The 130,832-nt window shown below is 47.0% G+C and overlaps 1 protein-coding gene across 1 annotated transcript; it reads left to right on the top strand.

Moving 5' to 3' along the window:
- The first annotated feature begins 24,358 nt into the window (after positions 1-24,358).
- On the top strand, positions 24,359-127,192 carry UBE2G1 (ubiquitin conjugating enzyme E2 G1). The gene is made up of 6 exons (XM_060647680.3): positions 24,359-24,874; positions 92,218-92,320; positions 106,292-106,389; positions 112,042-112,220; positions 116,681-116,803; positions 126,701-127,192. The coding sequence occupies exons 1-5, from the start codon at positions 24,391-24,393 to the stop codon at positions 116,765-116,767; spliced, it is 951 nt and encodes a 316-aa protein (XP_060503663.3). The 5' UTR covers positions 24,359-24,390; the 3' UTR covers positions 116,768-116,803; positions 126,701-127,192.
- Positions 127,193-130,832: the final 3,640 nt, after the last annotated feature.

The raw sequence follows: 130,832 nt of genomic DNA, 5'->3' as shown, positions 1-130,832 counted from the left end.
CCTTCCCTCCTCCTCCTCCCTCTCCCTTCCTCCTCCCCCACATCCCCCCTCCCCCTCCCCATTCCCCTCCTTCCCCTCCTCCCCTTCCCTGTGCAATGAGATCCTTCAGGTAGGTGTCTATAGATGCATCTGTCAGAGTTGGAGAAACTGAGGCTTAAAGAGAGCTTGCCCAGCCGGTGCAACCAACGCACCCGTGAGTGTCTGTGTGCACCTGTGATGCACACACAGCCCCAGGTGCTCCTGTCCATGCCTATGCACACTCATCTGGGCCTAGGTGTGTATGAACACACCCATGTTTTGGGGTTGATCTCGAGGTTAAAGCAGAACACAGACCTGTAAGTGGTGAGTTTTTAAATGTGATGCTTTAAAAACATACCCATGTGGGGCGCCTGGGTGGCTCAGTCGGTTGAGCGTCCGACTTCGGCTCAGGTCATGATCTCACAGTCTGTGAGTTCGAGCCCCGCATCGGGCTCTGTGCTGATGGCTCAGAGCCTGGAGCCTGCTTCCGATTCTGTGTCTCCCTCTCTCTCTGCCCCTTCCCTGCTCATGCTCTGTCTCTCTGTCTCAAAAATAAATAAAAACATTAAGAAAAAAAATTAAAAAAAAAAAACAAACATACCCATGTGTTCATTATGTCCACCATTATGTCCTACGCTGTTCATTACGAACAGCTTTTCTCTGCCTCAGCGCTTCTGGACCCCTTCCCGCCTCTGTCCCCACGGACATGGGGGTCCCACATGGGGGCCCAAGACAAACCTAGAAACCAGCACGGGGGGCGGTGCTGGCTGAAGCGTGGTGCCTGGGTTCCGACTGGACCCTCGGGTGGGGGAGTCACGGTCAAGGAGGGCAGCGAGCGGGAGGAAGCCAGCGGGCCCGGGGCAGGCTGTCGGCAGCAGGTGGGCGAGGTCACGGCAGAGCGTCCGTGGTTCGGGAGGAGGACGCTCAAGGCCGGCGGAAGCACCTTCCGGCCCTGCCCGCTGCGCCCTTGGCCCCACGGCACAGAGGCTTGTTGGAGGCAGTGGACAGACACATGTCTAAAATAACCCAAGGGACCAGGGCCCGCCAGCTACCGGCTGACTCCTTCACTCGCAGCGGATGGCGTTTTCTTGGTTCCAAATCCGTTTGTGCCTGTTGGTGCGCGGAGCCCCAGAGGGAGGCTTGATCCTAGCTGGCCAGGGAGAGACTGACTTCCCAGAAAGGGAACTGGGGACGGCTGTGCCTCTCAGTGTCCCCAGACGGAGCTCCGCTCGCCTTGTCCCCACGGCTCCCTCCCCCTCCCTGCCCAGCTGACTCCATCCACCGCTGGTCAGAGTTCTCCCGGAGGATGGTTTGCATCGAGGGTCACCGTGTAAATGTGCATCTGTAGTGCAAGCACGAGTCCTGCGTGTGCCTGTCCACGTGGTGCACACTCGTGCGTGGCTGGTTGTGCACGAACACACCCGTGCCTCGACCTTGCAGCCTATTTTGCTGGTTTCCATATACCGCCTACAATGCCTGTGAAAATGACCGTCCCTTCCAAGTGAAAAGTCCCTTAGAAGTCATTTCTTTCAATCCTACCAGTGCCTCTCAGAGGCTTGTTCCTGTATGTGGGTGGGGACAATTCTTTTTTTTTTTTTTTTAAGGTTTTTATTTATTTGTGAGACAGGCAGAGACAGAGCATGAACGGGGGAGGGTCAGAGAGAGGGAGACACAAGATCTGAAACAGGCTCCAGGCTCTGAGCTGTCAGCCCAGAGCCCGACGCAGGGCTTGAACTCACGGACCGCAAGACCATGACCTGAGCCGAAGTCGGCCGCTCAACCGACTGAGCCACCCAGGCGCCCAGGACAACTTCTTTTTTTTTTTTTTTTTTTAATTTTTTTGTTTTTTACGTTTATTTATTTTTGAGACAGAGAGAGACAGAGCATGAACAGGGGAGGGTCAGAGAGAGGGAGACACAGGATCTGAAACAGGCTCCAGGCTCTGAGCTGTCAGCACAGAGCCCGACGTGGGGCTCGAACCCACGAACCGCGAGATCATGACCTGAGCCGAAGTCGGACGCTTAACCGACTGAGCCACCCAGGCGCCCCGGGGACAATTCTTGATGTAACCAAGTGTAGTGTCCCTGCTCCCGAAACTCCAGCAGGCACAAAACGTCGGTGGCATCCCTGCTGTCGTGGCCACGTGACTCCGGCCGCTAGGGGCAGTGGACCCGTGGACCTCCAGGTGAGAACACCACACGCTTTGTCAGCGGCTCAGTTTTCTCCACAGAATCTCTGGAGAGGTTCAGGCCTCTGTTCTTAAAGGCCCAGGGATTGCTGGCCGGCTACGTCCGGAAGCCTCTTGCCTGGTCTCGGTCAGCACCATCTGGGGGCAGGCCCCACCTCACTAGTCCTACCTCCTCCCTGGGGGACACTCGGGTGCTGACCCCACTTGCCTGGGCCGTGCAGCCAGGGGGCCAGCCTGGAGGCAGCAACTGCTGTGTGCCGGCCTCACAAAGATGCAGGCCCGGCTGGTAGGCTGGTGGGGTCCTTGAAGACTCAGGGGCTAGCCCGCAAAGAGAAGCAGCCCGTCGGACCAGCCAGAAAGCTGCAGAAACAAAGTGCATGGCGTCCTGAGCGTGGCCACGTGCAGCTCTCAGGCTCGAGGCTTCTGGATGCGGGTGGTGTTCCCGGATCCCGAAAGTGGTGCCTTCTCTCCTGCTGCCCCCTGCCTACTACTCTCCCCACCCCCCCCCCCCGCCCCCACCTACCTCTCTCTCCTTCCTGCCTACTGCTTCTCCACTCTGGCAAGCGAGCCCTGCAGCCAGCGGCTGGTGGCTGGCACCCTGGTGGCGTGAGGTGGTTGAGGGCACGAGTGGGTGGGGGGCCCGGGGGGCTGCTGATGCACGCTGATGGTCCCCTGCACCCCGTTACCTTGGGTAGCTGCTGAGGAGCACGGGAGCTGGTTACGGAGCGGACTGTGTGTGGCTTTGTAGAAGCTGCCGGAGGCTTCCCAGCGTGGTGGTGCCGACATCCACGGCCCAGCACACTGCCCGGTGGTCCAGTGCTCTGTGGCCTCCAGGTGCTTTTGACAGATGCGATCCCAGAGGGCCGGGTGTCACTGTCCAAATTGTCCCACCCCTCACCTGGGGCAGAGCTGTCTCGCCAGATGAAGGTCCTTGACCCTGCAGTAATTAGCATTTGTGATCAAAGTACCTGAGAGGTTTTAAGCGACTTCATTGAGACGAAGACTTTGTCCAGAAGTTAGCTCTATGCACAAACAGCCCTCCTTCTGCAAACAGGCTCATGGTGTTACCCAGATTCATAAAATCCAGTCTGACAATGACTAATTTTTTTTCACACCAAAAATTTCTACTCAGAGGGAATCGTCCAGTTGGATCTTTCCCAAGCCTCTCCCTTTGCAGCGGCTTAAAATTTTTTTTCAACGTTTTTTATTTATTTTTGGGGACAGAGAGAGACAGAGCATGAACGGGGGAGGGGCAGAGAGAGAGGGAGACACAGAGTCGGAAACGGGCTCCAGGCTCCGAGCCGTCAGCCCAGAGCCCGACGCGGGGCTCGAACTCACGGACCGCGAGATCGTGACCTGGCTGAAGTCGGACGCTTAACCGACTGCGCCACCCAGGCGCCCCTGCAGCGGCTTAGAAGGAAAACCGGACCTGCCGCCACCCGGTGTCTTAGGCTTTAACACGGTTGCACCTGCCACAGAGCTGCTTAGAGGAGAAAACCGGGCAAGAACAAAGTCATCAAAACAGAGACAGTGCATGGGGACTGTCCACGGCCTCACCGTGCACGTGCACGTTCCTTCACAGCTTCTCAGTGATGGTTTCTGTGGGGCCTGGAGTGTGCCCCTCCCCTCCTTAACTGGAGCGCGAGCACACACACACACACACACACACACACACACACTCAGCCGCCCTGGCCCGGAAAAACAACCGCAGGTGAGATGTTGAGGCAAAAGATCGGAAAATAAGGCTTGATTTACTTAAGTCTCATTGTGACCGCATTTCCCAGGCCTCCCCACGAATCCCTAACACGCAGTGAAGTGTCTCGCCCACTGGGGGATCACTCACTGGGGTGTCACAGGTGGAGCCGGAACCCCATCCTTAGCAGGTGGGTGGGAGCCTCTACCCCAGGAGCTGGAAGGGGATAGGGGGAGGGAGGGGGCGGGCGTGGTCTCTAGCTGGGGGGGGGGGGGGCATGAGGGGATCGGGGCAGGGGGCGAGGAGGGTGTGGGTCTCCACCCTTGGAGCACAGACTGGGGGGAAGGGTGCAGGTCTCTACCAGAGGTGGAAGGGGGGCTGTGGATGGGGGAGGGGTGGAAGGCTCTACACCAGGAGCACAGTTGGGGGCAGGGGGCGCAGGTCTCTGCTCTGGGGCTGTCCAGGCTGCCCAGGGGTCCTGCGGCCCCAGTCCCCACCCCCACCCCCCACTGCTTCCCTGGTTAGTCCGGCTGATCATGTGACACCCTCGGGTCACGGTCACAGTGGGGAGCCGCGTGAGTGACCGGATCACTACCCAGAGGTTTGGGGTTCCGAACCACCTGAGTGTCGCAGGTCCGAGTCCAGCCTGTTCCACGTGGGGCCTGGAGGGTTCGCCTTCCCCTCCTGCCCGAGTGGCCCTGGAAACTGTCTGTGAGGTCCCGGCCGGCCTGGGTTCCTGCCAGGAGCTCGGACTCTGGAGCCAGAGGGGCAGGGGCTCCCCAGGGGTGGCGGTGGCTCTACAGGGCGGGCCTGGGAGTGGTCAGGCGTCCGGGCTGTGTCCACCCTACGTGGGACCACTGACAGGGGTGCCGCATGGAGCAAATTTCAGAAGGGGATACCCAGTTACATTGAATCTCGGATAAGCAACTTTTTAAAAAATGTAACTACGTCCCATACAATATTTGGATACATTTATACTAAAAAATTATTCATTATCTGAAATAGAAACTGATGTGTCGGCCCTCACAGACCGGGAGCTTCTGACGGTGCTCCTGCCGCCTACCGGAAGTCTTCATTTGGGATTGGCAGCTGTGGGACAGACAGGGCAACAGTGGCTGCAAGAAACACGGGCCAAAGTCAGAGAAGGATCTAGAACACAGCCCTGGAAAGGGCTAACCTGCTCTCAGGTCAGCCGGAAACACACCCTCGAAGCCTGATTGGACCCCAGTCTCCCTGTCCCCCACCTCCAGCCTGCTTCTCCTCCAGCTCCAGCTGGTCTGGCCACCAGGCCCACAGCGCACTCCCCAGGCCACACTGCCCTAGGCCCCAGGGACGGAGCAGGTGCCACGGAAGAAGCTAGACCAAGGCGGTAAATCAGGGGCACAGCCAGCTCTGCTTATTGTTCTCCAGGAAGCCAGGTGACGTCATTGTAGAGAGGCAGGAGCAGACACACCCCAGAAATGACTAACCTGCTATGGCCAGGCGTCCCTCAGTTGGACACGTGACCACTCCAGTCCCATGGCCACTGGAAGGACATCCACCCAACAAACCTTTCCTCATCTCCTTCGTCCATCCCACAGGCAAACTCCAGCTCACCCCCCTCACCTGCCTGCCTCTCTCCCTCCCCCTCCTCCACCCCTCAGCCCTGCATGGCCACCTCTGATGTACCTCAGGGTCTGTGTCCCCAGCCCCCACCGCGGGGCTCCACCGAGGCACACACCTGACCTGCTGCACCGTCGTCGTCGCCTCAGCTCTACTTCCCATAAAAGCCACTCCCCTGCTGCAGACCCGTGGTTTGCATCAGAGGCCAAGTCCCAGCCCTCGGGGACAGAAAAGCAGGACAGACCAGGGTGCCTGAATAAAGCCTGCCTCTTCCAGTCACCCAGGAGAAACTGTTACTCATCCCAGGTGAGGGGGCCGGGAGGAAGGCTCTGGGGAAGGTGGAGGGCGGGGCCGCTCAGCCACCTGCCATCTGCTGGGGGTGGGGTGGGGGGGCCACAGTGGTCCGGCCTGCGGCCTGCGGCCTGCGGCCTGTGGTGGGGGCCAGACCTCCCAGTCAGTTACAGTCTGCTCCCTGGGTTCCTGTCTCAGATGCTCAGCCTCATTCAGGAAATAAGAGATGTAGAGACAAGGTACCATTTTGATGGTACCATTTGATACCATCTGAGGTATCACTCAGATTTGCTCGCGAAACAAGAAACAAAAGCTACGCTCGCTGGCTCACCAGCACAGGCACCAGCACAGGGTGTTAGTGGGGAGACTGTTGGTGCAACCCCTGCGGACGGCAATTTGGCAACATCTATCAAAAAAATTAAATAAGCCGGGGCACCTGGGTGCCTCAGTCAGGTGTCTGACTTCAGCTCAGGTCATGATCTCACGGTCCATGAGTTCGAGCCCCGTGTCGGGCTCTGTGCTGACAGCTCGGAGCCTGGAGCCTGCTTCGGATTCTGTGTCTCATTTTCTCTCTGCCTCTCTCTCTCTCTCTCTCTCTCTCTCTCTCTCTCTCTCAAAAATAAATAAACATTAAAAATTTTTTTTAATTTGAAAAATTGAAGCAACTCAGTCCAATTCCACTTTCAGAAATTTACCTCCAAGGATCTGTGCCCAAAGACACACACCTTAAGCACCAGTGGACTCACTGACGTTTGGAACCTGAATGGGAGGCCAGTGAAATAAATGATGCTCCAGTCATGCAATTAAATACTATGTATCATTAAAAACAATAAGGCGGCAAGGCATGAAAATTAAAGGATCATAACTAACATTTGTTACGTGCAAAATCCAAGCAGAGAACAGTGAGTACAGCATACAAAGTTTCTGCTTTGAAACAAAGTGGCTGTTTGCTAGTATCAGGTGTCCCTGGAAGGATCAATAAGAAACAGCCAAGTGCAGTCAACCCTGGGGTCCTAGGTGGGTGCTGAGAGACCCAGGATCGCAGCGGGAAAGAGATCTCCTTTTCTGTGCCCTTTGAATTTTGCGGAATACTATTAAATGAACCAAAATATTATGAAACACCTATTTCATACATGTGCATGATGTACATGTGTATATGAAATAACTTAAAAGATAGGTCACTTTTCAGGGCGCCTGGGTGGCTCAGTCGGTTAAGCGTCAGACTTCGGCTCAGCTCACCATCTCGTGGTTCGTGGTTTCAAGCCCTGAGCTGGGCTCTTGGCTGACAGCTCAGAGCCTGCCTGGGAATCTCTCTTTCTCTCTCTCTCTGCCTCTCCCTCTTTCTCTGCCCCTTTCCTGCTCTCGTGTGTGTGTGTGTGTGTGTGTGTGTGTGTGTGTGTGTGTGTGAAAAATAATAAACATTAAAGGAGAGGAGGTCACTTGTTATCACAGTGCTGCAGGACCCAGAGGGAAGCCCCGTCTCCTCCCAGACCTCAGTGTTCCATCCACAGGTGGGAGTTTGGGGCCAGGAGATGATTCCTGCACAATTCCTGAACGTGACAGAGGACCAGCCAAGTGGGTGCTGGGAGACAGAATAAACCAGCACTGATGAGATCCAGACGCAGAGGGACAGGGTCACTCCTCTGGCTCCCAAGCAGGTGACCCTGGGGGAAGCTGCATCACCTTCCCAGAGGGAGAAGCCGGCCATCTCCCTCAGGTGCTCCCCAGCCTTCCCAGCGTCTTGCCTCCCATGACCTCTCTGCCCAGGAGGCCCCGGGCTGGGCTGGGAGGGGGAGGGGGAGGGGCTGCAGAGGGCACCTGACAGGTTCTGTGCAGCCAGGGAAGGTGCCACTTCCCCTTTGACTGACGCCCTGGCCTCCCTTGGGTCCCTCCCTACAGGATTGGGCTCTGCCTGGGTTAAGGTCTGTCCTGGCTCCCCTCCCCTCCCCCCCAAGCCCTGGCTCCCCTCCCCTCCCCTGTCCCCCACCAATCCTGGCTCCCCTCCCCTCCTCCTCTCCCAACTCTGGCTCCCCTCTCCTCCTCCTCCCCCAGCCCTGGCTCCCCTGCCCTCCTCCCACAGCCATTCAAAGGAGGCAGCTCTCGTGACCCACCCAGCTCCTTCCTGAACAGAGGGTGTCTGTGCGGGAGGCTGGGGACCTCGGTTGCCCGGTGCACTGAGCCTCCCTGGGAGGTAGGAGGAAGCAACCTGAGCCTCCCAGTAAACTCACAGCCCCCCCCCCCACCCCCTTCCATTCCTCCCCTTGCAGCCCATTGCAGCCACCTCGCTCCACAGGCTCCTGCCAGGGGCAGTACTGGGTTTCTCTTTTCTTCTCACGATGGGAGCCAAGGGAAGATGACAATAAAAATTAGACGAGTCACGGCCAGACGGGTTTCCTGCCCCTCACTCTCTCCCCTTTGCTCCCCGGTCTTCAGATGGGAGGACCTGTGTTTCTGTCCTACATCGGCCCTGGCTCCCTGACGCAGTCACTCTCCTGCCTGGGGCCTCATCGTCCCCTCCACGAACAGGGGCTTGGCTGTTCCTGATGCGGTGGTGGGTGTCTGCGATGTGGCAGAGAGGTTTCGTCTCACGTTTCTCCTGAGGGTGCCCTCAGAAGCCAAGGGTCCAACCTGGCGAGAGGGGGGCTGGGAAACTGTCTTGGCGTGTGGCACACGGGTTTTCAAAAGGTGCTGTGCGGGGTGCCTGAGCGGCTCAGTGGGTTGAGCGTCTGACTCTTGATTTGGCTCGGGTCATGGTCTCACCGTTCCTGGGTTCACGCCCTGAGTCGGGCTGCATGCTGGCAGTGTGGAGCCTGCTTGGGATTCTCTCTCTCTTCCTCTCTCTCCCCTTACCCTGCTCATAAGCTCTTTCTCTCTCTCTCTCTCTCTCTCTCTCAAAAATAAATATTAAAAAAATTTAGGGGTGCCAGGGTGGCTCAGTGGATTGAGTGCCCGACTTCGGTTCAGGTTACGATCTCGCAGTTCGTGAGTTCGAGCCCCACGTCGGGCTCTGTGCTGACAGCTCGGACCCTGAAGCCTGCTTTCGATTCTGTGTCTCCCTCTCTCTCTGCCCCTCCCCTGCTCATGCTCTGTCTCTCTCTGTCTCTCAAAAATGAATAAACATTAAAATTTTTTTTAAAAATAATAATGAGATAGTGATGAACACTAAATATTTGGTGATGTTAAGGAATTATTAATTTGTTAGATGCACTGGTGATACTATGCTTATAAGAAAAAGTCCTTGGGGCGCCTGGGTGGCTCAGTCGGTTAAGTGGCCGACTTCGGCTCAGGTCATGATCTCGAGGTCCGTGAGTTTGAGCCCCACGTCGGGCTCTGGGCTGACAGCTCGGAGCCTGGAGCCTGCTTGAGATTCTGTGTCTCCCTCTCTCTCTGCCCCTCCCCCGTTCATGCTCTGTCTCTCCCTGTCTCAAAAATAAATAAACGTTAAAAAAAAATTAAAAAAAAAAGAAAAAGTCCTTATATTTTAGAGATATTGAATACTATAGATGAAATCATATATTTGGGTTTTGCTTTAAGGTAATTTGAGGTGGAGTGGGTACATGGGGCTTCATTATTCTATTCTCTCTACTTTTGTGTATGTTTGGTATTTCCCACCGTAAGAAGTTATAAACCAACAACGAACTTCATGGTGTAGACAATGGCACCCCTACCAGGTTGCACTCAAACCTCACCCCCACTTTGGATGCAGAACCTGTCTCTGCCTGAAAGAGTCCCGATTAAGTAAAAGTAATAAAGCGTGCACCAAATTTAACCTGTAGTCCCCGTTCCTCCCACGGGGTTTGTGAAGACAGAGTAACAGAGATGCTTCAGAGTGTGCCCCAGGCTAAATTATTTTATGGGAGTAAGAGAGAGACTCTTTCTGATAACTGAGCATCAGTTGGACTTCAAGGGCCTTTGTTCATACTTGGCGGTGTGCCCCCCCCCCACCCCCCCGGCTTCGTTTGTATCCTCTCAGAAGCAGACCCCGAGATGAAGCTTTGAATGCAAGAGGTTTATTTGGCAGGATCCAGGAATACCTGTTGAGGGATGGGGGGCAGTGGGGGAGGGACGGAAAGCAGGGCGTGAGCAACAGGGCCCGATTCTGGCCGCTGGGGCCGTTGTAGGACTGGGAGGGCTGAGGAGGGCGGGCAGAGAGCGGCTCCTGCGGGGGCCCGAGGGGCGTGTTGGGCCCTGCCTGCTGGCAAAGCCGACCCCAGCCTTGCAGTGCCTCGTCCCATGGGCCTCGAGGGCCCTGAAGAATCCGCTGCACTTCCTTTTGGAAGAAGGACCGTTAGTGTTCTGATCACAGAGTTACATGCACGTACAAAACAGAGCTAAACAAGGTAGCCAGATGCAGTCATGCTTTTCTCTGGAGGACGGCGTGCGGGACTCTGGCGGGAGAAACGGGCGTGGGCCTGCTCCCACACAATCCAGCATGCGCCCCCTGGAGTGGCATCACGGGGGCGGGGGGGGGGGACACCCTGCTCCCGAGGGGTTCTGCTGAAGGACCTAGCAGACTGTGTACTGTGTATGGGCAGGCCCTCTCGGCCTGGGTTTTCTCCGGGAAGGATGGTCTCTCAAGGCAGGACTTAGGTCTGCGAGTACGCAGTTCTGATCGCCCCTTACCTCCAGCCTGCCCTCGTCGGCTGGCCCTGGACGAATGCGTAACGGGAGGGAGTGAATAGGCAGATGATGGTCTGGGAGGGAAAGTGAGTGTTTAACTGCGTCAGGAATATAACAGGGTCATTTCTATCAACCTCCTCTGACCCCCTGGAACATAAACCGTTTTCACGACTGGGGTCTGTTGTTTAGAAATGCTAAGTTCAGCCGGCACAGCCCTCAGGGTTTGAGCCTTTAAGAAACCAACTCACGGCCTCTTTCTCTTCCTGCGTCTCCTTTATCCGTGTGTGTTTGCAGCTGTGATGCAGGAGACGACACTTGTGTTGGGCCCTCAGGGACCGAGCGAGCAGGGAATCTCTGAGCACCTGTGCCGTGCCCAGCCCGTGCGGGGCTCTCCCGTCTTCCCTTCACGGAAATCCTGCCAGCTTGTGCCCCTTTTGTTAGGTGAGAAAAGGCAGCTGGCCGCCAGGGAGGAGGGGGTCGGCCTTTGGGAGCCGGCCTCTGGTCTCAGCCCGGGCCGGGGCTGGGTACCACCGAACAGCCGGAAGCCAAACCCGGACGGGGCCTCCTCTGCCTCCGGGATGGCGGCTGTGGTTGTCACTGCGTCTTGGGCTCCTGCGGTCTGTGCAGACTCCGGGAGTTTGCATGATTTTTTAGTTCACGTGGGATGGGCGTTTCTGCTCACTGCAGCCCATGGCACGTCTGTGGACCTGAGACGTCAATCGCCAGTGCCCCAAGCCGCGGACCCTGGCTTTAGCCCTTCCTCCCCGCTCCGGGGTCAGAAGCCAGAGCCTCTGTGAGCCATCGGTTTCGTCACCTGCTCACAGAGCTGGTCTCTGATGGAGGCTGGTGCTTTCCCGCCGCGTCCCCCACGGCGCAGAGCCTCAGAGCCACACGTGCTCCCCTGGACTTGAGAAAGCCATGAAGGTATATAGTAACTACCAGGCGATCTGTCAAAGGAAGCTTTGGCCAAGAATTCGTACTGGGGGGCTGGCAGAGTCGGTGGAGCGAGCAACTCTGGATCTCGGGGTCTTGAGTTCGAGCCCCACGTGGGATGTATAGATTACTAAACAAACAAACAAACAAACAAACAAAAAAACCAAAAATCGTGTTGGGAGATTTACCGAGGGCAGAACGTTTTCCTCATTCGTTCATGCAACTCGTGTTTAAGGAGCAAGAACCAGGCCTTGTTCTGGGCCTTGGGCTCCGTGGTGAACAGGCAGGAGGACATGCTGTGCACACAGAACGTCCACTCTTTCTCGAGGCTCCCATTCCCCAGGTGATCGTCAGTGACAAACAACAGCACTTCTGGGGCGCCCGCGTGGCTCAGCCGGTTGAGCGTCCGACTCCTGATTTAGGCTCAGGTCATGATCTGGATCTGCTCGTGAGCTCGAGCCCCGAGTGGGCTCCGTGCTGGTGGTGGGGAGCCTGCGTGGGACTCTCTCTCTCTCTCTCTGCCCCTCCCTTGTTCGTGCGCTCTCTCTCTTTCCAAATGAAGGCATCAACTGAAAAAAAAAATAAATGAATCACAGCACTTGCTGTAATGCACTTAAACAGGAGAGGACTTCACCGAAGGTTATTTGGTAGCCTGCTGGGTTCTGGGACGGCCGGAGGGTCCCGTCGGGAGGCTCGAGATCCGGATCCACGTTAGATCCTCTGTCCCATAGAGCAGCCACTGGCCATGCCAACACCCGAACCGTGGCCAGTTTGAATTGAGGTGTACTTTATGTATTAAATACACACTGAATTGGGGCGCCTGGATGGCGCAGTCGGTTAAGCGTCTGACTTCAGCCAGGTCACGATCTCGCGGTCCGTGAGTTCGAGCCCCGCGTCAGGCTCTGGGCTGATGGCTCGGAGCCTGGAGCCCGTTTCCGATTCTGTGTCTCCCTCTCTCTCTGCCCCTCCCCCGTTCATGCTCTGTCTCTCTCTGTCCCAAAAATAAATAAAAAAAAAAATGTTGAAGAAAAAAAAAAAATTTAAATACACACTGAATTTCAAAGATTTAGTATTGGAAAGAATATAAATTATCTCATGGATTTTTTTTTGTATCAATAACATGTTGAAATAATAACATTTAGGATATATTGGGTTAAATCAAATATGCTATTTGAATGATCTCATCTTTTTAAAAAATATATATATATATTAAAAAAAATTTTTTAACGTTTATTTTTGAGACAGAACATGAACGGGGGAGGGTCAGAGAAAGAGGAAGACACAGAATCTGAAACAGGCTCCAGGCTCTGAATTGTCAGCACAGAGCCCGACACGGGGCTTGAACCCACGAACTGTGAGATCATGACCTGAGCTGAAGTCATGCTTAACCGACTGAGCCACCCAGGCACCCCAATATATATATGTGTGTATATATATATATATATATATATATTTTTTTTTTTTTTTTTTTTTTTTTAAGTAAGTGCTACACCCAACAGGGGGCTCGAACTCACAACCTCAAGATGCAGAGTCACATGCTGCCCTGACTGAGCCAGCCAGGCTCCCCTTAACATTTTTTAACTGTGGCTATTAGGCAATGTAAAATTACTTCTGGGGTTCACTGGGCTTCTGTGGGACAGCTGGTGCTGCTGTCCTCACGGCCCTGTAGCCTGAATTCAGGCCTGGGGGTGGGTCTGATGGCCCGTCCCCACAGCCCTGTACCCTGAATTCAGGCCTGGGGGTGTGTGTCTGATGGGTGGTCAGGTTGAAACTTGGGGGTCCTTGCTGCAAAAGAGGTCCGGCAGGTGAGTCCCAGCATCTCCCTTTGGGAGGCGAGAAGTCAGCCACAGAGAATTGGGTTCACGGGCGGTGGGTGGCTACACGGATACTCAATCCCGTGACAGGCGCCACAACCGTTCCGAAGCAGTTCTGTGTGGCACGCGGATCGGCCGGCCGTGGAGTCCCCGCTCACGGGCACGACAGCCCTTGAAAGAACCCGGTCTGAGCTTTTCCATCAACCTGGAAGAGGCTGCTTGGGTCTGCAGTAGCACTGGCTCCCGGGGAGTCACTCCCACCCTTGGGCACGGGTCCCGCACCCCCCGCATCCTTGAGTCGACCTCTGCGCAGGGGGCACCGCCGAGGGACATCTCCCAGGTGGGCGGGTGAGGGCCGTCCTGCCTGCGTCCCTGGCCAACGGTGCCCCCTGTTCTGTGTCTTATGCCACCAACACCCCATCCTCGTGCTCCCGCCTCCTGTCCCCTGCTCCCAAAGGAAGAAGTCCTCTCCTCCCTGCTTAGCGCCTCCCTGTCCACCTGTGCTGTGGCCACGCCTCCGGCCGTCCCCGGGCAGCCTGCTCAGCCCACAACCCTCCTGCCCTCTCCCTCACCCACCCCTGCTCATCCCCTACTCCCTCATCCTGCAAGATGACACAGCAAAACCCAACGACAAAAGCTTCTCCTTTGGCCCAGACTTCTCGTCACCGCCAGCCATCTTTCACCTCCTCGATGGTCGTATTTCTCAAGAAGGTCACCTGTGGTCAGTCACCCCCTGCAGCTCTGTTATCGGCATGCCTCCTGGGACAACAACACCTTCCCTGTTGCTAAGGCTGGTGAACACCTGAGACAGGTGAGGAGGGTCAGGCTTGCGGGAAGCCAGGTCTGGGACTCAGGTTCACGTTTCCGGCCACCGTGTGCTTTGTGAGGACAGCAGCAAACCTAAGCTGAGCCTGAGTTCCTTGTCTGGGCTTCTCTCTGCCCCCCTGGGAGCTCGAGAGGCCCCTTCCCCTCTCTGATGGGACTGGCAAGGTTATGGTGAGGATCCCAGCAAACCCAGAGGGTGGGTGGGTTGCTCTGCAGCCCGCAGAAAGCTTGGGGTCCCAGCAAATGTTTTCTTTGAGGGGCCCGAAGGCCCTACACTCAGCACCTTCTGAAGGCACACGGGTTCATCCCATTTTACAGATGGGAGAACTAAGGCACCAAGGGATACATACGTTAATTAGCACTTCGGGGGACCGGGAGTGTACAGATTTTGTATTGTTACTTAACCATGACCACAACCAAACAGAAACGTGTGAGCAGCTGGGACGGTGGGGCCTAAGGTGGGCACAGACACAGGTAACTTAAGACAAGGTCCCTGCCATCTTCAGGGCAGTGCACACATATCCCTCCCTGAGCTGCTGCCCTACCTCTTTTCTGTGTTGTAGTCAAAGAGGAGAGCCTCTTCTAAGCCCCCCAGTGCCTTCCTGCTGCAAACAGAATACAGCCCACTGCTCACCTTGTCCCCCGCTCCGCCTGTGCCCCCGCCCCAAACCTTCTGCGTGATCTTATGCCAGCCTCCTTGGAACCTCTCGCGGCTGCCTGCTCTTCAGTCTCCGCTCAAATGTCACCGCCTCAGAGAAGCCCTCCGGGACTGCCTTAGCTGGGGTAATCTCTCCAGTCAGCCTTTCCTGACACCCTATCTTATTTTCCTCACAGCACTTCTCAGTGTCTGCGATTATCTTTTTGTTGACTGAGCTACTGACTGTCGGTCTCCGCCAGAACGTGAACTCCTTGCAGATTTTATCTTGCCTTTTCTTGTTTACCACCGACTCAGCAGTGCCTGAACCAGTACTGGCACATAGTAGGGCTTCATAAATATGTGCTGACTCCGTTCGTCCACCACCGTGGCCCATTTGTCCTCAGCCTGTGCACCCCTCGCCTGGGCCCGCACCGTCCCCGGACCCCGCTCTCACCAGGGGCCCTGATAGCGCTGTCACCAAGGGACAACCCATTTTTTTAACCTCTGTCCTTAACCCTCACCGCTGTCTGTTCTGGTTTTCATCCTCTTGAGTTTCTCCCGGGGCTTCCCGCACTTCCTGTCCACCTCCCCGAGGTCAGTCTTCCCGAGCGGCTCTGTGCCCTCCCTGAAGTCTGGCTTTCTCCTCTGCTCCAACCGTTTAAATACCACCCAAGTTTCCTCTGTCTGGAACGTGGTCTTTCTTCTGGCCTCCCTGAGCTGGCCAGTATCTCCAGTACAGCTGAGGGCTGTGGGCACAGCCGTCCCATTCCCGCTCTCGTGTGAGGGTGTTTTGTAGTGGCCATTTAACAGGTTAGGGAAGTTCCTACCTATTCCTCATTTATTCAGACTTTTTTTTTTAAATTTTTTTTTAACGTTTATTTATTTTTGAGACAGAGAGAGACAGAGCATGAATGGGGGAGGGTCAGAGAGAGAGAGGGAGACACAGAATCTGAAACAGGCTCCAGGCTCCGAGCTGTCAGCACAGAGCCCGACGCGGGGCTCGAACCCACGGACCGTGAGATCATGACCTGAGCCGAAGTCGGCCGCCTAACCGACTGAGCCACCCAGGCGCCCCTATTCAGACTTTTTATAAGAAAAGGACGTCGAATTCCACCCAGTGTTTGTTCTGTGCCGAGACGCCTCTCCCCGCCCTGCCCTTAATCTGTTAATGTGGCAAATTATACTGATTTCCTAACGGAAACCGAACCATACGCCCTGGACATATCCATCTCAGACGTGATGTACTAGTTTTTATAGGTCGCCGCATTCAATTTGCTAATTTCTTCTTTAAGGTTTTGCATCCATGTTCATGGTTTACACTGATCTGCAATTGTCCTTTTTCATACTGAGCTTATCAGGTCTCAATATTAAGATTATACTAGTTTTATAATGTGTGCCCTCTGTCCCTACTCTAGTTTGTGTGAGATTAGTATCACTTGATCTTTGAAATTTGGTAAAACATCTCAATAAAACCATCTGGGCCTATAGTTTTTTTTTTTTTAACTTTTTTTTTTAATGTTTATTTATTTCTGAGACAGAGAGAGACAGAGCACGAGTGAGGGAGGGGCAGAGAGAGAGGGAGACACAGAATCAGAAGCAGGCTCCAGGCTCTGAGCCATCAGCCCAGAGCCCGACGCGGGGCTTGAACTCACAAACCGTGAGATGGTGACCTGAGCCGAAGTTGGTCTCTCAACCGACTGAGCCACCCAGGCGCCCCAATATAGTTTTTCTTGTAAAAAGATATTCAACTACAAATTCCATTTGTTTAAAATAGGAATGGGATTTTTTTTATTTTTTAATGTTACTTTTTTTTTTTTTTACTTTTTAATGTTTATTTATTTTTGAGGGCTCATGTGAGTAGGGGAGGGGCAGAGAGAGAGAGGGAGAGAATCCCAAGCAGGCTCCATGCTCAGCACAGAGTCTGATGTGGGCTTGATCTCATGAACCGGTGAGATCGTGACCTGAGTCAAAACCAGGAGTTGACGGTTAACCAACTGAGCCACCCAGGCACCCCGACTTTTTTCCACTTTTTCACTATTATGACTAATGATGCTGTGAACATTCCTGTACGAGTGTTTTTGTGCGAACAAGTGTTTTCAGTTCTGTTGGGCATATACCTAGGAGTGGAATTGCTGAGTCATATGGAGATTCTATGTTTAACTTTCCGAGAAACTGTCAGCCTATTTTCCACAGGCTGCTACTTCACATGTAATGCCCACCACGTGGGAGGGTTCCAGTCCCCCATGTCTGTGACACTTGTTAGCATCTGTCTTCTTTATTCTCTCCGTCCTGGTGGGCGTGAGGTGGTATCTCATTGTGGTTTTGATTTGCATTTCCCTGAGGTTAATGATGTTGAGCCTCTTTTCATGGGCTCACTGGCCATTTGTATGTCTCCTTTGGTGAAATGTCTATTCAGACCTTTTGCTCATTTTAGAATTGGGTTATTTGTCTTTTTACGGACTTGTGGGGGTTCTTTGCGTAGTCTAGATATGAGTCCTTTATCAGACACACGACACGTAAAACTTTTCTCCCACGTTTAGTTTTCTTCTTACTTTCTTGTTGGTGTCCTGTGAAGCACAAAGTTTTTAATTTGGATGAGGTCTGATTTATCTATTTGTTTGGTTGCTTGTGCTTGTGGTATCTTGTCTAGGGAACCGCCTGCCTAAAAAGATCACAAAGATTTACTTTCATGTTTTCTTTTAAGCATTTTATAGTTTCAGCCCTTATCTTTAGGTACCCGATCCATTTTCAGTTAATTTTCATCTATGGTGTGAGGTAGGGGTCCACCTTCATTTATTATGACATTTTTTTTTGGTATGTGGCTATTCAGCTGTCTCGTCCCATTCTTTGTGCTTAGTTTGCTAGTCTGTTTCTAACGTTTTACAATAAATGCTTAGCTCGTTCAATTTTCAGTCTTTCTTCTTTTCTTCTTCTTCTTCTTCTTCTTCTTCTTTTTTAATATTTTATTTTTCTACACCCAACATGGGACTCGAAATCATAACCCTGAGATCAAGCGTCCCGTGCTCCACCAACCGAGCCAGTCAGGCGCCCCCTTTCTTCTTTTCTAATATAAGCATTTAAAGTTATAGATTTACCTTTAAATACTTTTTACTTTTTAATCTAGAAAAAAATGAGCAAAATTAAGAATCCAGGAGAGGCTTATTCTGTATTTGAAGAACACATTGGCACCCCCCTGTCTGTACCACCCTCTGCCAGGTATACAAACCCACACTGAATAAGCATAGGCCTATAGTAATCTTGAAAGACTATCCAGCTATGGATTTAACAGAGTCGACGTATCCACCTGACTGTATCGAGTGTTTATTGTGCAGCATCAGTATATCAAGTTCCGAGAACAGAGGAGGAAAGTCCTGCCATTCCAAATCTTACAGACAACTGAGAAGGAAAAAAAAAAATGCAATACTGTACGATAGATGCTGGGATAGGAGATGTAAAACAGGCTGGAGCTGGGAAACAGAAGTAAGATTAGTTTTGAGATTGAGAAAAGTTTTCTGGAGGAAACTGCTTCCTCCAAGGACCGGCAAGATGAACGAGTAGGAGTTCTCCATGTGGACAGGAGTAGAGAGTGTTCCAAGCCACTGGGACAGTGAAGGGAAAGACCAAGACGTGCGAAAACAAGCCGTGGCCTTTTGGAGGAAGGAGGAAAGCGCCGTCAGGAGCAGAGAGTGTTAGGAAGAGGCCCGGGGTGAGAGATTCAGGGTAAAGCTGGAGCCTGGGCGAGTCCCTGAAACTACACAGTGAAAGGCAGACCATAACGGGGAGCTTAGATTTCGTCCTCAAATAGGTGGGGGGGGGCCGCTGTGTGTTTTAAGTAGGAGTGAGACAATAGCAGGTTTCGCCTTTGGAATGTTTCACTGTGGCTGCAGAGAATAGACGAGGGGAGAGAGAGTCAAGACCAGTGGCGGTGAGACCCTCATGGAGGTTTTGGCATTTGCCCAGGCTTGGGTCAGGGAGTGTCCAGGGGAATGGAAAGGAGCAAACATTTAGGCCTCGGTGACAAATCAGATGTAGGCTGACCCTCCTGTTTCTGACCCGGGTGAGTGGGCACCATGGCTCATGACAGAGCAGGTCTGGGCAGAAGACACTGAGCTCCAATCAGGGTGGTGGGACGAGCTTGTGGGCGCCCCTCCCCCTCCTGGCCTCATCTGAGGACTCGGGCATCCTCGGCCCCTCAAGGGAAGGCTGTCTTCACTCACCCTCTACCAGGCTCAGCGCTGGCACGCTTAGCATCGTCTATTTCCGTTGCTGCTTTCCAGACTTTTCTCTTTTTCCCCCTTACCCTAGCTCTTTTGAGGTTAATGCCATCTGGCTGTACCACTGAGTACTCCCTTTATCCCTACTGCTGATGGATCCATTCACCAATGGCTTTGGCTCCTGCTTCCCAGGCTTCCTATCCCACTCTGGCCCTCGTCCTTGGGGACTTAGTTGCCCATGTGAATGACCTTCCCAGTACTCCTGCCTCACCTCCTTGACCGACTCCCTCCTCCCCAGCAGCCAGCCTCTCCCACATTCACGTCATAAACATATCACAGCCGAATTCTGGATTCCAAGCCACCCACCCTGACCAGCATTTCCTGTCCTTCCTGCTTGCTTGGTTTAGTGCCTGAACCGCACGATTCTTCAACCTCATCAACATCCTATTATTTGTATCATTTTTCCACTGTCCATTAGCCCCTTCCAATTTTCACTTCCTTCTCTGCTCGGACAAGAGTCCACCGCTGTGGTCGCTCTCTTCGCACACCCTCGACAAACCTGCCCGTTTCCATCCCCCTCTGCGCCAACTCACAGGATGCGCCCAGCTGCCAGCCTTCTCCATGTGGGCACCTGAGCAGCGGGGCGTTACCAAAAACACAGATACTGAGCCGGACCTCGTGGGCCCACTTTCAGGTCATGCCCACAAAACGCGTGTGGGCCCTGGGTGCCGAGTCCCACGCCGGCCTTTAGCCTGCCGTGCTCCACCAAGGTGAGCAGTGGGTGGCCAGGTTCAAGTTTCAGCCCTCACCTCTCTCTTCTTCTCAGCAGCATGTGGCCGTGGACCGTTCCTTCCTCCCAGAACATGTCCTCCTATCTCCGGTTTTCTCCTTTTTGTCCACCTGTCAGCCTTCACTGCTGGTTTCTCCCCCTCTACCTGGCCTCAGATGTCTGGGTGCTTCTGGGCTCATTTTTAGGCTTAAGGAAAAAAATCTTGGGGCGCCTGGGTGGCTCAGTTGGTTGAACGTCTGATTCTTGATTTTGGCTCAGGTCATGATCCCAGGGTCGTGGGATTGAGCCCTGAGTCAGGCTCCCTGGGTCAGGGATTGAGCAAGGATCCTGGTTGAGATTCTCTCTCTCTCTCTCTCTCTCTCTCCCTCGCCCCCTCCCCTGTTCTCTCTCTCTCTCTCTGTCTCTCAAATAAAATGAAAAAACAAAGAAAAAATGTATCACACTCTCTCTCTAGGAAGCCTAATGCTGCTGTCTCCAAATCTGTATCTGTAGCTTTGTCCTCTTGTCTGAACCCGTCTTAGGTATTAATTTGGCATGTCTGCTGGGAGGTCTAATAAACAGCTGAAACATTTCTGATCCAAATAGATATTCCCCATACCAAAGCCTGTCTTCCTGCCCCCCTTTTCCAAATCAAGCCAGTCATTCCAGGGTCATAAACCAAGAGCCATGTTTCCCATGAACCCACAGTCAGTCTGTCAGCAAGCCTTGCTCTCTTACTTTCGAGGTGTATCTCAGATCCGCTCCGTCCCCCTTCCCACACCTGCTTTGGCATCCCTGCACCCACCCCGGTTCAAGCCACCACCATCTCTTGCCTCATCTTCTGCCATAGACTTCTGATTGGTCTTCCAGAAAACACTTCTCTTTCCCATAGGCGCCAAAGGGAACTTCAGACCACATGGACTAGATTGCACCCCTCCTAAGGCTTCCACTGCAACAAGGCTAAAACCCAAACTCCCTGCTGTGGTCGACGAGGCCCTTTGCAAGACGGCACCTGCCTGCCTCCATTTTGTCCCCTCTTCACCCACCCATGAGGACCTGTCTAGTCTCGGACAAGCTGTGAGCTCTCACCTACCTCGGGGCCTTAGCAGTAGTGGCTTCCTCGGCCTGGAATGCTCCTCCCCAGGATCTTCAAATGGCATCTCCTCTTTGCAATGCAGATCTCAGTCCAAATATCTTCTGTTGAGAGAGGACTTCCCTGACTACCTTATCTAGTTTAGACCCTTTTTCTTGAGTTATTCGCTCACCCTATTTATTTCCATCACAACACTTATTATAATCTGATGCTGAATTGTTTAATATTTGTTTACTTTGTTACTGTCTGTCCTCTCTTACTGGATATCAGTGCTATGAGAGTAGGGGCTTGATTTGCCTAGACTACTCCTGGACCCCTCATCTTAAAAACTAACTTTAGCTCATAGTAGGTGTTCAACAAACACTTGTTAAATAAATGAATACAGAGTTAGACAGGTGAAATTGCCAATATAAGCCTCTGGTGGAAAGATCTGTGCTAGAGATAAAGATTTGGGAATTATTATAAAAAATAAATCTTAATAAGCAAGGTATAGGAGAGAACTTCCTTAATCTGTTAAAAAAAAGATCTACAAAAAAAAAAAAATGCAGCATAAGGCTTAAGAGTGAAACACTGAAACAGTCCCTTTAAGAATGAATAAAGATAAGGGTCCCCACCACCACATCTTCTAGACAACTCTGCTGGAGACCCTAGGCAGCATGGTTAGGCAACAAAGAGAAACAGTGTTTCAAAAGAAATAGAAATGACATTATTTGGACACATTCTTTTTGTAGAAAATCAAAATAATCTATAGATAAGTGATTAATTTAGAGTTTAGTGAGGTTTCTAGATTAACATACAAATGTCAGTGGCTTTTTAAAATAATTTTTATAGGGGTACCTGGGTAGCTCAGTCAGTTAAGTGTCTGATTCTTGATTTTGGTTCAGGTCATGATCTCATGAGTTTGAGCCCCGTGTCGGTCTCTGTGCTGACAGTGTGGAGCCTGCTTGGGATTCTCTCTCTCCTTCTCTCTCTCTGCCCCTCCTCTGCTCTCTCTCTCTCTCTCTCAGTAAATAAATATTAAAACAAAAAAAGAAAGAAATAAAATAATTTTTTATATATGAGGAAAATGCAGACTATGTCATTATCCTATGTTTACCTCTATATATAAATGAAAACGTCTCATCACAAAACTCACTGTGAGACTGTGAGCACTGAGTTAAAAAAGACAACACACAATAGACATAGCAAGGCCTGTTATAATACCTTAAAATACTAGATGTAACAAGAAAGTCCTACAAATATCCAAGAAGAAAAAAAAAATAGGTCACCTAAAATGGAACAAGAATAAACAGCATCACTGAATGCTAGAAGACAATAAATCAATACTTTTGTATTTCTGAAGACAAATAATGATTTTAAACATAAAATTCTATACCCAGCTAAGCTGGCATTAAATTATAGATGTTTAAAACTTTGGCATTTTTGGAGATATAAGGACTTGGAAATTTTGCCCTATATATATTCCTCAGAATTATCTGAGAATATGCTCCAGCAAAAGAAAGGAGTAAACAAAAAAGAATTACACTTGAGATCCAGGATGAAGTAGATTGAGCCCAGAAGAGTGGTCAAAGGGAATCCTAGAAGACTTCTATATGGCAGGCATCGCTCAATGCAACAAGCCCAGATGAGGGGGGTAATACAGTCTTCCAGAAGGGAGATTTCTAAGAAAAAGGGCTTGATAGAACAAAGTAACAAGGGGTGGGGTAGGGAAGGGAAGGATATTGATTATAATTAAGATAGCACAAGAAAAATAAGCATAATTAGAAACCCTAGGCCACAAAAAGTCCATGTAAGGAATACATGTAATTATAATCCATTATAGTCAATATTCATAAACTCACAATAGTGTAAAAACTATTGATTGATATAACAATCATTGATATAAAAACTGCTCATTGATATAAATTTGATGATTTAATGATATTAGGAGAATAAAGGAATGGAAGATAGCATAAGATAATGAAATCCTCATCAGTTACAGCAAGAATAAATATATGAGGTCTAGACTGGGTAAGTCCAGAGAAAGCACTAAAGCATATTATTATTATTATCATTAGAGAAAGAGAGAGAGTGGGAAAGAGGGAAACAGAGAGGATCTGAGGGAGGGTCCATGCTCGGCATGGAGTCCGAATTGGGGATCATTCCTTCAACCCTGGGATCATGACCTGAGCTGACATCAAGAGCTGGCCACTGAACCGACCGAGCCAGCCAGGCGCCCCTAAAGTATATTGTTTAGAATAAATGGAGGTAACTACCAGAAGAAACTGCTAAGAGTGTTAAAAGGCATTGCATGTGGCAAGCAGGATTTAGGAGTGGGTAAGGGGTAGACAATGTTTTTGAATATAAGCCTTAATACACTGTTTGACATGAACTGTGTGCATTTATTACTTTGATAATATTAAACATTTATTTAAAAAGAAAGATTTTTAGGGGTGCCTGGGTGGCTCAGTTGGTGAAGCATGAGCCTGCTTTAGATTCTGTGTCTCTCTGTATCTTCCCTGCTCACACTCTCTCTCTGTCTCTCAAAAGTAAATAAACAGAAATTTAAAAAGAAAGATGTTTAGTCCAGAAAAGAGGAGTGTTTTCAGAAACTGATTTTTTTTTTTTTTTTTTTTTTGAGTCCTTCTGAGGACTGGGATTAGTTCTGGCTCACAGGGGGAGCCACGCTGTAACTCGGTAGCATTTCTGATCCTGTAGAGAAGGACTGATTCTCCCATCCTACAGCTCTTTACGGTTCATTTTCTCATTCTAAATAGTAAGTCATCTTCAAGCCTTCCTTTTTATTCTTTTCCTTGGAGGGAGTCCTTCAAATTGAGTAAACTTCAGGCCTCACAAAACCTGGGTTAGACCCTTGGGTTTGTTGTCCTGAAGGAGTTAGGATTCACTCTTAATGTTTATTTGGTCCTTTGAGTTCTTTTTCCAGGGGGAGGCTGAAGACAGTTTTTTTTTCAGTAGTTTTTACAATCCGGAAAACGGTATTGGAACCTGCTCCTCCTCTGGCTATTACCGGGAACTCAGACTGTAAGCCTTTGGGGGGCAGGAAGAGAGCTGGACTTTTGCGTGCCTTCCACAGCCCAGGTACAAAGTTAGTACAGGTTCAGTACTTACCTGTTCAAAACACAGATGGACTCAAGCGCCATTCGGAGAGTTTGGAGAATTTATGCGCGGAAGAAGGTTGCGGCGAAGAGGCCGGCGAAGCGGGCTGAGCACAGCTGCTTTCCCGAAACCCTAGGGCACCCTTCACTTTTGCTCAGGAGACGCCTTTCTGCACCGCAGTTTGAGTATGTCAGAGTCTGCTAATCTCAGCTGTCCTTACTCATAGAGTCCTACTATCTACACTTAGTCGGTTCGTAGTAGGAGATGTGCAACATTTTGTTTCAAGAATCTTTCTGGGCATGCTTTCTGTAGGGGGACTTAACATTCAGTCTGTTTGGGGGGTTTACTTAAAATGGGGCACACCGATAAGTCCGGCTTTGACAATGACTAATTCACACACCACGTGCGGACTGTTAGACCACTGCTGGGTAGTCGCCAACAACCGGCCGTCCACCGTTCCATGCGACCCCTGCACGCCCAGACCACCTGCTGCAACCTCGAGGCGCAGCCCGGACACTCCGCGACCTCTCCGACATGGCGCCCGCGGGGCGTCTGCAGGCGGCGGCCCAGGAGCCAGACGCGCCAGACCTTCCCAAGATGGCGGCGGCGGCGGCGGCGGCGGCGCGCAGGGGGCGGGGTTCCGCCGCCGGGGGCGGGGCAGGCCAGCCAAGGGGTCGGGCTTGCGGGCGGGCCCCACCGAGGTGGGCAGCCCCAGCGCGCCTGCGCGGAGCGGCCCTGCGCGCAGTGAGGCAGTGGCGGGGGAAGGCACCGGCGGGGCCGACAGGAGGCTTGAAGGAGGGAAGCGGGCGAGCGGAGTCCCAGCGCGCGCCGCGGCCGCCCGGGCGCCCTCCCCTTCCGGGCGTGAGGCGCCGTGTGGAGCCGAGCGGACCCGCCGCCCCAGCCCGGCCCTGCCCCGGCTCCAGCGCTCCCGTCGCGGGGGCCCGCGTTCCTCAGCACACCCGGCTCCAGGCGCCCCCAGAGCCTGCCCCCGGCCCTCCGAAAGCCCCGGCGCCGGCCCGGGCCCTCGGCGGGAGGATGACGGAGCTGCAGTCGGCGCTGCTACTGCGAAGACAGCTGGCAGGTGAGAGCGGGCTGGCGGCCGTGCGCCGGGCCGGGCCCGGGCCGCGGGGAGCCGCCGCCGCCAAGTCCTCCCTCCTCCCGGGCGGGCGGCCGCTGGCGAGCCCGGGGCGCCTGTCCGGCCGGGCCCGGCACTTGGCCGGCGTCGGGAGGGTGCCGGGGGCGGGGACGCGCCCCGCCGCGGGGACCAGGACCGGGCTCGGCGCCCGCCCCCTCCCCCACCGCCCGGTGGGACGTTGCGGGGGAGGGGCTGCGGGTCTCCGGAGGGGCGGGCCCGGGCTCAGGTGCGGCGGGGGCCTCGGGACCCCGGGGCCGGGCGGGGCGTGCGGGCTCGCGGGGGGCCGCGGCTGCGGGTCGGGCGGGGCCCGGGAGGGCGAGGGGAGGCGGCCCCCCGGCCGCGGAGGGGAGGCGCGCAAAACTTCTGGCCGGCCGCGCGGCGCCGCGGAGTTGGGGCGGACAACAAAAGCGCCGGCCTCGGCTGTCGCGCCGCGCGGGTGCCGGACAGGCCGGCGGGTGCGGGACGCCGCCCGGTTGCCTGCGCCTGGCACGGGCCCCGCCGCCCGCCCGCGGAGGGTGGGAGCGGGCTGGGGAGCCGCTCGCGGCCGGCCCCGGGCTTTGTGCTCCGAGCGCCGCGGCCCCGGCGCCGGCCTGCGGAGCCCCGGGCTGCGGCCCGCGAGCCTGGCCTGGGGCGGCGGCCGGGGCGGCCTCCCCGGAGGTGCCTGCGTCCCCCTCCCCCATTGTCCCGGCCTCCGGCCGTTTGCGGCTTCCAGGTTGACTTTTTAGGGGGTTGGCTCCGACTCCGCTAGGACTGGGCGAGCGGGGCATGCGCACTGGAGGCGGACGTGCGCGGAGTGCGCGCGGGGCGGGGGGGGGGGGCTGGTGGCTTCACAATGCCGCCCCACGTGCTGCCAGATTTAAAGAGAAATGGGCCGGCGGCGAGTCCCGCGGTGCTCCGTCTGCTCCGGCGGGTCCTCTCCGCCCCCCAGGCGGCCCGCAGCGCCCGGCCCGGTGCGCCAGCCAGAGGCGGGCGTGCACGACTCCGGGCTTGACACGGGCTTCCTGGGGGGGGGGAGTGAGGTGTTGGCTAGATCACCTTTATGGCTTCTTAAGGAAAAGGTTGTCAAGGGCTGTAACAGATTGTATAATTAGGTTTATTATTAGACCATGAGCAAGCAGGTTTGGACAAGTATTAAAGTTCTGGATGCTCAGGAGGAGTGGCGTCAAGTGAATGGAGAAGTTCTAGCGACACTTAAGATTCGCCAGGAATAATGTATCGGGAAAGCTATGAAACAGTAACCGTATTGCATCTTGTATTTGCAAACACATCTTAGTGTTTGTGTATTGTTTTTGTTTATTTTGGAAGAAGGAATTAAGATTTTTTTTTTTTTTTTTTTTTGGTCTCGCAAAGAATTCCCTGATCAGTGTGTTTCTTACGTGCTGAGCTATTAAGCAGTATTGGAATACGAAGTCAGTATTAAAACAGTACTCAACTCTTACATAATGGGAAAGATAGAGATTTTAGAAGGTGTAAGTTAACGCAGTTACTAAGAAAGTGAAGTATGACTAATAACAGCAGCGTTTCAAAACTATTTTCCTACTCAGCTCTAGATTTTGCTGGCCTCTCGGTTCAGTTTTGCACTTTTTGGCCAGTTTGTTGATAAACTGTTTTCCAAAGCTATTTATTAATGGTTGACTTTTTAAAAGATTTTATTTTATTTTTTTTTAAAGTTTGTTTATCTTGGGAGAGAGAGCGCGTGTGCTAGTGAGGGAGGTACAGAGAGAGAGAGAGAGGGAGAGAATCCCAAGCAGGCTCCACACAGTCAGCGAAGAGCCGGATGTGGGGCTCTGAAGTCAGGAAACCGTGAGAATATGGCCTGAGCCGAAACCAAGAGTCAGTTGCTTAACCGACTAAGCCACCCAGGCGTCCCTTACGGTTTTATTTTTAAGTAATCTCTACACCCATGGTGGGGCTCAAACCCACAACCCTGAGAACAAGAGTCACAAGCTGCACCCACCTAGCCAGCCAGGTGCCCCAGGGGTTGACTTTCCATAAGGCACATCAAAACATGCTTTAAGGTTGGAGGAGAGTATGTATTAGTTGGTAATTTTTCAAGCTCAATTATGAAGTTAACTGCTGATTAATTTTTCTTGCCTTCTTGATCAGAAATAATGGACTGTTCTTAATTTCTTAAATATTTGGAGGATTTTAATTAACAAGTGCAAAATATTAGGCCAAGGCAGTGTATTAAGTGAGAGTTTAAATATCCCATTCATTGGAAAGGCTTGATAACTACTCACTAAAATAAAGGCCCTGTTTGTATGTTAGTAGTACATTGTTTGAGTTTTGTGGTTCTTCAGATATCATTTGAAAACAGGAAAGAATGGTAAACTGTAATCTCTTGAAATCATTTAGAGTGAGCTTTGAAAGGCTTAATGATTAAAAATTTTGAAATGTACCGGGGCGCCTTGGTGGCTCAGTCGGTTGAGCGTCCGACTTCAGCTCAGATCATGATCTCACAGCTTGTGGGTTCGAGCCCTGTGTCAGGCTCTGTGCTGACAGCTCAGAGCCTGGAGCCTCCTTCAGATTTTGTGTCTCCCTCTCTCTCTGCCCCTACCCCCCCACCCCCACTCACATTCTGTCTGTCTCTCTCAAAAATAAACATTAAAAAAAATTAAAATTTTTTGAAATGTATTGAATTGAGTAGACGCAACCTGTAAGCCATTCTGGCTGCTAGAATTTCAGACACTTAATAACAGTAGTCAACAATGGTTACGTATATTGAGGTCAGCCCTTAAAGGGTTTTACTTCATTACTTGAGGGGAGAATTGTGGGGGGTGTGTGTGTGTGTGTGTATGAGTGTGATTTGTTTTGTTGGTAATTGTAATGAAGAACCTGGCTCTTTTGGTTGAAGAGTTTCTCAGACTTGGGACTACTGACGTTTTGGATGGATACTGTGGGGGCCTGTACTGTGTATCAGAGAATGCTTAGCAGCATTCTTGGCCTCTACCCACCAGATGCCGGTAGTAGTACACCCCCTCCGTTGTGACAACCAAGAATGTCTCCATTGCCAGTGTCCCCTGAGGGCTTAAAATCAACCTAGGTTGAAAGATTACTGGTTTAAAGGTGTTTTAGTTAAGACCATTATACTATTGTAAAGCAAGTAAGAACACCTGACTGATGAAATCAGATAGGTTGTGTGTTTCTTCCTGGATATTATTAGACTCTGACTTACTCCTTTGGATTCAGCAGCAGCGCATAATGCTACACCCTAAGAAATCTGATACACCAGAGATACTTCACAATTATTTCAATTTTGGGGAAGGTATTATAAGTCCTGGTTAAAAATACAGAGCATAAAATGGTATAGTCTTTCCACTCCCCCCAGGGAACCCCGTGTCCTTTTCTTGGAAATAGCCTGGCTATCATGATAATTTCCTGTGTGCCTTTTCAGAGATTCAGATTATTGTATATACATTTATGTGTATACATTTTTATTGAGGACTAACATGTACTGGTCACTGTGCTACTTTACATATATTATCTCATTTAACCCTCCCAATAAGGAAATAGTGACTTAGGTTGAGTTACTTGCCGAAAGTCAAGGGGTAGTAAGTTGAGTGGTACTGCTACATTCAGGTTGAGGGCCTTTTTATTTTGGAGACATTGTTTTTATTTATTAAATTTTAATTAATCAATTACACTTTATTGTTTTAATTGCCTATATTGCCTCCCAGGAAGCAATAATTAACACAAACGTGAAATAGCGTTTTATAAATTTAAGTATTAAGAGTTAATTTATCCAGTAACTACCAAAATGATTATGGAAATGTTCCCATCTTAAATTTATCGTATAAAATACTACATACACATTAAGATCTAAGTGATATTCTTTTTTTCTTTAATGTTTATTTTAGAGAGAGAGAGCGCGAGCATGCGCACATATGCGGGGGGGGGGGGGGGGGGGGAGACAGAGGATCCAGAGTGGGCTCAGCACTGACAGCAGAGAGCCCTATGTGGGGCTCAAACTCACGAACTGTGAGATCACCACCTGAGCCAAAGTCAGACACTTCATGGCCTGAACCATCCAGGTGCCCCGATCTAAGTGATATTCTTAAGGTAATCATAAAAAGATATTTTAGCCATTGTCAGCTTCAGGCCAGCGTCATAGGCTGAAGGAAGTGCTAAGCTTTTTGGTGTTGGTGGTTAACTATGAGAAAAATTTTGGGCTATTTGCACTTTCTCTCTTCAATCATACTAAATTTTATGGTATGACAAACATAAGGAATAAGAACATGATTTTGTTTTTAGTATTACTGGAGTTTATTTATTTGTTTTTTTAACTTTGAGAATATAGGTTTTCAGTAGTTAGGGTTTTATAGACACCTGTCATTCCAGTACTAAGAAGAAGAATCCTGTTATACTTTAACAATAAACTAATTGAGCTTCTTTTACTGTAGAAATTTTGATTGTTAATTTTAAAGTAACCTGGAAAATTCCCAAGTCATCTTCTCCTTGGCTACCCATGTAAGTAGGTTGTTTTGATGAGTTAGTTATGTGCAGATTTAAATGTGCAAGGGAATCATTTGGGAAATACAGATTCCTAGTCTCATGCCCAAAGATTCTATACATCTTGATGCTCAAGAAACTCCACTTTTAAATTTTTAGTTTTTTTATTAAAAAAATTTTTTTAAGATTTTATTTTTGAGTAATCTCTGCACACAATATGGAGCTCTAATTCACAGCTCTGGGATCAAGAGTTGTAAGCTTACCTTGCTGAGCCAGCCAGGTGCCCCAAGAAGCTCTTATTGTTAAAGGAGTACTGTGGGTGGCTGTGAGGCCAGGGATTTGGAGCCATGCTGCAGTGGGTGCTCTGAGCGGTTTCCCCGAGCCAGCTGCCTGCACTTCCCGGTTTTGTGATGTGCTGTGCTATGGGCAGCCCTGGTGTTTGTAAGATGTTCAAAGAATACACTTAAAAGGAGGAATAAGAAAGGTTTAATGTTTTTTGGCCTTTCTAGAATATATCGGCACACTGACATACAAATTCCATTGACAGTTTTAAACAAGCAGGTATAGAATAATTGGCTAGTGACAGGAATACTCTAGTATTCTGGGTGATGAACATAGTATTTAATATATATTTTTAATATTAAGTATTAATCTTTTTTTTTAAACATCAAAAAGTTGTTTTTAAGTAATCTCTACTCCCAGCGTGGGGCTCAAACTGACAACCCTGAGATTAAGAGTTGCATGCTCCACCGACCCAGCCAGCCAGGCTTCCCTTAACCATTAATATTCTTAATAGTTGTTAACTGATGTGGAAGAAAATGTGTAAAAATATGGAAATGGAAGGAAAGTCTAAAAGTAAGTGTATAGTGCATCACACTACTAATTGTTTAACAGTTTGGGAATTTTTATATCCAGAAATAATTCCTCTATTATAGCAATAATGCAACTTTTGCATATTTTACTATGTTGACAGAGAAAAGAGTGTGCGTGAAGCAAATACAAGTATGTACTGAGGCTGAGGATGCAGCGTCGGGCAGGTCGCATTCCCTGTGGTGGAGGAATCCTGTGTCTGATGTGTTGCATCACAGAATCTGAAGCAGCCTCCTTGTGCTGTGTATACGTGTGTCAGATCATTCTGTTGTGCACCTTAAAAGTACACAATGTCATATGGCAGTTGTATCTCAATGAGACTGGGGGAAAGTCTTAATATTTTAGTGAATAAGTGAATTTTCTTAACATTAGGGCATACATGATTTTTAACTAGTAATTTCTATCATTCAGTGAATCTTTTTGATAATGCAGTGAAATTTAGTTTTTTATAAATAATGGTAGTTTAATTTTCTATAAACTACTTCAGAATGAAACATACTTTCTACATTAGTCTTTTGGTTTTTAAGTTTTTCAATTTATTTTTTATTTTAAAGTTTACTGTGAGAGACTGTGCTTGCATGTGGTGTGAGTGGGGGAGGGGCAGAGGGAGAGGGAGAATCCCAAGCAGCCTTCGTGCCATCAGCACAGAGCCTACACCGTATGATCATGACCTGAGCCAAGATCAAGAGTCGGTTGCTTAGGTCGTTTACGCCGCTTAGCCGACTGAGCCACCCACGCGCCCTTACAGTAGTCTCTTGTAATGGTTGACCTCACTTTCTTTTTTTTTTTTTTTTTAATTTTTTTTTTAACGTTTATTTATTTTTGAGACAGAGAGAGACAGAGCATGAATGGGGGAGGGTCGGAGAGAGAGGGAGACACAGAATCTGAAACAGGCTCCAGGCTCTGAGCTGTCAGCACAGAGCCCGACGCGGGGCTCGAACTCATGGACCGCGAGATCATGACCTGAGCCGAAGTCGGATGCTTAACCGACTGAGCCACCCAGGCACCCCAACCTCACTTTCTAAAATACTGCTGACTATATTAAAATATTAAAGTAAATTCTACAATTGTAGATATTAGTGTTTAGTGTAGTCTGTATTTGCTATGATGTAGTCCCAAAGTATATAGTTTTATTATGTAGTTTCTATGTTAATACACATTCTATTTGGTGATACGTTTGTATGTAGTCATGAAATTAAGATGTCTTGATGATTAATAGAGTGGTATAGTGTTGGAAACCTGGAAATTCATTGACTCCCACTATATTGTTGCTTTTTTTATTAAAAATTTTTTAATGTTTATTTAATTTTGAGAGAGAGAGAGAGAATATGAGCAGGGCCAGGGCAGAGAGAGAGGGAGACACAGAATCGGAAGCAGGCTCCAGGCTCCAAGCTATCAGCACAGAGCCGGACACGAGGCTTGAACTCATGAACCACGAGATCATGACCTGAACTGAAGTCAGATGCTTAACCCACTGAGCCACCCAGGTGCGCCTGTTGTTGCTTTTTGATTTCCTTTTCTTAGGTGGAGTGTTTGTTTACGTTATCAAGATGAGTTTCAATCTTCAGATTATTTGGTTTTGGGTTCCTCAGTGCAAGGTTTTTTTGGGGGGGATATACTAATTTTATGGTTAACTGTAGTGTGGATGTGTTCTTGCTTCAAGCAAGTAAATACTAAGCGTTCCTTTGTTTTAATGGACTCTGTTCCGTTTAGGATGAAAAATTTTGTCTTTCTTAATTACTGAGAAATTTTTTTGTTAGAATTTGAAACATGAAATGACCTCCAACGTTCTATTTAATGCTATCTTTGATTGGTTTATGGGAAGTGACTTCTCAGAGAGAAAAGCAGAGAATATGCGTATGGAAATGGTCTGGCAAGGTAAACTTAGCGTAGTTACATCTGGTTGATGGCATTTCAGGTACAGAGACGTACAAATAAGAAAAAGCAAATCTTTTGCAAATTATGGTAACGAACAGATGAGAATGATAAAATGCATTTTTAGAAAATAAGATGCATGCATGTTAAAATACAGCATTATAAACTTTCCCCCTAGTGCAAGATAGTATTAGCCTTACTCAAGCAAATTAGAAATTTTTATCAGTGCTGTTCCACTGTCAGATTCTGGCACTCAAACTGCTGGGGAAATTACCGTAATTGTTGTTGCTGTAGAGGTGTATACCTCTCTTTATGATGTGAGGGTCTAGAAAATAAGTGAAAAGTTAGTTTATGTAAGAGAAAAGTTTCACCTTTTTTATTAAGAGAAAAGTTTCACCTTTTTTATTCCATCAGTGTCTAATAACTTAGAAAAACAGCTACTGTTCCTTCTTTACTTTTTGTCTACTTCTCCATTGGTTAGGGGTCTGTTAAAAGTGTAAACAACAGAGGAGCCATTTAAATTTTTACCTGGCAGCTGTTTTTGCTTTAATCTTGTAAAGTAAGCATTGCTTTTAAAGAACAACTTACCACATTTAGGATTTTTTCCCAAATGTTCTTTATGATAGGAGACACTGCTTTGATTTGATTTTGAAAGCGCTTACGCCTTTTGTGCTTCATCATTCTCTTATTCTTATGTGTGGTGCGCATATTAGGGTTTCTAGTTCAAGACCGTGTGGTGCCAAGTGAAGGTTTTATCGAAAGCATGAGGCATGGAAGGATCTGTTGGTAGACTGGGCGTCATCAGCATTGAAAAGTTATGTTTGCGAGAGACAACTGAAAAGGCAAGCTACAAACTGGAAGAATAAGAATATTTGCAATCTAAATATCTGCTGAAGGATTGATGTAGAATAAATGAAGAACTCTCAGAGTTCAATAGTATGAGAAAACGGTCCATTTAGAAAATGAGCAAAAGATATGAACAGACATTTCAGATGGCATATAAGCAAATGAAAACATATCCAGTGTTATTGACCGTGAGGCAAATGCAAATTTAGACCACACTAAATTATCACTACATATCTACTAGAGTAGCAATAAATAAATAAATAAATAAATAAATAAATAAAAACACCAAATGCTGTCCAGGGATGTGGGGAAAGTTCTCTCTCATGTGATGTTGGTGGAAAGGTGAAATGGTACAGCGACTATTGAAAACAGTTTGTAATTTCTTACAAAACTGAATAGGCACTTACCTCACAACCCATCAAGTGCACATTTGGGCATTTATTTTAGAGAAATGAATCTTATGTCTTTGTAAAAGTCTACATGTGAACCGTCAGGGTAGCTTTATTAGTAATAGCTGAAAACTGGAAGACAACCCAGGTATCCTTCTGTGGGTGAATAAACTGTGGTACATCCATACGTGGAGTAGACTTATCAGCGATACAAATAAACACACTGTTGATACACAGAACAACTTGGATGATCTCAAGGGAGTTATGCTGAATGAGGGGGAAGAAAGAGCTGATCTCAAAGGGTTACATACTGTACGATTCCATTTATGTGAAATTCTTTTTATTGTGATAAAAAACATAAATTTGACCATCTTAGCTATTTAAAAAATTTTTTTAATGATTATTTATCTTTCAGAGGGAGACAGAGCACAAAGGGGGGAGAGATAGGGACACACAGAATCGGAAGCAGGCTCCAAGTTCGGAGCTGTCAGCACAGAGCCCCACGAGGGGCTTGAACTTGTGAACTGGGAGATCATGACCTGAGCCAAAGTCGGACACTTAACCGACTGAGCCACCCGGGCGCCTCCCCCACTTAAAAAATTTTTTTTTAATGTTTAAAAGGGGAGGGGCAGAGAGAGAGGACCATCTTAACTATTTTTAAGTGTACCATTCAGTAATGTTAAGTGCATTCACACTGTTGTGGAACATCTCCAGAACTTGAAAAACTGAAGCTGTTTACCCATTAAACAACTGTCCCTCTCCCCTCTCCCCTCCCCCCTCAAAACCATCATTTTGCTTTCTGTTTGTATGAGTTTGATAACTTTACCTCCTGTAGATGGAGTCCTACCGTGTCTGTCTTTTTCTGACTGGCTTATTCACTCAGTGTAACGCCCTAACGTTCACCCACATTGGAGCATGTGACAGGGTTCCTTCCTTTTTAAAGCTAGATAATGTTCCCTTGTTTGTGTCTGCCACGTTTTGTTTATCCCTTCATCCAAGATGTGCATCTGGGGCACCTCCTCCTCTGGGCTGTTGTGATTATTGCTGCCCTGAACATGGGTGTGCTGATATCTCCTCAGAATCCTGCTTTCAGTTTTTCTGGCTGTAAATTCAGAAGTGGGATTGCTGGATCGTATGGTAGTTCTGTTTTTTGTTTTTGTTTTTTTAAGTAGAGTATTTTTAGAGCGGCTTTAGGTTCACAGCAAAATTGAGCAAACAGTACAGAGATTTCTCATACACCCCCAGCACTCCCGCCACATAGTTTCCCCCATCATCAACACCCCGTGAGTGGTGACTGTGTTGCAGTTGGTGAGCCTGCCCTGAGCAGTTCTGTCTTGTTTTGAGGAACTTCGTGTTTTGCATAGTGGTGGCTTAGTTCACACTCCTGCCAGGAGTGCAGAAGCCTCGCGAATTCTTCCCACATCCTTGCCAGCGCTTGTGATGACCCGTTGTTGTTGTTGTTGTTGTTGTTGTTTGACTGTAGACGTCCTGATGGGTGTTAGGTGACAGCTCGTGGTTTTCATATGCATTCGTCTGATGATTTGTGATGTTGAGCAACTTTTCATGTCTTTGGAGAAATGTCTGTTCAGTCCTTTACCCATTTTTGAATCAGATTATTTGATTTTTTTGTTGCTAAATTACAGGAGTCCTTTCATTAAAAGTTTTTTTAACGTTTACTTTTGGGAGGGGGCGGGTAGGGAGGGAGACAGAATCTCAAGCAGGCTCCACGCTGTCAGTGCAGACAGAGCCTGACCCAGTAGGGGTGGGGGGCTCGATCTCAGGAACTGTGAGAGCAAGACCTGAGAGGAAATCGGGAGTTGGGCGCTCAACCAGTTGAGCCACCCAGGCGCCCTAAGGGTTCTTTTGAATGTGTGTGTGTGTTTTAAGTAGGCTCCACGCCCAACTCGAGGCTCAAGCTCGCCCCGAGATCAAGAGTCGCACGCACCACTGACTGAGCGAGCCAGGTGCCCCGGTCTGAGTTCTTTGTGTGCTGTGCATATTAGCCCTTTGTTAGGTGACACACGCGATTTGGGAGCATTCTCTCCCTTCCACGGGCTGCCTCCTCTCTCTGCTGTGTCCTCTGACGCACAGTGGGTTTTGAGTTTGATGCTCTGTTTGTCTGCGTTTGCTTTTGTTTCCTCGGCTTTCGTGTGGTGTCATCAGGCTCCTGTGTGCTCTCCTGGTAGTTTTACAGTTTAGGTCTTAGGTGTAGATCTGTTAGCCATCTTGGGTTGATTTTTGGTGCACGGTGTAACGGAAGGGTTCAACTCCAATCTCGTGCACACGGACGTCCGGTTCTCCCGTCACCATTTGTTGGAGAGGCTGCCCGTTCCCACGTGAATGGTCTTGCTACCTGCATAGGATTCTTGAAATGACACACTTCTGGAGATGGAAAACAGATTTGTGGCCGTCAAGGGTTAGCGGCCGCCGTGGTGTGTGGCACGAGGGTCTCTGTGGCTGTGGCACAGTTTTGTGTCTCGTGGTGGTTACACAGATCTGCAGATGTGATCACATTGCACAGAGCTGTCTGCACAGTGAGTGATGGAATAAATCTAAATAAAGCGCGTGGACTGTGTTGGTGTCGGTTGCTTCGGTTCGATGTCCCGTAGTGATGAGGCTACTGACGTCCTGGGCAAAGCGTATCCAAGGCCTTTCTGTGCTGTTTTTTCCGTTGAAAGTATAGATCTGTATTTCAAAATGAATAGTTTTTAGAATGTCACCTGTAGCCAAAGCCTTTTTATCAATCTTTGTTCATGTAGAGAACACCCATTTTAAACTTACTTCATCATTACAAACAATAACATAATTGTCACATTAACACTTCCAAGGAACAGGAAATTGAGAGAGACTGGTGTAGTTTGAGATAGAAATTCCATCTTAATTTTGAATAATCCTTTTGTAGACTTGTTGTGCTGCCATTTGGAAAGTGAATGAAAGGATCAGCATGAAAGTTGATTTATTGAGCTCTTGTGTGCCGCTGCATGAGAAACGCAGAGACAATCTAGTACTCCTACCTTGAGGTGCTGTGTTTAGTAGAGGTTGATGGACATGTAAACAAAAGGTCAGTGCATATGATGAGTGCACATATAGATGTGTGGAAGGAATGGAACGTAGCCCTGAGAAAGGAGGGAGTAATTATGGGGGAGGGGAGCACGTGAGGTCAGGGAAGGCTTCCTAGGAAAAGGACTATATTTGAGTACATCAGAATCTCTTAAGAGCATTAGGTTGTATACTTTTAAGACATCTTTGCATCTGGGGCACCTGGGTGGCTCAGTCAGTTAAGAGTCTGACCTCGGCTCAGGTCATGATCTCATGGTTGGTGAGTTTGAGCCCTGTGTTGGGCTCTGTGCGCTGACCCTGTGGAGCCTGCTTGAGATTCTCTCCTCCCTCTCTCTGCCTGTACCCCATTTGCGCATGTGCGCACTCTCTCAAAATAAACTTGAAAATCTTTGCGTCTGTCATGTAAAGACAATAGTAATTAGAATTAGTTGATACGATGGGCAGAAATGTAAAACAAATAGATGTTTCTGAGACAGCTAACCCTGTTGAAGATTTCCAAGCAGATAGTCTGAACACAACTTTTAAGGGATGGCGGCAATTTGTAATTTAAGAAGGCCCTAAAATGTATGTATGTAAGATATATAAACTGATTCAAAAGAACAAGGAGGGCAGGAAGGAAAAAAATCAGTGAGTGCTTGTAATATACTCTTCCTGATCCTAGGACTTTCCATGTGTGGTCACACTCAGTTCTCACAGCAAATCTTTGAAGTAGATGTTACCACCTTTTTTGAGATAAGGAAGTTGAGGTTTATATTTGATCTGGTAATTTCCCCCAGGCTAACCCCGATGGAACTGGGTGGCAGACATAGGGCTGTCTGCTGATGAAGCCTGAGCCCTTTACCGATCAGCGGTTTCTTAGGACTTTTGACAATTTAATAAGAGTTAAAGACCTTTTCCTGAGAAAATTGTACATACACAAGTTTGGGTATAATTTCAGAGAGTTTTCTGATCTCTTGAGTGAAGCTCATTTGTGTATATGTAGTGCTGTCTCTTACATCCTTCATTCAACAAATTTGATAACTGGTTTTGTTTTCGTGTGCTGTAGGGATGCCAAATGAATACGGTATTGTTCTTTTGTTTCCAGTCACTTGTATTCTGTAGAAATCCCCTAAGAGGCATGCTTTAAAGTATCAGAGAAAGTCTAGGAATGGTTACTTCTTATCTGTCTGGTTCATGGGCGGTTTTGAGGAGTTGGTGGCATTTGTGCTTGACTTTAAGAGCATATGTAAACTTCGATCACATATCTAGGAACATATTTAACACTGAGGGAAAAGAGCAAGCAAGACAGAAGGTTTGTACTGAAAACAATTCAATGTGGTTGGAGTATGTGATAAACTGAACTAGTGGGAAAACAATATTTGGAATGATGGGTATTTGTGGAAAATCTTAAAAGTGTTGCAAGTGTGAAATTCTATTTGAGGAGGGGGAAGTGGTATGATCAAAGTGTGTTGGACCTGAGCTTCTTAAGTTATCTGTGATGAAAGAGCAGCTTTTTTTTTTTAAGATTGTATTTTTTTTTTAATATATATATTTTTTAACGTTTATTTATTTTTGAGACAGAGAGAGACAGAGCATGAACAGGGGAGGGGCAGAGAGAGAGGGAGACACAGAATCTGAAACGGGCTCCAGGCTCTGAGCGGTCAGCACAGAGCCTGACGCGGGGCTCGAACTCACGGACCGCGAGATCGTGACCTGAGCCGAAGTCGGCCACTCAACCGACTGAGCCACCCAAGCGCCCCTTAAGATTGTATTTTTAAGTAACCTGTACACCCAGCGTGAGCCTCAAACTTAGAACCCCGAAACTGAGAGTCACATGTTCCACCAACTGAGCCAGCCAGACACCCTGAAAGACCCACTTAAAAAAGTTCTAATTAATTATGTAATGATACTTAGAAAAACAATAAAAAATGAATTAGAAAGAGACGTAAATTTGAGCCTACTTTATAATATTAGGTTCATATGCAGTGACTGCATGAGTTTCTAAATGCTTGCTTGGCATCACGTGTCACGGACCAGTAACGGTTTTCTGCATCAGCGCCAGTTAATGGAGCATATTTGGAGTCTCACTGCTCTGGACAGGGTGGAGAATGACATTTAGATGATGTTCTCTCCATGAGGACAGAGATTATTCAAGTATAATTCACATGCAGTGTTCCACTTCGGTCCTAGGATACTGGGATTCAGCAATTCTATGTGTTTCTCAGTTGCCCATTGTGCTCATCATGACGAGCATGCCCTCAGTCCCCTTCACCTGTTTCCCCATCCCACCACCGAGGACAGAGGGTTTTGTTTTTGACTGTTGACATCACAGATGCCTTAGAAAGGTGATTGAAACATAGCATAGCAGGCGACCAATAAATTATTGAATGGATTAGAACTACCTTACTGGGGCCCTGCCCCGCCGCCCCCCCCCCCCCCCCCCCCCCGCCCCAGGACTTCAGGACATGTGAACTAAATCTTTTAAGATAGGAAGCAAAACAATTGGAATACTTCCATTTAGTAAACAGTTCTTTCTGTATGCCTGGCCCTGGGGTTACATGATACAACCCCTGGCTTCCCTATCTAGTGGGGAAGGCAGAGATTTATAGACAAATATTGGTTAATAGACATTGTTGCCCTTTTTACAGGTATAGCTTTGACCAAATGACTTTTGTTGGAATGCCTTCCCGGTCTCAGCAAGGTCCTAATTTTGTCTCTCAAAGCAGTTTCTTTAATGGACAGCTCTACCTACTATGGCTGTGGTTTTCCCAACTCTATAAATTGCCACAAAAATGAAGGTGTCCTTTCCACCACCACCCCTGGCTTTTGGCTTTTCTCTTTCCTTTTTTTTTTTTTTTTTTTTTTAAGTCTTTAAAGTTTCTCTCTGGTCCTTTACCTTAGCCACCTTAGGCTCCCTACCCAGGTGGCTGACCACATTTTCCAGAAGAGGAAACTTAAGTTTGGCTTATTCGCAATAGCAAAACCGAGACAATTAGATTTCTTTAATCTCTGAGGCTGTCTTTAATAGTATTTAAATTAGATGGGCATAGAGAATATACCAATGGGTTGATCTAGTTAGTCCTTTCCTACTTAAGTCCTAAGGTGTCTTTGGGGTCATATGTTCCTTTGATTTTCCTTTTTGAGGGTGAGTCAAATGTATTTAGAATAAATCTTTGGTGACCCAAGTCAAGACATTCTAGAGGAAAATGGCATATGTATGGTTTAAAATAATTTTACTAATTACAGATGAACATGATTATTGTAGGTTTGAAAAAGATAAAGCATATGTAATGTAAATATCAGCCATCCCTTTGAAGCCTCTGTTAACATTTGATTATTTTTCTTTTTGTTGTATTTTGCTTTTTTTAGGAAACTGACATTCTGGAAGGAAGGTCCTTTAGTGTTGAGATTCAGTGAGAATCTTAGTCTTTGGAGTTGAGTTCATTAAGCTTCCGGTTATATACTCATTCTCTTTCGGGAACGTAGCCCAGGATCAAGAAGCTGTTTTTCCAGATCCATTTAGCAAGTAAATGGCAGAAACAGGTTTCCACCCAGGTCACCTTATTCCGAAGACTGTGCTAGTTATAGAATGGCTTGCTGCTTGTTAGACTGTGGGAACTTGGCGACTTCTGGAAGGGGAGCTACTGTTGCTCATGGCCTCACCTGATGTTTTGGGTTTGTCTGTTTCTCATCTGTGCTGGAGCATTCTGAAACGAAAATCTCTATTTCAGGGCTTATGTAGAGAGGGATGTTATTCTGAGACCTTCCTTAATACTCTTTGCCCGAGGTAAGTAGAGGATGATATGTGTATTTTTCTTTAACAGTGCATAGGACAGTTTATATTGTCATCGTTAGAAGTCTGGGACTTCATAACATCTTTTTACAAACTGCTGTGGACATTTATGGTGTGGGCGTTCCCCTGAGAAATCTCGTGTTTTTCAGTGTCCTCCCTGGTTGTCTCTCTGTCTCTCCCTGAGGATTATACCCTTGCTGCTGCTTCTACCCTTAGCATTTGCTTGGTGGAACAGAACCAAACTGCCATCCAGTTGGTTTATATTTAAGTCTTGCAGGTGCACTGGTGGCCTGGGTGAGAGCTCTGTGCTTCCTGCTGCTCTCTTTGAGGTGCAAGGCCAATGGTGTGTGGCTGTTGGGGAAGCAGTACCATTGTGACAGGCTTTTTTTCCCTTAACTTTTAACTTTAGAACAGTTGTAGATCTATTGGAAAAAGCGCAAAGATAGCATAGAGAGTTCCTATATACTGTGTTCCCAGTTTCCTCAGTCCGCTAACATCTCACGTCAGTGTGGCACGTTTGTTACAATTAATGAACCAGTACGTTTACATTATTATTGTTACTTAAAAACATTTTTTTTAAGGTTTATTTATTTTTGAGAGAGAGCGCGTGACCAGGGGAGGAGCAGAGAGAGGGAGACACAGAATCCGAAGCAGGCTCCGGGCTCCCAGCTGTGAGCACAGAGCCCGACGCGGGGCTGGAACCCACGAACCGTGAGATGGTGACCTGGGCGGAAGTCGGACGCTCAACCGACTGAGCCACCAGGCGCCCCGTTTTTACGTTCGTGTTAACTAAAGTTCACACTTGAGGTTTTCGTAGTTTTTACCTGCCTTCCACTTCTGTGTCCCAGGAGCCCATCTGGGACACCACATTGTGTCTATTGTCCTGTCTTCCTAGTCTGCTTTGTTGGGTGAGTTTTCTGTTGGCAGAGTTTTATTGTTTTTCATGGCTTTTCTAGTTTTCAGGAATACTGATTAGGTAAACTGTGGACTGTCTCTCAGATTGGGTTTGTCTAATGTTTTTCTCAGGATTAGACTGGGGGTATGGGTTTTCAGAAAGAATACTGCAGAGGTGAAGTTCCCTCCTCATCACGTTGACCAGTGGCCCTTAATTACCACACGACGGCATTGGTCGTGTGAACTTTGGCCACATGGTTGAGGCATGTTGGTCAGGTTTCTCCACTGTAAAGTGAGTTTTCCCCCTTTTCTGTCCTTTTCTTTGTAAGCTAGGTCCAGCCCTCAACTCATGTGGGAAGGAGGGACTAGGCCCCACCTCCCCGAGGGGAGAGTCTTTACTTAACATTATTTGGAATTCCTCTGTAAGGAAGGCTTGTCACTTCTCCCCTATTTATTTGTTTATTCAGTGATTTATTGTGCATAGACTTTTCAAAAATTTTAAGTAGGCTCCGTGCCCAACATGGGGCTTGAACTGAATACCCTGAGATCAAGAGTTACGTGCCCTAGTGACTGAGCCGGCCAGGAGCTCCACAGACTTGTGTACTGTATTTTCTACTTTGGGTTAAAATTTGTATTAGTAGGGTTCTCCAGAGAAACAGAACCCGGAAGGATGGAGATACACATATGCGGTATATATGTACGTGTATGTCGTACTTATGAATCATGGTGTGTGATTGTAGACGCTGACAAGCCCAGAATCGGTAGGGGAGCTGGCAGGCTGGAGCTCTAGGGAAGGCTTCATGTTGCAGTTCAACTCTGAAGGCAGTGTGTCGGCAGAGTTTCCTTTTGGGGGAGGTTGGTCTTTGAAAAATTAAGGCCTTCAACTGATCGGATGAGGCCCACTCACCTTATGGAGGGTAATCAGCTTTACTCGAAATTTACCGATTTAAATTATGATCTTGTCTGAAAAATACCTCCACAGAAACATCTGGAGTGCTGCTTGACCAGGGGTCTGGGTTCTGTGGCCTGTTCAGGTGGACACCTACAGTTAACCGTCGCATGCTCTGTTCCTTTCTTCCATCGTGCGTGTTGTTCCTCAGCTTCTCCAGCTTTGGTCGTTGAGAGTTCTTTGAGCGTGGCCCCAGCGTTCGTTTGACAGGCGCTCATCCTTTCAACTTTTGAGCTCTCCCTTATTTTCTGCTGACTAGAGAATGCCAGACCTGTCTTGTATTTTCTCTGTTCCGGCCCTGGGATCGGCTGTTTTTCCAAGAACGTGAAATGTGGTATCTAGAAGCCAAGATCTGGGCGTTGGGAGTGCTTGGTGCCACTGGAATGTCCTCACTTTGTGGGACGCTTACGCTCTCCCAGGCCTGCATGTGTCCGTAACGTCGTGTGATCCATCTGTACAGTAAGCTACGCCTGGGTTCCTCCCGGGGTTCGGACTCTGATGAAAGTACCGGTGTTGATCCTCGCCTTCCCTTCTTGTTCTTCTGTCACTTACCTCTCTGACAGTGAGAAACGGCTCCCACCGTGTGTTTAAAAGTGGTTTCAGAATTGCTGACCCAGACCCTTGTTGGAAACAGATTTACAGCCAGAGTACAGCAGTTAGGACCGTTCTTTCTGTGCCTGCCTTCTCAGTTCTGGGCAGAACGTGGGATTTCCAGCGTTAACTTCGGCAGCTCCTTTTCCCTGAAACCCATCAGTAAGGTTTTGTCATACATTTGTGATACAGTCAGTCATTTGTCATAGTCTTCATTCCAGCCTCGTTGATTTTTGAAATTTATTTGCATATATTGCAGTTCATTCTGTGGGCTTTGGCAAGTGTGTAAGGTTGTGTGTCCACCGCTGCCGGACCCTATAGAAGAGTTGCATCGCCTACAGTTCCCCTGCGTGTCCCCCGTTGCAGCCAGTCCCTCCCTGCCCCACCAGTCCCGGCAGCCACCTATCTGATTTCTGTCTCTATGGTTTTGCCTTTTCCAGAATAACATAGGTAGCTTTTAGGTTCCGGCTCCTTTCACTGAGCGATACGCATTTAAAATTTGTCCACGTTGTTGCATGGATCAGTAGTCTGTTCCTTTTTATCACTAAGTAGTATTCCCTTGTATACCTTCTGCCGTATACATTCCATCGTACCACAGTTTGGGTATCTTTTCCCAGTTGAAGGATATCTTGGGATCTTGGTGTTTCCAGTTTTTAATGATTATGAATAGAGCTGTTGAAAACATTCGTGGACAGGTTTTTGTGTGAATGTGTTTTCAGTTCACCTGGATAAATACCCAGGCGTGTGAATGTGGATTGCATGGTAAGACTATGTTTAACTTGATAAGAAACTGCCAAATTATCTTCTTTTTAAATTTTTTTTTAATGTTTATTATTTTTGAGAGAGAGAGAGACAGCTCAAGAGTTGAGGGGCAGAGAGAGACGGAGACACAGAATCTGAAGCAGGCTCCAGACTCTGAGCTGTCAGCACAGAGCCCGACGCGGGGCTCGAACTCACGAGTTGTGAGATCATGACCTGAGCTGAGCCACCCAAGCGCCCCTATTTTTATTTTTATTTTTATTTAATTTTTTAAATTCACATCCAAATTAGTGTACAGTGCAACACTGATTTCAGGAGTAGATTCCTTAGTGCCCCTCCCCCACCTAGCCCATCCCCCCTCCCACACCCCCTCCAGTAACCCTCTGTTTGTTGTCCATATTTATGAGTCTCTTACGTTTTGTCCCTCTCCCTGTCTTTATATTGTTTTTGTTTCCCTTCCCTTATGTTCATCTGTTTTGTCTCTTACAGTCCTCATATGAGTGAAATCATATGACATTTGTCTTTCTCTGACTGATTTCACCTAGCATTATAACTTCCAGTTCCATCCACGTAGTTGCAAATGGCAAGATTTCATTCTTTTTTGATTGCCAAGTAATACCTCATTGTGTGTATATATATATATATATATATATATATATATATATATATACCACATCTTCTTTATCCATTCATCCATCGATGGGCGTTTGGGCTCTTTCCAGACTTTGGCTGCAGTCGATAGGGCTGCTGTAAACATGGGGGTGCATGTGTCCCTTCGAAACAGCACACCTGGATCCCGTGGATAAACACCTGGTAGTGCAGTTGCTGGGTCGTAGGGTAGTTCTGTTTTTAGTTTTTGAGGAACCTCCATACTGTTTTCCAGAGTGGCTGCACCAGCTTGCATTCCCACATAATTCTTTTTATTAAAACAATTCTTTAAATTATGAAAGTGGTGCATATTCATGGCAAAAAATGTAAGTTCTACTGAAGAGAATAGAATGAAAAGTTAAGTCTCTTACCCACACCCTCCTTTTCCCACTCTCCAGAGGGAATCAAAGAGTTCATGTGCATGGTTACCACTATAATTTACATGCTACCATTGAATTCGTGAGTTTATTTAACTTCTTATTGTGAAAGATAAAGATTTTAGTGTAATAACACTCCTTTCCTAATTCTTACCACATATTTGTAGCTTTTCTGATTGTCTTTATTTTTGTTAATGAAGTGATTTATCAGCCTTACATAGGAGTCCCTGCTATATAAAAGGTAAATTAGCTCATTTCCCCTTCAGTGATTTCTCCCCCTCCTACAGATTTTGCTAATTATATTATTTTTTATATTGTCAAGGTTTATAATATTTATATTCTCTTTATAACTGAAGTGGTCTTCAGGGCTTGTCTAGTCTCAAAAAAGGAAAACCAGAAAACAGCATTTATATGGTTGTTACTGTAATACCACATATGATTTTGGACCTAAAGAGGAAGTATAATTCTCATCACTGAAACTTTGTTGGCGGAGAATCTCTAAGCCCCCGAATCTTTCTTCCTTCTGCCCTCACCCACCCCCCATTTCTCTCCTAGCTCATGCTGTCCTTGTTACAGTATTTCTTAATTTTATGAAGAGTGGGTGGCAGTTGTGAGTCCTTGCATATTGAAGAATGCCTTTATTTTGTCCTAACATTTGATTGTTAGTTTTTTTGGGAATTGAATTCTGGCTTCAACATCTTTTCCTCACGGAACTTGGATGTCATTGTCCCATTGGCTGTGGCGCCCAGAATTCCTCAGGAGCAGATAGTAAAAGGAGAGTGACTCATGTCAGTCTAATTTTTGTGCCTGTGTAGATACTGTTTTGAAGTTCAGAGAGTTTTCTTTGTACTTGGGAGTTAGAAAGTTTTACTTTCCATGTGTGTTTCTTAAGTACAACATTTTTTTCATTCATTGTTTTAGTCTCTACCTGGGCTCTTTTGGGTTACAGGCTTAGGTCTGTCTTTAGCTCAGAAATGTCCTTCTTTCACTTTTTTGTCATTTGGATTCTCCAGCATTGTCTTTGGAGCTTCTACTGCTCAGGTGTTTGAACTCCCTAATCTCTTTTCTTTGCCCCTTTATTTTCATATTGGCTATTTTCTATCTCTTGTTAATATATTTTGGAGATTTTCTCTCCTTTTTCTGCCATATTAGTAACTTGGTTTTATAATTTGGTTTGGTCACTTAATGTTTTATTTGGCAATTATATTTCTAATTTCCAAGAACTTACTCTCTCCCTTTTTCCCCTAGAACCTTATTTACTTCTTTATTTTTAAGAGTGGGGCAGGGGCAGAGGGCGAGAGAGAATCTATTAAGAAGGCTCCACGCCCAGTGCTGAGCCTGGATGGTGGGCTGGATCTCATGACACTGAGATCATGACCTGAGCCAAAATCAAGACTCGGACGCTTAACTGACTGAGCCACCCAGGCGCCCCAGACGTTTATTTTTTAAAACAGATTTATTGAGGTTTAATTTGCATACCATAAAATCTCCTTGGTTTAGGTGTATAATTGTGTGCCTTTTGTACATTTAGAGTTGCATCTATCATCACAGTGTCATTTTAGGACATTTCCGTCACCTCAGAGAGAACCCTTGTACCTGTGAGCAGTCACTTTGCCAGCCTCAGTCAACCACTGGTTTACTCTTTGTCCCCATGAACTTGCCTTTTCTGGACATCTCCTAGAAATGTGTCTGGCTTCTTTCACTTGGCATATTATTTTTTAGGTTGATCTATGCTGTAGTACATTACATCTGTTCTAGCATTTGTGGAAAACACTGTAATTTTGCTCTGAATTATCGTAGAATTTTGTTGGAAATCTGTTGAGCAACCTGTCGTGCAGGTCTCTGTAGGGCGCTGCATTCTGTTACACTGGTCTGTGTGTCTGTCCTCCAGCCTGTGTCAGAGTCTCTGGACTGTTGTTATGTAGTAAGTCTCGAAATTACATAGTATAAGTCCTTCAACTTTGTTTTCCCTTTTAAAGATTGTTTTCGCTTTTTGAGGTCTTTTCAAGTCAGTTTGAGGATTTCCAAAAAAAGCCTGCTATGATTTTGAGTGGAGTTACAGTGAATTTGTAGACTAATTTGAGGAGAATGAACATTCTTAACAGTATTGAGTCTTCTGTTCTGTGAACATGACATACCTCTCCATTTTTTTATGTCTTTTTACATTTTAGCAAAGTTTGTTGCTTCCTTTGTGTAGCTCTTACACCTGTTTTATTGAATGTATCCATCAGTATTTCATGTTTTTTAAACAAATTTTATTTAAATCCACGTTTGTTAACATATAATGTATAACAATGGTTTCAAGAGTAGAATTTAGTGATTCGTCACTTACAGGTAATACCCGGTGCTCATCCCAACTAGTGCTCTCCTCAGTACCCATAACCGATTTTAGCCCATCTTTCCACCCAACACCCCACCAGCAACTCTCAGTTTGTTCTCTGCATTTAAGAGTCTTTTATGGTTTGCCTCCCTCTCTGTTTTTATCTTATTTTCCCTTCCCTTCCCCTATGTTCATCCGTTTGGTTTCTTAAATTCCACACGAGTGAAATTAGGTATTTATCTTTCTCTGACTTATTTCACTTAGCGTAATACACTCTAGTTCCATCCACATTGTTACAAATGGAAAGATTTCATTATTTAAAAAAATTTTTTAAAAAATGTTTATTTTTAAGAGACAGCATGAGTGGGGGAGGGGTAGAGAGAGAAGGAGACACAGAATCCGAAACAGGCTCCAGGCTCTGAGCTGTCAGCACGGAGCTCAACACGGGGCTCGAACCCATGAACCGTGAGATCATGACCTGAGCTAAAGTTGGAAATTTAACCCACTGAGCCACCCAGGTGCCCCAAGATTTCATTCTTTTTGATCACTGAGTAATATTCCACTGTGTGTATATGTATATATACACATATACATACATATGTATATATATACACATACATGTATACACACACACCTTATACATACATACGTAAGTATATACTATGTATACACACACACACACACACACACCTTATACATACATACATATATATACACACCACATCTTCCTTATCCATTTGTCAGTCAATGGGTATTTGGGCTCTTTCCATAGTTTGGCTATTCTTGATAGTGCTGCTATAAAGATTGGGGTGCATGTGCCCTTTTGAATCAGTACTTTTGTATCCTTGGGATAAATACCTAGTAGTGCAATTGCTGAGTCATAGGGTAGCTTTATTTTTAATTTTTTGAGGAACCTCCATACTGTTTCCAGAGTGGCTACACCAGTTTCCATTCTCACCAGCAGTGCAAAAGTGTTCCCCTTTCTACTTATCCTTGCCCACATCTGTTGTTGCCTGAGTTGTTAATGTTAGCCATTCTCACAGGTGTAAGGTGGTGTCTCATTGTGGTTTGCATTTGTATTTCCCTGATGATGAGTGATATTGGGCATCTTTTCATGTGTCTGTTAGCCATCTCGGTGTTGTCTTTTGAAAAGTGTCTGTTCATGTCTCTTGCCCATTTCTTCACCTGAAGAAGTATGTTTTTGGGGTGTTGAGTTTGAGAAGTTCTTTATGGATTTTGGATACTAACTCTTTAACCTATATGTCATTTGTAAATATCTTCTCCCATTCTGTTGGTTACCTTTTAGTTTTGCTGATTGTTTCCTTCACTGTGCAGAAGCTTTTTATCTTGATGAAGTCCTAGTAGTTAATTTTTGCTTTTGTATTCCTTGCCTCTGGAGACATGTTTAGTAAGAAGTTGCTGTGGCATGGGTCAAAGAGATCATTTTTGAAAATGTTGTCATAATTTAAATCATGAAAATTTTATTTTCCAATTATTCTTGCTTACGTATATGTATAGAAATAAAATATTTTTTTGTATTTTGACCTTGTATCGTGCAGTCTGGCTAAACTGAGTTAACTTTTTAAAAAAAAAAAATTTTTTTTTTAACGTTTATTTTTGAGACAGGGAGAGACAGAGCATGAACAGGGGAGGGTCAGAGAGAGGGAGACACAGAATCTGAAGCAGGCTCCAGGCTCTGAGCTGTCAGCACAGAGCCCGATGCGGGGCTCGAACCCACGGACCGCGAGATCATGACCTGAGCCGAAGTCGGCCGCCTAACCGACTGAGCCACCCAGGCGCCCCCGAGTTAACTTTTTGTACATTTTCTGTAGTGTTTTCTGCATACACAGCGGTCTGCAAATAAACACAATTTTTGATTTGTGCACCTTTATTTTATTTTTCTTGTTACATTGGCTGTGATCTGCAGTACAGTGTTGCATACAAGTGGTGTAGTGATTTCTTCTTGGTTTCACCTTTCTGAATCCGGATAGCGGTTGCTGTACTCTGTTCTTGAACTCTTAGCTCCAGGGGCTGTTGGTGGGTCAGTTCTGTGTTTCTCTGGTTGTCTTCCTGGAGGTTCTTTCTCTAACTTATTCCTTTAGCCCTTCTAGTAACTTTGTAAGCGTCCAGTTCCTCATTAAATTTCTTCTCCTTAAAACACCTAATCTGTTTCTGCCCTGAACTTTGACTGATACACTTTAATTTACCATATGGATCATTCTTAGGGCTCTTGGGAGACTACTTCTTTATGGGTAAAGTAATAATTAACATTAGGGTAACAAAAATGTGTTCTGGCCAGTGTCCTTTTTAATGGTTCCCTCGTGATCTGATGATACCACTTTTGAGTGGACTATATAGAAGCATTTTCTCTCTACAGAATGGGAAGACAGCCTTATGATGAAGATGATGTGGTTATATCATCTCAGAGTGGTTTAAATAAATTACAGTGGCCCTGCCATTTAATTAAGCTGCTTCTTTCAGCCCCTTGGTGCTCTTTTCACAAATAGTTTAGTTTGGAGAGTACAGCAGAAAGTAACACTGCTCAAAGTCAGACGTTCTGTGAATGCTTTATTACGTATTTGGAAATGTTAAAAGTGGCATTTGGATTTAACTGCCTTGACAGTGTTCTCAGCTAGTACCTGAGCCATGCTGTATGGGGTAGAGGTTTGGTCATTTGTGTATCAGGAGATGGTAAAATTGCCGAGGCTGATTCACTTCATCAGAGGTAGCCTCGTTCTTCAGGTACATATTTGGGTGCTGACCTGAAGTACATTTGACCCTTGAACAATTCAGGGGTCAGGGGAGCCCACCCCCTGCACAGTTGAAAATCTTCGTGTAACTTTTGACTCCCCCAAAACTTAACTAGCAACAGCCTGTTGTTTACTGGAAGCCTTACTGACAACATAAACAGTCAGTTAGCACATATTTTGTATGTTGTATGTATTATATATTGTATTCTGACAACAGAGTAGGCTAGAGAAAAGAAAATGTCACTAAGAAAATCATAAGAGGGGTACCATGTGACTCTTGATCTTGGAGTTGTGAGTTTAAGCCCCATGTTGGGTAAAGAGATTACTTAAAAGTAAAATATTTTAAAAAATTATAAGAGAAAATACACTTACAGAACTGGAGTTTACCGAGTCTCCAAGAAAATTTCCAGGTATATTTATTGAAGAAAAATCCATGTCTGTGTGGACCTGCACAGCTCAAACCCCTGCTGTTCAAGGGTCGGCTGTGCTGTCGGGTGGGGAAGACCTTGGAGAAAACTGCCTTTTTTTGCCCCACTCCCCGCCCCACCCCACCTGTTTCCCCGAGAAGCTGCTTCTTGTAGGAAGTGTGTCTGCTGGGCAGGAAGACAGACACGTGTAATGGCCATAAAACGTGAGGGTCGTACAGCAGGAGGAGGTGGGGAAGCATCACTGTGGAGGCGATGGCTGAGTCTAAGAGTAATCGGTAGGAACCGGCCAGATGTTCGAAGGTGCCAGGACTTTGGAGGCATCTGAGAGTCCAGAGTGGTTGGGGGCGATGGTGGATGTCCGGCAAGAGTGTTAAGCCATTGTAGGTGATCGCTGGGACAGTCTGTGCTAGGGTTTCCCTCTACTGTCCACACAGAGGGTGCGTAACTGCACTCTGGGTATCTGGCCAGCGAGTGCAGTCAGAGATCAGTTGCTACCACTCAATTCTACTTGGATTAAACTCTCTTTTTGACAACTGACTAAGGGCTCTGCAGTCCACCCTTCTAGAGGCCTTGGGTGGACATTGTAGTCTGGAATCCCTTGAAATTGTATTCAAAATTGTGCGTTTGGTGAAGGGAGGGGAGGCTCTGTCTCTTGATTTAGATTTTCATAGGGGTTTGAAACCACCTACCTGCTGAACTCCCTTAACTCCCCCTGCCCCCAGAGAGAGCTGCACACCTCCCCTATGTGGAGGGGTCTTTACTGAATTGTACTTTGGGTGCCGTCACTGCTGTCTCCACCTATGGAGGTGTGCTGACAGCTTGGAGCCTGGATCCTGCTTCAGATTCTGGGTCTCCCTCCCTCTCTGCCTGCCCCCCCCCCCTCAAAAATAAGTAAACATGAAGAAAAAGGGGGGGTACCTTCAGGATTAAATTCATTCTTTTTGTGAGCAATGAAAATAAATTCCTTTAATCTGTCAGATAATTTTTTTTTAAATCTTAGTGGCGTTCAGTTTGACTATCTGATCATACTTCCTTTTTCATATAAGCGGTTAGAAATCTTGAGTACGATGAACTAGTCATTCGTCAAAAGTAAGCACCCAGTAGCTTAGAGCTGAAATTGTAGGCTGTTGACTCTGTGAATGTAGACGATTCATATGCATTTTTGATGCATTTTTATAATGTCCATATTTTTGATTCCATTAAATGTCCCTCATTGTCTCTCTTTTTCTCATGTAATTTATTTTGTATTTTATGTATCTCTGTAATGCATACTATACTTGGGGGCAAGGTAGGATATTTAAAAATAAACCTTAAGCCATCTGTGTTTAGAGATTTCCCCTTTGGAAAAATGTTGTTCTCTTTTGTTATGTATTCCTTTTCCTATGTAGCACATACTTTTTACTTGGGACTTTTCTTTTTCCTATCTCTGCTTAGAAAAATACACTCACCCTTTATGGTAAAGGACTAGTTTAAATGCTTTTGCTGCTTAGATGTCTTATCCAATACCCTGACCCTTGCAAAGTAGTTTTCAAGTCTGTTGGCATTGAGAATATGTCTAGATTAGGGCCTGACATTTTTAGTGAACTTCTATCCTCTATGCAGTATTTTTTTTTTTTTTTTAATGTTTATTTATTTTTGAGAGAGCGAGAGAGAGAGAGATAATGCAAGCAGGGGAGGGGCAGAGAGAGAATCCGAACCAAGTAGGTTCCAGGTTCTGAGCTGTCAGCAGAGTCCCACGCGGGGTTCAAACTCATGAACTGTGAGGTCATGACCTGAGCCGAAGTCGGACACTCAACCGACTGAGCCACTCAGGCGCCCTGTGATGTAGTGTTTTTTTTTTTTTTATCCTTAAGGCATTTATCATTTTGTGCTTGGCTGTGATTTTTATATACGTGTTTGCCCTCACCCCTTCGTGTGATCATAACTGGTCAGTCCAGTATTAGTATTCTATTTTGTAATTCCCATCCCCTCCTCCTTCCTCAGTTGTGTGTAATCTTTGTGGTGATTCTCTTAAGACACTTGACAGGATGGCTCCTGGGAGCCAGTGGAGGCCTGGATGCACACGCAGGTGAACAGTTGTAATCGTAGTGGTGATTTGGTTGGTTCATATTAGTCATGGTGGATGTTTACTGGTTTGCATCAGGGTTCCTGAACTTGATCAGAGTCCCAAAAATAGTCACTTGGTTGAAGCCATTGCTGTATATACTAAGTTTGTAGGAATCACAGAAATTGAATAACCATTAGGTTGGTTGATAAAATCAGAATTTAGAGTTTTCTGTAGTTGGGCAGAAAATTTGCTAAAACAGTAATAGTGGTTATTTGTCTTTAAAAAATTGCCAGCATGAGGTCAGGGAGACCCAGGTTAGCAGTAGGCAGCTTGTGAGAAAAAGACCTCTATTGGTCACTTTTTACATTAGAATGGGCTAGGGTATATAGTGGTTAAACTCACATATGCGCACACGTACACACGCCTGAAGTCCCAGTGGCTTAAAATACAAAGGTATTTTCGGTATTTTATTTGTCATTGGCTCAGGTTGGCAGAGGTCTCTGCTCACGAGGGCGCTCCGTAAGAGTGCCGCTCGCACTTGCCAGAGGAAGGCCCTGTTTTTCTGGAGGCTCTGTTCCACCCAGGAGGAGTAAAAGCTCTGGCCAGAAGTGAATGGGTGCACTCCCACTTACAAGTCATTGGCCAAATGTAGTCACATGGTGCCTCCCCAATCACAAGGGGGTTCGGAAATGTACCCTTAACTGTGCCTGCCAGCCACACTGACGACTGCTCCACACATGACTGTTCTAGCACATGACTGGCTGGTTGAGCTGTACTGAACGCTCGGTACCGTTCTGTTCAATGGATGGGCCCCTGCTAACTTTGCATCTAGAGAGGGAGTTCCTTACAGATGGTGTTACGACTCGACGGTCTTTTGTTTTGAATTTCTACAGTTGTGTTTGCTTCCTCATTGATACCTTTTTTTCTGAAGCATCTTTATTATTTTTCTCCGTTTCTCCTTTCTTGACTCCTTTTGAGAGTACAAGTTGTATAAATGAGGCTGCACTGTCTTACCTGCTTTGAGGGACCGTGAAATTGACTCTCCAATCCATATATTTAGGGTTGTTTTAGTTTAGGTCTGGATACAACGTTTATACCTGTTGACTAGCGTTAATATTTGATGTTCATTGGGTTAGTATAAAGAGTGATCTGCATGTAAAGCCTTCTTCTAAGATGAGAACTAATACTGGCCTTCACAGATTGGTGGCAGTAGATGCTACTTGTATTTTAAAGGAGGTACGCTCGTTTTTATGAGGATCAGAGTTGTAAGTTACGTGGCAATTTTGAATACTGTGCTAAATTCGTGAAGAGCAGATGTGGACTCTCCTGTTGGCCGTCCTGATGTGAAACTAGTTTGAAGAGTGCAATCCTGAATTTTTCGGTACTGTGTATTCAAATTAGCAGAAACCATCGTTTTTTTGCTTTTGTTGTTTTTGAATAGTACCGTAGGTTGTTTTCTTAAATAAGGTTGACTGTGTTTTTCCTCCCCCTGCTCAATTTGAGTCTCTGGAGCCTGTTCTATTTTTACTTGTGGATCCGGCAGGCTGAGGCGGTCTCTGATTTCATGCTCTGCAGATCAACAGGAGATCTCTTGTAAGATGAGAATTGTGTAGTGGGTGACTGTTTGGAGAGTAAACAGCCCTTACTAGTTGGTAAACACTTACTGAGCTATGTTTTCAGTAACGGCAATTTTTAGCAATGTCTTTGGTACTGTGACTAAAGATAGTCAAGAATAAATTCAGTAGTTGGCTTTTTGCTGTAAGTAATTGTTAGAAGTAATTTTTTGAAGTATTGTTGAAGCTTTATCTCCTATATGTTTTATTTTTTAACTGTCTTTAAGGGATCACTGAAAGTAATTTATGTGGAATATTTACACATTCTTGGGAATAAGCCAGGACTGTTGAATTAAAAAAGTTTACAAAAAAGTCTTGCAAAACCATTTCATTATAAAATGAAAGTAAAACAGTACCGTTTAAAATTCAAATCCAGCAACACTTATTCTTTCCAGCGCCTCAGAGTCTGCTTGGGGCTGGGGTTGAAAAGATTGGTTGATTATTTGTTAGAGTACCTTTGGTAAACATTGCAGAGAAGACCTGATGACACTTCCCCCCTCCGAGTGATGGACATTTGAGCTGCTTGTTATGAGACTGGGCCTTTCTCGCATTTCTGGCTCTCTGCTGCTGGCATTCTGCTTGCTCCTTACTTGCTCCTTCCGGGTCTCTGGGTGACCTGACGTGGTGTCCGATTTCAGTTGATGAGTTCATTTACTTTGCAAAACTGAGTTAAGTTTTCAGATAGTTTTGTTTTAAAGTTGAAGTTTGATCTTCTATTTCTTGGGCAGGTGAATGAATGCGGTAGAGCAGAGCTTGTTTGAATCACAGGACATTTCGAAAGGCAGCTAGGATACTTCCCCACCATTTTCCCACACTCTAACTCTTCCCGCTTTGACAAACTCTAAACTCTTGGTTGGTCTGTATATTCACAGTGTATTCTCTGACGTTGGTATGCCCAGTCCTTTTTTTTTTTTTTTTTTTTTGTAAAGGTATGATTTTCTTTTCCCCGAGTTTTCCCTGCTCGCCACTGCTCCTTTTTTCCTTAATCTGTTGCCGAATTAGACGTACCAGACGTGGTGGAGAGCCGCATGGAACTGTGTTTGTTGGATAGACAGTTGTGTATTTATGTTGACGTTGGAGCACCAGGGTGTTGATAGGAAGAGGGGCCACAGGGTGTGATAACATATTTATTACTGTTTCTCACTAAATGGAACCAGGGCTCCATGGAGAAATGGCTGATTTGCCTGGGATTGGAAATGTTCAGAACGTCCTGTTTAGGTAACAGAAAGCAAGAAAGCAATCAAAGATCAATGGGCAGGCAGCTTTATCACTGGGCAAGGTTCCCATTGCATAGATTGCTCGGTGGGATATTTTGGGTGGATAAAATGAGTAGAAATCATGGATTAAAACACAGAACTGTGTTAAAATCCATGACTTCATAATACTAAAGCCAATAACAAACAACAGCAACAGCAGTAATAACAAAACACCTAATGGTCACCTTTGGAAGATGCTGTGCAACCAACTTATTCTGAAGGTAAGAGTAAAGAATCAAGTATTTGTCTTTCCAGACTTTCCTAGGTAACTGAAGAGTTGATAAAGAGAAGTTTCTCTTTATACATTGCAGCTAATCAGTGAAAGAATTAGAATGTCGTCATTTTGCAGCTTGTAATGAAACAGATGTAGGCAATGATGAGTAACCGCTACTGAAGCCACAGTGTGACACAGTGGCAGCTCCTGAACCCACACCTCATCAAAAGAGGGGCCAGCCAGACAGGTGCCTCCTCGGGAGAGGCAGTGACCCCCTGTGCCTCTTGATCTGCCAGTTTACAGGAAACACAACGTATAGCAGAACGTGTTCGAAGACCCGGTGAGAGGACACACTCTGTAAAATCTAGACGTGAATTCTGTAGGACGGGTGTCTTGGTTTCTTCCACACATGAGTGACCAAAGAAAAAGGCTTAGGGAACCTGTAAAGACCCTTACAAACCAGATGAAATGCGGGATCTTACTTGGGTGGATCTTGATTGTAACCAGCTAATTGTGAGTCTCATGCAGCAGAAGGGAAAACGTGAGTGCCGTGTAGGGGATACGAGCAAAACGCAGATCTTTCTCAGGGTGTAATATCGTGCTCATGTTTTAGAGCGTATATTAAAGTTTTGACAGATGGAAGTACGGCAACTGGTGTTCCTCGTGCGCCGCGGCCGCGGCCCAGAGTGTGCTCAGGCTTCAGGAGAGGCTTTGCCTCCGGTGTCTTGTGGGGTGGCAAAAAAGTCCGGTTGGACCCCGGGAGACCAGTGAAATTGCCAGCGCCTGCTCCTTCCAGTAGATTCGGAATGGGATCAGAGGTGGACTGTCCGCTCCTGGCTCAGTGCCGGAAAACCAGCTTGGGCATGTGCTCGAGTGCCCAAGAAGGTGACCTGGACCTGCACGGTGGCACGTAATTTTACTGTCCCACTTTTCCGCTGAAAATTCACTCATTTTTAAAAAAATTTTTAAAGTTTTTATTTATTTTTGAGAGAGCGTGCTGGAGCACGAGCGGGGGAAGCAGAGAGAGAGACACACACAGAATCCGAAGCAGGCTCCAGGCTCCGAGCTGTCAGCACAGAGCCTGATGCGGGGCTCGAACCCACAGACCGTGAGATCATGACCTGAGCTGAAGTCAGATGCTTAACCAACTGAGCCACCCAGGCACCCTGAAAATTTGCTAAATTTTAAAAGTCATATATGTTGATGCTTTGATCCTAACTGAATTGAATAAAATTCAGCTCTGTGTGGGGAAATGTGTTTTCTCAATTGTTAAGTGTTTTATTTTGAGTTGCTTACTCAGACTAAGACCTGTAGAACTTTTGGTGATGGTATTTATGGTTTATAATTTGAATTATCTGTGAAACTTGAATTCATGCCTAATTTTTTCAAACGTAATATTAACTCTAACTTATCATCAATTCATGATTGTCTAATGGTGTGCATTTTACTAGGGTGTACCCAAAACTACAGGAAAAAACATGGTACCCCCTGAACTACAGATTTACCGAAAGATTTAAGAAAAACCATGAATATTGAATTAAACAAGGATATATTACAGGGTTAAAGTGAAAAATGTGCCTTAATCTTTAAGATAAAAAAGATTTGAGGGGCGCCTGGGTGGCTCAGTTGGTTAAGCATCCGACTTCGGCTCAGGTCATGATCTCACGGTTTGTGGGTTCCAGCCCTGCGTTGGGCTCTGTGCTGACGGCCTGGAGCCTGCTTCGGATTCTGTCTCCCTTGCTCTCTGCCCCTCCCCCACTGATGCTCTGTTTCTCTCTGTCTTAAAAATAAATAAATATAAAAAAATTTGAAATAAAAAAATGATATTTGAAAGAAATTTATGTTTGAGGATCTTCATGATTCTCTGTAGAGTTTTATTTTGTCACCTTCTTAGTTTATTTATGTGTCTCCTGGTTGGGCTAAGGATTTTTTTTTCTTTTTTTCTTTTTTTTTTTTTTTTTTTTTGAGAAAGAATGAGAGAATCCCAGGAGGGGCAGAGAGAGAGAGAGAAGTGGGGCTCACCCGAAGCAAGCTCAAGCTTACCTGATGTGGGACTTGAACTCACCAACGGTGAGATCATGACCTGAGCTAAAGTCAGATGCTTAATGACAGGGCCACCCAGGTGCCCGTGTTTTGTTGTTGTTGTTGTTGTTGTTGTTGTTGTTGTTGTTTTACTATTAGGATTAAAATAACTTTTGAGACCCATTTTTTTTAATGTTTATTAAGTTTTTTTGTTCTTTTGAGAGAGGAAGGGCACAAGTGAGCAAAGAAAGGGGGAGAGAGAGAGAGAGAGAGAGAGAGAGAAGCAGGGCTCACCCAATGGAGGGCTCGAACTCACAAACCATGTGATCATGACCTAAGCTGAAGCCAGATGCTTAACCAACTGAGCCACCCAGGTGACCCGAGACCCATTTCTTTTAATTAGATATTTGCTTGAGTACTAGGCAAGCTGTATTGAGAACCTTTGTTCATATATATTTTTTTAAAGTTTGTTTACTTATTTGAGAGAGAGTGCACATGCTTATGCATAGGGGAGGGTCAGAGAGAGAGGGAGAGAGGGAATCACAAGCAGGCTCTGAGCTGTCAGCACTGAGCTCCGTGTGGAGCTCAATCTCATGAACTGTAGGGTCATGACCTGAGCCAAAATCAAGAGTCAGATGCTTAATTGACTGAGCCCCCCAGGCACCCCTTTGTTTCATCATTTTGATTGGGCTTCTTGGTTGTAAATTCTTTGAGGTACAGACGGTTATGTTGTGTGCCTAGTGTTAATAGCATAACTAGCTACTCTTTATTGCTTGCTTTCCTGTTATGCTATTTGTTCCTCATGCTGACTTGCTTTACTGTTCTGTTGAGGATAACCTTGGCTCTGCCTTCAGTAAATGGGGGACTCAGTGCTGGTTTAGAAACCTGCTGGGGACCAATGAATTTGTTTGCGTCAGTATTTTTCTTGGGCTAAAAGTCTTTGCTGCGTTTTTCCAGAGGAGCCCTCGGAGCTTTAGTCCCCAGACTTTACATCTGTTGCAACTGAAGAGAAATTTACCAGTAATACATATTTTTTTCCTTTCCGGAAAAAAGCTTTGAAGAAGAGTATAGTAAAATCTCTTACCCTCTTACATAGGGAAAGAGGGCTTGACCTTGTTTGAAAGTTTTATAGCTTTTCAGCCATAGGATCATGAGAATTACCTTAGATAACACTTAAAGTGCTGACATATCAGATTTAATCTTCAAATTTAATTCTGCAGTCGTTTAACAGATATTTGAGCGCCCACGTCTCTACGAGTAACACTTAACAGAATGTAAAAATCTTGCGCAGAGTTTACATTCCGTGTGGGCAGACAGGTAATAAACTAGATAATTAAGTTAAAATGTGGTGTGTTAGGTCGTGATAAGTGCCCGGGAGAGAAAATAAGGCCGAGAGAATGGCACGTCGGAGGTGGTGTCTCCAGGCTGAGGGAGCGACCTTGCGGCTCCCAGGTGGGGGGAGAGGCTGGCAGAGGGGCAGCTCGCGGCGGGTGGCGGCCCGGCCTTTACAGCAGTGAGACTGTGGTTCTGACTCTGAGGTGAGACCAGCCTGTAGAAGTTCTTCAGCAGAAGAGTGACATGATCCAGCTTGCGTTTGAACAGGATCACTTGGCTTGCGGTGCGAGCATGTGGCCTGCAGGGAGATGAGCGGAAACAAACTGGTTGGTGGTTATGAGGCTTGAGTGGGAAGGCGGGCGCGACGCCCGGTGGCCCGGACCAGGATGCTGGCCGTGGAGATGGTAAACGGTTGAGCTCTTGGTTACATTTTCTAAATGGAGCTGTCAGGATTTACTGGGGAATCAGATTTTTTTGGAGTGGTGCGTGTGTGCGTGTGAGAGAGAGAGTTTTCAGGGTGCCTCCAGGGTTTTTGGCCTGAGCAGCTGGAAGGGCGGACTTGGCACTGACTGGGGTGGGAGGACCGCGGGACCAGGACATTACCAGGGGCTTGTTTTGAACACACAGGGTTGGGATGCTCGTTAGACATCGATGTGGGGGAGTCACGTAGGCAGCTTATCACATATGATCAGGAATTCCGTGAAGAGCTTTGGCTCGGAGACCTCACCGGGCAGCTGTGTGTAGATTGTATAGAAACCACGAGGCTGGCCGGGATCAGTAAGCAGGGGGTCAAGGAGGAAGGTTTGGCACGCCGGCATAAGCAGAGAAATTCGCAGAAGCTAGTGATGGGGCTGTGAGGGGCTGTGAGGGGGCTGTGAGGAGGAGTGGTCTGGGAGGTAAACGGGCAATCAGAACATGGCAGCTGTCAGCGGCCAAAGAAAGTTCCAAGGAGGGCTGGGGGCACCTGTGTTAAATGAGAGGTCAGGTAAGATAAGGACTGATAAAGGTCATTAGAGGTGATGGGTGACTTGGAGGACGGTTTCTGGGGTGTGATGGGGGGGCAGATGCCAGATCAGTGGGAGCCTGAGAGAGCGGGATGGGGGAAGTGGAGGCAGACACGCAGAGCAGCCCTCTGAAAAGCTGGGCTGTAAAACGGGAACAGAGATGGGGCAGTAGCTGGAATGAACTTGGCTTCCTGTTTCTCGTACAGATTGGAGAAATGATCGCATGTTTATTGATGGGATTGAATTCAGTAGAGAGGGGTGCGTTATGACACGGAGAAGGTAGGGTGATATGGGTTGAAGTTTAGGGAAGAGGGTGGGTCTGTGTAGAGTGTGGAAAATCTTGGAACTTACCTCATAGGTTTTTTTTTTTTTTAATGTTTTATTTATTTAAAAAAAAAATTTTTTTTTTTTAACATTTTATTTATTTTTGAGACAGGGAGAGACAGAGCATGAACAGGGGAGGGTCAGAGAGAGGGAGACACAGAATCGGAAACAGGCTCCAGGCTCCGAGCTGTCAGCACAGAGCCCGACGCGGGGCTCGAACTCACGGACCGCGAGATCATGACCTGAGCCGAAGTTGGCTGCTTAACCGACTGAGCCACCCAGGCGCCCCAATGTTTTATTTATTTTTGAGACAGAGCATGAGCTGGGAAGGGGCAGAGAGAGAGACACACACACAGAATCCGAAGCAGGCTCCAGGCTCCGAGCTGTCAGCACAGAGCCCAACGCGGGGTCGAGCCCACAAACCGCGAGATCATGATCTGAGCCGAAGTCGGACGCTTAACCGACTGAGGCACCCAGGTGCCCCATGAGTATTTATGTTTAAGAAACATGTTAATTTGTTTAATTTTGCAAGTGACTAGTTTGTTGTACTTTTTTTTTTTTTTTTTGGTTTGGTTAGCTTTCCTAACTGGAGTAATCATGTTCAGATCTCTTTAATCATTTGTTTTTAAGCCTATGTACATTGCCCAGTTGTTCTAAAACAGTGTTAAATATTTGTGTGTTTTTTTGTAGTAATAGTTTAACTATTAACTGTGTTATATACTTTAATTTTTATATTTCTTTCCTAAGGGAACCCTAGTTTTATTATTCATCTTCCTGGCTTGTCTTCCGTTAACAGTTGTCACGGCAGGCACCCTGGTTTTGTCTTGTTGCCTGACTTCAATGGAATGCTTGTCGTTTTTACCTTAGTGGCATAATGTGTCGTGTGTGTACTAAATCTTTAATAGATGTACACATATTTACAGCTTGGTATATATTTAAAAAATTTTTTCTAAAGTTTTTTTTTAAGTTTATTGTTTTTGAGAGAGTATGTGGGGGGGGGGGAGGGGCAGAGAGAATCCCAAGCAGGCTCCACACTGTCAGTGCAGAGCCTGACGGGGCTCAAACCCATGATCTGCGAGATCATGACCTGAGCCAAAGTTGGATGCTTAACCGACTGAGCCACCCAGACGCCCCTATAGCATAGTGTATATTATGTGGTAAGTCTTTCTTAGAAATACTGGTACTCTATCTATCTCTGTTTTATTGGGTTTCTTTTTCCAATTAATATCATAAAATAGATCGTGTATATTACACTGTATGAAAAATTTTCAGCAGCAGTGAAAATCGTGATTGCTTTTTCTCCTTGAACTTTCGTTGGATGTCTGTTCAAAGAATTGAGCCTCTTGAATTTGTGGAAGATTCACACTTCTAAAATTTATTGTTGGTAATATTTACTAATATTTCGTTTCAGAAAGAGGTGAATGCCTAATCTCTGAGGCCTCATTGTGCGGATTCAAACCCCAGCCTCTCTGTTACAGAACCTCTCTGGGTCAGCTTCCACACCCGTGAGATGAGAAGAAACAGTGTTCAACTCCTAGGCAGGAGAGTGGTAATCAGTCCGTGGGAACTGTCACTGATGTTGTGATGTGCAGGTTGTTGGAATACTTGCCCCGTCTTGGGTCTTAGGTTTTTCCTTGTGATCTCAACCAGTGAAGGGGTCATGCATGGCACAAAAGAGGGCCTGGAGGACTGTGCTTCCAGCTGACGAAGGCTCTGGCACCCTTTTGACGGATGGGTTGTGACTCTTCTGTGCCTGCATTAGACATGTTGGCCCTCCAGCGTGTCAGATTGTTTGGAGACAAAATGAGGTGATGTTACGTGCATTGCTTATCTAGATTGATGTCTACAGTCTAGTAAATCCTATATGATAGTGTTTGCTGTTATTAGTATGAATTTTTGTCAAGAGTATTCTCTGTGCTGTTTGTGCATGACAGGCTTCATGAAATGAATTGGGAAATTTTGTTTTCTGGATATGGCTTAATAAAGGAATTACCTTTTGGATTTACTCTGAAAATGTCTGGGACTCGTGTCTGGACTGGTTGGGGAGCTAGGTTCTGACAATATCGTGTTGTCTTCAAGTGAAACCATGTGGAACTGAGAGCACTCTGTATTTTCCTCTATTTCACCTACATTACATTGTTTAGTGCTTAAAATTTACAGGAAGCTTACTTCATACTTATTTTGGTTTCCTCTGTTACCATCTTATTCCTTTTCAGCCCTGATTTTTACATAATTATTCTTTTAATCCAGGTAATACGGTGTATCTGTTTTTCTTCAAAATTCAGCTTCTTGGTTTTAGAATTAAACCTGCTGTCTTCTGCTTTCCTAATTGAGTAATTTCTCCATTTCTTTAATTCCTTTATTTATATATATATATTTTAATTTTTTTAAATGTTTTATTTATTTTTGAGACAGAGATAGAGCGTGAGCAGGGGAGGGGCAGAGAGAGAGCGAGACACAGAATCCAAAGCAGGCTTCAGGCTCCGAGCTGTCAGCACAGAGCCCGACTCGGGGCTTGAACTCACAAACCGTGAGATCATGACCTGAGCCCAAGTCGGATGCTCAACCGGCTGAGCCACCCAGGCACCCCTATTGATAATTTTTAGTTCTGTTTATTTTCTAACCTTGAGTTGAATGCTTAATACATTTAATTTTAATTCTTGATGAGTTGACAGTAGTTAGATTTGGATCTTTGGGAATAACTTTATTTGTGTACCGAAGACTTTTATATAGTTAGTTTCTTATAATTGCTATTTACTAGGTAATTTGTACTAATTTTTATTTCCTTTTTTTTTTTTTTTTTTTAAAGTAAGCTCTATGCCCAGCGTGGGGCTCAAACTCAGGACACCGACATCAAGAGTTGCATGCTCTCCCGACTGAGCTGGCCAGGCAGGTGCCCCTGGATTCCATCTTTGCATGGAATAATTCAGCAAGAGGTAGCACATAGATGGTCAAGTCCCCTCCCCGAAGTGGAGTAGTTTGCTGAATTTTGAGCTGTTGTGGCCTAAATAGACGATCTGCTCTCATTCTGTCATGTGTTCAGCCATTTTATTATTTTTGTCTTTTGATCTTTCAGGACTGAAACAGTGATGGGCTTCTGTGTTTACTTTGCCAGTTATCTTGTATTTAAAGTTGTGGCTGTGAGTATATGTTTTGAAGTTTTATAGTGTACATAGTTTTATAAGCATGTCTTCCTTCTACCGTGATCTTCATCGTTATAGAAGGTGGCCCTTTGAATTGCACTGGTTTGGGGAGTGTGTTGATACTTGCTTGGTGTACTTTTGCCTCACCTTCACTTTTAACGTTTCTGAGTATGTTTTGTTTTTGGTTGTCTCATGGAGACCCTGTGTCGTTGGACGAAGGTTAGTCTTTATGGACCCAGTGTGAGTTGTTTGCATTCATTTTCGTTAATGTTGTATGTTTGGTTTTGCGTTTGTAATACTGTTTTTTCATTGCCTATCGTTTTGCTTATTTCTTTTTGCTCTTAACATTATTTTCTTGATTTGCTGTCCCTTACCTCATTTGGTAAGTCATGTATCCTGTTTCATTACGTGTATGGTACCATTGGTGGTAAGATGGCTCGCTATTCTGATAACCACCACTGTGGTTAAGTGCTGCTGAAGAAACGCGCATGCCATCGATTGTGATACGCGTGCTGATTTCAGGTACACTAAAAAGTGAAAAACGGTGCAGGGGCGCCTGGGTGGCTCAGTCGGTTGGGTGTCTGACTTTGGCTCAGGTCACGATCTCGTGAGTTCGAGCCCTGCATCAGGCTCTGCGCTGACAGCTCGGAGCCTGGAGTCTGCTTCAGGTTCTGTGTCTCCCTCCCTCTCTGCCCCTCCCCTGCTTGTGCTGTGTCTCCGTCTGTCTGTCTGTCTCTCTCTCAAAAATAAAAAACATTAAAAAATGATAGAATGATCAATAAAAGATTTTTTAAAAAGGTGAAAACCGGTGCATCTTAGATGAAATAAGGTGGTTTGTTTATAGTTCTGCGGTTACTATTAAAAAGTTGTAGCTTTAATATACTTAAATCTATTATGTTCATTAAATAGATTTTGTTTGAGGAGTGGTTTGTTGTATTCTCAGAGTTGTTGTCTGTTTAAACATGTCTGTCAGTGGCTTTCACAAGTGAAACGATACTTATTAAGAGTTTTTGAGCTACGTTACCTTCCCCTTAATACCCAGTAAACATCACTTAACTCCGTTATCTTCTGGCATCGAGGGTTACTCTAGAGAAATCTGGGGCCAGCCTGACTTTTTCCCCCTTTGTAGGTGACCTGCTTTTGCCTTGGGTGTTGGTAGAATTCTTTGTTCAGCCTGGAAGTTCAGTAACTTCGTCGGGATGAGCCTCGGTCTGGGTGTGCCTCCCTGTGACACGTTCCTGCCACACGGTGAGCCATTTCAGTGTGTGATTCGGGGGTATTTCTGACACCCCTTTTTCTTCTGTTCTTGTTCTTGCCTCAGGGAGGATCAGCTTGGTGATTGTTGCTCTTCGTTTCCGGTCATTCGTTTATTATTTTTCCAGGTGCTTCCTTTGTGCTTTTCCTCCGTGTTCTGTGTGATTTCTTGAGATGCTTTCAGAACATTGTCTTTGTCACATCAGGTCTACCTCTTCCTTTGTATGATGTGGTTTTCACCTGGCCAGTGGCTTCAGTACATCACTCAGTCTTACCTATTTATGTCTGTGAGCAGCCCTTTCAATTTGTCTCATTTATTTCCCTCTTTTTAAAAAAACCTTTGCTTCTTGTGGTAAAAACAGGTACAACCACATTGTTTTTGAGAAGATGGGAAAACCAATTGCAAAGCAGCTAATAGCAAAATACATTCTCCAAGAACACAACTAAGTGACTCGTAGGTGGTTCTACCAAGATACGTTGTCACGCTCGTTTGCAGGCCTAAAGATGTTTGTTTTTGCAGTTGGATGAACTCCTTTTGTGCACGGTAGAAATCTGTTTTTGCCAGGTGTCCTTTTGTGTACAGGGGAGAAGTATTCAAAGGCCTTTTCCCTATTAATTATAGAAAATCTGTTGAAGACTTTTTCGTCGTTCAGTGAGTTGTAATGTAGACTACAAAACAGTTCACTGAAACCACGACTGACGGGCGCCGGAACAGACCCGGTGTGTGCGTTTCTCCTTCCTGCCGACTTGTTCTTGTTTTATTCTGAAGAGATGAAGGTGACCAACACTGTGCCCCTTGACCTTCGTTCAGGTTGAAGGACGTAGTGAAACTGAATGTGCGCAAATTGTGGTTACCGGGAGTGAGACTTTGTGGCTTCTGCACTTTAAAGCTTGTTAGCTGCTTGGGGAATAGGTTCTCCCTTGGTTCTGTTTGTTTTCAAAGGTGGTGGACACACAGCTTCCTTTTTGTTACTGTGGATGCTAACAAAGGTTGTCTTAACTGTTTTCGTGGGCTTGCACATTCAGAGTGGCACACAAGTATGCTGGCTACATACTCAGTATTGTGAAAAGCCTGAATTTACTGCTTGAGAGTCTAAACCGCAGCTTATCTCTGTAATTAAAACGATCAGCTTCCTAAGGGTTTCGGACTTAAAACTTAAACACACACTTAAGCTGTGCTCGATTGCCCGTAATGTGGCATCTTCCTAAGATACATGTATTTTTACTAATCCGTGAATTCAGCAGATAGTTTCTGAAGGCTGTAGCACGGAGCGGATGGGGTCCCTGGGGCTACACCAGTAAACAAACATCACCGCCGATTCAGAGCCTTGTTCTGGTGGTGGGGGTGGGGTGGGGTGGAGGAGATATACAAAGTTAAGAGGAAGGTGTGGAGGGCTATGGGGGTCCTAAAACAGGGAGAGGGGATAAAATAGGGAGTGTGTAAGCACCGGGGGGTGGGGGGTGTAATTTAAAATAGGGTGACGGCAACGAATTGAGTTAGGTGAGGAAGTGAACCGTGGGACGATGCAGCAAGCAGGGAGGGAGAGGCAGGAGAGCAGTGGGCTGAAGGCCAGCGAAGGAGGCAGCAGGGGGAGGCTGAGGAGACGTGGGGGCAAGTTCTGGAGATCGTGAGCTGAAGCCCGGGAGACCCTCACTGAGAGGGAGACAAGGCACAGGCTCAGTGGTGACGCGGTCCAGACTCACGTGTGAGAACAGACACCCTGACAGAGGGGTTGTACGTGGCGTCCCACGTGTGTAAGTAAACATTCGTAACTGAAAGCAAAGCTTCACCAGCGCTGTCCCTATTGGATGTTTTCTTTTTATTAGGAAAACAGATGCTGCTGGTGTCCCTCCCTGCGCATGTATGTCACGACCACATTTCTTGTGATTGAGAAACACTGCTAAACGAGATGCGGCCTCTGCCATGGTGGGAAGGAAGAAAAGAGAGCGTAGGGCGTTGTGTGTTAAAGGAAAATGAATAAAGTGTGAAAATATAAAAGAATAGAAACCAATATCAAATGCACCCTTAGCTTAAAAAATAATTAAATACGAGGTCTACAAAGGCCTAATAGTGAAGAGCCTCACCCACCAGAGGCGACTATTTAAAAAATATTTTTTGGGGGTGCCTGGGTGGCTCAGTTGGTTAAGCGCCTGACTTCTGCTCAGGTCATGATCTCACAGTCGGTGAGCTTGAGCCCCGTGTCAGGCTCTGTGCTGACAGCTCAGAGCCTGGAGCCTTCTTTGGATTCTTTCTGTCTGTCTATGTCTCTCTCCCTCTCTCCCTCTCCCCCTCTCCCCCCTCCCACCCCTCTCTCACTCGCACTCTCTGTCTCTGTCTCTCTCTCTCTCTCTCTGTCAAAAGTATATAAACCTTACAATTTTTTAAAAAAATATTTCTTTAAATTTATTTACTCAAAAGTAAATAAACATTAAAAATTAAAAAAAAATTTTTTTTTAAAAACTTTTCTTATTTGAGAGAGAGAGTGAGAGAGCAGAGGAGGGTAGAGAGAATTGCAAGCAGGCCCCGTGTCGTCAGTGCACAGCCTGATGGGAGGCTCGAACCCACAAACCATGAGATCATTACCTGATCCGAAACCATGATGCTTAACTGACTGAGCCACCCAGGCACCACCCCCCAAATGTTTTTTAATGTTTATTTATTTTGGGAGAGCGAGAACTAGCGGAGGAGGGCAGAGAGAGAGAGAGAGGAGGACAGAAGATCCAATGCCAGCTCTGTGCTGACAGCAGAGAGCCTGCTGTGTGGCCCGAACTCATGAACTGAACCGTGAGATCATGACCTGAGCTGAAGCCAGATGCTTAACCAGCTGAGCCACCGAGGCTCCTCAGAAGCAGCTACCTTAAAAATACCTTTTTGCTGCAAATTTCTTGGGGCCCCATGTTTCTAAATAATATGCTTATAGTGTTTGTTTTTTGTTTACCAACTTCAGGCATCCTCTCTGTTGACTTATTGCTGTGACAGATGTTCCCAGTCTCACTTCCTACTGCTGACAGGCTCTGGGGTTCTGCCCAGAACATTAGCTACCACCTGCCCCCTCCCCCTCCCCCCTCTATTCCTCCCTGCAGCTCCTCTGCGAGTGCCCTGTGCTGCTCCCTGCACTCTGCCTGATCAGTTTGCCCTCTGCCGCCCATTTTCCATCTTGCAGAACCATGGGCAATCCACCTTGTCTTTTTTTTTTTTTTTTTTTTAATGTTTATTTATTTTGAGAGAGAGAGCACGCACGCCCAAACGGGGGTGGGGAGAATGGGGAGAGAAACCCAAGCAGGCTCCCGTGCTGTCCGCACAGAGCCTGATGTAGGTCTTGATCCCACGAACCATGAGATCATGACCTGAGCTGACATCAAGAGTCGGACGCTCAACCGGCTGAACCACCCAGGCGCCCCTACCTTGTCTGTAAACAAAATATTTTCACTTAAATGGTTATTTTTAAATTTGGTTCGATAAATTTAATTATTAGGAAGGAAAGGAAATGAACATGTGGGATCACACTGGTGCCGTGAACTGGAAGATAGATTGGAGGTTGGCCACAGCTTTTTGTTTTGTTTTGTTTTATTTTAAAATATGTGCAGTGGGTGCTTTTTTAAGAGTTAGAGATATATTTACAATACTTTATCTTTTTAAAACAAATTCTAAACATTTCCCCGTGTCATTAAAGTACTTTAAATAGTTGTGTAGCAATTTTCCATATCCTGGTACCATGATAGTCCCCCAAATTTGACTTTTAGGTGGTTTTTAAATTATAAATAATTATAAACTATTTAAATTACAGCTAATGCTTCCATGGGTTTTCCTTGTGAACAATATTTACATGTTATGTTGGATTGCTTCGCTTAGGATAAATGTCTAGGAGTACTCCTTGCTGCATCAGAGAAGATAAACGTTTTTTGAGGTTCGTGTTTTCTTTCCGTTTTACTGAGACGCAGCTCACGTGGTACCCGTTTAAGGTGTGCAGTGTCCTGACTTAGACATATTGTGAACCTCCATCACTGTACAGAGCTACAAGAGAAGAGGAAAAAACTGTGTTTGTGCTTGGTTCTGTTGTTTCCTTTTGATGAGAACTTCCAGGCTGTGCTGTCCTTGTGTCAGGTATGCCGCGCGGCTGAGTTAGCCAGGCCGTGATGTTGTACCTTACTCACTTTATAGCTGGAGGCTTGTCCTTTTTGACGTTCTGTCTCCGGTTCCCTTCTGGGAAGGCTGTGTTCTTTTATATTCCCACTCTCACTGAATTGAAATGCCACCTTTTACTGTGTTCTCATTCTTACTGCTTATCAGGGACTTCTGAAAATGTTTGATTCTGACAGGTAAGAAGAAATTTTATTTTAAAAATTCCCAGGGCGTCTGGGTGGCTCAGTCGGTTAAGTGTCTGACTTCAGCTCAGGTCATGATCTTGCCGTTCCGGAGTTTGAGCCCCACGTCGGGCTCCGTGCCGACGGCTCGGAGCCTGGAGCCTGCTTCGGATCCTGTGTCTCCCTCTCTCTCTGCCCCTTCCCCGCGCATGCTCTGTCTCTCTCTCAAAAATAAGTAAACATTAAAAAAACCCCAAAACTTAAAAATTCCCGAGAAAGTTGGAACACTTCCTGACAGTTTGGAAGTTTGTTGGTTGTTTTAGAGGTTCGTGACAGCAGTAACTTGCCTTTTAACTTTTTTGGGCTATTTTGGTATGGAAATTGTTTTAGTTGTCCAATTAATTAGTCCTTCCTGTCTTTTCTTCCTTTTCTGTGACACTTAGAATGTTTCCTCTTTGTAAGATCAGATAAGACTATGGAAAATTTGAAGGTGGCTTTGAAATGGGGGGGGGGGGGGACTTGACAGCAGTGTTTTTAAACACGGCTGGCCTTTGGTCTGCTGACAGATATCCATCATACTAATTTAAGTTTAGTGTGTTGCTACTTTGCCTCGTACTGTGGAGGTGTTAAATTGTTACTGTATTTTTTTTTGTTTTTTTAAATCACCTTCCAAGTGAGCGTGTAGTGCGGTAATGTCTTCAGGAGTAGAATCCAGTGACTCATCCCCGACAAATAACACCCAGTGCTCCTCCCCCGTGGCCTCCCCCACGCCCCTCCCCCACTTAGCCCATCGCCCCTCCCACAACCCCTCCAGTTTGTTCTCTGTATTTAAGCGTCTCTTCTGTTTTGTCCCCCTCCCTGTTTTTAGATTATTTTTGTTTCCCTTCCCTTCTGTTCATCTGTTCTGTCTTTTAAAGGCCTCCTGTGAGTGAGGTCATATGATTTTTGTCTTTCTCTGATTTCACTTAGCAGAATACCCTCCAGTTCCGTCCCTGGAGTTGCACTGGCAGGATTTCGTTCTTTTTGATCGCCGGGTAATACTCCATTGTGTGTAGACACCACATCTTCTGTATCCATTCATCCGTCGATGGACACGTGGGGCTCCATCAAAGTACTTTGTAACGTGTAAAGCTTTTGAGACCTGTGAGGAGTTTCTAGGACTGGTAGCGGGCAGCCCTGGGCAGTCTGGGCTGATAGCATAAGCTTTCTCTACGGAGCCATGGAGCGTCACCGGGGAGTCTGTCACTCTGTGGCGTGCTTCCATTAGGAACCTCTGGTGATAGTTTAGTCCTTCTGGGGGAAAAATTAACTCATTTAATTTTAGACTGAGAGCACTTTCACTGACATTTTAAGCTATTTGTAAATAGCAACATGGTATAAAAATGTTTTGAAAATAAGTTTTAAAAAGCCTCCATGGGCAGTGGACCAGGCGGCACAGTAAACAAGGTCATACTGAGAAGAGAGAAATCGGTTTATGAATTGACTACAGGGTATATAGGTCCCATGGGCCTTTCAGTATTACTTTGAAGGGATCCTTGTTTTTTGTGGTTGAAATCCTTAACCACTGTAAAAATGTCTTGAATTTTCAACACATGAAAATCTTTAACCTACACAAGTAAATTCCTGTTTCTGAGATGTTGATTATCAGTTGTAGAGTGAGATTTCACTTCAACACGATACTTATGGTTTTGGTGTATTTTTTTCTCCAACTTTTTTTTTTTAAGTTACAAACTTTTTTTAAAAGTTTATTTCTATTAAAAACATTTTTGTTAATCTTTATTTTTGAGAGACAGAGAGAGAGAGGACGCAGGGAAGGGGCACAGAGAGATGGAGACGCAGAATCCGAAGCAGGCTCCAGGCTCCGAGCTGTCAGCACAGAGCCTGATATGGGGCTCGAACTCACAAGCTGTGAGATCATGACCTGAGCTAAAGTCGGATGCCCAACCAACTGAGCTACCCAGGGGCCCCGTTTTTATTTATTTATTGTGACAGAGACACAGAGAGCATGAGCAGTAAGAGGGGCGGAAACAGTAGGAGCGGGAATCCCGAGCAGGCTCCACGCTGTCAGTACAGAGCCCGACTCAGGGCTCCCGACTCATGAACCGCGAGATCATCACCTGAGCTGAAATCAGGGGTCGGATGGATGCTCAACTGATTGAGCCCCCCGGCTGCCCCCCCAACCGCTTGAATACACATTTGTTTCCATATCTTGGCATCACGTGTGCGTCAGCCTACTCAGGAAACACGCTCTGTTAGGCTGTGCTGTTGTCTTGTCCCGCCGATGCAGCCACATCATTTCTCACTTACACACTTTTGTAAAAGTTTTCATTGAATTTCCGGTTTTTCACGTAGGTGCTCAGGTTTCCTGTATACATTTCAGCAACTACGCAGAAAGCGTCAGAGTCTCACGGGTTCTTGGTGTGCCCAGCAGTGACGCTGGGGGCCGAGAAGCAGGCACTCGGGCCGGCCTGGGCCCCCACCACTGTCCCTCTCTCTGGTAGTCAGGGCACAGGGCCGGGAATTCTGACCAAAATCTCAGGCTTCACTGAAATATTTGCTAATTCCTTTGACATTTATTGCGTCCATTATCCCCCCCGCAGTAAATGCAAGAGCTTTTGGTGTGCGTGAGGTTCTAGACTGCTTTTGCAAAAACACTCAGTATGTCAGTATTCTGAAGAGTGAAATAATTGCAGCTTGTTCATTTATTTAAAAAGTTAGTTTGTGAAAAGCGTATCTGGGTTTTTTTTAAGCCAACACTGGCTCTTCACGTCTTGGTTCTCAGCTGGAGGAACCAGACTGGCGGTTAATTGTCTAGTCCAGGCTGTGACGTCCTACTCTGCACAGCTAAAGGCCCCCACCACGGTGGGATTTGGTATCTCTTGTAAACCTAGGCGGTCTGGGGACCCATCTGGGGTTTTTTCTGCCCTCGTGTCTTTAACAGTGACAGTGAGGATGCTGGCTTCCTTGTGCGTGGCAGGGACTCCCTCCCGTGGACCTTTTATCTCTGCAGAGTAAAGGAGAACACAGTCCCACGTGGGAAGAGAGGGCACGTGTGTTTCAAAGGTCACGCGTATCAAGGCAAGGGTGGCGAACGTCTCATGACGTGTTCGTTTGGCTGGAGTGGCTGCTGCGCACCTGGTGAGAAACGTTGAGTTCCATGATCGGTGATCGACGGGGCCTCCCTCCTGCGGCACCCGCCACGGGCTTGACGTGAGTGGGCACAGTGGTACCTGCAGTCTGCTCTTGGCTTCCCTTTGACAGGGTCCACATTTACCTGATTTGTATGTCGGGCTTTTGTGTTGTGATGATATACATGTAACAATTTGTTAACCACAGGTGTGGAGTTCATTGGCGTTAAGCACATTCACATTGTTCTGGAACCGTCACCGCTGTCTGTATCCAGAACTTTTTCATCCTCTCAGACTGAAATTCTGTGCCCATTAAACAACATGCCCCATTCGCTCCTCCCCCGTCTCTGTGGATTTGACTAGTCGGGGGTGCCCTGTGTGAGAGGCACACAGAACCTGTTCTTTTGCGTCTGACGCATTTCGCTTGCTGTAATGTCGTGCTTCCAAGGCTTGTGCGGGTTGTAGCACGTGTCAGAACTTCTTTTTAAAGGCAGCGTGCTATCCCACCGGCTGTTTCTGTGTGTCCTGTGGCCCCTCCTCTGCCAGTGGACGCCGGGTGTTTCCTGTTGCTCGCTGGCGGCGTATGATGCTGCTGTGGACGTGGGTGTGCCGCTATCTGTTTGAGTCTCTGCTTTTCAAGCGTATTTATTTATCATGAGGGTGAGACAGCGTGAGCGAGCCGGGGTGGGGGCAGAGAGAGAGAATCCCAAGCAGGCTCTGCCCCGTCAGCGTGTGACCCGTGAGGTCATGAGCTGAGACCAAGAGTCGGACACTTAAGCGACTGAGCCGCCCAGGTACCTCTGAGTCTCTGCCTTTAATCTGTGGGCTAGGTACCCAAAAGTGTCGTTGCTGGGTCATACAATAATTGCCTTTTAAATTTTTGGAGGCACTCCTGTACACACTCTGTCATTTCGTTTAACACTCCCACTAGCAATGCACAAGGGCTCCCAATTTCTGTACAACTTTGTTAGTAATTGTTATTTTGTTATTATTTTTTTAAAATAACAGCCAACCTAATCCGTGTGAAATGGTGTCTTCTTGTAATTTTGGTTTGCGTTTCCCTAATGGTGAGTGATGTTGAGCGTCTTTTCCGTGCTTCCATCAGTGTGTGTTCTTTAGAGGTGTGTCTGTTCAAGTCCTTTGCCCGTTTTTGAACTTTGATGTGTGTGTGTGAACGTGTATAAAGTTTGCACGTTCAGGATGCCAGTCCCGGGTCAGGCAGGTGATGTGCAGGTGTCCCCTGCTCTGCGAGGGCCGCATAGACTTTCGTTTTGATGAGGTCTGCTTGATCTTTCCCTTCTTTGGCACTTCTGTAGAGCGCTGTCAGTGGAAGACGCTGTCCTGTCCCCAGCGAGCAGTCTTGGTCCCCTTGGCGAAAATCCTGTGGCCATTTGTGCGAGGGTTTATTTCTGGGCTTTTGTTCTAATCCATTGGCCTGTGTGCCTTTTTATGCCACCACTACACTGGTTGGAGTATCACAGCTCTGTAGGAAGTTCTGAACTTAGAAAATGCGAGTCTTGAGGTTTTCACCTTTGTTCTTTTTCTGGATTGTTTTGGCTACTTTGGAGTCCCTTGAGACTCCTTACGAATGTTAGGAAGGGTATATCTTCTTTTGTAAAAAGTGTTTTCAAAATTTTGATAAGGATTTTGTTGAATCTGTAGATCTCTTTGGGTGGTTTTTATATAATTTGAACAAAAAATTCAGTTGCTTCAAGGCCTCTTTTAAAAAAAAATTTTTTCGGGTATTTCAAGTATTTGTCCTTTTTACTTTTATGCTGTATGTCTGTGTATATAGTGTGTGTGTGTGACACGTGGTTTTAAGAGGCACATATGACGCAGGTTGTGACTGCTACTCAGGTGAAGAAATAGTTGTGTGAAGTTTTAAAACCACCAAACTAGAGCACGGATAAGCAAATGGTTACGACTTCAGCTGAAGTCATAAAACAGGACCGTGTTACTGAGGTGTGCCGGGAAGAATGCGGCATTAGGTGCATGTCATTAGCTAGGCCTGATCGGAGCCCTGGTGCGCGGGACGACGTTGCCTGGAGAGCCTGGTGGCGCGTCTAGAGTAGGGACCCCTGAGTGCCGAAGTCTGAAAGCCCCACTCTGGACACCAGGCAAGGGTCTCAACTTGTCTGTTCTGTGCAGGATTATGAAGGAAGGGGGTTGAGAGAAGTAGCTAGAAAGCAGTGCCTGTTGAAGCCGAGTCGTATTGGGACAAGAATTAGAACTATTTTGTTCCTAATGGCCGCTCTCAGACCCCGCGCTCTGCGTAATTAGTCCAGTGTGATTGTGCACCCACTGGAACTGCCTTCGTCTATTTATTTATTTATTTTTTAAAGTTGATTTATTTTTGACAGAGAGAGAGGCAGAGAATGAGCAGGGGAGAGGCAGAGAGAGATGGAGACACAGACTCGGAAGCAGGCTCCAGGCTCTGAATTGTCAGCACAGAGCCTGACGCCGGGCTCGAACTCACAAACTGCGAGATATGACCTGAGCTGAAGTCAGATGCTCAACCAACCGAGCCACCCAGGCGCCCCGGAACTGCCTAGGTTTAAATGTGGCTTTGGCGAACGGTGATGTACCTAATACAGACTTTCTGTGATTCAGCAAGTCCTGTATGAAATCATGCACGTAGCTTGGTTGTTTAAAGTGTGGGGTTTATGCTTGAGGGTTCAGATGTTAGAGCAGTCAGGTGAGTTCTTACATTTCCACTGCCCCAAATTAATGGCTCTCCTTGAGCATTTTACAATATAATTGAGTTATAAAAACAAACCTAAAGTAATTTATGTAGCCGGAATATGGCAAACTTGGTAATACACGGTGCCAGGGATCACAGCCAACAACTTAACTTATATTCTGGGTTTGGGAAGATTTTAGGAAGCTCTGATGCTTGAGGCAGCTCTCTAAGGTCTGATAAGTTTTCATGGGGCGCCTGGGTGGCTCAGTCAGTTGAGCGTCCGACTTTGGCTCAGGTCATGATCTCACAGTTTGTGGGTTCGAGCCCCGTGTCGGGCTCTGTGCTGACAGCTCAGAGCCTGGAGCCTGCTTTGGATTCTGTGTGTCTCCCCCTCTCTCTGCTCCTCCCCCACTCATGCTCTGTCTCTCTCTCTCAAAAATAAACAAACATTAAAAATAAATGAATACACTTAAAAGAAAAAAAAAAAAAAGGATCCCTAGCAATTGTCTCTGGTCCCGGGTACTTTCTGGCTGCGAAGTGAAGGACTTAGGGGAATGCACAATCAGGACCGGGGAGACGTGGGGCATCCTGACCACAGCCACCCTCCCCCCTCTCCTTGGACTGGACAGTATGGGGGGTTTTAGACTCATCCATCGTTCCTGTCTGCGTTAGGTCCCCCAAACTCCGTCCCTACCTGAGAGCTGTGCCCCCAGGATGCCCGCTCCCAGGGACACTTGGCACTGAATGGTTAGGACGGACTGAGCAGCAGGTAATAGGTGTAGGGGCTGTGAGTCCACCTACTAGGAAGCAAGGGGTTCTTGGGGCGCCTGGGTGGCTCAGTCAGTTAAGCGTGGACTTCGGCTCAGGTCATGATCTCACGGTTGCGCAGTTCCTGAGTTCGAGCCCCACGTGGGGCTCTGTGCTGACCCCTGAGAGCCTGGAGCCTGCTTTGGATTCTGTGTCTCCCTCTCTCTCTGCCCCTCCCCCCTTGTGCTCTGTCTCTCTCAAAAATAAGCATTCAAAAAAAAAAAAGATTTGATATGCTTTCAAAAGCAGAGGTAAGGGGCCGTTGAAGTATGAATTTGTGTTTAAGGATCGGGGGTTGGCCTGAGGAGGGAGGTCAGATCTGGTTTAAGAGCAGTTCGGTGGTGTGGAATCATGAGCGCCCCTGGGGGTGTGTTCAGGGGTGCAGGGCAGGGGATAGGGTGAGAGATAAAGATGGAAAGATTTGTTTTGAAGTCGGTCATAGAGGACCAGAATTCTGTGTGAGCAAGAATAATCTGGTGGTGGTTTGCGGGTTGGGTCGCTGGGAAACAGACCCTGGGGGACGTCTGCGGGAGGCAGGTTGCAGGGAGGTTATAGCTGCAAGGCTGGGTGAGGGCAGGGGAGGGAGTGATGGGAGGTCAGATGGAAGAACCGTTTGGGAGGGACCGGGTTGAGCCCTGCTGAAACCCTCAGAAGTTGGGGAAAGGCACTCTTGGAACCCCCTTCAGGAGGTAGAACTGGAAGGCTTCAGTGTGTGTGGGTGCCCGGGGCGAGGGCAGATGGTGGGATGTTCTGGGCTGGGCTGGCACTGGGGGGGGGGGGGGGGGGGCGGCACCCGAAAGAAGGGGGAGGGGCTCCCAACCCTGAGGGAGGGAAGCGGGAAAGGGGGGAGTGTAGTTCCTGAAGCCTGGCGTTGACAGCAGCAGGATGGAACTTCCTTCGTCTGAGGAACTTGGAGATCCCACCACGAGGGGAGGGGGTTTCGCCCTTTCGAAGGGCTCTGTGTAGTGGGTGTAGTCGCGTTGCGTCGTTCACATTGTTGTGCACACCGTTGCCGGCGTCCACAAAGGTATTTGAGCAGGGAAAGTGTGAAATAAAGGGCTGCTTACGTAGTTGTTAGTTGGAGGACTTGATTGGGCTGCTCGTTTTTTCTCCCTTACTCGAAAAGCGGCTTGTGATGGCTTGTGGGGATGCTTGGAATCCCTCAGCGTGTGCATGCGCTCCAGGCTGCGCAGCCCCGTCCTGCCCTCCTCGCGTACACCGAGGTGCTTTTCTTCCAGAAGGCATCGCCACTGAGCAGCGTGCTGTAGATTCGTTGGTCGTCTTTCCCCGCCAGAGGGAAGGACCCGTAAGACTGTTCTCTCCCGACCACAGGGAGCAGCGGCTCTTTTGCTCTTCGGTGTGTCTCCGGTGTCTAGCGCATACTCACATTAATTTTTGAGTGAATGAACAAGTTTAGGAAAGTGGACATCGATTATCAGAAGGGAGAGCTGTGGTTCGTGAGTTCAAGCCCTGTGTCGGGCTCTGCGCTAACACCACGGAGCCTGCTTGGGATTCTCCCTCGCCCTCTCTCTCTGCCCCTCCCCTGCTCACTCTCTCTCTCAAAATAAATAAATAAACATTGAAAAAAAGGGGGGGGGGGAACAAAAAGGAAAAAAATGGATACAGGCATCAAGTATTCATTAGAGTTAGCTTATAATAAAAATACATACCAAACAATTCTTTGTTCTTAAATGTTCTCACAGCCAAAATTTCGAGGCAGATTTGATCAGTTACACAGTTTATGAAATAGAGATGTAAGATAAGCCATATGCTCTGAAGAGTCTATGCATTACTGAGGTCAGAAAGTTACTTCTCTTGAATGCCTTCCTTCATTAAAAAATTTTTTTTAATGTTTATTTTTGAGAGAGAGCAGGGTAGGGGCAGAGGGGGGTGGGGGGGTGGGCAGAGGATCCGAAGCAGGCTGACAGCACAGAGCCCGATGTGGGGCATGAACTCATCAACCATGGGATCGTGACCTGAGCCGATGTTGGATGCTTAACGGACTGAGCCACCCAGGCACCCCCCGCCCCCACCATTGAATGCCTTCCCTCATAAGGAAGGTACTATTTGAATATAATAAATACCATCCTCAAAACACATCCTTCTAGTAAATACAGAAGACAGCTTTCTGTATGGGTGGGAAACAGTTGGGATGGTTTTATCGTATTTTCGGGTTAGACCTACGCTAATGGTGTTAAATGGTAGTAATGCTGAGGTAGAGAGATGCTGGGGACAGTTGGGAAGGAGGGAGGGAGAGTCAGGCACAGGGACTAGATGGTCTTCATTTACGTGGAGCCACTGGTCCTAAATGGAAGGGATGGTCAAAGAGGAAGTCTTGAGCCTGTGTGGTTGTTTTAGGAAGTGGGGAGGTTGAGAAGGGAGAGCGTGTAGGCCGAGACTAGACCCAGTACCTCTCCTGCCATGGAAATAGCTTCATTTTCTGGTTATAAAAATAAGAACATGCTTTTTAAAAGTGCCAGCCCCCCATTCCCCCCCCCCCCAAATACTAAAAAAGTATGTATAGAAAAAAATATTTTGCAACATTGTCTTAAGTATCGTATTTTTAGAGCATACCAACAGGCTTTAGGGGAGCCTCTCGTAACTTTTCTGTGTGTAAGCGCTGTTAGCCTGACATTTTTTCTTATGAAATGAAAATATAAGATGGCTTTCATTTCCAAAAAGCCTATTTTCGGGATTACAAATTTGCTTCCAACTCTTACCATAGTTATTAGCAGCTTTCTACAATTCACTAGGAAAATTTGTGGTAACCTCACTGTCCGCAGAAGCTTTTCAATGATGCTTAATTTGCGTATTCTTGCACTGTTCATAAATGACCACCCGGAGCTTGCTTTGCAACTGACTTTTCTGTGGAACCCTGCTCTTCTCTGTTCTCGCCCTCACCCCTTCGAAGATACCAAATGCCTGTTGTGGTGTCCACACGGTGCTCGGTGGCGTCCCTGCTGACTCTGGTTATACATCTGTTGTCCGGAGTCTTCCTTTACTTTTCGGAAGAGCAGCGGCCACGCCTGCCCATCTGCCTTGTCTGGCGTGGAAACAGTCTCCGCGTGGTAGAGGGAGGTTGTGGTCACGGTCACGCTCCTGTCTTGGTTCTCTTAACGCACCTTATCGCGTCCGGGGGTTTTGTTTGAAGGTCTGTGCTCCTCTGGGCCTTTGCTCACGCTCACCTGTATTTACACAAGACATCCTGTTTTCTTAGAAGCCGCTTTGCTCAGCGTGGACGTCACTGGAACGTGTGATCGGCCTTCCAGTGAGGTTCGTGTTGCACTCATTCCACTCACTCCACTTCTGATGATGCAGCAGGGTTCTTTCGTCTTGCTAATAGGATTATAATGAACACAAAAAGCACATACAAATAAAGTAAAGAGTCGTTAGAATTCAAAACGCATAATGTTAGTACCACCCTAGGGAAAGGTTTGAAGAGGAGTTTAAGGTATGGGGACATGCGCCAGAAAGTGAACTAATAGCAGTCTGTCACTGCTGTTTCCACCTGGTCACGCGTGTTCTTTTCCTCTTGGGAAGAAATCTCGGCCTGGCCTGATGCGTGTGTTTCTCCCTGTGGCAGGTGGGGATCGGGCCTACTTAGGGGAAATGGTGGTGGGTACAAGAGTCAACATTGTGTAGGGTGCGCTCGATGTAGCGTCCTGTCCTAGTTTTTACTTTGTGCGTTGCCTTTTCTTTGGTACTTGTTACATGCACCAAAAGTACATTAAAATTTGGTCATATGTTAGTAATTTTTTTTTTTTTTTTTTTTTTTTTTTTGAGTAAGCTCTATGCCCAGTGTGGGGCTTGACTCACGACCCTGAGATCGAGAGTCTTATGCTCTACCAACTGAGCCAGCCAGGCACCCCTAGTAATTTTTTCTTTTTCTTTTTAAAGTTTATTTATTTTGAGAGAGAGTGAGGTAGGGGCAGAGAGAGGAGAGAGAGAATCCCAAACAGGCTCCACACTGTCAGTGCAGAGAGCCCTATGCGGGGCTCGAACTCACCAGCCGAGAGATCATGACCTGAGCAGAAATCAACAGTCGGATGCTTAACTGACTGAGCCATCCAGGCGCCCCGGTCATTTTTTTCTATTGTTTCGTTTCTGTGTACACAAAGCTGTCATTCTGACTTAGTTGCACGAGTTTTGCATTTCAGGTCTTGCTTAGTCCAGCTAGAGAACAGCAACAACAACAAAAGATAAAAGATAAATTATTTAGTAAAGCTTATGTAATGTATAAACGTATAACGTGAGAGAAGTTTTGGACTTACTCCCCTCTCCCCCAGTGGACGGCTCTATAAATTCCCAAAGAGCCTGTTTTTGTCTAGCATGTTGTATTGACCTGTTTATTCTGATACTCCTCTCCCTTTGTTTTAATTCCTCCATCATACAAATTGTAAAGCTTTCTGTTTCATTTTGAGCCTATTAATAACCCTGATAGCTAAATCTAACTGCACAGAAATACTCTGGCCCTGGGGGGTGGAGGGGATGGGCAGAGGGCGAGGAGGCGTGGGAGGCACGGGCTTCCAGTCAGGGAATGAGCAAGCCGCGGAGATAGAAGGCACAGCATAGGGAATATAGTCCATGATACCGTCATAGCCTTGGATGGTGACAGGTCGGAGCTACACTGGTGAACACAGCATCACATCAGAGAGGTGAGTCGCCGTGTCGTGCACCCGGGACGAGCGTACCGTTGCGCGTCCGCTATACCCAAATGAAAACATTTATTAAAAAAGAAAAGAAGCACTCTGGACCAACCCCAGGACAGATGCCAGCATCCTCAGTAAAATCTTAACAAGCTGAACCCTGCAGAATAGTGAGTGACCAAGGGGACTCTTGTCAGGGATGCGCCCGTGATGCATTCCTGTTACTGCTAGGACTGTGCATGAAACCCCTAAAGAACAAATACACCCATGTGATTGTGGATCCGCAGTAATACACATGGATGTCAAAAGGCATTTGAAAAAAAACCCGCTTTCATTCTTCAGCTTAAAAAAAATTTTTTTTAGTGTTTATTTTGAGAGCGTGCATGTAGGCACGTAGGGAGGGACAGATACCGGGAGATAGAGAATTTGAGCCGTCTCCAGGTGTCAGCATGGAGCCCGATGCAGGGCTCGGTCTCATGAACCTTGAGACAAAGATCTGAGCCGAAATCAAGAGTCAAACACTTAACCAACTGCGCCGCCGTCCAGGCGTCCCTTATTCTTCACGTTTTAAAGACAAACCAAACAGCAACAAAAAAACAATTTAGAACTGTAGGAAAAGAATAAAAATGCTTTAATCTTTAAGTACTAGTTGTTGAAAATCAGTACTAATTATATGAATATTTAAAAGTCAGGAATAACAAAAAGTATGTCATATATTTTTTAAAGATTTTATTTTTTATTAAAAAATTTTTTTAATGTTCATTTATTTTTGAGAGCGAGAGAGAGAGTGCCTGAGTGGGGAGGGGCAGAGAGAGGGGGAGACACAGAATCCGAAGCACCTCCAGGCTCTGAGCTGCCGGCACAGAGCTCTATGTGGGGCTCGAACCCACAAGCAGTGAGATCATGACCTGAGCTGAAGTTGGACGCTCAACTGACTGGGCCACCCAGGCGCCCCTGTTAATCACATTTTTAAAGGAAGTTTTAGCCAATACGGGGAAAAAAAGACCAAAAGTAAGACACAAATAATGGAAACAAGGAAACCAAATGTGTTATCAAAGGAAGATCTATATTAAAAATCCAGGAAAATCAACTTCAAGTGAGAAATGAGGGCTAAGATGTGTATCTGAATATAATATTTAAGACTTACTTATTTTGTTTATTTATTTTGACTTTATTCATTTTGAGAGAGAGGAGGAGAGAAGGAATCCCAAGTTCGTGGGGCTCAGAGTCACAACCCTAGGGTCATGAACCGAGCAGAAGTCAAGACTCGGGGACGTTTAACTGACTGAGCCACCCACGTGCCCCGATAATTTTGTTTACTAAGTTAATTAAGAAAAACGAAAATCTTAAAAAAAGGTAAATTACAAGCACCGCATGTTATTTAATTGTAATTAGCTCATAAAATAAAGCTCACCTCACTAATCATTTAACAGTTACATTTTTGCCTACCAGATTAGCAGAATACAAAATGTTTGCAGCTGTAGTCAGTTTAAAACTGTGTAAATAGGGACTTCACTAAATGAAATTTAGCTCATATCCACAATAACTTATTTTAAACTCCGGGGTGTATTCTACACTGATATAAACACTTGGGGATGAAATGCCTGCCTACGCGTTCTCGCCTTCGAGGAAGGCCGTGGAAGGCCACGAAAGGACTTCGTGCTGCTGCTGCACCTGAGCTCTGGGTGGGTGGGTGCTGTGCAGAGTTCTCACTGATGATTGGGAGCGGAACTTAGCCAAGCTGCTTATTCAGATTGTTAATGTCCTGAGAAGTGGCTTACTTTGTTTCCTTTTCCTTTTCCTTTTCCTTTTCCTTTTCCTTTTCCTTTTCCTTCTTTTCTTTCTTTCTTTCTTTCCTTTTCTCTTTCTTTCTTTCTTTCCTTTTCTCTTTTTCTTTCTTTCTTTCTTTCTTTCCTTTTCTCTTTCTTTTTTCTTTCTTTCTTTCTTTCTTTCTTTCTTTCTTTCTTTCTTTCTTAACAAGAAAGTTAAGGACACAGCAGTTGAGTTTGACGGTTCTTACATGCTGGTTGGTGTCTCAGATTTGTCAAAGTTGGCTGCCAGCTTTAGTAAACAGTGAGAGTTTGGGTGCTGTAAATGTCAGGTGCCTTTGGTCCCAAGTCCCACACCCTTCTGTAACCTTGAGGGTGGAGTTTATCAAGGGGATTGGGGGTGGGGTAGGGGAGATCCCATTTGGAAGGGGACAATACATGGCTCAGTTGGTGTGTTCTCCGAACCATCTTTGTGAACTTGTCTCCTCTCACCCATTTGAAGCCAGTGGGATGTAGTTAAGGGAAACCACTGGTTAGCAGAGGAGAGAGTTCACTTTGGATGCAGCACCTCCCTAAATGCCTAAGAACTACCTGCCTTCTGTCTAGATGGTCAGCGGCCATCTGCCTCAGTCCTCAGTACCTCTTCCTGTTTTCTTTCTTTTATTTTTATTTCTGTTTTATTTTCGTATACTTTAGTTTCTTTATTTCCATCTTTTTCTTTATGAAATCTGTTCCCCCCAATTGGAAATAGTTTACATGTCTGACTGTCCTATTAAATTTTTTTTAATTTTTGAAAAAAGAAGGGGCACCTGGGTGGCTCTGTCGGTTGAGCGTCTGACTTTGGCTAAGGTCATAATCTCACGGTTCGTGAGTTCCAGCCCCGTGTCGGGCTCTGTGCTAACAGCTCAGAGCCTGGAGCCTGCTTCAGATTCTGTGTCTCCATCTCTCTCTACCCCTCCCCCACTAACGCTCTTTCTTTCAAAAATAAACATAGAAAATTTTAAAAAAGAATAGAGTCAATTTAAGTTTTTTTTTTTTTTTTTTTTTTTTTTTAAGTTTATTTATTTTGAGATAGAGCACAGGCGGAGGAGAGGTAGAGGCAGAGTCCCAAGCAGGCTCTGTGCCATCAGTGCTGAGCCCAACGTGGGGCTCGAACTCATGAACTGTGAGATCATGACTTGGGCCGAAACCAAGAGTTAGATGCTTAACTAACTGAGCCACCCAGGGGCCTCGTTTTAGATCTTGTTTAAAAAAGAGATCAAACGGGGCAATCTGGCTGGCTCAGACCCTTAAATAACCAACTCTTGATTTTGGCTCCGGTCACGGTCATGGGGTTCGTGGGTTGGAGCCCCATGTTGGGCTTCATGCTGACAGTGTGGAGCCTGCTCCAGATTCATTCTCTCTCTCTCTCTCTCTCTCTCTCTCTCTCTCTCTCTCTCTCTCTCTCTCCCCTGTACCCCACTTGAGTGTGCTGTGTCTCTCAACATTAAAAAAGAAGATATCATATTGCAGTAATTTCTTTGAGACTCTTTCTGAAGTCTTTCTGGATTTTATTAGGTGGTTGAAGTAAACTTGAAGTGACTTGGAATGGAGCTCCAAAACCCTCATTATTATACGAAGAGATTTTTTTCTTTTTAAAGCTTATTTTGAGAGCGAGCAGGAGGGAGAGAGAGAGAATCCCAGGCAGACTCCACACTGTCCGCACAGAGCCCTACGCGGAGCTCGAACTCACAAACTGTTAGATCACGACCTGAGCCGAAATCCAGAGTTGGCTGCTTAACTGACTGAGCCACCCAGGCATCCCTGTGCTAAGAGACTTAAAAAAAAATTTTTTTTGATGTTCATTTTTGTGAGAGAGACAGTGTGAGTTGGGGAGGGGCAGAGAGAGGGAGACACAGAATACGCAGCAGGCTCCAGGCTCCGAGCTGTCAGCACAGAGCCCGACACGGGGCTCAAACCCACAAACAGTGAGATCATGACCTGAGCTGAAGTGAAGTTGGACGCTTAACCCACTGAGCCACCCAGGTGCCCCATCTGTTTTTTTTTCTTTTAATATTTATTTTTGAGAGAGAGCACAAGCGAGGGAGGGGCAGAGAGAGAAGGGGAGAGACACAGAATCAGAGAGAGAGAGAGGGAGACACAGAATCCGAAGCGGGCTCCAGGCTCCGAGCTGTCAGCACAGAGCCCGACACGGGGCTCAAACCCACAAACAGTGAGATCATGACCTGAGCTGAGCTCGGACCCTTAACTGACTGAGCCACCCTGGTACCCCAAGAGGTTTTTTCACCCTGAATTTCTTTTCTTTTCTTTTCTTTTCTTTTCTTTTCTTTTCTTTTCTTTTCTTTTCTTTTCTTTTCTTTTCTTTCTTTCTTTCTTTCTTTTCTTTCTTTCTCTTTCTTTCTATCATGTTTATTTCTGAAGGAGAGAGAGACAGAGAGTGAGCAGGGGAGAGGCAGAGAGAGAGGGAGACAGAGAATCTGAAGCAGGCTCCAGGCTCTGAGCTGTCAGCACAGAGCCTGACACAGGGCTCGAACTCACGGACTGTGAGATCATGACCTGAGCTGAAGTTGGACGCTCAACTGACTGAGCCACTGAGGCGCCTCACTGTGAATTTCTTTATAAGCAGTTGATGACAAGGAGAGATGGTAAGGAGAGGGAACCCTCCCTTTGAGGTTGCTGAGGCCACCGAGGGGTAGGTGAAGACGAAAGAAAGCAAATTCCTGTATTGATACGTGAAGTTGAGTAACTTACCTAGTTTTATTGTGCAAAAGTAAGTAGATAAGGAGGTAAGACCTGTTGTATATTAAGTAAAGGAAAACTTGTGCTTGAAAATTTTATACCCAGAAGCCTGGAGCAACACTTCGGAAACTCAGGATGCAGCGAAGGGTTAATGATTCTCTGCAGCGAAGGGTTAATGATTCTCACCCTGCGTTGGTGGCGGTGGCCGGAGGGACCGCCTTCGTCCTGTCCGTCCTGTCCACCTGCCCTGGCCGGTTGGGGGCAGGGGTGGTGATCATGGGTTGCGTGTCCCCCAAGTGATGTGGTTCAGTGTGAAAGGGAAGGGCAGGGCCGGCCCTGCGCTGCCACCTTCAGGGCGAGGGGCGAGGCTGGCACAGTCCACCGGATGCCAGCTCGGAAATACAACTTTTTGAAAGGAGAAACACGTACCCTAAGTTGGAAGGGCTAGGAATTGAACTGGCATAAGTATAGGTGAGCAAGGAAACTTGACTTCCCCAAAGCTATGGAGGGCAGGAGTGGAGCCAGGGGTCGGGAACCAGAACTCTCCTCCTGTGGCTTAGCCCTGTTCATCCACCTCCATATTGGCTGCGGTCTCTCAGGCCACCTTTCTTTTCTCCTTGAGATTGGAACTGTGGCTTTCGGCAGCTCTTGGGCTTTCATGGCACAACTTCCCCTTGGGTTGGGACTCCTTTTCTTTAAGTCCAGTTTGAAAAATCCTCTAGAAGATCTCATTCCCCTGGCTTGAATCGCGTTCATTCACCCATTCTTCTGGGCCCGCGCATCGGGGCCTTGTTTGACAGTTCCTGCTAGAAATAAATAGGTGGCTGTGAAGTGTTGGATGGGGGTAGGTAGTATTTCTCCAAACCGCGAAATTCTGAAGAACATTGACTCTTCTTTTTATCGTCTGTGGCCCAGTGAGCAGCTTTAAAGGAAGAGAGCAGGTTTGCAGAGTATGTTGTTGGACTTGCAACACTGTCGTGGATTTGACCGGGCTTAAAGATGAGGAAGATGAGACAAGGGAAGGAAAGAAGGGAGGGAGAGAGGAAGGGAAAGGAGAGCAAGAGGAATGAAGGAGGGAAGAAAGAAGGAAAGGAGGAGGGCGACAAACCGGGAGGGCGAGTTGACATCCAGCCTAGGTCTGCCGGGCGCCCTACCACACTCTGTGCCCCCAAAGCTGGGGTGCAGATTTTCTGTTGTGAAACGAAATTCAAAAGCCCTCCCAAGTCCTGTCTTTATAATTTTTTGTCCCCAAACATAACAAAGTAGGTGGAGGTTTATGTGAAACTGCAGAAGGCAGAGGCAAGGCCTGACTTCGTGTCCCGTGAGGGTAGCAGATCCCGTCAGAGATGAGCGAGGGCGCTGCTGTTCTTCGTTGAAGCACAAGCAGCGATCTGCTTAGGACCCCGTGTTCGAGAAAGCTTAGCTGAGTGTGTGAGGAAGATGTCGAGGGGCAGTACTGCAGGTAGCCGAGCTTCCTTGAGCGCTGTTCCAGGAATGTGGTCCAGAATTCTCCAAGCGCATCTTTTCGGAAACACATTGGCAACATCTTTGCGAGAGATGTGATCTCAGGCTTGTTTTGCTTCTCTGCTCCCTATTCCTTGTTTTTGAAACGTGGCAAAAGAAAGTGGTTGGAAGTGTTTGGGGTTAGGAAATCACCTAGCTCTGTAGCCCATGGCATGGTGTAAAGAAAAGAAAAATCTCATTTTAATAAGCAAACCTAAAGTTTGCCCAAATCTGTAAAGATGATTAACTTGATGCCTCTTAAAATCTAGACAAAATATAAAGAAACGGTTGCAGTTTTTTGCTAATACATTACCCTTGTCAATATTGATTAACTAATGGACACTTGGAGGAAATGAATGTTTTCTCTGTTAATTTTAAGTGACTTGGTTTGTACTGATCTAAATTTTTAAAATTAATATGGCCGTTTATTCTTACAATTAAGGTCAAAACTATTTAAACAAACCGTGTTGATACTTAGTATCTGGATAAAGGGTCTGTTGGTGATTTCCAAGGTTCAAAATGAAGCCAGTGTAGAAATCATCCCTTCATAGAAATGCACCTCACAGCTATTTGAGGTGTAAGTAAACTTGGCGGGAACACACATTCCCTGGAGCAGGATGCCACAGCCACCCCGACTCCAAGGAGAATCCGTGCTGGGCTCTCAGTACCAGTTTGTGTTTGGCTTTGTTAGCCGGAGGTTTAGTCAACCGTTGGGCTTGGCAAAGTGGATTACAGTGAAAGCAGCACGTTTCCCTGAGAGTCAAGTATAAAATGTATAGTTGGGTCTTGGAATGTTGACCTCGTATTTTTGCAGAGGCTCAGTGAAGGTTTATTTTCATGTGATTGATAAAAGAAATGGTAAAACATTATTTCAGAGTACAATAACTGCCTTTTTAGCATTTTTCTGAGCTTACCGAGAGAAATTGTAAACATATATTAATGCTAAAGTAAACTGATGGGTACAGTGAATCTCCATGGACTCACATAGCCTCAACAGTTACAAGGTTGTGAGAAGTCAGGTTTTATCCATCCCCCGTGATTTTGAAGCACTTCATAAACATCATACATCATTCATCATCTGTCTGTAAATATTCCATAATATATCTCTAAAAATGAGGTTTAAAGGACTAGCAGATTACCATTACCACATTAAAAGATCAATAATTATTTAGTATTATTAATGTTATAGTAACGTCTTAGTATTGTCTAATATCCAGTTAGTCTTCAAATTTTTACTTGTTTTAAGTAAACTTGCAAATTTTTTTAAGTTTGAGTTCAGTTCTTTCTTTTGTTTCCCTCATGGTGTGTTTATTGAGTTTCCAGGCCCTGCAGTGTGGTCTCTGCTGGTCATGTGTGTCCTTGGGTGTCCGTAACCATGTTTCTCTGTGTGTTCTGTAAATTGGTGATTGTGTCTGGGGGTGTGGACGAGCTCAGGTTGGTAAGTGAGGCGAACATTCCTGAATGGTTTGTTTATCAGGAGACACATAATATCTGGTTGTCTTTCTTTTTTCTTTTTAATTTTTTTTTTAAATGTTTATTTTTGAGAGACACAGAGAGACCGAGCACGAGCCAGGTGAGGGGCAGAGAGAGAGAGGGAGACACAGAATCTGAAGCAGGCTCCAGGTTCTGAGCTGTCAGCACAGAGCCTGGCATGGGGCTCAAACTCACGAACCAGGAGATCATGACCTGAGCCGGAGTCGGACGCTTAACCCACTGAGCTGCCCAGGTGCCCCTTTTTTTACTTTTTAATTTTTTTTTTTTGTTTATTTTTGAGAGACAGAGAGACTGAGCACGAGCCAGGCGAGGGGCAGAGAGAGAGAGAGAGGAAGACATAGAATCTGAAGCAGGCTCCAGGCTCTGAGCTGTCAGCATAGAGGTTGAACCCATGAACTGTGAGATCGTGACCTGGGCCGAAGTGGGACGCTTAACCGCCTGAGCCACCCGGGCGCCCCTTGACAGCTTCCTTTTTATTTAGTATGTATGAGATGAACCTAGAATGTGTCCCGCCCCAGACCTGAACTCAGCCGTTTCTCTGGAGATTCCCGCTCCCTGTGGGTGGTGCATCCTGTTCGGAGCCATATCCTGGGCAGTAGGGATGCACATTTGTACCGGGTTGGTCGTTTTTCCTAGACCTTTTCAGTGGACAGAACTCAGAATTTTTTTAAAGTACTGAAACTTGCAATTTGAATTCAGTACTATAGAGTTTGCATTTGTATTTTTATTTTAATATTTATTTTACTTTGAGAGAGAGGCAGAGAGAGAATCCCAAGCAGGCCCCACGCTGTCAGCACGGAGCCCGACATGGCGCTCGAACTCACGAACCGTAAGATCCTGACCCGAGTCAAGATCGAGAGTCAGAAGCATAACTGACTGAGCAGCCAGGTGCTCCTAGAGCTTTTTAGTTTCCGTATGCTCTCCCCATTCTCCTTTAGTTTTTTCCTTGAATAACGACTGTCATAAAAGTCTGCTCGTGCATCAGTTCCCATACTTCTGCCTACGCAAACCCTTTTTCCCAAAGGCTTGGTTTGCTTTTTGTTCATTTTTTGTAGACCACTCTGGCCCACAGTGATTTCCAGACTCACCACAGGTGTACATAGCTCTCATTTAACAGCGATGGGACACTCCAGGATTTACTGAGTTTTAAAAAGTGAAGCATAGGAAAGTACATACGTATTTTGTATAGCGTGCCATTACCAGGACCCCTGAAACTCTCCCCGACTGCTACCCTCACTCCCCTTGCAAAAGAAAGAGAGAGAGAAAAAAAAGACAACTAGTGTCCTGATTTCAGATACTAATAGTTAGTTTTGCCTGTTTTATTAGAACTTTAAAATTTTGCTTCATATTCATGATTTGTGGGAAAGAGAGCTCTTTCCAACTCATTGTGTCCAGGTAACGTTCAGAAGGATAAATTTCCATGTTTGCCCCATCGAAAACTTCTCTGATTCAGGCAGAAACCCAACCACGGGCACTTCTGCGAAGTGTGTGTCTTCCTCCAGCCAGAGTTTTGTGTTCTTAGCTGTGTCCTTCCCGCCATGTACTGGTACCCTTTGTGTGTTCCCCTTTCGTTTGTATTCGGAACATTAGCCTTTTACCTGTAACGTTGCAAATAGTCTCTCTGTTCTGGCCTGTGTATCGAGGCTTTATTGTGCTGGATTTAAAATACTTTGCGTGGTACAATTTGACTGTTGAGTTTTTTGGCCTTCCTGAGCCACCTCCAGCCCAAGATTATGTAACAAAATTCTTTATTTTCTTTAAGTTTTGTTGGTTATTTATATCTTGTGGTCCATCTGGATTTGAATGTAGGGTGAAGACGTATCCCCGTCCACACAGATAGGGTGTTGAAACCTCTTTCTTTGGCCTTTCCCATTAAAAAGCTTGCTGGGCTTTTATCTCTGCGTGACTACTACACGTTTCCATCCACAGACTTTTGGACTTCTAGAGAAAGTTTCCACTTGTATCTATCTCCTTCACCTTCTTTTTGTCAACTCGGTGTTGTTTGCCTGGCCCACATGCTACCATTATACTGAAACCAGTTACGCCTGAGGCACCCTTGACCTTCTTTTTACTGAACCCAGTGGATTTATTTTATTTTATTAATTTTTAATTTTTAAAAAAATATTTATTTGAGAGAGAGAGAGAGACCGTGCGAGTGTGGGAGGGGCAGAGAGAGAGAGGGAGACACGGAATCTGAAGCAGGCTCCAGGCTCCGAGCTGTCAGCACGGAGCCTGATGCGGGGTTGGAACCCATGAATCCATGAACCCGTGAACCTGAGAACATGACCTGAGCCAAAGTCGGATGCTTAACGGACTGAGCCACTGAGGCACCCCTGGTTTAGACCTCCTGTTTCCTGTGTAGTGTGTATTTATTATGGGCAACTTTCTCCTTTGGCTTCTTTGATAAAGCTTTTTCTTGGGTTTCTTCCTACTTCTCTGTCTTCCCCTTCTTAGTCACTTTTGTGGCCTCTTTTTTTTTTTTTTTCCCATCCTCACAGTAGTGGTATTCAGTTAGGTCTTCTACATAGGGTTCACACTTAGGCTCACCCATGGGTGATACCATCAGTCTTATGACTTAAGTTATCAATAATATTCTGATAACCCCCAAGTCTCTCCCTTTAGCTAAGAATTAAAACAAAACAAAACATACTTGTGGCCGTATGTTTTTGAAATGAATCCTATCATCATTTCTTTCCCTCGCCCCTCAAATTAACACAACTTCCTGATGCTGGCAGGCTGAGTCTGGGGGCCCAGAGGGTCCCTGGCTGCCCGGCATCGAAGTCAAGCGTGAGCCGGCAGGAGGGACGGCAGAGTTTTGAAGCTACAGACAGTAAGCGGGTGCAGGCACAGTGTCTGGGAGACTCAGAAAGGAAAGGAGAGGGCATCCCGTCTTTGTTCGGGGCCTAGGGGTTGTTACTGAGGATTGTGGTCCGGTGCACGTGCCCTGTCAGGCATCCGGGAGCAGGGTGGAGCAAAGACCGGGCCCGGGGGTTACTCCCCGGAGCAGCGGCTGTGGTCTGGGGTACGTGTAGATGGCTTCCTCTGGTCGTTCTCCCCCGGTCCTTCCTTCCGTGAGACCTGTTCTGAGAAGTCCCTGAGTCCTTGTCCCCTACGAGGAGGACGTACACTGCATGCCGAGGCTTGTGGAGAGAGGGGGTGCAGGTCCCGCGAACGCCCCTCGCGCACTCTGCCTCTCTTGTCTCTCTCAAAAATAAATAAACGTTAAAAAAAGTTTTTTAAAGTAAGCATACAGTTCTTTGGTTTGAGATATAGTACAGTTTCAAACTTTAGATAAGTCTACTTGGCCTTTTAGGCAAAAATTTAGGCTCATGAAGAAATCTTTCAAATTTTGAGTAAATAATTGTTTTTAGAGAGAGCGAGAGTAACTGAGCTCGTGTGTGCGGGGAAGGTGCAGAGGGAGCGAGAATCTTAAGGAGGCCCCATGCTCAGCGCAGAGTTCAGCACAAAACTCAGTCCTACGACCCTGGGATCATGACCTAAGCCGAAATCAGGAGTCAGACGCCCAGCTGACTGAGCCACCCAGGCACGCTACCCCTCCCCTCCCCCCCCTTTTAAAGTAGGCTTCATGCCCAGCATGGAGCCCCGTGCAGGGCTTGAACTCATGACCCTGAGATCAAGACCTGCGCTGGGATCAGGAGTTGGGCACTGAATCTATTGGGCTACCCAGGTGCCTCCATTCATATTTAAATATAAATAAAATGTGACTTTTGGCTCTGTGTTTCACTGGCGCGTTGGGGTGTTAGATCCTAGCTGTTGAAATAACACCACCTGCTTAATTCCTTCACAGTTTGAGGTCTTGGTTACTGACACACTGTTCAGTCTCGTGTATAGCATTCTGGTTGTATTACGCTTTCTTTTACCATCAGGCCGAACTCCCGAGTCTGATGGCAGAACACCTGTTCGGGCCCCCAGCACATCCCTTCCCACCTGTTCTCTCACGAGGGCTTGGCTGCCACTTCTCAGAGCCAGTCCGTGCTCCCCGTCTGAGCTCTCCGTTGGTGATTTCTATATACAGTGTATGTGGATATTTACTGCCAGGATTGTGTTGACTGCTTCATAGGCACGTAGGTGTATCAGTGTGTGTCAAATTTTACAATATATGAATGTGCATTCCTACCGAATATCAGTTATGCCTCGTTAAAGCTGTTGAAAATTCGTACATAATATATACCATCAGTAGGTCATTATGAAGCCCGGTGTCTCCAGGAACCACCAGACTGTGGATTCCTCCTCACTTGGCCCACTAAGCTCCCTTCTTGGCCTGCGTCCTCTGGCCTCCCTAGTCCTTCGCTTACGTCTTCCTCTCTCCAGGCCAGAGCACTTTCTGGAAGAGAAAAATCTCACGATGCCGCTGCCATTTCTGTAGGGCCCCAGCTCTTGTTGTGAGACCACTCCTGTGTGCCAGAAGTTCTGGCTGGCCAAAGGGGTGACACAAACCAGACACATGGGGTCTTTGCTCTCTGCACGCTGAGTCTGCTGGGCCACACAGGAACCCCATCTGTAGATGTGCATCCCCAGGGTTACAGAGGGCTCGTCAAACAGACACGCAGAGGCAGAGAACGTGTACATGAGGGTTGGCTAAGCTCAGGGATTCCAGTGAACCGGTGTGAGGTCCTCTGTTGGTGCTTCTAATAGGGCACCCTAAAGACCACCGCATAAGACCTATTCGACTTCCCTCTGAGCCGGGATCCGTGAGGGTGGGCCTGGATGCCTGTGTCTTTGCAAGTTCTGTCTACCACTGTAGGGCTACCTAGAGGGTAAGAACCTAGCTGGAGTCCAGGGCGGGAATAAGAGGTTTGGAAGGGGGTCATGTTTGCTTCCCTGTGGGCCTCCTTGTGCTACAGAAATGTAAACGTTTTGGCCGTCAGGTAGCATTTTGCTGATGGATCCACGTATATCCGTCGAATAGTGTAGAATTTATAACATGGTATTAACGTTCTGTAATTTATCTGTTGGGTGAAAATTATGTGCTTAAAAGTTTTGATCAGTTTTTTTTCTTCCCCCACAGAACTCAACAAAAATCCAGTGGAAGGCTTTTCAGCAGGTTTAATAGATGACAATGACCTTTACCGATGGGAAGTCCTTATCATTGGTCCCCCTGACACACTTTAGTAAGTACCATGGAACTGACACTAAAATAGCTCTCTTAATTGAAGTATAAACTATTTTGGCAAACTGAAGTGAAATTGTTTAGATCAGATGGAGTGGCTGTGGTTAGGTGAACTTGTTTGTATCAAGTGATCATGTATAGGACTTACGTGTTCTGCCTGAAACTCTAGTGTCTAAAGCCTGCTGCTTTCTTAAATAGCTAATAGTTTCTGAAATGTAGATGTTTTTTAATACCTGGAATAAATTTATTACAGAAAAGCTATTTTTAAGGTAAAGCCTCTTTTAGATCATGTATTTTTTACTTGTTTCTCAGATACTGGGTTAATATTGGCAGGATAGGAGAAAGAAGAGAATTCTTGACTGAAATGTTTCTGCCTCTTCCTACTGTGCCTCACCCCCAAAGGGAACCCCGTAATTTCAGAGATCAGGCTTTCCCATCCTCAGCACTTTATCCGTTTGATTCCAGTGTAGTGTTAACCTGGGAGATTTCCTTTCGGGACACAGGTCACACATCAGCGTCTTCACGTGGGAGAGAACTTTCAAAGTCATCGGTTTAGTGACTCTTCAGTTGGGTCCCCCCAGAAAACTGACCAGAGCCAAGATGTGTTGACCCTGAAATGAACCAGTGTTTACCTTTTCCCACTTTATAAAAGCGATTGTTTACGGCTAATCACTTTTAGTTACTCCTTATTAACAAATGTCAGTCAGAAAACAGAATGTAGTGGTATGAAAAAAATAACGGAAAAGGAGATGAGATTTCTTAAATATTTTATGTCCTACATTTTATTTTAAGATGTTTTCTTAATGTTTATTTTTGAGAGAGAGACAGAGTGTGAGTGGGGGAGGGGCAGAGAGAGAGGGAGACACAGAATCTGAAGCAGGCTCCAGGCTCTGAGCTGTCAGCACAGAGCCCGATGCGGGGCTCGAACCCTGGAACCGTTGAACCGTGAGATCATGACCTGAGGTGAAGTCGGATGCTTAACTGACTGAGCCACCCAGACGCCCCTTCTGTCCTACATTTTAGATTCAAAGACCACAGTCTTACTTTCTGCTCTGAATGTTTGCAGACTAACTTAAAGCTACTAATATTTAATGTTTTTTTTTTTTTTTTTTTTTTTTTTTAACAGCAGGTAAAAGTTTATTAGAGTATAAGATCAGAAAGGAAGAATAGTACGAAAGCTCTCTTTACAGAGAGGGGACATTTGAAAGTGAATGCCCATGACTGTAGGCAGGGGTCCTTGTTTTGTAAGGTTCTGGTTGTCCCGCCCCTTCCCCCTGGCTCCTCCTTGGCTTAATAGCACTAGGTGCTGGGTCATTTCCATCATGTGAGGTGTGGTCTGTGTTCACACTTAGGTCTTTTGTGAAATTCCTGAGTCCAACCTGAGGGGAGTAGGCGGGGTCTGTTACATTCTTAGGAACTTTACCCCTGGGGTGGGGAGGGTTTGCTGTTGTCACGCACTCCCAGCGTTATTCCAAAATCTGTCTTTCCCCACCCAGGACCTCAGGTCCTACCCTTTCTCTCTCTGCCTCTCTTATCGTATCTTTTTCTACCATAGTCTTCCCACTGAACACATGACTTCTAACTGCATTAGGAATCGGGGCAACGACCGATCTTAGCTCCCTCCTGCTGAAAGGAGGCATTGAGGGGCAGGTTCCGAGGTCGATCCAGAGGTCCGAGATAATGGCAGGGTGTTTGGAACATCTGGGCTAGCAGAATTTTCTTGGAGGTCTTATTTTTCTGGCATATCATCGGCTTCTACAAATGACATACATAGACTATTAGACTAACAAGCATTAATATTCCGAACGCAATGCCTCCTAGGGAGGAGACCACACCATGGAAAGGAAAGATGCATTGTAGCCATCCCAAAAGTCCCTGACATGTCTGGTCATTTTTTTTTTTAAACTTAACTACAAGTTCTTCTCTCTCTTCCATATTTATTTGGATGTTGTGATATTGTTGGTTAGAATAATTAAGCAAGTTAACTAGTTTTTGGTTCTCGATCCTCGAATCTTCCTTTGGCCATCCAGTTCCCACAGGAACAAACTCCACGAGGAGTATTTAACTTTACCTCTCCAATATCCAGGTTACTCTAAGTTCAGGCAATTATTTATCCATCCTGGAGCTAGTAGCACCGTCGTCCCTAATTCAGTCATAATGTCCCTTTCTAGCAAGGGAGTGGGGCTCTCTGCCTTTATCAAAAAAGAGGGCGGAAAAAAAAAGTCTGCCCATGTGCACCCCAGGGGCTGAGAGAAAAATTTAGTCATAAGTTTTCTGGAGACGCCTCTAATAGCTACGTGGCATTTGGATGGTCGGCCGGGGAAAGGACGGAAAAGGCAGCTGAGTGTCAAGAAGGAACTCGAGCGGTTTTCCTTCTGTTTTCCAGAGTTACCCGAGGCTCTGGGTTTTCAGTGGACAGTTGGTTCAGGGGGGCCACTGTGATGAGCCCCAGGACCGATCCGTTCCCTTCAGGGACACTGGGTATCTGAGCCCTTGCAGACTGAGGTCCCCGAGGGCATCCGGATCTCCAGTGACCGTCTCCACACAAGGGGCCTGGCTCACGGGGTTTCGACTTCGGTTGTCCCCTCTGAGAACACTGGTGTTTCCAGTGCCCTGAATGGCCTCGGATATGGCACTTGGTGCCAGGACCTTGGGAAGTCTGGTTCGACATAGTATGTAAGGCCGAGACTAAGGCCTTAGATTTTTTTCTTAAGCCTCCTTTCCTGTTCCTTACTTTTCTCTCAATCTTGGTTGTCATATACCCAATTGGCAGCTTGTAAAAGCTCCTCCAGGGTCCCTTCCCAGCCAACAGCCAACTTTTGTAGTTTTCTCCACATATCTGGGGTCGATTGAATGATGAATTTGTCCTTCAGAATCATCTCTGCCTCAGGGGTTTTAGGGGAGGTAGCCTTATATTTAATGAGAACCTCCCTTAACTTTTCCAGGAAGGCCACCAGGGTTTCATCCTGTATCTGTATAATAGTGGCTCATTTAGTGTAATTTAAAGGCTTAACCTTAGTTCTTTTTAATCCTTCCAAAGTACAGGCTTGGAAATGGCAGTCCCACCATTCCCAGTGCGATTATCATAGTCCCAAGTAGGATCTTGGGGTGGGACTGCCTGAGCTTCAGTAGGGAATTCTGGAAAGCCTTTATATACTTATCCAGATCATCAGAAAATGTACCTAGATATCCTTTCGTCCGTCTTAAATCTTAGAGCGAAAAAGGTACTTGTAATCTTATCATGGTGGTGCCTCCCTGGGTTTCTCCTTCCGGCGCTCCAGCTTCTTGTAGGGGAAACACGCCTGTCACGCTACAGGGAGGGCCTGGGTAAGGTGGGCAGCAGGGAGCAGAAGTGCACGTTTGAGGTCTGGGTATATGGATGGAGGACCCGAGGCGGAGGCTGAGGTGAAAGCCGTCGCTTCCTCCCTCTCTAGGTCTGCTTTGGGTACAGGCAAAGGGCCCTTAGCTGTTTACCCTCCTGATGACTGGACTTCAGAAAGGGTTGGCCTGACACCTACCTCGATTGTCTCTTAAGGCCCCCAAAACACTGAACATAGGGACTTCTCCCCATTTCCCCTCACATTGGCAGATCAAGTCCAATCGTAGGATGACATTACAATCGGTGTTTCCCTCTGGCGGCCAGGTTTCCTCCTCCAATTTGCGTTGGGGCCAAGCCTCGGTGCAAAAAGAAAATGAGTTGCTGCTTCTCCAGGGTTTGTGGATGAAAGTCATCCCAGTTTTTCAGAGTGCATCCCAAAGGGGTATTGGCCTTGGTTAGGGAATTGCCCATCTATAGGAAAAAGAGAAAAAGGCATCCCTGTAGCTGGCCAGGAGAAACCTCACCTTCTAACCCCGCACTTTGGCTGGCTACGGGATCGGCAAGCCAGAAGCCCTGTCAGTCTCTCGAGCTGCTGGGAGTAGTTGCTCTTACCCAGGCTTGACCCTACTTCCGAGAGCTGACCTGGTCTTCCATGATTTTTCTCCTACTCCTGTTTCCTGCCCGCGGGACCTTGGGACCACGCAAGACTCTCCTGGTTTTGGAAACGTGCACTAATTTTATTTTGACCCAACAGTAATTTACGTATTGATCATCGGCCATTGTGGGGGGCTGAAAGGGCTAAAGATGAGGTCTGTTCCCCTGCCTTTTTCAGCAGTGCGCAAATAAATATGTTCCAGCCATGTGGGTATCCATTTTTGGCATACACTGGGCTAAGTTTAGCAAAATGGCCCATGTATCCCAGTAAAAGCCCTTTGTATATCATGGTCATCCCTCGTATGGCACAGGTGTCCATTCCTGTGCTAAATGGGCACAACAAACATGGAGCATTTGGAGGCTGGCACCAAGGGTATCGAGGGTATCGCCATTGTTTTCCAGTCTTTGGATCAAAGGAGGGTCGGTTTTAATCTTAACCCGGTGTACTTTTAAAATCCGTTCATTTTAACCTTAGTCCTTCTTGACCACACATAAAATTCCTTTCCAGAGATTTCCCTTCACAAACCTTCTACAACTTTCCTTTGCATTCACATTTTGTCCCAAGCCATTTCTCTCCAAATAACCAGACAAAATTACTTTATTTTGCCTTCCAATAAAAATGTATTTCCTGTCCTTATCTTTCTTACACTTCTCCTACTTTTCTACGTACCGAGTTGCTTTCCTTATTCCCATCAGCCTTAACTACATTTAGCAGAATTTTAACTCTTAGAAACCATAGTCTCCAGTGAAAACTTGGTAACCAATTGTGAACTGTCACACCAGAATTCTTTGGATGGCAAGTTCGTGAGCCACTTAAGCACAAAGCATGTCTATCAACAGACCCAAATAGCCTTAGTGTTTCTGCGATGAGAAGTCAGAAGCTCAAACCTATGTTAAGTAATCAATGCTTTAGCACTCCGGTGTGTTTGGAAAAGACCTGGACGTCCAACGAATTGAATCCCATTTATCATGCAAGCAAAACTTTATAAAGTTTCAGGGTACCAAAGACTGGAAGGCATCTTAACAATTACCCATGAAAACTTTGAGGCAGAATTTACCGTCATTTTAGTCATCTTTTTGCTAACAAAGTGGAATGGAGATAACATGAACCTATTTGACCTCCAGGAAACCTAGATAGAGTAAAAAGTTTTATATTTAATACTGATAAACGGGTCTATCTCAAGCCAACACGCTTAAAATAGCCTAAACATCGAAACTCGAATGAGTTTCACCTGCATTCACCTAAAAGTCAATCAGTTTGTTCTCCGTTGTCAGTTTTTATGTGGGGCACCAGTGGGGAGATCCGAAGTGGGCAGTCCGAGGGGGTGCTCTTTGCTCCTTGACAGGAGGGTGAGAGGAGCAGCTGGTGGTGCCTGGGACACTGAGGATGGTGTAGGAGACACTTGGTAGGCTGCACCCGAGGGGGTGCAGAAACGGGGTGGGAGGGGAGGCCGAAGAGGTGAGATTCGGCCGGGAAGCCTGGAGGCAGAAGAAAGCCCAGAGGACGGACAGCGAGAGGACACCTCGTCCGAAAGCCTGTCAGCTGGGACAGCTGAGCAGATGCACGTTCTTTTTCCACCATGTCGGGCCGGAGAGGACAGGGACGTTCCCTGAAACAAGAGGAGTGTGGGCAGCTGCTAGGGAATATTCCTTCGAGTCCCTGTCCTGAGTAGACTGAGCAGAGCCAGCTGGTCCTTGTTCGCACCCGCGTCTTGTGGGAGCCTGCCGAATGTCTTGTCTCCCATCACCACCGTGGGCGTCGGGGGCAGGAGGAGGGTGGTGAGCCCAGAGGGCGTTGAGGCAAGTCCTGCTCTCCGCTCCACAAGAGATGTTTGAAAGTGAAAGGTAAACAGTGAGACCCGGGCAGTGGGCCGTGGCCGGAGTGTCGGAAGTGGAAGCAAGTAGAGGGCCACCGTCTGCTGTAGCTGGGAAAGCTGTGAGGGAGGACCCTCTGGAAGTCTCCCGGATCACTCCTAGGAGGATGTGCGAGGGATCAGTCCTGGGCTTTTCCACTCGTTTCCCAAAGGGAGGGGCCGGCCATAGAGAATTCTACCAGCTACCCAAGCGGGCTGCTGAGGGATCCGGTTCTGCCGACGGCCTTCGGGCATCCAGCAGACAATGGCCCGGGTCAGGACCCATCGTTTGGCTGCTTGGTCTCCCTTGAGTCCCGTGCATCCAGAGGGTTTTCTCCAAAGGAAACCGGGGCTCCACCACACCAGTGTTCCCGACTGCATTGGGGGATCAGCTGGGGGGGGGGGGGAGACCCAAGGAGCTTGTCAGCTGAGACTTGAGAACGGCGGCCACTCTGTTCGCCCTCAACTGGTGGACGGGTGCCTGTTGTTTGCTTCGGGAACTTTATTTAGGTGGGAAAGAAAGGGGGTGCCAACCGCCCTTTGCTTACAGTTAGAAGACGTCGATACCCCGGACGAGCCCCCAAAGAAATGTTGCGGGATTTCTTATCAGAGTGCCCGGGGTTCGTTGTCTTGCTGCAAAGAATGAAGGGGCGGACACAGAATGAGGGGCGGGCAAAAGTTCACGAGGGTGTAGGATCAGAAAGGGAGAATAGTAGGAAAGCCCTCTTTACAGAGAGGAGACATTCGAAAGTGAGTATTTAATGCTTCGTAAGATGGATTGTGACTGTCTGATGTCAGTGGCTAGTACAGGTTCCGTACTGTTTTTAGAAGTGGGGGTATTGGGACGAAATACCGTGACCTTCTCAGAGCCATACACCTGAGGAACAGAGCCGTGGGTCCGCGTCCGGGTTTCTTGGGGACTGTGCTTCCTTATTCAGCTGTGGTCCTCCATGGCGCTAAGCAGGCGGGGATTTCCTTTTAGGTGTTCAAAGATGGGGACTCCTCCGCCCCCTAAAACACCTGGTGGAGAAGAAAATTAAGGCTAATTGTTACCAGAGCTGGTACAGTACATACAGGGTAAGCTGTAGGCTGTAGTGTGGACTTGGGGCTTTCTGTTGTCTGGAAAAGTGATTGTTTTGTCACGATTGTTTCCAGTCAGAAATTTTACTGATGTATTTGTCAGGGCCATGTTGGTATTGGTGATCACTGCACGCCGTGGGAACTCAGTTTGGTCACTCCACAGGGAAAGTTCGGGTTGCTCATAGTAACCCTTGAAGAACATCTTTGAGGCGTCCCCCATTACATCCTTAATATTATTTGAAAGCAAATAAGACCATACATACAAGCCCGATGAAGTGCAGATTTTCAAACTAAATACGTTGCATGAAGGTTTACTGGGGAGACACAGTGACATTCCCACGACAGACTCTTGTACTCTGGCGATAGAGTATTTCTTCCAAAATGCTGTCTGTGTCGAGGAGTAATTAGCCCCCAGGCCCCAGCTTCATCTCTGAGGGCCCCACGGAGCTCTGGCCTTTTCTCTGAAGGCTCTTGGCGGGTCCATATATACATTATATGCCTTCAGCTTTGCTGAGGGGAACCATTTGTTAATAGTCCCCGCACTAATTAATAGTCCATTTTTTTCCATCAATTAAAAACTCGTTCCTGGCCTTCAGTACACATTTAAACAGTGGTGGCCGCTCCTCTGGAGTGTGGGCTTCTAGATGAGACAGTTGGGCTGTATTCTAACTTCAGTGCCACGTGCACCTTTTTTTTGTTTCTTTTAAGTTTATTTATTTATTTTGAGAGAGGCAGAGAGAGAATCCCAATGAGGCTGTGCGTTGTCAGTGTGGAGCCTGACAGAGGGCTCAGTCTCATGAACCATGAGATCATGACCTGAGCTGAACTCAGGAGTCAGGCGCTCAACCAACTGAACCACCAGGGGCCCCCAGAATATTACCCAAAGGACAAAGAGGGGGTAGTTTGTTTGTTTGTTTCTTTCTTTCTTTCTTTCTTAAACAAGATTTTTTTTAACGTTTATTTATTTTTGAGAGAGACAGAGCACGAGCAGGGGAGGGGCAGAGAGAGAGAGAGGGAGACACAGAATCCCGGGCAGGCTCCAGGCTCCAGGCTCCGAGCTGTCAGCACAGAGCCAGACGCGGACACGAACTGAACTCATGAATCATGAGATCATGACATCAGCCGGACGCTCAGCCGACTGAGCCCTCCAGGCGCCCCTGAGGGTAGTTTCTTCTTAGTTTCAGGTATTTTATATGCAGTGTAGACACTTTTTTTTCCCTGGAAGCTCTCCTGCAGACTGGCTCTTGTCTCATCGGTCAGAATTAAGCCACTTGCTCATTTCTTCCCAGGAGCTGGTAAGATGGGGGAGATTTTGCTGCAGTGGGTTTAGAGGAGTTACTCTGGGCTAGAAGGGGTTTCGAAGTGTTAGCAGATAGGGTAAGAATTAACTGGATGGAGAGGCTCCTGGGTGGCTCAGTCGATTGAGCATCAGACTTTGGCTCAGTTCGTGGGTTCGAGCCCCGCATCGGGCTCTGTGCCGACAGCTCGGAGCCTGGAGCCTGCTTCGGACTCTGTGTCTCCCTCTCTGTCTGCCCCTCCCCTGCTCACACTCTGTCTCTCTCTCAAAAATAAATAAACATTTAAAAAAATTACAAATTAACTGGGCGGATATTCTGGCAAAGGCAGTGAGAGGTGGGGTAAATGGAAGGGGAGCCACAGATGAATAATTTCGTAGGAGGAACAGAATGTAATTGGGCCTAGAAAACAAGGGGTGGGACCTGGAGTGTGGCAACAGCAGTAAAGCTGAGCGTATGGGACCTCAAGAAGAGGGCGGATAGACGGGGTTGAGTGCTAGTTGAAGTTTATAAACACTGCTGAAGAGTTTGGGTTTGTCTTCTGTCCTGACGGCAAAGCCTAACCATTGAGGGATTTTATACCAGGAGTTACCAGTCAGGAATTTGATGCACATCCTAAAGTATAAGCCCTGAGTATCATGACTTTGGGATTGCAGATTTTATTTTCCTTCACTTTACTTGTGCTTTATGTCCGCAACAGAAACTTGTTTTTCACAGTGTTACTCTGAAAGCTTCTTTGTAGGTGGAAGAGCTGGGCTGGGAGTTGGGGTTGAGCCGGGTGGCAGCAGGGAGGCGCACGGCCTTTGCCCAGGCGGTAGAGTGAGGAGGGCTGAGCAGATTAGCCAGGAAGGGGTAAGGAGAGGAAGGTGTGTTCAGACGTCAGCATCCTAAAATGGTACCAGGTACCAAGAATCAAGTATTTCATGTTGTGTGTTGGTTTAGCAGGAAGGAGCTTACAGGCGTCCGGCAGCCGAAGAGGGTAGACGCCGTCTCAGAGCTGCTGGAGCGGGCGTCTCTCGTGTGTGGGTGCCCAGACCTCCAGTGCAAATCACTGCCCGTGGGGAGGGCCTGAGGCTGACAGTGGGGATGTAGGGTCGGAAGCACGTTAATGTGGGCTCAGATGGTGCCTCAACCTACCTGATGGATTCACCACCGGATGCATCATTTATGTAACGATGGGAAGAATTAACGACGTCTGACATTTTTTTAGACGCTCTCGTGTTATTTTGTGCGGCGTCATTAGCCTTCCCTTAGTCACTAGAGGGCGCTGCACCCTTCAGAGTAACGCGGGCACTCAAGATTCTGTAAGACTGAGAGTAGCCACGAGGATTAATTTAGCCGCTATATTTATCGCTCTGTTACTGCTCTGTCCATTAATGAGTCTTCCTAGTGGTGTTAGGGATAGATTGTCTCGGTGTCTTTCTGTGAAGGACACCGAGCTGGCGTGCTGTACCTGCTCTTTTCAGCCTGCAGGTTATCAGGCGTGTGGACGGCCAGCCATTTCCACGGAGTGAGAGATTTCAGGGAAAGGTGGTGGCAGATTTGTGCAGGATGTTAGGAGACTCGGGTATCACCATATAACTTTAAATTGTATACATTTGTGTTAGTGAGTGGCGAGTGTAACCTTTTACCTCTTACTCTCTTTGTCTTTCATCCGCCACGGCTAGTCTGTTCAAAGAGCGTGCTTTATTTTATTCCTCCCCGCTGGCAATGGGGTGGAAACTTTGTAGGCTATTAAGATCATGTATGTTTTGTCATCGTGGATGTAGGACCTGACGGACTCTGGTTAGTACCATTTTACAGTGAAGCATGAGCCATGTGTCCTGTGATGAGGGAACCTTGTGCTGCATGATCAGTGCAAGGCCACACATCACTGATCGTTCAGTGCTCAAGAACAGGGGCTCGGGGGCCTTTGTTTACCTCCCCACCTCGGCCTCTTTCATTGGCCACGCAGCTTTGAACAGTGATGCAAACTTTGTCTTAGCAGTTTCATTTTTAGGGTAAAAACCCTATGCCCAGGAAGCGTTTGGGACGTTCAGTGTTCTATTGCTTGTAATAGCAAAACAATTGGAAGCAGTCAAATACCTTATGAGTGTGATAAATTGTTGAATGTGGCAGATAAAATGAACAAGAAACCGGTAACAACAGGAGTGTTGTTTTTTTTTTTAATCTTTATTGATTTTTGAGAGAGAGAGAGAGAGTGAGCAAGCGAGCAGGGGAGGAACGGAGAGAGAGGGAGACAAAGAATCCGAAGCAGGCTCCAGGCTCTGAGCTGTCAGCCCAGAGCCTGACGCAGGGCTCGAACCTGCGAACCATGGGATCATGACCTGAGCCGAAGTCAGACTCCTAACTGACTGAGCCACCCAGACGCCCCAGGAGTGTTTTTATAAGAACAGTGTTGGGGCACCTGGGTGGCTCAGTTGGTTTAAGCGTCCGACTTCAGCTCAGGTCACGATCTCGTGGTCCGTGAATTCGAGCCCCGCGTCGGGCTCTGGGCTGATGGCTCGGAGCCTGGAGCCTGCTTCCAATTCTGTGTCTCCCTCTCTCTCTGCCCCTTCCCCATTCATGCTCTGTCTCTCTCTGTCTCAAAAATAAATAAACGTTAAAAAAAAAATTAAAAAAAAAAAGAACAGTGTTGAGCAAAATTTAAGACAACGGCATAAGTATATCATTTATATAAAGTCAATATGGCAGAATGAAAGGATCTGACAAAATAGAATGATGGGATCCGGTCCTGGTGAGATTTTTATAATTTAGCACAAAACAGTAAGTGGGGCTAATGGAAGAAACTTCATCTAGGCTGAGGAAAGGTTCTCAGCCTTTTCAAATGGGAGGTTTGCACCCACAAGCTGGGGCCACACAACTCGGGTTTTAAAAAAACGGGTAGGATTCTATAGGTGAAAGATGTTAAGGAGTCCAGCTCTAGGAGGAAGCCTGTAAGGCGTAACATGGGGTTATTGGTTCAGAATGGGGAGTGATCTGTAGACAGTGAAAATTGTGTGCTTTGAAGCTTTGGGGATAACTCTGTCAATAGAACCTGACATTTTAAAGATGGAAATAATTTAAGACGGTTTTTCATGGTCGGGATTCCAGTGAGCTGACATAAAGTGGATCCAGTCGATCAGACTTGAGGGACACAGGGAAGCTCCCTTAACATTGAGGAGCAGCCTTGTCGGCGGAACAAAGTGCAGGGCTTTGCGACAGCTCTTTTGATGTCCTTTCACATAGATTCTTGGCTGTTTTCTGTGTTTGCAGCTTTCAAACTGCCCCCCCTCCCCCCGCCACAACCCCTAACCGGAAATACTTTACATCGTGACCTGATGTATACTTGTGTGCATACGTTTTAGTGAGTAGAAACATGCATGTAGGTGACTTAAGTGAAACAGACTGTTTGTGATAGGCGCCTGTGTTTTCTGTTCGATTTTTATTTGTCGTAAAAGAGAAGTGGTTAGCAACTCACTCGGTTGATTTTGTAGCCCCAGTTTGAAAAGGAGTGCATCCAGCTACCAGCTGCCACGGCCGGTTCTGGCGCTGGCTCTGGCAGGTGGGGTAGCACGGGCGAGAAGGTGGCTGCCGCGCCCGTCAGTGTGGTGGGTGCATCCCAGCAGCCGTCCCAGCCTGCTGTTTGCCCAGGTCTGCGGTTTTCCCCCTTCGAGGAGTCCTTCTGGGAGTTTCGCAGATGGAGGTCATGCAGCAGACGTAAAAGTTGTCCTTTTTCTTCCTTTGTACCCTGGATGTCTGTACTACATTCAGTCCGGTTTTCTTCCACTGCCAGGGAAGCGATGTTCTTTTTCTTGATTAAGCCCCCCTTCCCTGACTTTCTTCTTTCTTCCGGTCACTCAGTTACTGTTTCTCTAGTGTCCCTGGTCTTTCTGCCAGCACCTTCCCGTCTCCTTGCAGACCAATTAGTTTCGTTCCCTCCTTTTTAAAGCCGTTCATTTGTGCTGTTTCCCCATCTAGTTACCCCGTTCTTTAACTGTTGGGCTTTTCACGTCGTCCTGCTCGTCACGCTTGTACCTCACCACCCCTCTCTCGTTCACCCTTCGCGGCCTCCTGTTGGCTTTTACTACAGTTGTGTTACCACGGCTGCCCTCTCTGCTGGGAGCCCATTGGCCTTCCCTGGGTCTTTAGTATTTGGTATTAATGATCTGCCTCTCTGTTGTTAAGCCCTTCCCCAAATCTTTTATGATCAGAAAGGCAATACAAATTAATACTTGCTTGTGGTTAAAAATTGTCTGTATTGACGTGTCCAAAGCAGTAAGTAAAAGGTCCTGTGACCCTGTGTTCCAGAGTTGACCACTGCTGTGTATTGGTGTCGTGTTGTCAGACAGTTTTCTATTTGTATATAAACATGTCCCCATTTTTTTCTTCTTAAGACAAATGGGCTTATAGTAGATACTTGTTTTTTTTTTTAAATTTAGTTTTCGATTGCTCATATTCCAGGAGTTAGGACGGATATTTTGCTTGATATTTTCTTCTGCCACCAAATGGTAAGTGCTGGGAAGAAAACAATGGTCTCTAACGTCTTCCTCCCTGTTTTATTATTTTACGTAGAACAGTGCCTCACGCAAATAGGTGATCGGTGTGTATTTGTTCAGTCCCGTGTACGAGGCTGACAATTCCATTTCTCACTGATCGCAAACAAGCACAGTCACGTGACCCTGCTCTGCTGGAGTGTGTGCTGAGCAGTAAAAGAGTCAGATGTGCCAGTAGCCGTTGGAATAAGTGTGAAGAGGCCAGTGTGCCAGAGGGACACGGTGGTTGAGGTCTGATAGTCAAAGTAAGGCCTTTGACAGGAGGGAACGTGGAAGCCGAGCTCTAAGTGATGACAAGGGGAGGAGGGTGTTTCAAACAGAGGAAATGGCCGCGACCGATGACATGGGGAGGAACTTAGTCATGTGCCCCACCAGGCTGACTTGATCTCCTTGGTTTTTGTTGTGAACACACGGCTCGTTGTCCTGTTTTGATGGTTCTTCAGAAACAGTTTTTAAGTAAATGGCGTTGACCTAGGACCGTACTAATTCCGCAGTCACTGGCCACATGTGCTACTGAAATTGAGTAAAATTGAATAGAATTAAAAATTCAGTTCCTCAGTTGAACTGGCCGTATGTCAGGTGTTGTGGACAGTGTGGCCGTGGACCAAGCCAGTGTGCAGAAAGCTGTCCTGCGCAGCGCTGTTTTGGAAAGCCACGGAATACAGACTCCTTGGGAGACTTTATACCCTGTTCCAGCTGTTCGTGTCTGATGTGTGAAGGGCGAAGAAATACTCGTTAAACGACAAGATGAATAAAGGAGTGGAGGGTCCGCGCGTCTTTCCACACAAGGGAACAGCCCAGTTAATGTGTGTGAGCTCTGAGAGGGGAGGGGGCTGGTGGGGCTTGAAGAAGGGCGGGAGGGCTGGCTGCCGCGGACGAGAGTGATCGTTGGAGACCCCCCAGGCAGAGCGAACCCTTCTGGACGTGGACTTACGTGCAGCGGGCGGTGGTGGTAGGGTTGTTAGCACCGCAATAACGGGACCTGATTGGGACGCCTGCTGTGCACCAACTGTTTCTTTCATTTTCCTCGCCTTCTGAGAGTTCAGTAAGAGGGTGGGCGTGATGGTCTATTGAACTGAGTATTGGAGTAAGTAAATTACCTGCTTGAGACCCAGATTACGAACTCACTTCATTTATAGTGTTAGCACTGGCACCCTTGTTTTATGTTTGTTGTAATAATTGTCTACCGATAAGCAGGAACTTATAGGCAAGAACTTGTTTTTGTTTTTCTTCCAGTGAAGGTGGTGTTTTTAAGGCTCATCTCACTTTCCCAAAAGATTACCCCCTCCGGCCTCCTAAAATGAAATTCATTACAGAAATCTGGCACCCAAATGGTAAGTTCATCTAGCTTTACTTTTACATTTGCAAATATGACGTCCTGCCTCTGAGGTTTTCAAGGTCAATAAGAGAGAGACAGTTCTCAAGGAAATCACTTTGGGATTTTTGTACTAAGCTCACTGTGTTTATTATGCACATGGCCTTGTATTAGTTCCTTTAGGACAGCAGGGGGAATGGACATCTATTTATTTGCTTAGTTTTCAGCTCTTTTCGAGACTCCCGATGTTCCGAACCAGAGGCATGGTTACTGGGTGATATTCAGCATGAGTAGAGCCCTCACAGTTGAGCAGATCACTTCCATGGTATCGGGTGACTCATTGTCTGTTCCAGAGAGGGGTAATTAAACCTGGATTTTAAATTTCTATTTCTCTTCTTCACTCTTAGACCGTGGGCAGCTCTTAACTTTTACCTTTATTCTTTAGCTGTTGAAAAGGGAGTGTCCTACCTGCCTCGTAAGGTGACTGGTGGGGTCAGAGGAGATGTGGTGCTCTGTGTTTTCACCTTCGGAAAACATCCAGTCCTGCAGTGCCTGAGATGTGGTTGACATTGGCTTTTCTACCCAAAGATGTGTTACCATTTAAAATCCACTTTGCAAGCCAGAGGTTGGGCCGGGTAAAGTATGTTTGCACACCGCCTCCCCTGAACTTGGCCTCGTTTTGGTGATGGAGCTGGCGGGTGTGTCTTCTCTAAGTTGTCGGGTTTTCATTTCTGACGACTGTGCCCGTCTGCTTGTCCTGGGACTTTGCGTCACCAGGAAGAGAAACTCCTAGGTTAGTCTAAGCAAAAGTCTGTGAGCAGAAATGAATGAATAAACGAAGGCGTTACTCCAGGGGTCTGGAGCGTGGACTCACATCCAGTGGCTTGAGAAACGGGCGGGAGTCTCTCTTGGGAGAGACTCGGGGTGGCCGACGGAAACCTTGCAGGAACCGAGGGGGCCGCTGTATTTCATCACGTCTGAGGAGGCGGTGAGCACGGGGACGCGTCACCACGTCGGTGGTGGAATGTGCCAGAGAGGGCCCCGCCGGGCGTGTGGATGCGCGAAGCGACAGCGTCCGCCCCCTGTTGTGTTGGTGCCTCGCTGCTTCCTTCCTGGCGTCTGGGTCTGCCAGTGTCTCTTTCCTTCACTTGGATTATTTGGCGTAACGGGCAGTCTCCTTGCACCTGTTTCCAGAGAAGACGCAGCCAAGCTCCGGGTGTCGGCTCCACCACAGATTAGCTGTGTGGTCGCAGGTGAAACCTCTCCGAGCCTCGGTTTCCCCGTGAGAGCACACACAGGCAACACGCGGGACTTGTGAGCCGGAGGAGAGCCACGGCCCAGTGGTCTAAGAGGGCAGCCGTTGACGCGCGTGTTTCAGATGGAAGAGACTTCATTTTGGGGCCACAAGGGGGAGGAGTTAGCGAGACGATCGAAACGTGACTGGAGAGAGGAGGGACTTTGAAGGAGGGCACCTGAGGATGTGGGCGGGGATGGCAGGTGTGGGGACAGAAGGTGCCAGGAAGGTGCCAGAGAGTGGCTGGGGAGGTGCGAGGAGCCCTGTGGGACCAGGTGGGGCCAGGCTGGCACCGGAGCTGGAGGTGGTGAGCGAGCCGCGGGCCCTCCTGCGAGAAGGGAGACACGGAGAGGACCGTGTTGTTGCAGGTAGAGGGGTCAGGGGGTGCTTCCTAGAGATGTGGTGCTTTTTTTTTCTTCTTTTTTTTTATTTTTTGATTTTTTTTAATGTTTATTTATTTATTTTTTTTGAGAGAGCACGAGCGAGCACAAGGTGGGTAGGGGCAGAGAGAGAGAGAGGGAGAGAGAGAGAGATTGAGAATCTGCTTTCAGCGCAGAGCCTGATACGGGGCTTCAACTCATGAACCACGAGAACATGACCTGAGCCAAAACCAAGAATCGGACACTTAAGCAGCTGAGCCCCCTCTCCCCCCCCCCCCCCCCCCCCGAAGCCTGCACTAGAGAATGTGATTTTTTAAAAAAAAAAATTTTTTTTTTTTACATTTATTTATTTTCAAGAGACAGAGTGCGAAAGGGGGAGGGTCAGAGAGAGAGGGAGACACAGAATATGAAGCAGACTCCAGGCTCCGAGCTGTCAGCACGGAGCCCGACGCGGGGCCTGAACCCACCAACCGTGAGATTGTGACCTGAGCCGAAGTCGGACACTCAAGCGACTGAGCCACCCAGGTGCCCCTAGAGAATGTGATTCCTAACAGGATTTTGAGTGTGTGCATGCCTGGCTTAACCTTTTTTCTTTAGACTTTGGGTCCTCCTTAAATTATGGTGCTTTAAAGCTGTTCGGTAGGTTCATCGTGACTGCGTGATCCGGAGGGAAGGATAGCGTCCGTGGAGGAAGGGTTGGGAGGGGAGCCAGACTGATCTTCGGGACACGTGCAGATGATTTTGTCAGTGCTTCCCGCGAGAGACCGTGAAAGCTTGAACTGACAGTGGTTCAAGGAGGGAAAATGGAGTTGTGGGTGGGTGGTGATTGTGAGGTCAGGGTTTGGAATCGGTGGGCCACATACAAAGTAACCACAGGATCAGAACCACACAGAGGTACTTTACAGCTGCTGGGATGGCTGGACTCAGAAAGGCAGATGAGCAACCAGTGTCAGTGAGGACGGCGAGAATTTCAAGCCTCGTGTACTCCTGGCGAGAACGCGAAGGGCAGCCGCTTTGGAAAACAGACTAGTCTGGTGTTCCTCAGAAGGTTCGACGTGGCCACCTCGTTCGTGGCCGTGTGATTCCGTTCCTGGATGTAGAACCAAGAACGGTGGGAGTATGTCCACGAGCCACTGAGGCTTGAGTGTTCGTTAAGGGCAGAAAGCGGGAACAGCCCAGTGTCTGTCGGTCGACGAGGACAAAACCAGCCGGTAACATGTCCACGTCGTGGGATGACGCACCGGCTCGTGCTGCAACACGGAGGAACCTTAGAAACGCTGAGTGAACGAAGCCCGCCACAGAAGGCCACGGAGTGTGTGATTCCATTTACGCCGGACCGTCCAGACTCGGCACGTCTAGAGAGAGAGAGACGGCCAGGGTAGTGGTTGCAGGGGGCTCGGGGGAAGGATGGGAGGGAATGGGGAGCGATTGCTGGTGAGCGTGCGGCTTCTTTCTGGGGTGATGGTCACACAACTTTGGAAACATGCCGGAGACTGTTAAGTTGTGCACCTCGGCTGTGTGAATTGTAGCTGCATAACGCTGTTCTAAGCATTCTTCTGAGGTAAAAATTAGCTTCCTACGGCTTAGATGCATTCCATTTGGGTTGGTTTTTCTTGAGATCTACTTGCCGTGTCCACCTAGAGGGTCGGGTGAAAGTGGCCCATCCAAAGCTCGGCAGTGAGCGTAGGGCCTTGGAAGTTATCGGCATCGAGATGGTAGTAACGTCGTGACATTACCTTGTCTTGCGTGGAGTTATCTGTCAGTTACAAATCAGTAAAGCGTGGGGACAGAGGTGAGGGGTAACCTTGCGGTGTAAAGAATGGGTTAATCTCCCCATGAAAAAGGTGGCACGTGCTGGAGAGTGGGATGGCATCAGAAGGCAGGCTAAGGGAGGCTGGAAGGGGAGAGAAGAGTTCACGAGCCTGTGGCAAAAAGTGAGTCACGGAGGCCGAAGCGGGGCGAACGTGTCCATAGTCGTGGCCCAGCATGGGTGACTTTGAAAGCATCCAGGAGAATGTGGTTCTGGTCACCTGGTGAGCAGTCATGGCATCCTGATAAGGGGCAGAAGCCTGCCTCTCCAGTGAGGGGATGAGAGAGAGGGAGAGGGAGAGGGAGAGAAAGGGAGGGAGGGAGGGAGGGAGAGGGAGGGAGGAAAGGAGGGAGGGGGAGAGAGGGGGAGGGAGGTGGGGAGGGCTAGGGTCAAGCGGGTTTGGTCATTCCAGACGCACGGCTTTAAGGGACGGGGTGGCTGGGAGGGTGCACGTGGCTGGGGCTCACTTAGTGGCTTTGTGTGGAGAGTTGAGTTAGAAAAAACTCCAAATGGACAAAAAGTCGAGTGGCTGGGGCTTGTAAACGAAGCCTGTGCCAGTGAGAGCGACGAGGTCGTCATCGGGTCTTGAAGGAAGAGGGCAAAGCTTTAGCGGCACAGCTTGGCGCGGGGAAAATGAAGCAGTTTGGCCGAAGAAACTAGGTGGGTAAAGGGTCAAAGGGGTCATTGCACTGGAGGAGACGTGTATTTTCTGCCCGTGGAAAAACTTCACCCCCAGAATCATCTGGAAAAACCGAGCTATGTTTCACCTGTATTTCACGTTTTAAAATGTAATTTGGTAATAGGTATGAAGCCTAAAATCTTTTCATTAAGAAAAAAAAAATAAACTATTATTAAAATGAAGTGACCCAAGTTTAAAAATGTAAAGGTGCTAGATCGTAACGGTAATCTTCAAAAGAAGGAAAATGATTCAATTGATTGTCACTGATAGAGTTTTATAGAGGCATTTCATACTCTGTGTTCGAAGACAGTGACTTGGAAAAAAATTCTTATCTGGGGAGCCCTGACTGTAGAAAAGCCCCCAGACGAGGTGTGAAAGCCCCGGCCTGGCCCGGCACGCACCCATGGTCACGGCCGCATTCCAGACACGTTTGTCCGAGTGTGGCAGTGTGAGGGCCCCGAGTTTGTAACAACATGGGAAGTGCTTCCCAAGGTAGGAGATGGAAAGTAAGCTTTAAAATCATGCCCATCACACATTTCTTAGACTGTAGGCAGGAAGTTAGGAATGAAAGAGATCTACATGTTGCCATTGGTTACTTACGGGATTTGGAAATTTGGTTGAAAAACTTGTTATGCCAAGAATTCTTGTATTTTTCTGTGATTTCCAGCCTTTTCCCAGTAAGTATAGTTTTATTTTATTTTATTTTATTTTATTTTATTTTATTTTATTTTATTTTATTTTATTTTATTTTATTTATTTTATTTTATTTATTTTATTTTATTTATTTTATTTATTTTATTATTTTTCAGTGGAGAAAATTACTCTGTAAAACATGAGTGATGATTTTGGTAGGTTTACTAATGAGTGTTTGTGTGATCTAAGTGAGCTGGTGGGTTAGAACTGCACCTTTGTGTTGGTCGGGAATTACTTTGTGACTTGCATTTTAAATCTTCGTTTCATAGAAAAGATGGCGTCATGACTGTCATTTTATATTGATGAATTTCCACTGGTGATAGGACATGTTCTTTTGCAAATCTGAGTTCACTCCTTTCCTTGAAGATGGGATTTTGCTTTTATGTGATTCAAAAAGTGTATTATGAGGTTCGTAGGAATGTCTCTGGATGTTTGACTGTCACCAATTTCAATCAGTAAGTTAGTGGGGAATCTAGGAAATTATACAGACTCGGTTCTGGTATTTCAATCATATACTTTATACAAAAAAAGAACAGATTGATGGTATTTACTGCATATAAATGCTGGACACCACCTCTGTGCCAGGTATCTTGAAGTTTTGCTTCTATTTCTGTTGTTTTGTCAAATGGATCCTATTTGGTAAAAATCTGTGGTCTTCCTAACAAGTTAGCGGGTTCCATTTTGGAAATCGTCTGTATGTGGTCAGCGTTTATAGCGGACTGTGGGAGTCTGGGTCACTCCCATAATCGGCACTTTATGTGTAACCACGTTGTTTTCAATACCTTAAACAGGACTCTTACCCTCTAATTTTGCAGTCGATAAAAATGGCGACGTATGCATCTCCATTCTTCATGAGCCCGGCGAAGACAAATACGGGTACGAAAAGCCAGAGGAACGCTGGCTCCCTATTCACACTGTGGAAACCATCATGATCAGTGTCATCTCCATGCTGGCAGACCCGAATGGAGACTCCCCTGCCAACGTGGATGCTGCGGTAAGGTGGTCCCACACACACACCTCCCCCCCGTTCATTAAACTCGATCGCAGCCGCCCCCTGCGTGTGTGTGTGTGTGTCTCTGCACTCTGTTCATGTACATTTATTTTTCTCCTGAATCTGTACAAAACTAAGTTACAGATACAGCTAAGTTTTACCTCTTACGCACTTGAACCTGCATCTTTTAAGAATAAGGATGCTGTCTTACTTGGCTGTAATATTACTGTCATACTTAAGAAAATTTATTATCAAGTCCCTACTAAAGTCTATATTATTATTCCTGGGCTTTTATTTTTAAATTTTTCAGATCTACAAAAGTTGCATTAGTTAAGTAAACACTCTTCGCCTGGATTCACTAGTTGTGGAGGTTTTACAACATTTTTTTCCCTAAACTGTTTGGGACACTTTACAGATGCCCTAACTCTCCACGCGTAAGCACTTCAGTGGCGTCCCCTGAGAATTCAGGGTGCTTTCTCGCAAGCACAGCACAGGTGTCTTCATCGATAAGGACTGTTGGATGCATACGCAGCTCATAACGCACAGTTCCTAACATGGTTCTTTATACCTGCTCTTTTTTTTTTTTTTTTTTTAAATCTGGGAGACCACATTTTATTTTGTGTTCATGTTTTTACTAGTCTCCTAGAATAGTCTAGTTCCTCAGCCTTCTGCTGTCCTTGGGAAAGCCTTTGGTTCTAATTTTTGTTCTTGGAACTTTTGTTAATATGTATCGAAGCCAGGAGATTAAATTCACCTTTTTTCTTGGGTTACTTCAAACCTATAGAAAAACTTGGGCAAGGTATATGCATATGCAGGGAGACACCACATCCATAAGCCCTTTCAAATGTATGGCTTTGACTTTCTGAATTTAGTAACCAAATCGAAGTAAAAACTGGCAGAAAACTGTCCTAGCCTTTTTTTTTTTTTTTTTTTTTTTTTTTAAGTTTATATTTCAAGAAAGAGTGTGAGCAGGGGAGGGGCAGAGAGAATCCCAAGCAGGTTCCGCATTCAGTGCAGAGTGTGACGCGGGCTCAGACTCAACAAACCGTGAGATCATGACCTGAGCCAGAATCAAGAGTCTGATGCTAACTGACTGAGCCACTCGCGTACCCCCGTCTCAGCCTTTTATGTAGCCAAGTTTCAGTCTGAGCGGTGCAGGAGATGGTGAGGGAGAAGGGAGAGCTGTGTTTTAAAAAAATCCCGTGGAATCATTTTGAGAGGGAATTGTTTGATTCATGCTCAGCTGTAACTCTTTTGAATAAAATGAGAACTGACAAATTTTATTTTAATCTTCGTAAAGATAAAATTAATAATTAAGAGCAAATACCTGAAAGCATGAATATGCAAACGTTAGTAACCCTTCAAAGCAGCTGCGTCCTGAAACAGGGGGACCTACTGAGGAAGGAGAGTCATCGCCTCGAAGCCAGTGTGACTGTCAGGGTGGAAGCAGGCCTTCCCCCCCCAGGGCTCCACACGCCAGTGTGACCTCTGATCTGAGCCCCACAGGTCGTGTGCCATCTGTCCCGTTCGCGTCTTGAAACCCACGGCTTCTTTTTATGATTTAAGCAGTCGGTTGTCTTGTATCTAAACCAGAACTTTCTCGTCCACATGTTCAGGCAAACTTCCGTATTTGCTTTGCCATTTTCATGTTTTTTGTTAGTTTGCTTCTCTGACCTCTCACTCGACGGTACCTGTTCCAGGAAAACCACGTTTTTCTTGGAGACCCCTCTCCTGGACCCTCCACCTTTGGCTCCTGGGTCAGGGGCGGGCTCAGACCGCTGCACGCAGCCTGCCTGCTCTTCTGGGCAGGATCATCTGTTTCTGCATCCTGTTCCTTGTTTCTTGCTTGACTCCTTCCTGTGGTGCTTCATCTGAGACTCATGTTTCAGAAAGGCTTTGTGAGAATTAACATCTGGTCCTTACCTGCCTGCGGGTGTTTTCGTCTGGGCCCTATTCGTAAGTGACAGTTTGTGGAGTTCTGGGGGACAAGTTCAGACTTCTACAGAATTTGTCTTTTATCGTTTATTGTTGCTGACGAGGGAGTTGATGCGAGGCTGACTCTTCACCACTTGCGGGTGACATTTCCTTTCTTTTTCTCCCTGTTCCTTTAGGTTTTTTTCTGATTCTTGGTGTTTAAAATATCACATTGTTGTGTAAGGTGTAAGATTTTCTGTTTCTGTACAGTTGTCCCCCTTGTCGGTGAGAGGTACGTTCCAAGACCCCCGGCGGATGCCTGAAACCAGGGATAAGTACTGAACCCTTATATGTATTATTTTTTTGTCCTATACACATACACACACGATAAAGTTTGGTTTATGAATTAGGCTCAGTGAGAGACTTCCAGTGGTTGCTGATGATAAAGTAGGGCAGTTATAAAAGTCATGTGACTGTGGGCTCTCCCGTGTCTCAGTGGCCCGTACCTGCCCTCCTCGTGAGGATGGGAGGGGTGTGACGCGGTCGGAGGCTTCTGCCGTTGACCCTGTGATGTCACGACAGAAGGGGGGCCATCTGCGCCGCGACGGACGCGGTCGCCTGTGGCGGAGGGGCTCCCGTGGCCGATTTGCGCCTGTAGGATGTCAGTTTGGGAAGTTTCCCATTTTCACCCCGTTGAGAACTTCCCTGCGTATCGCACTCCTTCCGTTTTTTAATTAATTCTTCATGTGAGTGCAGCCGAGCCACAAAGTTCGCTCCTTCCCTGTCTGGGCTCGCGGCTGCCGCCTGCGTCGGTCCTTGTTTCGTCGGGGCGCCTGCGGATGGCGACTTCCGCCACCTCCTTCCTCACTGTGGCGGTGTCGCTGTTTAATGAGCTAATAGTTGTTCGGTCTCGCACGAGTTCTAATTAGAAGTGTTTGTAAAGTTAAATTCTGAGGTCTCTTTCTCGGAGGCCCAGGTTTTCTCTTGTGTTTCTCCTGCATCTGGGAGCCTGGGCTCTGGTGGGAGCGGCAGCGTGCGGGTCTGCGGGCACCGGCCTGACCCCGACCTCGAACGTGAAGAGGCCGTTACTTTCAGTCCTGGTACCCACGCGAGGGGCCCTGATTCTAGCACGTAAAGTGTAGGTATCACAGTTGGCCGTATTTCAGGAGAGTATTAGCATTTTGGGTATAGTGGGAGGAAGATGCCACGTCTCTGTTTTCATCCCGCGTCTTACCGACTCTTCTCGGGCCGGACGTGTCTAACCTGTGCCCTCTGTTCAGTCGGCCCTTCCCCTCCTCTGCTCTGGTTGCAGGGAGACTTCTCGGGGCTGTGCTTTCTCTCTGCGGCACGTTTCTTACTCTGCCGTGTACTTTTGGTCTTCCAGAAAAAGTTCCCACCCACGTGGATGACTCTCTTGCCATTTCTTTGACGTGGAGAGTCTGTGCCTCACACAGATTCCAGTCTGATCGTTTCAGGAGGGCGTCAGGAGAGGAAAGACATGGGCGCTGTGCCCCCTGCTCTGGTGGATGCACAGGCTCTCCGTGAATACAATGCAGAGAGGACACAGGTGACCTGTGTGCTCGTCCTCAGTGTGGCTGGGGTGGCTTCCGCAGTGGCTTGGGGCCCGTCACGCACCAGCCCGTCCTCTGGCGGGAAGCCACCCTCGTGCAGTTGTGTGTCACCGTAGTGTCTCCGGGCCTTTCCACCGGTGACCTCCTCACCCAGGCCCCCTACCCCCAGCCTCCGTTCTCTCAGCTCCCTGCTCTTTTGAGGAGATTCTTGTTCCTTGAGCCTGAACTTCCTCTCGCCTGGAATTGCTCTTCTCTATCTTTTACTTAAAACTTGATGCCGAAGCGTTTACAGGTTTTGTGACATTTTATCCACAAGTACTTCAGACACATCCAGGTCTCTACACGTCTGTGTGTGGTTTGTCACCTAAGTTATTCTAATAACTGGCTTCCTGAGGAGGGCAAGGGTTGAAGATTTCTCGTCTTTGCCGTGACTAAAGGCATGAGATCTAAAAAGAAAAAGGCTGGGCATTTTGGTGAGAATTTTCTGCTATTTACATGCTAGATAAAAGCAGCTCAATTTTCACGGGAGACCCTGCTGGTGCCACTTGTGTCTCATTGTCACCCCCTCCCCCCCCCCCCCCCCCCGCCCCCCACCCAGCGTGCAGCGCCCCGCTCCTCTACCTGGGGTGGAACCTTCCGGGGGCGGCAGGCAGCCTTCCCAGTGCTTCCCACGCCCGAGTAGCTTGCCTGTAGGTGAGTAGCTTGCCTGTAGGTCGCAGCTGCCTGTCCCAGTGGACAAACCGGTCCGTCCTCCCCGGATGTCTCCTTCCTCCAGGAGACCTGCCTGTGAGGTGACTGGCGGGTTCCAACGGAGGGAGTGCCTGGCGGGAGTGGTTTCTGAAGATTCTTCTGCCTTATCGGCTTTTTAACATCTTAAAGGTGTACATGTTGCCAAAGTGTTGCATTCAAGATGAAAACTCGCATTTGAGATAAGAACTTGCTGGCGTTAAGTCACTAAATGCTACTTTGTGTCTATAGAAAGAATGGAGGGAAGACAGAAATGGAGAATTCAAAAGGAAAGTTGCCCGCTGTGTAAGAAAAAGCCAAGAGACTGCTTTTGAGTGACATTTATTCAACAGCTGTGACTTCACTTACTTCAGGGTAAGTTCATCGTAAAATCCTACCCCCCTGTTGCTTTGTTACACATGGCACATACGCTGTTGGAAATTGTGTGGTTTGGGAATTTGAGTCGCCCGTTCTCATTGGCTTCGTGTTTAGTGGGGAGCCCCGTGGTCAGAGACCGTGTAGCCTGCTTGGGCTTTGCTTCAGCAGGCCCCGCTGTTTTCTAGATGCTCTGTGTTAGCTCTTTCTTTCTTTCCACCGGTGGTGACGTGATCACGTATGTGCTGCGGGTCCTTCTTCCGTCCTGACCACTGCTGGGCCCTGAGGTTTGTGTATCTTAAAGGATGACTGAAGTGTTCATTTCTTAATTTTTTTTTTTTTTTTTTTTTACAGAGAGAGCGTATTTTATAAGAAACTGCCAAGACCATTAAACATCTACCTTCTTTGTCTTAATCAGTCTGAATCTCCCTGTTCGTTACTGCTAGGGCCAGTAGGAAAAGTTTCCTTTTATTGTGTGCTGTCTGTCCACAGGCTCACCTTACATCCAGTAAGGGTCCACGGTAGAAGAGGCCACATGTAGACAGTTGACCAAACGCGTGACATTCCCGTTAAGCGGTTTCTTTTTTAATTAAATGTTGGGGTGGTAAAGTTGCTTATGAAATGTGGCGTGTGAAGAATGGCCTGGAACGCTCCACCTACCTGACGAAAGAGGACTGTGTCAGAACCTCTTGCGCTCCCTGTACCCCTCTTCTGCCCCAGTCTTCTGTCCTCCAGTTCACATGTACTGTTGCCTTTCTTTGTAATTTCGTCACGTTTGTGTTACCCTGGGCAACGCACTGTATAACGTTGCTCTGTGCACGTGGGATTACCATGCAACACGCACGTTCTTCTGTGACTTTTCTTGCTCCGCATTATATTCTTGAAATTTGTCTGTGTCGGGTGTAGCTAGACTCGTCTGGTTTTCGTCTGTTGTGTGGGGCTCACTCGGTAAAGGGCCTGTCTGCCCTGTGTGCTCCTTGCAGTTGTGTCGTCCTTTGGGGAGAGGGTTCTCGTTTGTTGGTTTCACTTTGTGTCGGCCGTCACAGGGAGCGTGGCGCACGTCCGTGCTGAGAGCCTCTCTGGGGCGGGTGCGTGGGAGTGCGCTTGCTGACTGGCGGGTGTGTGCCCATCGTTGGACTAGAGAATGCCAGATTGTCCCCAAGTGCTGCACCTGTTCATACTCTTTTGGCAGGGGTAAGGGTTCCATTCACTCCGTACCCACCCACCCACCCCCCCCCGCCCCCCCCCAAGCGTTTGATCTTCCCGGACCTCTGCGAAGTGTTCCGTCTGGAAGGGTGCGGCGCGAGCCCTTGCTCTGGTACGCGTGGCCGGTGCCACAGAGGAAACTCCTGTCTCTGGGCTGTTGTTCCTTTAGGTTCTCGATTCGTACAACGTGCCCTTTGTTCGTGGTGTCTGTGGATGAACAGACGCTCTTAATGCAGTTGGATTCGACCTCTCCTGTGTTCCTGTACGGATTTTCCTTTTTGGGGTCTAGTTTCTCCTCTGCCATCAATCAGACAGCTCCCATTGTGTCTTGTCCTGTAAAAGCTTTTATAATCTTGCCTTTGACACGCGTGTTCAATCCCCTGAAAGTGATTGGTGTGTGGTGGGAGGCTGGAGTTCAGCTCTGCTCGCCCCCCACCCCTGCCCCCGCCAACCCAGGGTAAATCCGCTGGCTGCATCCATCGTTGGCCAGCCCTTTCACCACTGACGCTCTGGGGCGGTCGTGCTAGGAGATTACACTTCCAGGTATGTGTTGGTGTGTGTCCGACCTTTTTGTGTTTTATTGGCTGGCTTGTCTTATCCCTGAACGAGCATCACATTGTCTTAATTTCTATTTATTATTTTCACAATGAAATGCATCAAACGCAAAGGTACAAATCAGAAGTGAAGCGGAGTGGACCCACCGCTTGTTCTGGTTCCATGTTTGATAATCCCTAGCTTTTGAAAAGACTCCTCTGTCTTTCGGATCTCCTTGTAATAACCTGAAATGCTGACAGTCAGCCTTACTTCTTGCCGTTACCACCAGGAACAGCAGTGAACTTGCAGTCTTCAAGTTATTCCTGTTTTCCTCCTGTTTGTTCATGCTGTGTTGCTTATGTTTTGTTAATAATCCTGTCCTAATTTCGTTACCATTGTACCTGACCTTCTCTCCTGTCTCCTCGGGGGGTCCTACTTTTCTCCTGTTTGGCCTTTGATTTCCACCGCCTTAAATCAAGTTCTCGCTCAGGGCCTGCTGTCTCAGTCTCCCGGGATCGGGCACCTCTCCTGCTTGTACTTCATGCATGTGCTTGTGTCCCCACCGTGTCTGTCTTCGACTCCGCTCATTGACTGGTGCTTCCGTGGGTGTGATCGTGTCTTTAGGGGTCGCTCACCCGCACTGTTTCCCAGGCACAGAAGAGTTGGACAACGACAAAAAATTGCAGGCACTGAAGCCCAAGCACAACATGATTTCGTCTCGTAAACAGTTCTCCGTAAATGCAAGAAATGACCGCGAGTTTTATTATATTTACCTTGGTAGTATATTGCCAATTAGTTAAGTAAATAGTAATGATGTGTCACAAATTTTCTAACAGGATTACTTACTCTTCGCTGGTGGGATTAGAGTTAATTTATAGTGGATTGTAATGTACACATGTGTTTTAAAGTATACGTACCAAGACTAAAGTTCATTTATCAAGAACATGGAGGCAGAAAATACGTTGAATCAAAATGCCTCATTGTAAAGAATAGGTTAGTTGAAAAACAGTGTGAACTCCTGTGAATGATGACACTAAACTGAGAGCTTAGAGTTAAAGAGGAAGGAAGCAATAACTGGAAATCTTGACCAACACAGGTCAGCACTGTTCACACGTCGGTGACAAAACACCCTTGTTAAATGTCGCGGGTCCTCCAGGTGCATTCACGCAGGTGGTAATGGCTTTGCACTGTTGCAGAGGCCAGGGCAGCTGCAGCCCTTGGTAGGGCGAGCACGTGAGCGGGGAGGGGGTAGAGAGAGGGAGAGAGAGAGAGAATAAGCAGGCTCTATGCTGTCAGGGGGGAGCCTGACAAGGGGCTCGGTCCCACAAACTGTGAGATAACATCCTGAGCTGAAGTCAAGAGTCAGACTCTGAACCGTCTGAGCCTCTCAGGTGCCCCGATAGAGCAGAGTTTTAATAAAATTACTACACCGCTTTTATGAATGAGGAATTGTAGTTACGCTCCCTAACTTCTTACCTTACCGTTTAAGCTCAGGCTTTTGTGTAAAAAAGTTGTAACCCTTGAGGTGTGTGTCTTTCGTTGATAAGAACGGAATAAAGGGACTTGTGTTTTGTTGTCACTTTGGAGCTCGTCAGGAGGACCCTTGGGCTGGCTGTGGGCAGAGACGCTGTTTGGGAGACACTGATGCACGTGTCCTTCAGGCGGACCTGCCAACCCAGCACTCAAGTGCCTGGTCCCAGGTGCCGTCAGTTAGGGGTTCCCAGTCGTGCCGTCTCCCTCTGTGTCCCTGGGTGTCTGCTCTCTGAGACCTTCTTCCCGGTCACGCAGCAGGTGCCTGAGGGCCAGCCGGGAGTGAGCTGGTCTCCACGTCCGGGGTCTGGAACGTGTTTCCTGTTCACTTTGCTGCTTCTGGCGACAGGGCCCACCCCCACCCCCACCCCCAACCCCCCACCCCCAACCCCCAACCCCCCGAAGCCTGGCAGCGCGTCACCGATGAGTGTTCTCTGGCTCCTCTTGTCGCCTACGGTACATGCTGGTCGGGACCTGAACCCAGTCCTCCACCTGGATTACACTGATAGTGACATCATTTGAAAATTGGATTTTTAAAAGTCACATCCAAATCCGTGACTTGTATTTTCTAAAAACGGAAATATTACTGTCCAAGAACTTGACCCAGACTTTATTTCACTTTTTAAAAATGATGGCGAAACCCATGTAAGTTTGCCCTGTTAGCGGTTTTTACATGCGTTTCAGTGTTCCTTGTATGCGCACCGTTGTACGGCGGGCCCTCTAGGGCTTCTTCATCCCGCGTCCCTGGAAGTCACTGGAGGTCCGCGCTCCCTGGAGGACGAGTCTCTGGTCCCCCCAGCCCTGGCCCTGGCGGCCACTGTTCCGCCGTGTGTGTCTAGGAGTTTGACTGCCGTGATGCCCTCTTGTTACTGGAACCATGGAGTACTTGTCTCTTTATGTTGCTTCTCCTTGGTGGTTATGCCTTGTCCTCTGTGAAGACCTCAGTGGCCTTCCCTGTCTGCCGGTTCAGGTGCGTGACGGGAGGGAGAGAGGCAGCGGGGAGAAGCGAGTCCTCCAGCCCGAGGAGCGGCGTGGCCGCGTTCTGCACCACCGGACAGGAAGAGCCAGTCCTTGTGTTCCGTGCTAGGGCTGGTGGGATTGTTGTAGTTCTCTGGTGCTCTGTTACAAATCGTCTCAAATTTTGTGGCTTCCAACAACATTTGCCGTCTCCTAGCTTCTAGAGCGCGGGGATCTGCGTGTGACTTAGCTGGGCCTTCTGGCCCCGGGTCCCTCACCGTACTGCAGGCAAGGTGCTGGTGTGGCACCGCCCTCACCCGGAACCTCACCCGTGGCGGGTGGACCTGCCTCCAGGTTCACTCAGGTGGTTGCTGCAGGGTTCTGTTCCTCACTGGCCGTCGGATGGAGCCCTCCCTCAGGTTCTCTGCCACGGGGACCTCTCCGTGGGTCTGCTCGCGTTGTGGTGGTGGCTTCGTGGGAGGGAACGGGTGAGGGTAGGGGCAGGTGTGCTGGGTGTAGAGCGTGGGTGGTTGCCCTCCACCAAAAGAGGTGAATTGCTCAAGTTAGTTAGTCCCTTTCCTGGGGTTACCCGCGTCCAGTGACAGGTTGGGGTGAGGGCTCGGAACACGGGCTCTCTTCTCTCGGTTTGGGAATTCTCCAAGAGGCTGTTCCGGTGCGGGATTGACTAAGGCCTTCGTTCCACCTGCGTGCTGCCCCGTTAGTTCATTTCTCCTTCTGCTTAATCCCGTTTCTTTCACTCTTGTGTTTGGAAGCACTTCCCAGTAAACCTCGTACAAATAAATCCCTGCCTCCGAACCCATCTCCTGGGGTCCTGACGCACGACTCTGGGCGTTGTACAACCCAGCACGATGCAGGAGCCCTGCTGCCTTTGCGTGGCCGCAGGCGTGCGTGTGCGGGTCCAGAGTCCTTTCTCCCCGATAGGCGTCTGTGTGGCTCTGTGAATGATGCATTCTGTCTCCCCACTGCTTACTGAGACCGCATCTGGAGTAAGTGATCACCCCAAGCGGACCACATTCAGGTCATTGAGGGACCAGCCCCCACATCTCACCCGGGGCTTCTTAAAATGAAGGCTTCTGCCATGGTGAGCCGTTCTGATCTCTTGGGTTGCGGTAAGTTGGCCCGATCTACTACAGGGGCTCCTGTACACTGTTGCACTGTGGCACACTGCTCCAGGGCACTCTCGTTGTTGCAGGCGGTCTGCAGCGACCTTTGTTAACTGCGGTGGGGGGAGACCAGACCATCTCCAATAAGTCCGAAAACAGACGATAGAAGTATGAGAAACAAAACCATTACAGAACAAGATAAAGGAGAACAGCAAGGTAGAGAAGTGTTTATTAGGCACAAAAAACACACCTGGAGAAGGAAAAATCAGTAAATCTGACTATGTCAAAACTGAAAACTTAAATATTATGATAAGACAAAACCGTGGACTGGAAAGAGATCGCTCTATATTCTGATCTTCAGGATTTGATCTAGCACCTACACCAGCTTGTGCAAATCCGCAAGAAAAACAGCACCAAGGAAAAGGATTTGCATAAATAATAAACACGAGCGGGAAGCAAGCTGGTTGTCATGCATGTGAAACATACCTGAATTTGTAATCAGAAATACAGAGCTACAGGGAGATGACGTTTCATCAATCAGCTTGTCAAAAATCAAACTGTCCGAGAGACGCAAGTGTTGGTAAGGGTTTGGGGACACGGTGTACTTGAATGCCGGCACGAGTGAAGTTGTGTCAGCACTGGGGAACAAGTTGGTAGTATCTAGTCGGGTTGGAGAAAGTCTGGGACGTGTGTACAAGGAGACCTGAAGGTAAGGCACAGCGCTGTGCGTGATTTTTAAAAGGCCCATCAGCAAGGATTGATCAGTTAGGGTTGATACACTGGAACGTTATCCAGCAACTAACTGCACTATAGACACACGGTGAGATCTCAGAGATGGTCTTGAGTAGGAAAAGCAATTTGCAGAAACATCGAGTGTGGCGCTGCTCCCGTGAGTTAGCACAGACACTGTCCGTTCACAGCTGTGCGGCAGAGGGAGAGCTTTTTTAAAGCAGAGACTTGAAGAAATACATTAAAAGTCGCAACATTCTCAGTGGTACTTCACTTTGGGAAGGAAGAGGGGGCTGGGAAGCAGAAGCCTTTGCCTTTCCCCCTAACCGTCTGTTTCCAGGCACGTTTGGCTCATCTTCTGTCCTCCCCACAGTAAACTAAACCGATGACACAGCCACATCCACATCCACAGGCTTAGTATAGTTTTGCGTCTTGATCTCTGTGTCGTTGGACACCGTTGGTCATACCTCCGGTAGGGTCTTCTTCCTCGCCCGTGCGTGCCACGGCTCTGTCGCCGTCCCTCCTCAGCCTGCTGCTGCCTGCCTGCCTGCCTCTTTATCGCTGTCCTCCTCCCTCCTCCCTCCTCCCTCCTCACTCCTGTCCCCAAACGTCAGGGACAGAGTCTGCAACACAGAAGCCTCTCTCCCTTTCCGGTGGTGGCCCCCAGTTCTGTTCCCAGAGGTGACCACTGGCAGTAGCTTAATCTTCAGAAATCTGACTGCCCCCGACACACCATGTGCACACGCTGATGTGTGTCTGCACATATGACACAAGCATACACATGGTGTATGTTCTACACTTTTTAAAAATCACATGGCCTTTTGATATTTTGTTAGTTCAGTGTGATTTATATCTATCAACATGATAATATAGATCAGCTTTCTTTTTAACAGTTGCTTATTGTTAAGAATTAAGATTTTCATCTTGAAATGAGAGGTAACACCAAGAACAGGTGACCCTGAGCTCATTTCAGTTCTTGTTAATGAATACTTGTCGGTTTCCTGCCATTTACAAAGGTGGTGTTCTCTTGGGAGGTGTTGGGATAAATGTGGAGCACCATAGGTGAATTATCCTGTTCATCTGGCCAGTCAGACACATGACTCATGTTGATTGTGGAGGACTGAGGTCGGCATAGGGCTCCTGCTGAGATGGGCGGTCTCCAGGGTAGAGACGAGGTGGGGGTGGGGGGGAGGCAGAAGGAAGAAACGGAAGCCCGAGGGCTGGTTGGTCCCAGGAGGAGAGCCAGGCGGTGGGAGGTGCTGCATCCTCAGAAAGGAAGGGGGGGTGGGCGGCCAGCAGTGCCACAGCACGAGAAGAAAGTGGCCCTGTGAGGGGTGCTGCTGTCTAGCAGGACACCGGGTGGCTGCCGGAGGAAGAGTGGGGCTGGGGGACGTCGGGGCATCTGTGTGAACGGTAGTGGGAAACTTCCCGACACAGGCCATTTCCCTCATGGTCGGCTTTCAGTGAAGAGTGGCTGAGATTATTGGAATGTTGATTCCTGAGCGAGGAATTATTTTTATTACCTTCCTCAACATCAGAAGTGTTTGTTATTTGGAAGCACGCCTGTCTCATTTGTACTTCTTAGACTTTTTAAAAAATGATTTTTAATGTTTTATTTATTTTGAGAGAGGGAGAGAGAATGAGAGCGCATGCATGCTTGCAGCAGGGAGGGGGGGGAGAGGGGGGGGGAGGGAGGAAGGGAGGGAGGGGAAGAGGAAGAGGAAGAGGGAGAATCCCAAACAGGCTCCGCACCATCAGCACAGAGTCGCGCTTGGGGCTTGAACCCACGAACCATGAGATCTTGACCTGAGCTGAAACGAAGAGCCAGATGCTCAACCAGCTGAGCCACCCAGGTGCCCTGATTTGATTCTCATTTCAGAAATAAATAGAATGAGACAGTTATGTCCTTTGGAGGTGAACCATCTCCAGATTTGTAGGTTAAAAATCGGGAGTAATACTAAGTTTTGAGGTAAAAAACAGATACTTAAGTGATTTCACAGAGACATACAATTGATATCATTTCAGTTAATATAAAACGTGTGTGATTTTAACAAGCAGATACAGTTTCAGTTGGAAGTGAAATTTGCTTATGGAACTGGCCCCATGTGTTTGGAGCGCCATCAGCAGACTTGCTTTTCTGTGCTGAGGCTTTTTGTCTCTTTAGAATATATTTTATTCAGGGGGGCGGGGAATACATTCTTCTGTTTCTGCTGAAGAAGTCTGTGCTGTTAAAGCTGGGCTCTCGTGAATGACCCGATTGCCTGATTTCAGGTGTTTACTGACTCAGAGCAGTCGGTCCCCCGTGGAGCCTTCTTCTTTTTAAAACCTTGCACAGAAACCATTTTTAAAGGATTCTTTCGTGGTCTTGAAATTTCTTGGTCACGTCCTAGGGGAACAATTACTGAATTTCTGCACCCAGGTCTCTGTCAGTTCTGAGGGATTAATTGGCCTGGGACTAAGTTGGGCGTGGTCTGGCCTTTGGAAAAACGTTGCGATAACATCACCAAAAAATTATGATACCTGTTCTGTAACCACAAGTCTTGGTTTCAGTGACGTCTTTAGATTTTCCAGTACAACACGTGTGTCCGTTTGTGTGTCTGTGTGCTGGGGAGGGTGATCTACCCGTTTCGGGAGTGGCCTGCGGGAGGTGGTCTTGGTTAAGGCAATGAGCACAGGCGGGGCCGCGGGCGGGCCCACAGCAGAGCTTGGGTACGGTCAAACGTGGGTGATTGTGAGGTCGATCAATTCACTTGGGGCTTGAGAAGACACATGTCTGGTGTGACTTCGGTACACCTGGCTTCTTTGTTAGGGGTTTAAAATGACACCCTCGAATTTCCAGTCATCTTCCATTCAGGCTCTTCGTGCCCAGCACTGTGCTTGCCAGACAGCACAGGTCCACGGGTTTCTGGAGCAGCTGACCCGGTCCAGTAAGAATAGGTATCCTCCCTGCTCCCTCCCCTTGCTTCCCTGTGTACTCAGAGCACAAGGCGACTGAAGGAAAGTCCAGTCGTTAGACTTGTTTTTTTAAAACTTGAATCTGCTGTTTTTCTAACTTTATGAGCAGGAAGCCCTGCCCCTTATTAACTGTGTGACCTTGTCTCACTTTTCTCTATAAAATAGGGGAAACTCCTTCATCTGGTGATTACGAACATTGCGCGAGATAGGTTTGTAAACTTGCTTGGCACGTAAGTGCTGGGTGAGATGGTTGTTTTCATTTAGATGTGGTTCTTCTAGGCTCACGGAGGGCATGGCATGGGCCCGGCAGAGACGAAATAACAGGAATGTGCCGTTGGGGGCAGCTTCACAGACAAAATGGGTTTGGATGGAACCTGCAGGGTTGGATCAAATTCAACAGGTTGAAAGGGGTGGCGGTCTTAAGTTGTTTCTCTGAATATTCTTAAATATTCACAAATTTCCAAATCAATTGGCTTGAAAGTGGTTCTTCAGTGTTTGACTTCAGATGTAATTAATATAAGTTGAAAGACATTTGGGATATTGAAAACAATCTAAATTAGGGAAGTATACTACGGCTTTCTACGCTGATGGAAAGAAATCTTCTGTGTCTGTACTGTCATCCAGTATGGTAATCACTAGCCATATTGAGCACTTGAACTGAATTTTAAATTTTATTTACTGTCATTTAAACCTGAAATAAAACGGCCATATGCGGCTGCCATGTTGGAGGAGCACAAAAGTGAGCTTAAAATGAAATGAAGAATTCGTTTCCAAAGAAATAGAATACAAATAAAAATTTCTAATCAGTTAATTCTTTTGTGATTTGTAAATTCATCATGTGACGCTCTTTGCTTTGTTGTAGGGTCTCCAACTGAGAAACACGGCACTGTTTCCCTGCACTCTACCCACCTATCGCTGGACTTCTGTCGTAACAAGTTGGCAGACACTGGCTGGAAGTGGGCTGCGATAGAACATGCCAGTATCAGTGCTGACACAAGAGCCTAACAAGTGCCAACTTACAGATGATTACGCATTTTGAATTCTAATGAACTGTTTTAACCTTCAGGAAGAATTGTAAAGACCTGTACATAGCACAACATGATCCGGATAATATATATACTATTCATGTACATCCACAGATACACCTTGTACCAAATAATGCTTTCTTGTAGTAGAATAAGAATCGTGTAAATTCTAAAAGATTTTAGCAGGTTTTCTTTCCCTATTCATTGTTTCTTATCAGTTTTAAAAGACTCCTTAAAGCATGTCAGATGAAAAACAATTAGGATTACAAGTTTCCATTTAATTTCCTTTAAACCATTGAGGCTTCATTAAACTCTTTTCACTTACTAAACTTTTGTATCTTCTTTGTTTTGACACACTCCCCTTTGCTTTTATCTCTTCTATCTGCCAGAAAGTTTTCAAATCAATTAGTTCCAATACTGAAATACTTAATAAGCAACTACTTGATTTTTAATGATGACTTCAGAGGAGTGGTCATCACCAGGTGCTTTGTCCTTTTGTACCCTAGTTGTACCGTCTCTTGGGTTGGTTGTAGCAATAACATGTTTTGGCTGTTGAGAGCTCTTGAACTCAGTCATTATCCCTGAGAACTAAAAAGAGTCAGTTCAGAATCCAACTTAACTGAAATTTGCCCCACATGGTGCAGAAGTCTGGTTTGGTTTTGCTTTTGCCCCCCAGTTCCCTGCCGTTAAGGTCGGGTGGATTACGGTGTGCGCTGCGCAGGCTTTCTGCGTCACTTGCAGGTTCGCGAGGACAGACGCTGTTGACCCCGTGTCCCCCTCTCCTGAGCCCTTCGTGTTTCTTTGCCTCTACTCTTCTATACTGCAGGTTTTTTCTCACTTATTGTACAAAGAAATTGCGATGTATATTTTCATGTAATTTGATTTTGGAATTCTGTCACCTTATGTAGTGAGTTCTTCCAAAATACAATTTTTTTCCAATAATTGTCAAGTTGTTGGCTTTTATTGTATTGAATGAAGGTTATAATACTGAATGCCAGAGAAATGCAGTTTAGAAAAATCTCAGGTTGATTCCTTATGCAAACAGACTTATACTTGAAAATCCCTTGGCCGTGGCAGTGGATGTATTGGGCTCTATCTAGGTTCTTATGTGGATCTCAAAGCACTACAGGGGTGTGAATGCTTTGCTGTTTGACATATAGATTCTGTCACTGACATAGTGCACTTGGATTTTATTAATGTTTGAGCATAAGCATATTTCATATCATGTTTTCTAAAACAGCTTCAGGAAATGATGAAGTGGACGTGTGCAGTGTTAACGGCAGGCCCAGGTTCCTCTATGTTGGGTGTGAGGTTGGGATTGGGAAGTAGTAGTTGGCCTGTAAGAGACAGAACTCGAGACGGTACCAGATGGGACACAATTCTGTGAGAATTGGTGCGTCTCTGCTCTGTGGGGCTTGGAGAGACGCTTTGGCAGAGAGTGAAGGGATCCCTATGAGTAGCCCCATCCTCTGTGGACTCTGCAGGTCCTTTTTGAAGCAGAAGTAAAATGGTTGAGGATGTAGACACAGTAGAGAGTGATTTTTCTAAACACCTGTCTGTTCCCCACTCTGAAGCATTATAAAATCCCATACATGTGTAATTGCTGAGTGTGAAAATTGTTTGATTTGATTTACTGCAGCCGGTTTTCTTCGAGAACTTCATTTGGGACTCCCCCCCACCCCCGACCCCAAAATTCTAAAACTTGTTGCCCCAAAGTGCTGGTAGTGCACACGCGCCTGGGATTTGAATGCAGTCCCTCTTACTCTTACATCAGAAACTGTCCACATGGTGGCTGCTTGTGGCAGAATGGAGTCTGAACTTTGCTCTCCCGTTGCTGTGATTCTGCTAGTGATCTGTCAAGTTAAAACCTGGGACTTGACTCTTCAGGGAGCGGCAAATGACCTAGTAACTCAGGGACAACTCTTACTGAACTTTAAGTGCCACTTAAATGCAGGTACCTTGGAGTAACCATGTGTGTTTTGGGGCTAGATCCTGGGGAGTCAAAGGGGGAGCCAGGAACAAGGGCCCCTCCCTTCCTGCTCTTTTCCACCCGGCGCCCTGGCGTGCTGCATGTGGACACACAGGCCTCGGGGTGGGGGGGGGGGGGGGTGTTGTGTGTGACTTCTTCTCTGCCAGGGGCGTCACCTGTGCCTTTCCCTGTGTTCATCTGACAGTGTGAACTTAGCGCCTCCATATTTGATATTAAACCACTCTCAGGTGACACTGATCCAGGTGGCTTTTGCCCCACCAGTGCCTCATCACTAGTGTGAGGTGAGTCCTCTCTGCTCTAGGAAAAGGATTTTCTCCCTAACTCTGTGCCAACTGTCAACAACATCTACACAGTCTTACGGGTTTTAGGACTGTTGGCTGTTTCCTAAATTGATTCCAAGTTCTTGTAAAGGCTTCCAGATTTCAGTCTGTGCTCATACGGGATGTATGATCTCAGTGGCTTTCTGGCCTCCTTCCGGGAGTTTAAAATCCATGAGAGATTGGTTCCCTTGTCATTACGAGGCACTCTCTCTGTGAGGGTATTCCACTCGTTCTGTGATCACGTGGGTGTCCTGGTATGCTTAATGGCCTTCATTCTCGGTCGTGAAATTTTATTTCATATGCTCACCACCCTCTACGAATCTGCACACTTGGGGTTGTGGTGCCTGTGGATCTATTTTTGCCCCTCTGGTCTCCAGTTGGTGGAATTGCCTTCTTTGTACTGCCACTTCTCAGCATCTCTGAAATCTGACATAATGTTGCGTCATTCCAGTTTTTTGGTTTTTTTTGTTTGTTTGTTTTTTTTTTTTTAGTTCTGTAACTTGTTGATTGTATTTAACTATGTGAGTTCTGTTGTGATGTTTGCTGTATTGTAAAGCACCTCCATCGTGTGGTGGATGCTGTGTAAATCAATAAATGATCACTTAGAGGCTGTATCACGAGCTATTTTGGTTTTAGGATGCAGGTCTCAAAAGCAAGTTGTGGGATTCTTTCGAAACAGCACATGATACCAAAAGGTCCACGAGGGAATCTTGATAAAGGACTTTTAAAACTTCATTTAAACAAGGAACCAGAGGGTGGGAAGTTGACTTCTGACCTGCTACAATGGTCTTAAGATTTCCAGTACGGGGCCAAGCAGCATCTTTCACCAGCCAGGTACCTGCTGATGAAGGGCCTTGAATGAAACGAGCATGTGTTAGCGTGTTTCGGGGACTTTGTCTTTAGCTTGAAGCGGCTCTACCACAGACATGAGCTAGAAGGCGGGGAACCCAGACCTGAGCGTGGACCGGAAGAGCCCACGGGCACCACCTCAAGCCCACCGCCTTCCCTCCTCCACACGGATGGGCGAACGTGGCTCCAAGTAGCACCAGGCTCACTTAGCAAGTTAGTGTAAAAAGGGGCAAGACCGAGCACTTTCTCCCGCCCTTAAAAGGGTGTCCCTGTCTACCTTTCTACCCTGTGCCCTCACGTGGAGTTCACGTGGATTAACAGTGTGAGGTAGTGTTTGTGGTGATAAATGTTGCCGGTGGCCGCCAAGGCCTCCTCCTTGCAACCTGAGAAAAGAACAAGAAGCCAGATCTCTTAATGAGAGCTGAGTTAGAAACAAGAAGAAAATCCTCCTTGAAAGCAGTCCGGGGAAGGTTCGGGGTCATTTTCAGAGTTTAATTTTACTGATAAAAAATTTTTCTGGAGGACTGGAAGCCCCAACAGGGTTCAGTTTGCAGAGAAAATTATTTCCAGGATAAGCTACTTTTGGTTGCTCTGTTTCAGATGTGTGTAACATGACTGCCAAGGTAGGGGTGACTTTTTTCTTTTTTGGTCTCATTTAGTCTGCATGCCCCACTGAGCCATAGTGAAATGATGAAAGAAGTCCGCTTCCTGTTCACACAGGTGGAATAAATCAGAGGAGAAGGAAGAAGCTTTCACAAAAGGCAGCAGACACAGCTTAGACCTAGGAGCTGCTCAGAGAATCCTAGGCAA

The sequence above is a fragment of the Panthera onca genome, chromosome E1, assembly GCF_046562875.1.
Source record: "Panthera onca isolate mPanOnc1 chromosome E1, mPanOnc1 haplotype 2, whole genome shotgun sequence".
NCBI lineage: Eukaryota > Metazoa > Chordata > Mammalia > Carnivora > Felidae > Panthera > Panthera onca.
Note: the sequence above shows the minus strand (reverse complement) of the source record. Positions and strands in the feature narration are given on the sequence as shown.

Coding starts and splice junctions, on each gene's coding strand:
- UBE2G1 (XM_060647680.3), top strand. CDS start 24,391: ATGGCGGCGGCGGCGGCGGCGGCGGCGCGCAGGGGGCGGGGTTCCGCC. Junction 24,875..92,217: donor ACTGCGAAGACAGCTGGCAG/GTGAGAGCGGGC, acceptor CTTCCCCCACAG/AACTCAACAAAAATCCAGTG. Junction 106,390..112,041: donor AGAAATCTGGCACCCAAATG/GTAAGTTCATCT, acceptor CTAATTTTGCAG/TCGATAAAAATGGCGACGTA.